Source organism: Tauraco erythrolophus, chromosome 11 (assembly GCF_009769465.1).
Source record: "Tauraco erythrolophus isolate bTauEry1 chromosome 11, bTauEry1.pri, whole genome shotgun sequence".
NCBI lineage: Eukaryota > Metazoa > Chordata > Aves > Musophagiformes > Musophagidae > Tauraco > Tauraco erythrolophus.
In genome coordinates this window covers 9,289,507-9,433,685 of record NC_141475.1, presented here as the reverse complement: position 1 = coordinate 9,433,685, position 144,179 = coordinate 9,289,507, and the positions used below count along the sequence as shown (strand labels likewise).

Sequence of the window (144,179 nt, the reverse complement as noted above, 5' to 3'; positions counted from 1 at the left end):
CACGGCTGCGGCTGTGCGGCAGGGCGCAGCCAGACGTGGGGCTGTCTGATCTGTCTTTGTTGAAGCTACAGCTCATTGTGGTGAAGCTTTCTCCTCTTCCTACCATAAAAAAGATGTAAATTGGAAGGGTACAGCACTTCTCATAAAAACTCTGTGCATTTATATTTAAACACTGAAGTCACACCACTCCCTATTGAAAAGCCCGCGGCTCTATTGTTGCACATGACTAGCGCAGAAAGAGACCATTATACTCGGCAAAAATGTATTCTCCTTGTTCATTTTCCTGGAAACAAAACCTTCCGAGCCCTGGTGGCACAAACCTCACCAAATGTATTGATAAAGAGGGAGAAATTGCACATGGCACCAAATCACTGGCTCCGTCCGAGAGGCAAGGAATAAAGCTCCAAAATATGGCAACAGATGCCTGTGTGAAATGGCGAGATTGCCTTTGTGGCAACGCAGAACAGTTTACCAATAGAGCTCTCTCTGGCTGTTATAGTTGTGTTCAATAGCAATGACAGCTGTCAAGGAGCTCGGGGACTCGCTGTGATGCCTTCAACATTTTAATCACTCCAGCAAAGGCACAGAAAAACTGTTTGTGTTTGGAGCACTGTTATTGCCATATGATATTTAAAAGGAATTGGTAATTGTTATTTACCTAAAAATTAGAAGGAGCTTTTGATTGTCAAGATACAGCTCTCATTTCTGTAAACAGAAAGGACAGGTCCTCTCGCATTTTAATTCTGAGCAGTTAATTGGTGATTTACATAGCCCCTTTTACCATCACGCTCTCAGTCCTCAGACGATGAACTATTTTTCCCCTAGAAGCTCAACTGACAGATTTTAATATTCCATTAACTTTACAGTTTTACTATAACGTTGCATCTTGAAACACTGGGGCATTTTGATTCAAAGTACAGGAAATTAATTTTCTCTCTTTTATTATACCACCAGTAACTACCTTAAAAAAAGAAACTTTAAAACTACTGATGACATGAGTATAATATGTAAAAATGACAGGAAGAATTATGAATTTTATTTCCATAAGAGAAAGAAAGAGGAGGTAATTATAGTGCTGAACCATTGTATTCAATCTGAAATTAAGATACTTTTCTAAGACATGAAATTCGCATAGTGAAGGAACGATCGTGATGTAAATCTTTGCAGTTGAAAGGCATTGACAGTTGTTAACCCCTTTCGTTGCAGCCAAAATGTTTTGACTGAATATTTCTGCAAAGGAGAAGAAATCACAAAATTTGGTATTGAGAAGACTGAACTTTTAAATTTTGTCTAAAATGACCACAACTCTTCCTGGGGAGAAAGAAAGTATAGCTTCTTCACTTAAATTTTCTCTCTCATTTGAATGAGTTCAGTTTCTCAGTAATACGCTTTTATGGCAACGGTCTAAATTATGTTGAAATATCTGCAAGTTATGACAGTGCAATCATTGATATTTTCTAGGTGAATATAGCATATATAGCTGAATACAGAATATAGATTCATCTGTATTATACAGAAAAATATATATTTTAATATAAGAGTGATCTATATATTCCGTCAGCACAGACAAACAATGATTGAAAGTTAAAATATATTCAACTGGAAGAGCATGTTGTTCTTCACACACACAAAAAAGTAAAAAAAGAAACAAGATTGTGTTTCATGTAATTTCCCCAAACAGCAGAAATTCTATGAAGTCAAGAGTGTTCCTGGCAGTTTTCCACAATCTCAGCCACTCTTATCTCTGCTGCCACACTCTGATCCCCGTACCCTGCTGAAGCCACCCACCGTTCCCTGCCCCCGGCGTCGGGAATTCCCATCAGCATCACTTCTCCCTTGGTGCGACCCAGGCAGAGACGCAGTGGTGCGTTATTTCTAGTACTAGACACAGACCACTTCGTTTTTCACATCCGGTGCTACTGACTGCAGGAAATGTTATAGCTGGGACTTTCATGGCCTGATGGTATTGCCTAAACCCTCTCTCCAACCATAATTATTGAAGCTGCCAAAGGCAGATTGAAAGATGGGTTCATGCTCAGCACCCTGGGCTAAAGGGGGTCCCTGGCACTGGCAGCCCCCTGCCCAGCTCAGGCTGTGGGGAGCCAGAGACACCCTGCACCACGTCACCCTGGGGACCGGGCACTCTGCCTGGGGATGCTGGTCGGGTTATCCCTGGTTACCATCAACGCCCCGGTAAATGTGCAGGGTCTGCAGAAAGGCAAGGAAAGCTTGTATGGAGCTGGGAGATATTTTGCCCCAGCTGCTCGGGAGATGTGGAAGAGAGGCCGGTTGGAGAATACGAACCCACTCACGATGAGCAAGTGTCAGTGCTGAGGGGAGAGTGGTATTAAACCAGCACTTTGCCGGGGTGGTGCAGATCTTCTTGAGAAAAGGTTAGCAAATGTCTATCTGGAATGTCCTGCTTTGGGACAGGGGTGTCAGATTAGACCTCTTGAGATCCCATTTGTCCTATTTATTTTTAAAGATTCAATGATTAAAATGGGGCAAGAGGGATGGATTTAGGGAATCCTGTCTGACCAAGCAGTGACCGAGAATATGAAATGGTTTCTGAAATATAGTAGTGTAACCCATGTTACTGGGATCATGGAAGAACACGTATGGGAGGATTAAAACATCTTTGTTCTGTTTGTTTATTAATTTCAAATCAAACAAGAATTTACAGGCTCCCATGCCATAGAATTATTTTTTAAATAGGATTACACACATGAAGGTTTCTTTCCATTTCTCTTAAATTTATTTTCCTGTATTGTGTTGGGTTACAAAAGACCTGGATGTCTGCACATCATCAAAGACACCGAATGATATATTTGCTGCACAGTTTGCAGCTCAGGTTGAGAAGGCACGTCAATTGCAGGGGGAGGGATCCTGTCAGCAGAAAGTTGGTGGTTGCAAAGCATTCGCTGGTTTTGCTTTAAAAAAAGATGAGAGTAGCCTGGAAAATGCTCTCGTCCACAATAAGAAAGTGAGATTTCTGATACACTTTTGGAAGGCAGGAGAAAATACGAGTGCTGCTTCTGAGGAGGTCAAGATGAATTCCAGTGCAAAGCAAGCACGCACTTGCTCTGTGCTGCTGGAATTAAGGCAATCAAATAGAGACTGAAATTACTCGAAGCTTTTGTCTTCTCTTTTTCAAAATCGTAATGTTCAAATAACATTGTATCTTCTTAGCTCTATCCTTATGAAATTTTTGTCCACCATTTTAATATTTTAATGAATTCCTGTTTATGCATAATTAGAAAAACTTAGAAGAAGAAGAACAGGTTTTACTCATACTTTTTGTGACACCTGTATCAGATTAGGCATGACCTGGGAGTTATAGTTTCTGCCTGCTGTTTTCACAGGGCTTTTAGCAACCAAAACCTGCACCTTTATATCCATGGGTGAAGGATTAGTCACATGGAGAGGAACTTGTGCAAAGTAAGCAATGTGACACTATATTCCCTGCTGAGATAATAACTCCACTTTCATGACAGGATGAGTAGAGAGGTAATTGAGATCTCAAAGAAATTAATTACGTGTACATTGCAAGCAGAGGCTATGGCACCAGTAGCTTTATGTCACCATAACATAGTAGCTTTACCACAAGTTCCATGTGCTTCAGAGGAAACCAAACAGGGATTTAAGAGCTTTTTGTTGCTAGACCATAATATGAACATACGTGGCTGCTTGAGAATTGCACTGAGATTTGGTAAATAGACTTTAGCATTTAGAAACAACTTTCCTGATGAACTCTTCTGCTTCTTATTCACGTTTCCCATAGCTTGAGAATTCTAGTGCAAAAGCGTTGATTAATCTACATAAAGTCGTGGATGGAAACTGTCATTCATCCTTAACCAGACCTGTAGCGTCTTGTGACAATTCTGTATTTATTGTTGGTATAAGATTTTGTCTATGAGGCGATAAAGGAGAGCAGAGGATACTCGTCATGATTCTGTCACGTAGATCCACTGTCAGTCCTCCGCAGCTTTAGCCAAGCCAGCACAGTGGAGAGGAATGATAAATGCCAATTGTTTCACAGTAAAGAAGTGTTTGCGATCTTTGACAGAACGTGGGGTTCAAGGCAGTTTTTTTATGTAGCTCTTACCTACCAATGCTTTTTCTCTCATAATTGGAGATCCCTCTAGTCTTTCAGCTTAATCCCCATGAAACACCGTAGTAAATGTAGGTCATCTTACTACAGTGATTCTGAGCCCTGGAAATTTTACTCCTCTGTTCTGTTTTGATACTTTGTGAAGAACCAGCTTTGGCAAAACAGTACTGCATTTTTACTCTCAACCATAAATCCAAATCCCATTGACTTCAAGTGTTAGAGCTGGCACACACTTATGGGCACACTGAAGAGCTCCTCGCTAAGCACCAGAGCCAGCACCACGCGGGATGCGGTGGCTGGCAGAGGACAGCTGCGACGCCTTCGGTATTTTAGTGTTAACAATACAAGCACCTGAGAAGTCACAAGTATTTATTGCTTCCTTTGATTTAATTGTAAATGCCTGTTGTGGGGCAAGTCTGCTGTAAAGGTGCTTTGGAGGCTGAAGCTTTCTGCCGCAGACACAGCTGCGAAGCCTGGCCAGGGCGATGGGGAGTGCTGCGGGATGGCGTGCCCCGCTCGGCGCGGGGCTCCTGCCGTGCTCTCCCCCTGCCGCTTGCCTGTTGCCATGGAGAGCAGATTTTGTCATGCACACTAGTGGGTCCCGTGCGTCTCCTCTCTGCCAGGGTAATCTGCTGTCACTGCGGTCATCACAATAACCAGTCTTTTTTTTTTTTTTTAATATACTCTTCTCAGTATCACATATTACTTTCAGCTGCCTAGGTGCATTCTTGACTTCGGCAGCATGATGTGCTGCTGCTCTTTTAAACTGGGAGACAAAACCCAGATGTGCTCTGCTCAAAAAATTGCTCAGTACTACTGTATATTCTGCAAGCTTACTTGGGAAACACGCAGCAGTGTTTCACCTTTTATCTTTAAAGTGATGTAGGATGAACGTCTTTCAAATGAAAAGACAGGCGACTGGAAAAAAAGGGGGAAAAACAAGTAACAAGATCAAAGACGTAAATAGAACAAAATATGCACAAGAGATCTCATCTGAGATCAAAGATGTGAGCGTAATTACCATGAATAAGACGTGCAGAGCTCACCAGAACAGAATGGTTTGTGCGCCTGGAGAATTCTGCAGAAATAAACCGTTCTGTGAGAAATCGAGTGCTCCACAGAGTGAGGAAAGGACATTTATTCTGTATCGGAGGGGGAACGGCAGAAACCCCACCATTACGGCAGGGTCGCTTATTGCTGCCTGACCCTGTGCAGGGATGCAGCCATCGAAGTAGCCCAAAGAAAACCTCCAAATCTTTTGTGTTAAACAGATTCTGATCTGGAGGAGAAAAACCCAAACCCAGCTCTTTAACCTTGGGAGATGTGTAGTTTTCAGGCAGATGTTTTCAAGGGTAAATGTAGTGATTGTGTTACAGGTGCAGTTGGAAGAAAAACAACTGCTTCCATTAAAGTAGCTTAACGCGCAGAGGAATTGTACAGAACATGAAGAATTTCTTTTCACTAACTCTGTTCAGTCAGGAATTCCAAATGTATTTCTGATTTTTTTATGGCTGTTATGTACACATGTCCGCAGGCCTTAACAGAACATCCTTATAAATGGAATAAATAAAGAAGTTGTCTAGAAGAGTATGTAAGGAAAGTGATTGAGCTGAAATTGCAAAATGCTGATTCTTTGCAGGGAAAGATTTTATGAGCTATATATTGGTCATATATGTCAAAATATTGTTTGATTTTTAGTGGAGTTACTCCAGATTTATTCTTCTTTTCCTGAAAACACACTCTGGACACCGATCTATTCTTGCTGTGCTTCCAGATAAGATGTGCCTTCTCCAAGAATATCTCAAACATGGTGGGAGCATGGAAACCCAGGAGGTTTTGGGAGTGATTTTTACTTTAAAACCTCTCTTTTTCTGCCAGCATGAACCAGAAATTCAGAATCCCAAATGCCAGGCTTATTTCCACTTGGAAGAGGGGACAAAAAGGAAAGCATATATGCTGAGCCTACTGTCAAGGCTTATTTTCACAGAAACTTTACTGGAACTGTGTTTAGCATGTAGATGTTTTGGGTTTCTTTTTGGTTTTGTTTTTGGTTTTGTTTTTAACAGTAGCTCACTCCATCTTCATATAGAAACACCTACTGTAGGGAACCTGGAAAGCATGTGCAGTCTAGAAATTAATATTCCCACTCGCTTCATTCTTCCAACTGCTTCATTTTTCAGAAGAGCCCACCCCTGCCCATGAGTTCCTCTGACCGTGACTTTGAGTCAAACACTGAAAGTACAAGTGCTGTCTGTGTTCGATCTCATATTGATCTGTGAACTGTACAACCCGTGGTGGCAATCCTGCTTTCCATGACAATAGACTGTCTTCACTGCGAAATCCCTATCAACAGTCACAGAATCACACACAGAATCACAGAATGGTTTGGGTTGGAAGGGACCTCAAAGATCATCTAGTTGCAATCCCCCTGCCATGGGCAGGGACACCCTCCACTACACCAGGTTGCTCAAAGCCTCATCCAACCTGTCCTTGAACACTTCCAGGGATGGGGCATCCACAACTCCTCTGGGCAACCTGTTCCAGTGCTGCACCACCCTCTGAGTGAAAAATTTCTTCCTTTTATCCAATCTAAATCTACCCACTTTCAGTTTAAATCCATTGCCCCTTGTTCTATCACTATACACCCTTGTCAAAAGCCTCTCTCCAGCTTTCTTGTAAGCCCCCCTTTAGGTACTGGAAGGCTGCTAGAAGGTCTCCCCGGAGCCTTCTCTTCTCCAGGCTGAACAGCCTTAACTCTCTCAGCCTGTCTTCATAGGAGATGTGCTCCAGCCCTCGGATCATCTTTGTGGCCCTCCTTTGGACTCACTCCAGCAGCTCCATGTCCTTCTTGTGTTGGGGACTCCAGAGCTTCATTTTGGCTCTAGACAGGATTCTAACCAGGATCATGGTTCTAGCTTACTTGTTGGTTCTAGAGCAGGTTCTCGATCGTGTTCTAGATCACTTGTTGGTTCTAGATTGGGGTTTGGTTCCTGATTGTTATGTAACTAGTTTAGAATTCAATTTGCTTGCTAGTTCCTGACTGTTATGTACTCAGTTTCATGTTCAGGAAGATGGTCTTGAACTTCTAGATCACTTGTTGGGTCAAGACAGTTGTTTTGTTCTGGATTGCAGTCTAGCTCACTACTTGGTTCCAGAGCATGTTCTAGCTCACTTGTTGGTTCTAGAGTGTGTTCTAGCTCACTTGTTTGTTCTAGAGCAAGTTCCAGGACAGCAGTTCATTCTAGAGAAGAGGGTGGGTTTTTCTTTCCTTTTCTTTCTTCTTTTGAGAGGAAGGCTCATAGAACGGTGATCCTGTCATCCTCCCATAACTCTCCTAAGTTTGTGGCCATTTTTTTCTCTGGAGACAAAATTGGAAACTCGTTATCACACCAGTGATATGGAAACAGGAAATCAATTTTTATGTATTTGTTTTAAATTCTAAGTCCCAAGGAGCTGAGTCAAGGGGAACTCACCCAGCCCAGACCTGTACCGCAGCCGTGTCCTACAGCAGAGGTAAGGCCCAAGGCAGGTCATGGGGAAAGCAAAGCAGACACAGAGATTTCCTTGGAGGAAGGAAGAGAGGAACTAACCATTGGCTGGGCAGCACCAGGGTTTCACCTCATCCGATCCACTGCTGCTGCTTCCAGGGTTTATTTGGGAAGGGCCATGTTGGCGGATGTCTCGGGGACTCACAGCGAAGGGTTAAGTGGATGGTGAGAGACTGTTGTTGGTTTCCCAAGGTCTACAGTTTCCAATCCTTCTTCTTTGCCTTATCTTGGCAACGTAACCACTCCACTTACCAGATTCTTCTGTTATGCTCTGAGTTTGATGACAGCAAACCAGTAATTTTTCGGAGAGGATCAAGATGCCTCATTCGTGCCAAAAATCTAAATCTGGTTCCACTAAACGATTTTGCATTTTGCTCTGCAGCTTCCACATGGTGGGGCCTGGGCTGGCTCCTCTGTGCAAGCGGGAGGCGGATTAAGCAGTAGTCGTGGTGCAGATAATGTGTGCCAGATAATTCCCTCAAAGGGTCATTTCTCCATAAAGCATATTTCCTCCTTCTGTGATAAAGGTATAGACTGATTCTGCTGCATACAAGTATTTCACAGGTACTGTAGAATTTTTATGGTATTGTAATAAATCTAAAAATGTATGATTTTCAGCAGGTGAAAAATTAGTTTACTTAGAAAAAATGTTGCTCAGCTTCTTCTGTTCTCTTCAGAAGGGTAGACCCAGTTCTATCTTTCGTCATGTCTCTATGATCTTTCTGAAAATTGAGAGAGGATTTTGTCCTTTTGCAGGAGATATTACTTCACAAAAAGAGCACTGTCAAGTCTTTAGGCCAAGATGATTTGTGTTTTATCATCTTAAGATCATCAGATGCTGTCAGATTAGAGACTGAGGGGAGTTTATTCTGTGATGTCCACTACTGTTTCTGTTCTCCTGTGAGCCTTTGCTTTGATTTCAGTGCTATCAGAACTCTGTAAACTCACCCATGAAATGAATAATATATTTCTTTTTTTTTTTTTTTTTAACTTGGAAGTGTTGCTAGTATTCATAGATGCTTTCAAAATAACCAGTGTGCCCATGGTTCTGGGTAGGGTAGGGAGGTTGGATAAGATGACCTCCAGAGGTCGCTGCCAACCTTAGCCAGTCGGTGACTCTGTGTTTGTAACTCCTGGATCTCTTCGTTTTGATTCAGATGATACAACAGTTGAAACCCCTGTCCTGTTTTATTCTATAAATGTGATCCTTTCTACAAAACGTGCTCCACAGGAATGGTGATCACAAATCTTGTGTGTGTCTAATGTGTTTGGCTATTTTCATTAGACACTATGGGCTTTGGTTCAAGTAAGTGCTTAAATGCCAAAAGCAGGCACACGAATAATCCTGAGGAAATCGAGAGGTACTTTTATAGTACATACTTAAGTGCTTGGCTGAATAAGAGCCATACTGAGGATTTTCATTAAAACAGTACTGAGAAGAGCATGGAGCTTGTGCAGCAGAGAGAAGGGCACGCATTGCATTCAAGTCTCTACCTTTCACGTAGTCTTTGGAATTTTGATGCTTAGTGTTGTAGAAGGATGCAGAGTTGTCTCTGAAGACACAGTCCACCATTGCTTAGCAATAAAGTAAACTGGATTTTGGGCAAATATCATTTTGCCCAATAACCAAATGTTTATTTGGTCTTTTTGCTGGTAAGAGTGAACTGTCAAATTTTCTAGGCCAGTACCAAGTGAAGAGATGCTTTCCTCCCTCCTCCATAGCCTCATCCAGCTATGCAAGTAGTCAGCCAGTTCAAATAATTTATTACTGCCTGAGAGTTTCTGTAGCTCATGGCAACTGTGAACAGCTGCAAGGGCATCAGAAGGCAGCTAAAGGCAGTATGGCAAAAGACAGACAAAGATATATTCTCTAAATATATCTTCTTTTTCTGGACTCATTTAACCTGGATTATATTGAATTTATCTAAACTGTGAGATTAAGATTATTATGCCAAAGAACTGGGTCACTCCAGCATGTTGTGAGACACTCTGGTCTTGTTCCTTCCTTGCAAAAGAGTGCCCAGGGCTGCGTCTGCTCAGCACGGCAGAGCACATGGGCTTATCTGCTTTCTTTTGGAAATGATTTCTCTGTCTTTACTTGCATCTGAGAAGTTCTATGCATCCATAGCATCTAAGTAAAGTAGTCCAATGACAGCGGAGTTTTGGCACGGTATGATACAAGTTAGGGTCAAGCCTTTTATTTTGTGGGTGGCAGTGCTGTCTCTGCAGCATGGTACCTCCCTTTTGAATTTGCAGTGTCAAGTATGCTCCTCCCCTCTCAAAATATTTTCATCTTCCTTCTTCCTAAGACTAAAGCCTTCCTTGTGATTCCAGCAGTGAAAGCAGTTTTGCAGCGAGTGTAAAGATAACGCAGACCTTAGTTTAAATGGGAATCAGGCCCAGAGTGGGTGTATCGAAGACTATTTGAATTACATTCGGCAGTGTTTACGGTTTCTGAGGAGTTGTAGAGCCTGTTAAAAATGAAATACTGCTTATGGAAAGGGGCTTATGTTTTCTATTCTGCTGAAAAAAGAAGTAAGGAGAAAAACATATTTGTGCCTATTCAAAGGCTGCCCAAGGACAGCTTTCATTCTTTGTGACCCGCTTACATTAAATGCTTTCACGGGAACTCCTCAGATACTTATTAAAAAAAAAAAAAAGGAGGGGAAAAAAAAAGAAAACCACAGATCAGTGCTTCTAATCTTCACTCTGAGGACACATCCAGGCTTGGAGCCATTGACAGATATCTTGCATCCCTAGTTACCTGTATGAAAATTAAACAAAGCAAGAGATGAGCAGCACTGGAACTGAGAAATTAACTCTGTCCATGTAAATATTAAACAGCAGAGTTTAAGATCATTTTGTTTTTAAGAAATTGGACGATCAGTTGTAACTTCAGCTACCACAAGCTTACCTATTCCTTTTGTCCTCTTTCTCCAGTAATTTTTTATTCTTTTGGCAGAACGTGTGTACTTTGGGTATGTTGTCTGGTATTGCCAGACCTCCTTGAGTCCAGCTGGAAGCTTTCGCTGGCTTTTGGTGCCCATGCCATAAACACTGGCATGGTGCATGTACGGTGAAAGTGGTGCTTACTGGACTCTTATCAGACAGGAACTCATTAACTTTGAAACCTCTTTGTGTGGCAGATGAACAGCACTGATGGGCCTCTGCCTGCCCTGCATCTTGAATCCTTACTAAATTTACATAGGAGCTGATCCCTTTGCCTATTTGACTCAAAACAGATACTGTTGATAAAAGAAACATGTTATAGACTTTGTTACATACTACCTAAAAAATAAATAAATCAGTATGGGCTTTGAGGGAAGACAAACAAAGCTTTTTCTGATACTTCTTAATATTGTGTCTGAGTAATGGTGTTTGACACTAGTCGAGGAACATGCAACTGGAAGGATTTCTTAAGGCTTATGGTCTATCCTTTTGTACCTCCTGGGGCTTCCAGAAGGGAAAGAGGGAGCGCACAGAGCTCCAGAGAGCACTGGGCAGCAGCACTGCATGTACACAGTGAGAGAAAAAGCTTTTTGTGGAAACTTAGAGAGTCAAAGGGTTAAGTGTGGTAGAGTGTGTCTACTTTGAGTTCTTTTGGATATCTTGCTGTCAGTGACTAAAGTAGTAGCAAATATGTTCTTCTTGGTGTTGTTGCTTCCTAATGAAGAAGAAAATAGAAACTAATAAAGTCTGTTGTAGTTGCTTGTTGTGTTTGAAGAAGTTAAGATATTCACTATCCGCTATACTAATTCCCCTGATACTATGCCATGTTAGAGCCACCAAAATAAAAAAGGTATCAAAAAATTCAGTGTTTTCCTCATGTGAGCCCTGAATTATTGTTTTTCCCATTATATGAATATTGAGTCATTGTTATTTTGTGTCACACATAGCGGTTGAGATATCAGAGAAAACTGATGATTTGCATAAGCATCCCAGAGGCATTTTTGGCTTCCCAGCATGCAGAAGCTTTAGCCTGTTGCCTTTACACAGTCTGCTGTATTGCCGCGTGCCAGAGATGATAATTCGTTTTCTGAAATATGATCAGAAGAACCTTTACGGAGGTGCGACAGATGCAGCTGTAGCCATCATTTGAAGCACTTTCCCATAACCCGAAAAATGTATCTCCTGATTTTCTTTCTTGATGGCTTTTTTAGGCATCGTTAGAGATGCAACTGTTGCACTCAATGAAATTCCTAAAAGAGCAAGGGGATAAAAAAGGTTAAAGTGCCCGCAGCCACAGTTTCAGGACTTAATTGGACACTGGCTACTCAACTATGAGCATTCCCCAAAAGAATGGCGGAGTTCTTGTAGGGTTCAAACAATGGAGATGCGTGGGTTGATGCCATCTGCAGCCTAGGGCTTGTGGAACACAAAGATGTTTAAAGACAAAAATTCTCAGAGATATGGTAGAATGGGAATGATCTGAAAGTAATCAATCATTACGGTGACATAAATCACAACACAAAAACAGCCCACAGCCAGAAGATGTCAAATACCACCCGCAGTGCATCAGTCTCTCTGGCATCATCACTTTTGTGTGTTGTGCCACTGCTCTTTTGTGGGCCATCAGTTTTTTGGGGTGATGAGATTCAAGAATGCCACTATTCCTCCTTCCTCGCTAATGCAAGCTTTATGATTGCGCACCCTAACGTGCACTTAAGGCACACTCATCCTTTGACCCGAACTAACAATCGATTGTGAGCTGGGTGCCAAATCCACCAGATGTTGCTTGATCTCATAATTACGTTAGTGCCATTGCTCCAGCGCAACAGCATCAAAACAATACCAGCCGATCTGGGGCACAAAGAGAGTCTGCAACTCTCATGTGGTCATCTGGTCCACGCCTGACATTTTTTGCCTAAAGCTCTCAGATGTTAAACTTAATTTCCCTTCCTTGATTATAAGCAAAATGATCTGTGCACAATATTAAAAAAACATTTATCAGCTGGAAAACAGTAAAAGGCATGGCATAAACTCACATAAATGTTAACGAAAGGCAGACAGAATTAAGCAATAGCATTGTGTTCCTCAGGCTCTTACACACATTTACTTAAAAGAGTATCTAGTAAGGGAGGTCAGAACAGGATCGGAGGATAAGCACAAAAACCATTGTTTTGAAATTTACTCCAATTTTTCTTGTGGTTCAAAACACTGGTCTGGAAGTCCTGTTAAATGGAACAAGCATAATCCTCCTTTAACTTATTCCAGTATTGATCATCAGATCAAAATAAATCATAAGTCCTTTTTTTTTTTTCAATAGAAAAGCTCCATCTTTCTGCTGTTGCCTATAAAACGAAACATTAGCTACTGGCTATATAGATCCTACGAAGAAATCACACGAAGTGGTTAAGCATTGACCGTGGCGGTTGTCTAATGGGGTCTATTCCTCTGGGTTAGAGTGATGCCGTATCCATGGTCTGTAGGGCAGTCTGAGCACAAAGCTCCAAATCTCAGTACAAAAATGCCTGAATGCAAATGACTTAAGCTACGTTATCCTTCATCTTGTCAAACTGAGCTGTAATTTGCTAACCTAGAGCTGAAACATAGCAAGGACATTTTCATCCCGCTTTTTTCAGCCCCCACACACTATCAATTGCCAAGGGGCACAGTGCCCCTCTCTCCTTCACCTGCCTTCCAGCCTACAGAGCTCCAAGACTGGCACTTGAGTTCTTCAGTGCTGATGGTGTATGTGGGAGCAGAGGTTCGAGGTGCACTAGGGCACTGCGTAGCCCACTGTAATTTTCTGCTTTTTTTAAAAAAAAAATGTGGGCGAGTTCTCATCATCAGCAACTGTGAAATTACAGCATTTTCCTTCCCTCTTGATTGTGAGCTACAACATGTATCTCAAACTAGGCACAAGGAAAACTGTAGCACAGGACAGTAACTATCAGCTTAGAAGAATTTCTAAACAATATAAGTTGGCTTCAGTGTGCCCTACTAATATTCTCCATCTTAAATTTTTTTCATTTCAAATAAGAATATAAAGTCGTACTACATGTAAGAGAAACTTTATTTCCTGTACTACTATAGTTTTTAAGCATAATGGCCCATGTAGACCAGTGAGCAAATATTATATTCTAAAGTTTCAAATAATTGCCATTTTTATGCTTCATATCTGATCTTTAATAAATGTTATTTTACACAGCACAATTAGAGTCCAGGATGTAAAACTCAGAGCAATTCTGAATCTTTTAGCAGAGCTGGGTATTTTCAGGGTATGCTGATGTCTAGATTCTGATCTAACTAACGGCACAAATCTGAAGCAATTTCCTTGAAATCAGTACAATTACATCAGCACAAACCCCATAAAAGTGGGATGAGAGTTAGGCCTTTATTTCTTTTCCAGTCAGCTCTAGTATTTTCCATTTAGTCAACTGAAAAGAACTGTAAAGGGATAGAAAGAAATGATAGAACTAAATTTTATTATTTAACATATGGGAAACTTGGTTATTATTTTACCATAAGCATATGCAGGAAAAAGAGCCTGCTGAAGTAAAATGGAAAAAATTCACCTCAGGTGTTGTATCATGAAATCCAAGGAAGTGACATCAAAGATTAAACCTGGTCCATTTATTTTTAAGCTATTTTGTTTAAGTATCAAATTTTACATCTGGAGTTTGTCTCTACTCTGTGAATTTTAAATTATTATTGGGTTTTTTTGGTAAGCATAAAACTGAATAAGGATCCAAAAAAAATGTATTTTGTCACCTCGATACTGACATGAGACCCTTACATTGGGCACTCAAATTCTTTTGACAATTTTGGGTGTTACATGGAAAAGCTGCAAACTGGGGCGAAAGTACACACCAACTGTGGTGCGTTGGTGGTTTCAGCCAAGCAGAAGGCAGTCATTTGCCCGTGGAGAAGCCATAGCTCGCCTGCTGCCACAGAGGCCTCTTTATTTAAAGGACTTCTGGACTACTCGGTCACACTGAGACAACCTTAGTTTTCTGTTAGATAATGCAACCTCTTGGCCATTCGTCTTTCTTGAAGCAGGAGCATAGTGTTGTCAGAGTTTCCGTTGTGCCTCCTCTGACCCCGTGAAGCTGCAGCCTGTTGCGCCGGCTGGGGAAGAAGCGTGATGGCCAGGGCTGGCTGCTGCGTTCATTTGATGCGTTTCACTAGTTCAGAACAGCGAGAGAAGGCCACTTGGGAAACCACAGGAAAACTTCCACACTCTTATGGGAGGAAGAATTAAATGGACACAAAAGGCCTTGTTTTGGTTAACGGGAGCCAATACGAAAAACATATCAGGGAGAGGTGAGGTGTGGGGGACTGTGGGAGAGATGGCTCCAGGCTGACCAATTTCCTGCGGGCAGTAAGGTGCCCTGGAAGTCCTCAGAACATGGAGGTCTCCTTTGGGTCCCCCAGCATGGGCCAGCCTTCCCCCCAGGGCTAGGATGCTCTGGAGTGTTTATCTGGACTTTTCTGGAGCTGGGGAAGTTCAGAGGGTGGAAAGCTTGGTATGAATAAGACATGTATCTGTCATGCTAAATTTTGTTCCAAGTCCAAAACTGAAAACCTTTTTGTGGGAAGAAGTTAACTGGAACTACTGAAGTTTCTTTTCATGGAGTATTTAAGCAGTACAAGATGTTAATTCTGAGTTTCTTCCATGTTATTCACGAAAGTATGTCTGATTATGTAAATTAAAAGTTGCTGCTTTAAAATATTTTGCTTGAGAGATTGCAAAGGCAACACAGTAAATGAATTAAGATCAGAGAGTCTTGCTTAAGTGAGAAGATTGCATAAGTAACCACATGTGTTATTGAAAAATACATATTGTTTACAACATATTCTTGCGAGATCCTTAAATATTTCACTTTGAGGTTTGCTTGATATAAAAAATTGCATTCGTTCAAGTTGTCACACAGGCTGGGCTCTAAGCTGATTTGCAGCTACATGCAGATAAAAACCACTATTCTATCCCACTGCATTTTTGGATTGAATTTGGTTACTTTCTGTCTTTTTAAGAGAAACAAGGGAGTTTTCAAACCAAAAGGCATTGACTGCTTACCTGATTAAAAATGTATCCATCTGCTGGTTTGGTGGCTGACTTGTTATTCAAAGCATGCAGATCTAAGTAGGTTGATTTATTTATGAAGACCTTATGACACTGAGAGATATGCACTCAAAAACATGTAAAAATAAATGTGGCTGCAGATGGGTAGACACACACAGATCTTTACAGGTTTCTAAATAACAGATATAGAGAATTTGGAAAATGCCCTTTACAGGGAAGATCCTTTTATGTTGCTTCCACGTGTTTAACATTTAGAGCTCAAATAACAAAGCAGCCAGCTAACATGTTGTGAGATAACTCTAGTCTAAATATCCTGTAGTGCCTTTTAAGTTGCAATGAGTGTTTCTGAAAGCTTCATGTGAGTGATAGACTCTTAAGGAGATGCTATGTTTTAAGCAATGTTTTATTTAGAGAACACTTTAAAGTGAATTTTAATTAAAGGAGAGAAAAATCATTATCACTCACAAACATCATGCGTTGGAATCAGGGTAAACTGTCATCTTATATTAAATTTCACTGATGTATTGGTAAATCTCTACCAATTTAAGCTTCTTAGGAACTATACTCAGGCTTTGGAAACATCAAGTTCTAATGGACTCATTCTCAAAGCTATAAATATTGTTGCAATCATCAGGTAAAGTTTATTCATCAGTTTATGGGCTCTAGGAAATTCCCAGCGTAATGAAACCGTCATGGTATTTCCACATGGGGTGTGGAGCTGCTGGTGTTAAACCTCACATCATTACTGGTGCAATTCCACTGATGTGAGCTGGCTTCTTAAACTAATACAAATGGAATAATACCCATGACTTGTATACAACGCGCTCTGCGAGACTGAGTTTGTAGGTGGTCTGCACAGGCCATCTGAGAGATATGAGGAAAATAGAGAACGATGTGGCTGGGAGCAACTTTGGAGTAGCTTTACGGCCTGTGTTTCTGTTTACAGCACGGTTTCTAGTGAGTCCTTCTCGGTTTTTCTTCCATCCATGTGCCTGGCAGCATGTTTATTCAGGTTTTGTACATGTTTGCATATGTGTTTACCTTCATAGGTAAAATGAATCATTTTATCCAAAACAGACAGAAATGATTCCTTTATAGACCACCTGATCACACCGGTATCCTCTTGAATTGAAACTGTCTTGCACCAAACGATAAAGCTGCTTTCAGCAGAAATGTGGTTTTTACCGTACCATGCATTAACAATTGTGTTCAGCTTCACAAAAATGTATTTCTCTAATTCAAAGGTCAGTTTAAACTGGTTCCTCAGTACATACATTTTTAAATTCCCTGTGAATCTCTTCTTATTTCTATGTCAAGACAAGCATGTGAGTTTCTCAGTGCCAACAAAATATAGAAACAGGGTTTGTATGTAGATTTAGCCAAGGAGGATATTGGACTGAGCTGCCTTTTGGTAGGAAGACATCCTGGCATTTCTTTGGAAAACTGTAGAGATGTTTGAATAATCCTTATACTAACAGATGTCACCACTGGGAATCTGTTTTACTTTTACAGCTCTTTATTTGAGTATCTTGCTGGCATTTTTTGATATTTTGAAATGGTGGGGGAAACTCAAACAAATCTACGTTGTCTTTTACTTTGATCTCTCCCAAAGATATATTTTGGCGAAAGTTTCAGATAGCAATCAAGGGAAGAAAAAACATAAATTTTACTATACACGTTGCCTTTGTGCAGAAGGCAGTGGACGAAAAAATGACCAGCAATCCTTTCCTTTTGTTTCCAACACAGTGCAGATGGCCCTTTTCTGTTTTCCTGGTGCTGTGCAAGCCCTTAAAATGGAGGACAAGGGATCGCAACGGGTCAAGGCAAATAGTTAGTCACACTCTTCCTTAGAATTGAACCTGAGTAGGGTAAGCAAGTTTTACACTACTAATTTTAGTTTGTGTTAGAAACTGTGCCCAGCATGGTAAAGTGAATAAGGATCAGTAATGGTGACGGGCAGGGGAGACAGCTGAGGGGAAGGGTGGCATTTTTGTGCCCATAGAAGCTGTAGTGGCTGCACATTTCTCCCTGAACATAATATTTTTGCTGTTTACCTCAGGGTACTGCAAGAGGAAATGTTTGGCATAAAAATATTGGAAATATCAGCAGCATACATGTTAGGAAAGTCTTACAATTGACTGTCTCAGTAAAGCAATACCAATGAGTCATTTCTAATGGAAACCTTGCCTTAAGGTAGAATTCAGAGAGATGTGTTCCCGCTCTTTACTGTCATTACGGACCTGTGTACAAGAAAATACACTATGGGTCTGGGGCTGACTTCCATTAAAGGAATGAGATGGTTTCTGCTGAAGGAAAACTCGGAGGGGAATGGGACTTGACAAAGAGTGGTCACAACTAAAGAAAAATTGTTTGTTGGTGCCATCAGTGTATGAAATAAGAGGAACTAATTTGTATGTCATAAATTAAAAAAAATTCTTAAAATGAGGTTCGTGCCCACGTAACACAGGATGCAGGTACAGACCTGTGCACATCTTTTGTTCTAATGCCACAGTGATGCTCAGATCCCTGAGAGTGGATTTGAGATCTGCTGGTGCTAGAAGCTATACAAGAATATCTCAGTACATGACAAGACCCAGTCGATGGGTATAAATAAAAAGAGAACAAGGAAATACAGTGTCAGTTGCCCTGCACAGCAAACCACCTTATTCTCTGAACTCTTCCAACATCACTGACAGTACTGAGGAAAACAAAGGCTGCCTCTTTTCTGACACAAAAGCAAGGGGTGTTTTTTTCCATTGTCCTTGCAGGTTTTCATTTCTGCGCCTACTATTTTCCTTATACGAAGTTAATCCAGAATTTGGAATATTCTCCTATAAAATCAGTGCAAATACTGAGCTAGAACACACGCGTATGCATATACTCACTTTCACCAGTCAGCGGTTCTCCTAAAATAGGACAAATAATTTCTTAGATAATAAACAACCATTCTTTAGTATCTATAGCTTCTCTGAAATCAGGACAGAGAAACACAGGCAATGCTTCAGTTTCTGAGGTCTGCTCATCATTGTTACTTTAAGGCTGGCCAACCTGTAGACCACAAGTCCCACACTGCCTTATAGATGTTACCAAATGAAACTATACATCTCCGTATTCTTTGCAAGAATGGAGCAACAGGCACTGGATGCGTACTGATCTCTCCAACTTGATATTTATTTAGCATCGCTGTTTTAAGGTGGGCATTTGAGGTGATCACCTACATCCAACTTCCAAAGTTTTGCTGCAGTGGCTGTTTAAGGTCCCTAAGGAAGTCTGTGCAGAACTCAGAGCAGAGCCCTTCTCCCAGATGTAAATTCTCAATCTTAATGTTTCTCCTGTCCTGTGAATATGTCAGTTATCCCTGCATGCCCACAAAAAAATGCACAAATACTTTCCACTTTTTAGAACAAAAAGCACAGATTTTATATTTAATTCTAAAGAAAGACAGAGAGTCTTCCTCTGCCCTGCTGTTAAAGAAAAAGCACATTAAAAAAGAAGGAGGGGCTGGGTTTGTTTCTTACTTTAAACACAAACAGTTTTCTCCTATATGGTTGCAAACATTTTGTTCATACTAATGGGTGGACTACCTCTGATAGGGTGGTTTAATCTGAGTTAATTAGGATTTACAATCTATTAGAAGTGCCAGAAATCTTCAGTGCTCTGTAGGGAACCTGTCTCTGGTGCAGTTTGATTGGTACCATCATTGCATAAATAATTTCTGAAAAGATCGCTGTCTCTGAACACAAAGAATAAAAATGAATTAGAGCTCTGACACTCTGTTCTTTTGATTATGTTGCCAAAAAGACAATTCAGAGACTTTGCACGAAAATTACCTTTATTTATACAGAACATTTAAGGCTGCAATAAAAGTAATCCTGTGCCTTTGTTGTTTGGGGTTTTTTTTTTGTTTGTTTGTTTTTTAAATAATACCTGCAGTAAATTATGGCAGAAACTCTAAAATTCCAGTATGAAAACAAATCTAAAAAACTTTTTTTTATTTAATATTAATTTTAGATTTATTCTGTTTCACATGAGGGGCCCAATTCTGCTTATCTGTTAAAGCTAAGTAGCTAAGCTGCTACTAAAATTCAACTTTACCCTAGCACAGGCCAGAATCGAGTTCAGAAATCTTATTGTGACCCGATTCTTGACAGAGAAAAACTAAGTCTGTCTGACCAAATATTTTTCCCACTATAGAAAAATGGGTGTGCGCTTTTAAAGAAATCTGGATGTAGTTTGCAATTCTCTGTGCTCAGACTTCAGCTTTACCCTTCAAAATCCACTAAGGCTCCTCTGAAACTGCTACAAACAGATTCCCCACAATTCTTGGCCGAGGCTGTTTCACTTGCATTTCTTTCGTTATTGATGAGCGCGCTCTCTCGCAGCGGCTCCGCGGAGCGCTTCGGAGGAGCCTCCCCTCTGGCTGCTGGCCCTGGCCGCTGCCAGCAGCAATCCTCCCACCAACGCAAGGTCAGTGCGCGCCAGTCCTACATCTTCACCCCGGGAACTTTTATCTTCTGGAAGCTGACGCTACTCCCCAATGATCGAGTACGAAGCACAGCTGCTAAGGACTGCCAGTACAAAGCCAGCGATATTCGAAAGCAGTTTGCAGTAATTAAGGTGTCTGTTAACCTCCACAGCTTTAAATAACCTTTCAGTGAAACGTAGGCAGGCACATTCCTCCCTGGGTTGCCAAGCATCTGTGCTAGCACTGCAAACAACCTGCAGCCTCATACAGTTATTTGCAGTGGTTTGTTGGTCACACTTCCAGATGAAAAAACCTGCAGGTTGCTGCTTGCCCCTGCCTGTAGTGAGGGCGAGAGCCACAGTGAGCTAAGCTGGCACCTACGTTGCAGAGGTGGGCACTTGTATTTGTGACATTTGAGCTGCTTGCTGGGTGAAAAGTGGTAGGTAATACCTGGGTTGACAACCTGGTGCATTTAGTTCTCTTTTCTTTGCTCCATCTGTACTGCTTTTCAGATTTTACCTTTTGCCAGTGCCCTTTAATGTTTGTTTATTTTAGGAAGCATAAACTGCATCAACACTCCTGGCTTTCTATGTAGTTTTGGTGATAGGATTTCCTTTCAGGGACTTGATAATGGCATATTATAAATTTTAGACTAACCACGAGATTTGAGTTGTGTTGTCAGGAGCAATGTAATAAAAGGTACTACTTCAGTTTTCATTAAAATCCTGTTACATTTCACTTACGATTATCTAGTTCTTCTTAGCACTGCTGGTTAGAAAATGCAAAAAATCTGTGCCTCTGTCTGTCTGTGTATTGTCAAGTTGCCACATGTGCCTGGTCCAAGTAAGGACACTGTCACAGGTCCTGTAATCGGCATCAAGGCAGTAATAAATAGGAAACTCTTGTGATGATGATCACGATTAAGAAAAGGAAGTGTAAATAATCTGCAGTGCCTAAAGCTCACTTTTTTTTTGCAGAGTGGATTTGCAAATGAGCTATAAACCTGATCCTTTTCTTATTGAGGTCAGCAGCAAAACTCCTGCTAATCCCAGCTGAAACAAAATCATTCTGCCAGCTTGATGTTTAAAGAAATGCATATTACCTTCACGTAGATGTTCTCCCGCTACGGCTTTTTGTATGGCAGACTGCAACTTCAGCTCACGTAAACATGATGTTGAGGAATGAAATCTTACCCATATCAAATAAAAAACTGTTATTCTCAAATAGCTAACAATAAATTTTGTCAAGTAATTTATCGGCAAATATTTAATACTCACAGGTCCATTAAGAATCAGTGAATCCAGGGAGGGAAAGGCTGGGCACATCTGAGCACCGGTACTGGGAAGGAGCCGGCAGTTACTCTCTGGTGCCAAGCCTGATAAAGGTGCACCTTTGGGGCATTATTCCCTTGGACAATGAGACTCTGTGTGTGTGTGTTAAACTTCCTGGGGTTATTTTACACTCTTTTGCAAATAGCTGAGTAGTGTGGAAGTTGTGTGGGAGTGAAGTAAAGTGGGATTGCATTTTTGTGGGAAAAGGCTTTTCAGAGGAGCCGAGTGAATTTTTCTCCTGCAGGCTGTGGAATTGCATACTAAAGGAAGAGCTTGTGCTTCCTTCCCCTGCTTTCTTCTTTTTCCTACCTTCCCCCTCCTCCCCCCCATCTAAATATAGTGCTGGGCCTCAGGAGGCCCATGAAACACATAGAGCTTCCTACTGAGGTTGTCACTTGACTGACAGCAAAAAGCTTCTGGGGAGATGGACGAGCACGAGTAGGTGGACGTAGAAAAATGAGAATGAAAAGATAAAATAAAAATAGAACTGAATGTTCATCCAAAGTCACAGCCCTTTCGGGGCCTGTAATGTATTTAACTTAAGAATGTTGTGTTTGTGACTGGGCAAAATGTAAAGTAACTACATGTATATAAGCATATGTGTATGTGAGAGACACTGAACAGCCATTCAGAATGCTCCGTCAGAAATTATATTGACTACAGAAACACATCCAAGACAAACCACATGTGCCAATGCCCAACCATTTGTATACTAATATATTCCCTTGGTGTTTTAAAATAAGAGGAAAACAAATTGTGAACGAGTAGGAAATACAGCAATTTTTCAGTCCTTGCGTTTCAAGACGATATACAGTTTCTCAGAAGCTCAGTGTTTGTGTGTTCATGTGCCTGTTTGTCTGTACCATTGGAGTCCTATAAACAGATCTCTAAATAATTCAGCTGGGGTTGACCTCTGTGAAGCAGACAGGATCAAACATTTAACACTGTCTTAATTACTACAGTGTGTGCTGCAAGTGAATATAGTTCCACTAAGGAGCCGAGACAAATATAAGAGACGCTGGCAGTGCTTTTTAGAGCTGCATTAAATAGACCATTTAAACGGTGTAAACTTGATTATGATGCAAACATGATTAGTTCCCATCAAAGCCGAATCACTCCTGATAGTGACTTATAATAATATAAGCCGGCAGGTTGGCAGCAGGGCAGGCTGCTCAGTTAATAAGCAGTTAAGAAAAATGTAACAGATCCAAGGGCTGTGACTAAATTTTAAGGAATAAATTTCCATGTCAGGTACTTTGTTGTAAGGTGGAGTTACTTGAAGAAGCTGAGAACAGAATTTAGTCCAAGTATTGATGACATCTGTTAAAACCAAGCTGCGCTTTTACGATCCGTTGAAATGACACAAAGTAAGGAAATTGTGATTATTTTGGCAAGGCTTCTTAAAAAAAAAACTTTTATTCGAGCCCAAATGTAATGGATTTGGTAGAATTGTGAACGTTTTAGTTTATGACATTTGCAGGCCCTTTTACATTGTCTGTGTTTATTTTATGTGAAAGTTTTTGACAAATTAAAATTGCATTAATAGAAATATTTTAATGTTTTTGAAGTATGTAATTTTTTTTAATGACAACTGACTTTTCTGGCATTGCAACAAAAATAACATCAATTAAAAAAAGAAGACATTTTGGTGCTCCACCATTCCCATGAATTTTATCCTGACTTATAGTAGATGTGTCAGATGCATCAAAGATGCGAAAACAAGAACACTCAGATTGCTTTAATTGAGGACTGCCTATATTTTTGTGTAAATAATAAAAAAGGAACTAATCCTTTTCTTCCTCCTCATTAGGCCAAGAATTCTTATAGATAATTAAAGTCAGGAAGTACAAGTTTTAACAGTTGCATGGACTGTGCTGCACTGTTTTCCAACTCCCATTATCCAAGCAGCCGCTTAAAAGATTTATTCTCTACGGAAAGAGAAAATACACCAGCTATCTTCGCAGAGTTGTCTTTAAGGTTCTGCCAGCGGATGCTCCAAAATTCAAAGGTTCAAGGCAAAGGAAAACAATCTGAGCCTCAGACTATAGAAACCTCATTGTAAATACTGTGTTAATAAAACTTTAAAAGCTATTTAAAAATAACAAAAAAGTGCATCCTACCTAGATCTTGACTTAAAATTAAAACAGGTGAAAGATACTCCGTATTTTGAAGCAAAAAGTACTAGTAATAATATAATAACAAGTGCTATGTTTTACAGATACTCGAATTTGGGGAAAAGTAGAGTGATTCAAAGAGAAAGCAGCTGATTCACGACAGGCGTGTTTCTTGTTGCACAAAACCGTTAGTCAAACTTCAAGATGTACTATTTTTTTTTTTTTTTTTTTTTTTTTAACTAATCGAGCTTCTTCTACAAGGCTTCTGTGCTTAAACTGAAGGTAAAGCGGCAGTAAATCGTTTTACTCTAGGCAGGGAAAAAACCCTTTAGAGAGTCTGGGTGCGATTCCCTGAAGCCGGGGTGCTGGGATGCAGGCGGGAAGGACTGGTGTCCTGCGCGGGGCGCAGGGAGCCCGCTCCGCCTGCGGGGCAGCCCCGCGGTACCGGGAGGGGGGCGATGCTGCGGGAACGGGCGATGCTGCGGCTGCCCGGACACGCGCACCGCTCCCGGGTTTCCTCCGGCGGGGTTTTGTCCCCAGGCAAGGGGGCAGCGTCTCCGAGCAGAGAGGGTGGGAGAACTGCGTCCATGGGCGAAGGGGTTTATTACCGCCCTGCTCACCTGGGGAGAACCCGGGTGAAAGCTAAGGGAGGGTTTGGTGCCCGGGAGCGGAACGCGCTTGGCGAGCGGGCGCTTGTGAAGCTTTCCGCAGGAAAAGCAGCGCAGGCTGTCGCCAGCAGCGTTCCCGGTAACGACCGTGCCGAGGCGGAGCCGGCGAGCCGCGGTCGGGCAGAGCTGCGGCGGGTCGGGAGGCCGGGGCGGCTGCCGCCGGTCCCCCCGGCCGCCCGCCGGTGTTCTCCGGGCCGCCTCGGGAGGCGGCCGCTGGCAGACGTGCCCGGGGCAGCTGGGTGAGCGGGGGCTGTTTAGGGCCGCTGTTTGCCGCGCTGACCGTGCCTGATGCACCGAGGGCTTGGCGGACTTTTACAAACGATGAATTTAGGGTAAACGCGCGTTTGGGGAGTTAAAAAAAAAAGAAGTCTCATGGTCAAAGCGTTGAAAGCAAAGCAGAGACGTGGCTACATACTTCTTGTTAAAATGAATATCCTCTGCATTGCCTCAAACACGTCAGCCGATACAGGTGTTACTGGGTACGCGGCTGCTTTGAGTCGCGGGGATCTTTGCACGTATATATTCCATACACAGGAGTGGAATGGGGGCGTATGCACGAGCGTGTGCGTCCTTCTGGGTCTCAGCAGCGTCAGTTACAGCGGTCAGAGGAACTCGCTCCGAACCTGCCTTTCTCCTAAGCTTTCCCCCGGCTGCTGCCCTTGTGCACAAAAGCGTTAACGATTTACATGTTCGCCGTGAACGGGGGGCTCGTCCTCCGCCGCTGCGGCCGGGGAAGCTCCGCCGGGAGTTGCCGCGGGTCAGTCTGAGCCGTCCGCTTCTCCCCCGGCGCTGCTGGAAAAACTATTTCCCGGCGGTGACCGCCGCCGCCCGCCGAGCCTACCGCCCCTCCACCCCCACCGCCCCCGGGGCACCGGGCACGGAGGGGCGAGCTGCCCCCGCCAGGTGGCGCTGTTGCTCAACGGAGGCGCCGTGCCGGGGCGGGGCGGCGGGAGGCTCCGGGCACCCCGGGCCGCCCCGGCTCGGCGCGGGGAAAGGTCCATCTGCGGCTCCCCCCGGCGCTCCGCCGCGCCGGGGCAGAGCGCGAAGGCTGGTCCTAACTTATTCTTTTTGCTTTTCTGTTTTTCCTTTTGCTGTCAATTTTTTGCGTTCGGACACTGTTAATGTTAAAGACCCCCGCGAAGCGCCCTCCTCCCGGCGGGACGGCGGCCGCTCTCTGCGCTCTGCCAGCTCGGGGCAGCGCTCCCCTCAGTCCGCCGCTGGTCGCAGCGCCCGGCTCCGCTCCCCGCTCCCTGCTCCGCGCCGCCGAGCGGCGGGGGTGGGCCGGGGCGGGGGGGGGCGACGCGGAGCGGGCGGCGATTGGTGGCGAGTTCTGACGGGCAGGCGGCGCCCCGCCCCTTTGGCAATGTCTATCGCCGGCCGCGCGCCCCATGTAGGCAGTTATTCCACTGGGATAGAGCGGCCGGAGCGGCGGCGGCATGGCCGGGGTCCCGTTCTGCGCCTTCCTCTCGCTCCTCGTCGGCGTCTGCGGGGCCGTCACCGGCTCCCGGGTCTATCCCGCCAACGAAGGTGAGGCGCCACGCGCGTCCCGCGGCCGGGCTCCGCGTTCCCCCGGCGGGGCGCTACCGGGGAAAGTTCGGTGCCCCGGGGCGGGCGGCGCGCGACGGTGCCCTGGCCGCCGGGACCGCGCTGCCCCGGCTGGCGGCCGGGCGTTCGGCGGCAGCCGGCCCGCCCGAGCGGCGCTTCGCGGGGCCGCCCGCGGCGGTCGCACAGGTGTCGCGGGGCGGAGCGGCCCCCGCCGGCCCCGCGCGTCCCTCCGCGCCACCGCCGGTCCCTCGGCCGGGCTGGCCCGCGGGGATGCGGAGCTCCCGCGAGCGGCGCCGCCGCGCCGGGACGGCCCGAGCCGGGAGGGCGGCTCATTAAACCGGTTCTCCCGGGAGCTTTTGGCAGCTCCGCGCCGTTCCCTGGGGCCGCGCCGCAGCCCGTCCTGCGAGACGGTTCGGCGGCGGTTCCGTATGGGAAGCCCGCGGCCGTCCCGCGGTGTAGCCGGGCTGGCGAGGGGCGCCGACCCAGCGGGGGGTCCCCGCGAGATCTCTCGGTGCCCGGCCCCGCTCCTGGCCGGGATCTGGGCGAGCTCCTGAGGTCCCAATAAGTAACAGTTTTCCGCTCCCCGCCAAGGTGCGGTTGCGCCCGTACCAGACGACGGAAAACGCGGCTTCCCCAGCGCTGCGCTGCGGGAGCTGCCGTTTGCCGGCTGGCCGGCACACGCCGCCGCTTTCTCCTCTAAAGTAGCAGCTCCTTCGGTGCCTTCTGCCAGATGTGTCGGGGGAATTCGCTGTTCGCTCCGCGCCCTGTGAGCGGCTTCAGCGCGCGGAGGATCGAACGTGCGATTCCTCAGCTCTAAAACAGAGTTTCGGGTTCTTTAAGGTATTGGCGCAGTCAGAAATAACGTTTAACTTCAAGTCGAAAGTGGGTGCGATCGTGCTCCACACATATGGAAACGCTCAGGTAAACGACTTATTTTAATACTGCCTTTTGGCAGCTGGAATTTAATCTATTTTATTTGTACCTTTCTGCAGTTACCTTGCTGGATTCCAGATCGGTTCAGGGAGAACTGGGGTGGATAGCAAGTCCCCTGGAAGGAGGGGTAAGTTTTAAACCGCTATCTGATCAAAAGGGTAAAGGGGGTGATTAGTAACTTTCAGAGAGTCCTAATGGCTCGATTATTGTTGATTGTGGTGAGGAGGTCAGATTTCTTCCCCGGCTTACCGAGTGAATTACTCTTTGTTGGAGAAACTCTATACTCCCTTTGGATAGTTCTGTCATGGAAGAAGTGGAAACCAAAAGGGCAGAAAAGAGGTTTCAGAATTAGGAGATTGGCTGAGGCATGGGCTTAGATGCCTATTTGAAACTGAAATACCAACGAGAAACGTGATCTGGTGACTGAACTGGTATTCTTGACTGTAATTATTATATATATATCTATGGGCGGTCTCGGCTGGGACTATTTCTGGATGAAGGAGTAGGGATCAATATACAAGATAGACCTCTTGGTGTGATGGGACAGTGGTCCTATTTCTGAGTGTAAACATCATACGTTTTGGTCTCTGAACAGAAAAACTGAAGCACCCAGTGCTCGACGGTGATTCCTTGGGGATCCTTTTTTACTTACTTCTCAAAGAGACAATTGTAAGAGCAGATTGCTTGAATTCACTGCCCGATGGTGATGTGATGGCATTAAGAGATTTACACATCCGTCGCTGGGGCATAGAGCCGCTTTGCTTAGTGAGCTGCAGGCAAGGTATCCCTGCTAATTTAGCTTTGTGTTAGTGCATGGGCACCTTGCTGCTCCCTCATCTGCGCCCCATCCTGCAGAGTGCCCTGTGGGAAACTCCTGAGAATGCTGGACTTTGCAGTTGGTGGGATCTGGTGGAGGCTGTCTTTCAGGGGATCTCTCTTTTTTTTTTTTTTTTTTAATAATCAATTAGAAAGGCTTTTTCTTTCTTGATGTGAATAGTTTAAGAAAAATGCCAGCAATGCACGCTAAACATTAATATAAAAAAAAAACCCACCTCAAATCCTTTTAATATTAAATGAGTAAAGCAGCTTAGTATGCTTAAGCAGAAGTAACTAAGTCAAACTGATTGAAAAATAAAAGTGCTGAAAGATCAGGACATGTGCACAACAAAGCATTGGATTCTTCAAGAAACCTACAAATTTACTTTTTTGTCTGTGTTCCCACTTGTAATTAGAAGAAGCAGAGCTAAGGAAACAGCAGTGAGTGGAAGGAATCTGAGGTTGTGTTGGCGGGTGATGCATTATGCATAAGCTCTGAATAACCATAACATGAGAGAATGGGGGATTGTTTTGCTCCCCCATTGTTGGTCTGGGTGAACTTGACTACAGTCCTGGCTTGTGCTCTGCCTGAGCACACTGTGCTGTCCCCAAAACTCGGTTTTTCAAAGCCTGGGGAAGTGATTGGCAGGCCTCTGGCAGCACCGGCTGGGTACATTCACCGCTGGTTGCAGGCAATTGCCCTCATCTTTTGACAGTGTGGAAAGGTACAGCTCTATCTCGGGGAGAGTCAGACTTCCTTGTTAATCCTGTTCCCTGGAAAGGTCAGATAATGAGATGAGGTCTTTCATACGGCTCTCCAAGGGATATCTACGATGTATATTAAAAGAGGACCTAAAATACAAGTTTTAATAAGTCAGTGGTAGAATTGATGGTCAGAGGACAGCTGTATATTATTAATGGCGGTTGGATTCCCCCTTTTTTCCCATGTTTTCTCTGAAAGCACCATGCAAGCTTGAGAGGGAAATGTGTGCTCTTATTGTGGACGTGACTCGTTTCACTAAACCTACATACGTGTGTTCTATTTTTAAGCCAGTAGTGAAAAATTTAAGAGTACATGGTCTGTCTCTGAGATACAGTGCTTGGAAAGCATTTATTTTAACTTCATATGCTGCAGATTTATTTCAAGCAGCAGAAATGAACTCCTCTATCTTCCTGAGAAGATTCTGTCCTTCAGTGTTAGTTTTTCTTTAACTGTGTGTACCTTTTCATCTATTAAAAAAGGTATTTTTCTAGATCTATACCACACAGTTACTGAGGTGTGAGGGTTGTGTGGATAAGAAGGGCTGGAGATAAATGTAGTCATTTAGCAGTGCCTAGCAGTAATCAAATATATAGTAGCCCTGGAGGAATTAATGAATTGCATTATAAATGTAATTAATGATTTACTCTTGCATTTCACAGTTGAAAAGCAGGTTTTGTGCCCAGAATGTTTTACTCTGCATCATTAAACGGTGGGAAGAGTTGAATTATAAAAGTTATTTTCAGCTTGAAAGCAAAAAGTTGCAGCTTTGACCACATACTTAGAGTTACAAATCATTTATGGTGGCTGGAAATTTGGAGCTTATTTTCAGCTGTGGCAGTAAAAGGCACTTAAGTTTGTTTTGTACACGTGTGTTTATGAAATAAGAAACCTAGCTCTATATATTTGCGTGTTTGTTGGGAGACAGGGGTGTGTTGAGAACCTGATCCAAAACTTGCTGATTTTAGTTGCAGTCTGTCTGTTGACCTCAGTGGTCTCTTTATTGAATCCTCTAGCAGCATCCTCCATTGTGTAAATGCACTAAAGGAAATCCCATCAACAAGTATTATTTCCCTCTGCTTCTTCCTTTCTCTTGTACCACACACAACATAGGTAGTGTAGACAGCCTGAAGATAAGCAGAATGGAAAGTGATGGATCATAAAGACAATATTGTAACAGTAAACTAGCTCAGTGGCAGCTGTAAATTAAACAACTCTGTCTTCTTACTAACACCATGTTACACTTTACATTGATAGATGACTTTTTAAGATTTATTTTTTCCTTTTCTGTAAAAAGGAGTGACATGCTGAGTATTGATTTCTCCCTTCCTTCGTTTTAATTTGCAGTTATCTGTAGGCAGCAAATAAAATATTATTCTTTCTGCTCCTAGTGACTCATGGTGCTAACTACTGTCATTCTCTAAACGGATTCAGCTAAGCTGGAATCTTTTTAAGCAAAAATCACTTGCATAAGAGCAATCCTTGTGAGAAGAATGCAGGATATTATACAAGAAGCCCCTTAACGTTAAGAAGGCTTCTGTTTATCAAAGCCATGGCTTCAGTAGTTCTGAAAAGCACCTCTGGGAAGTATCTTTAAAGTTACTGCTGTTTTCCAGGATAATTTTATATGCTTCATTGTATCGCCTGCAAACTCAGACAGTATATCATCATCTAATATATTATTTTTTTTAAGAAAGATTTTTCTGATACTGAAGCACTATGGAGTTTGTGCTGGAGAGATATCTCTCCCTAATACCTCTACTTCCCCCTCTCTCCCTGCCAGGAGAGCACTGTGATAAGCTTTCTTCTGTCTATGATAATCCTTAAAATGTTTTGGTTTTGGGATTGGTTGGTTTGTGTGTTTGAGGTTTTTTTTGGGAGTGGTTGTGTTTTTTTGTAAACTGTTGGTTCTGTTTCCTTTTCTAAGTTCATCATGCTGAACCTACTGAATTAGGGCCAAATCTCTTCTTTCTGTGCCTTGTTTGGATTGCATGTATGGTGGTTGTCTAATAATTATCTTGCCTGTTAGTTTGGTACTTCTGAAGATGCCTGAACTTGATTTGAGAGGTGCAAGAGTTTTGAAGCTTCCTGCTACTCTGATCTTTCAGCACTTACCCTCTCTGCTAAGTTTTTGGGGTTTTTGAGAATACGAATATAACTATTTCCTGACACTTCCTCTAGGACAAGATGTATAATGTTCCTCCTTTTCCCACCGTCCCACTAATACGAAACTTTGTTTCGACAGCAAAGTTATGGCAGTGCTACTGGTAGACTGATGGTGTTGTCTCCTTACCTGTTAAGTGCCACCTAAGTCAAGGACCCAGTTCTCCGTAGACAGCTATTTCTGCCCAGCTCCAAAGTAAATACTATTTGCAGAGTGTGCTGGGATATTGCTAGCCCAGGAAAGTAGTTGGCAGCTTAGAGAAATAGTAAGAGGTGGCACAGTAATACTTGAAATACGTAGTAGTGATGCTAGAAACGTGGTTGTTACTCTCTCTGCTCTGTGCTTTTGTGTGACTAAGTCACACGATCTTGCTGTTTGATATTCCCATGTACAAGGTGGGGTCCAGGCGTTACCTGCCTCGTCTGCCGCAGGGGAAACACCGTAGTGGCAGTGGTGTACTATGAGTAAAGTGCTGTGTGTAGCCCTGATGTAGGCAGGCTCCTGTGAACTGAGCTGTAGTGCAAATAAACATGGTCAGTCTATAGTAGTGTTCTTGGATTAGTTCAGAGAGCCTTTAAAATACATGCTTGCTCCTTGAGGTGTTACATGATTTGGGGCTCGTTTCTCCTGAACGGATTTGTCTTTTAATGTTCAAGTAGTTGAGGTCCTGAACATGACTTGACCTACTGCGGTTTGATTTTTGTTTGTTTTCCTGTAGTGGAAAAAATACAATCCCCATGCTAATTGTGGAAGCGTAGATTACATTTCTGTGAAGCTCTGTTGTTCCTTTTAATATTGATCTATTTTTCTCCGCCTTTTCCTCTTTGCAGTGGGAGGAAGTAAGCATTATGGATGAGAAGAACACTCCGATCCGCACCTATCAAGTCTGCAATGTGATGGAGCCCAGTCAGAATAATTGGCTACGAACTGATTGGATTCCCCGTGAGGGGGCTCAAAGGGTATACATCGAAATCAAGTTCACTCTAAGAGACTGCAACAGCCTGCCAGGTGTCATGGGAACTTGCAAAGAGACTTTCAACCTTTATTACTATGAATCAAACAACGATAAGGAGCGTTTTATTCGAGAGAGCCAGTTTGCCAAGATCGACACCATCGCTGCTGATGAGAGCTTCACCCAGGTGGACATTGGTGACAGGATCATGAAGCTGAACACAGAGATACGGGACGTGGGACCACTCAGCAAGAAAGGGTTTTACTTGGCTTTTCAGGATGTCGGTGCCTGCATTGCTTTGGTGTCTGTTCGTGTCTTCTATAAGAAGTGCCCGTTGACAGTTCGAAACCTGGCACAGTTTCCAGACACCATTACTGGGGCTGATACGTCCTCGCTGGTGGAGGTTCGCGGCTCTTGCGTCAACAACTCGGAAGAGAAGGATGTGCCAAAAATGTACTGTGGGGCAGATGGCGAATGGCTGGTGCCCATTGGCAACTGTCTGTGCAATGCTGGCTATGAAGAACGTAATGGTGAATGCCAAGGTAGGATGAGCCATATTGTACTCTTCATTAGGGCTTAGTTGAATGCATAATTGAATCGGAGATGAGAGTAAATGCAGTAAAGCCAGTAATTAGCAGCCCCTGCGGGATGCGGTGGGACAGAGGGGTTTAATGAAGAAGTCCAATAGCTCCAGGTGGCAAGGCTAAGAATTACAGAATGCAAAACAAACGATACTGCCATAGCAGGCAGAAGGCGAAACACATTTTCTAGCAGGCGCCTCAACTTGAATTGGCTCACAATAGTCACCAAAATGTGAATGACTGCAAAACAGTGCAGTCGAGCTACCGTCGTTTAAAGAGACAAAGCTTTCAAGCTTTATCTGAAGTGAACTTTGTTAAGCACAGGAAATTCTGGCGAAGTCTGCTTTGGATAATACGGTGGACTAAGAACCAGTCGGGGTGGGGGGGAAGAGGAATTTTAGCTGGATTACTTTCCCACTTTGGGAAGGGGAAGTCTTTGGTGTTTTACTTGTTGCAAATTTTTAGCACTAAATACCCTTTGATATTTGACACTGCTGCCTTTGTTAAATATTTTCATTTCTCAGAGGGTCTCTATTGTCAGCTTAATAATAGAGGTGCTAGGATACTCTTAGAAATGCTAAAAGTCTCCACCCCACCCTCCCACACACACCATCCTGTGTGCTGCAGAATTGGGGATTAAAGTTTGTATAAAAGGCAGATTATCCTAAAAAGAAAAAAACCTCAATACCTATGTTCTATTCACCTCTCCTTTCTGGAAAAAGAAGTTGTAAAAGGTTAGGAAAGCAGAGAAGGGAATTTATAAATAAAATATCTGTAGCATCAGCTTCTGAACTCTTGCTCATGTAAGCATAAATTAAGATCAGACTTAAATGGATTCTTGCACAGGTCAGTGGGCTTAGTTTTGCTGGGTGCTGAATTGAAGGTGCTCAGCTCCTTAGTGGATTTGGAGCCGTGTTTTTGGAAAAGGCTCTTTGGAGGCAAATGGCTTTACTTCTCATCTTCTTGGTGTGTTTTTCACTAGGTCATTTTTTTCATCTTGAGACTGAGAACAAGGTAGCCCAAAGCAAGTAACTGACTGCTTTTGTGCTAGACTCCTAAGAGAACTGTGTCTTTTGAATGTCCTGCTTGATTTCTTTTAAATGATAATTTACAGTCAATATCAAGTTCGTTATTGTGCATTGAAGTTAAGCTTGTCAGGAAAGAAGCTTTAAGTAGAAACTTTAGCCTTAATTTCTACTGGTTTTGCTATAGGGAAAAAACCTAAGTGCGCCATACTGGCAACAAAATTACCATGGGCTGTAGAGAGAACAGAAAGATGAGCAGCATGATGATAGGGCATCCTGTCTGGGGCAAATTACTCTGGTTTTGGGTTGTTTGTGTGTTGTTTGCTTGGTTTTGTGTGTTTGTATTGGTTTTTTTTTTTGAATCTTGTGAAATGGAAATTTGAAAACCGGTGTATTGTTAAATGTGGACCTGTGGCAGTGGTACTGACTGCTGCTGGGGAGATGCTGTTGCTTTCTAATAGCTCCATAACTTCTGGGCAAAGCTTCTTGATGCCTCTATAGCCTGGGTTGTGAGAGCAGGAGGTGAATGGGGGTGTCCTGTTTTTGGCTGGGATAGTTTTCTTTCTAGTAGCTCGAATAGCACTGTGTTTTGGGTTTAGTATGGGACTTGGTATGAGAATAATGTTGTCAATACACTGATGTTTGTAGTTGTTGCTAAGAAATGAAGGACTTTTCCAATTTCCCATGTTTTGCCAGTGCGTAGGTGCACAAGAAGCTGGGAGGGAGCATAGCTAGAGCAATGGACCCAAACTAACCAATGGGATATTCCATACCATGTGACATGCCACTCAATGGGAGTTGATCGGGAAGTTTGCACTCTCTCTTCCGGGATTGCAGTTTCGGGATTTCTCCCCTCTGGCATCGCTAGCTGAGGACAGACTGTGCATTAGTCAGTGGGTGGCAAGCAATTGCACTGCACATTGCTTGTCTGTATATTCCATTCTTATTAATTACTATTGCAATTATTTTATATTTTATTTCAATGATTAAATGGTTCTTACCTCAACCCATGAGTCCCCTTGCCTTTACCCCCCCGATTCTCTCTCCCATCCCGCAGGGGTGGGTGAGGGTGAGTGAGCGGCTGCCTGGTGTTTGGTTCCCAGCTGAGTTAAAACCACAACAGGAGGGAAAAAAGCATCTTGTTTATTGAATGGAGATTATTCCACCTTCTCCTAAACGCCTATTAGGTCATAACTGGATCACTCTGACACAGATCTACTGTTTTTTGGCATCAGTGGCCCAGACGTGATGAGCTAATTGCCGAAGAAATCCGGTGTTGTTCAAGAGAAATCTCCTGAGCTTTTGCTGGTGGGCAGTGGTGATACTGGGATGCTTTTTAATCTATTTTTGTGGTGTTGGACCAGGCCTTGGGGACAAACGTCAGCTTACTTACCAGGTCTCAGCTGCATCCATGTGAACTTGAGTTCAAGAAACCCAGTTTGCTGTTTCCCATGTAAAAGGAAGATCAGGTGATGCTATATTTGCAAAGGAGTTAGAAACGTTCTGTCTCTTGGGCTCTGCAGAGTGAAGTTGACCTGTACTAACCATTGTGAGAGGATTTGAGCCAGCATGTAATTTGAAAGTGCTAAACATGTTTTGTTGGTGGTTATTTGTGGTTTCCTTTTCTCACATTTGCCGTTCTTCAGATGGAAGGGTTTACCAGGAAGCTCGTCTTCATGAATTCGTGAAGTTTACCAGAACTGTACAGATCGCTCTCTGATTTCCAGTTAGGCCATTAAAGCAGTTTGGCCTTTGACACTGCTGAATGAGGCTTCCCCTTTTCTTACTTCACTTAACTTAATAGCTGAGCACATGTTCTGCTCTGGCAGGTTTTTGGAGGGGAAGAGGAGGATGAAGTGAGGAGGATGGATTCCTGTGGCTTTGGTTCAGAGGATTGGGAGGTGGGGGAGAGATTTTGAATTTGGGAAAGGCTGTAAAAGGGTGCGGGACTGGGACTGGAGTTTCTGAGCAGGTTCCACCTCAATTGTTTTTCAATAGGTTGACTGTGGCAGGACAAATACAAGGAAAGGTCAAAGGTTGTCCGTTTCCTCATCCATCTTTCCCTGTGATCCTAGGGTCAGAGTTAGGATTGATTAAGATCTTAAATGCTTGACAAAAGCTCAGTGGGCAGAAATAGTTTAGACCAATGAATCGGGGCTTTGCACTTGTTGGGAGATCCATGGGAGATGTCGGAGCTCCCTGTCCTCTCCTGGGACCTACCCACTGCCGTGCGGTGCTGGGATGGACCAGCTGGCTCTTGCGTTGCCCTAAAAGATGCTTTGAGTTTGCTCAACCTTCTGATTTTTAAATAACATGTTTTTCCTTGAGCTGCCTTTGCTTAATTTCTGATGTATGTGTGGGAAGCATAATGGGAAGCTGCTTCACATCTAAAGTGGTTCCTGTAGTGGGAGTTAATGACTCTCTGACCTTGAACAGGATTTAAAAAAAAATTGTGTCAGTGGTATGGAGGTGTTTGAATATGATGACAAAAAAAATGTCCTTTCTCTGACTGCTGTCTTTTTCCAGCTGACTTTAGTGATAATTGTCTTAATGAACATCCATATACGTGTGTGTGTATGGAGATGTATGCAAAAAAACAGGGCAGGAAAGGAAAGGAGCAAAGCATTTAATCCATATTTATTTGGGAAGTTTCACAGGTGTGTCACAGGAGGGGTTCCACAAAATTGATCCTGATGAGTAGAAATATTAGCTGAGGACTAATTCTTTGCTTACAGTTGAATTTGTAGCTGTAAACTTGATGCTAAAAATCCTCAACTTACTGTTTTTTTTTTTTTTCTTATTACTATTTATTCTCCCCTAAACTTCCTGCATTAATGGCTATCCATGTAGGAGAGCATAAATGTGGAATATTGTTGATGGAACATGACTATCCCAACTAGTGGCACATCTCAAGGCTAAGGTAGTTAGTGCTTTAAGGCAAAGTTGAGACATAAAATAATTTTAAACTTTGCTTGTATGCATCATTGTTATGTAAATTGGTTTGTTACACATTAATATAATGTGGTTGGGATTCAGTTATGATTTCCTTATGATAAAATGCATATCTCTTTAACTCAAAGGAGGAAGAGGGAAAACAAGCAGGAAGGGAGAAAAGACAGATTAAAGAAGCAATAGACTGTAGCCATCTGTGATGATTTTGATGCTGTGAAATTACAAATCTCAATTTTAGACCTGCCATTTAGTATAAATATGTGAGACAGTTGAGATTTTTACTGTGATATTGTAAAGGTTATGAGAGCCAACAGCTTTGTCTTCATCTACACTTGCTTTTTTGAGTTGTGAATTGGCCAATTGGCAGAAAATCCAGTGTCATTTAAAATATGGCTCAGTCCTGGTTTCATATCACTGCTGTTTTTAGAATTTTCCTTCGAACTTTGATAAGAGCATCCCTAAGAAGTAATAATTTGAATGATAAGATTCTTTTTATCTCGGAGGCTTTGAAGAGTGGCTGTGATCATTGAGTGCAGCAGTTCAGTTTACATCAGAAGGGTATAGTCTAATTATTTTTTTTTTCTGTGATAAGATTTTTTTTTAGATGGTGTGTTTTGTAGGGGTGGGGAAGTGAAGTAATTTGTGTGTACTTTCCCATTGTAGTCAGACAACTTTTTTTGTCAGAGTAACACTGATAAACAGTCTGTCTGCATTAAGAGGGTAATCAGAAGGGTGACTAAGACTGCACAGTTTTGAGATTTCAGAAGGATTTTTTTCAGGTTGATTATTTTTGGCAGAGGGGTAAAAAAAAAATGCACAGACTCAACATGTTACGTTTTCAAAGGAGCTGAGAAGACGGAAGCTACCAGGAGGAGCATGGGAGCAATACTGAAACACAGTCTGTCTGAACCAAATTTAGTTGGTTCTCTTCTCTGCTGAAGGAGTGATTTGGTTATGTTCTCGTGTAGCTCAATAGATCTTCCAAGGGTTGCTCCCTCTGTGATTTTTGTACCACCTGGTGCACTTCAAAATCTCCATTTAAATGTCATTGCAGGCTCTGTATTGCTTTCTTCCTCCCTGGTCCTTTCAGAAGTCAAGCTACAACTGTCAAGCATTTTTGTCCCTTCATGTATCCCGTGGAGAAGGGCTGGGATTGCTTCCTTCTGAATTCCTGACAAAATTTCTGCTGGTACATAGGGGAGCAATATCTAGTCCTTGCTCTGCGTGTTACTAGTAAAAAGCACGGTCCTCAGAATCGAAGCCAGATGAGCTGTTGTGGCGGTATGAGTTTCATGGCAGGTCTGAGTAGTCTTTTGCAGGGCACATAGACCATCTTCTGTTTTTTTGTGTGTGTTCGTTTTTTTTTATTAAAAAAACCAAAACAAACCCAAAACAAAAACCAAAACCAAACCAACGCAAAACTTTCCAGACATCTCATCTTGTGTGTGATGACTTCAGTATTTAGATCTTGGCTGGGTGAGGGTTATTATCTGTCTAATAATATGCTCTGCTGAGCTTGGTCTTTATTGTGCTTGTGACAAGTGATTAAAGAAATGCTCAGCAGTACACTTCAGTCTTTTGAGACTGCATCCAAAAGCCCCCCCAAACTTGTGAGATAAATACCTTATCTGGTTTCATTCCATTATGCCACATCCTTTTGATATGTTGTGGGGAGCAGGTGAGGTCACACAGTTTTGTGAATCAGAGACAATTAACACTTCCATGACTAAATGGCCATTTTATGAATATTCAGAGCCAGCTTCACCTCCCTGGGAAGGAGACATGTTGGTTCCCTTCTCTTTCCTCCTGCTGGAGACTAAGGAAGCTCTCCCTGTGAATGGGGATTGGCAGCTGTCGGTGCTTTTTGCCTTTTGCATGTAGCGAATTCCTCATTTACATCTTTTGTATACACCCTCATGCAAAGTAGCACACCCATTTCCCCATTTCACAAAGGAGATAAGGGCTTCCTTTGGAAATGCCAGCCAAAATCTCCTTCTGTTTATGCAGAGCTCAAAGATTTGGATTTTATGCGAATAGTTTCTGTTTTGATTTTTTTGATCTCTTTGTTTAAGAGATAGTGTAATATTTGCACAGCGTGCTCCTTGGGTCTCGAGGTCTCCTCTCTTTCCCCAATCTCTGCAGCCTGCTTGCTCACTTCAAGCCAGCATGTGGGAAAGGGCTGTCCTCTGAAGCCCTGGCCGCCTTTGTGAATCGATGCCTGGCGGTGCAGGGAGCGCCATTCCTCGTGCCCAGGGGGGCTGCAGGCCCTTGGGTGTTGTCTCCTCTAAATGTTCACTGGTGACCACAAAGTTCTTCCGTAGCTACATCCTCAACTGCAGGGATGACCGTTTTCAGGAGGTGGGACCTCCCTGCACTGTAAGCATGCATGACACACATGAATGAAAAAGCATTACGTTTTCTGGTATTTTCTATGTGTTGGGTCAAGGACCTGCTCAGCGCTGGTGTAGTGCCCTTCGCTTTGCTGGCCTGGCCGCAGAAATGAGCTTTAGTGCAAAGGGGAAGAGGGGCTGGTAGCACTTGGGTAAACATGTACAAATGGACTGCTGTCTTTATTTATCAAAAGAAAATAATCTGTGAGGAAAAGTTCTGCTTTCTTAAGCCTCATGATTACACAAGAACCCATATTTTATTTTATTTTGGGTTTTAGTGGCTTTCTTTTCTTTTTAACTTTTCTTTATTTCAACTTTACTTAAAATTGCCTTTGGCTTGAAATAAAGCTGAGGCTCATTAAATGCTCCCAAAACACAAGCTTGTTCAGAACGGATTTGTTGAAAGGTTTATTGATATAAGTTAGAACACATGCTACATGAATTACTGTATTTCTTTAAAGTACTGTTTTTCATTTTGTGTCTTTGTAAATCAATGGTATGAAATTGAGACCCTGATCGTGTTGGGGCTGCATCCTATAAGTAACCAGAAGGAAAAACAAGGTTGTGGGGGGTTTTCGTTTTTGTTGGATGTCCAATTAGTGTTTAACTTGAAGGTAATTTCACAGGGGTAGTAAACCGCGCAGTGTGAAACCTGGTGGCATAATTAAATGGAGGAAAGGCTCTTTAAAACAACAAAGGAACGTGCAAAAACTTTGCTTTTGTCTTAGTAGTCACCCAGAAGGGGAGGTCATGCTGTTTAAAGTACAATATGGATGGGCTATTAAGGTTTGGGGGCGGCGGGGGAAGCTATATTGTACAGTTGGTGTTTGCTTTGGCTCATTTAGTCATGGATGCCTAGAGACAACTCACTTTGGTCTACTTTTCTTTTTCCCCTTAGATGGGTGGGTTTAAATCTCACTGAACGAATCTGTAGCATTACGTTTTTCTGTACAAACCCACTGGAAGAGGTGTGCTCAGAAACAGACCTTGTATGTACTGGGGGCCTGGGGCAGCACTGCGCAGGCTGGGCAAAGGTGGGGCTCTGGGGCAGGAGGAGGAGGAAGGATGCCCTTGTGCTGCAGTGGCTGGAGGATGGAGGGAGGAGGACTAGGTAGCTTTCCCAGAGGCACACAGGATGTCTGCAGCTGAGATGAGGCCAGAGGGAAGATTCAGTCTAGTCCTAGCTGCAAGATAGCTTCTTTCCCCTCCACGCTTGTCAATCTTGTACGCTGGAACTCTTAAACCATCGTTTGAACTAAGGCAATCGATAACTATTGCTTCTGCTGTGTATGCGAATACTTTGTACAGCCACAGTACAAAGCTGTGGTACAGTGTCTTAATTACCCAGATAATCCTGTTTGCTTGTATTTTTAAACTATGGAGCGCTGGGTAATTATTCAATTCTTAATAGAAGGCAAATGGCAATGTAAACAATAATTAGGATGTTAGACTAATGCGCTTCAAAGCAAATTGGATTTTTTTTCCTACCGTTCAGCGTGAAGTCCCATAAAGCTAACAATTTAGTGGCAAGGAAACAAGTTCCATTTTGTTCATGTTTTCTGGCGTTATCTCTTCATGCCTTGTTTCTGTGTGTAAGTCTGCTCCCATGACACTGCCTGCTCCAGAGCCAATGTCAGGTTGACAGTCAGCTCCCTGCTGTTTGCCTCTGCTCTCCAGTGGCTTCTGATCGGCTTTTTGTCCCCTCCAGCCAGGGGTTAGAGGTCAGCACCATCCCGAATTCCCTCCTGCTGCGGGGGCAGGTGAGCATGGAGGGGGGCGGCTGGTGCTGCTGGTACAGCCAGGGCTCAGCTTGGTGGGTTGTGGCAGCCCTGGGCTGGGGTCCAGAGGAGCGGGCTGAGCTCCGTGGCTGAGGCTCTTCCTTCGTATGGGTTCAGCTCTTCTGGTTCGCCAACCAACGCTGACTTTAGCCTTGGTAATAGAGATATACTTGAAGGGAAATTCAAGTTTTTGGCTCTCTGATCTTTGAAAGCAGGGTAATACACTGTGGGTCAGAGCTACAACTCATTATCTCCCTCAGCTCGGAGAACGCTCCTGGTTTTCACAGCTCGTCTTCGGTTTTACTAGAAGTATGATGTGAGCCACAAACACGGATGCAAAACACTCAATTGATTTCTGTTCTGTCTGCAAATCTTGTGTATATAACGTATTTCAGTACTTCCACAGCCCATTAATTAAATCCTGTTGTTGTGTCCATTCCTCACATTGTATTTAGCCAGTGATCGAAGAGCGTGTGTTGGTACCAAAGGTGTCAGTCAATAACGCCGCTGCTTTCCAAAATTTTTTAATAATGCCTCTGTCACACCAAGGGTTTTTGTCTGGCCTTCGCTGTGCGTTCAGACAGTCTGAGGGGATTGAACAATTGGCTTTATTTTCCCCATTTTTAATGCTAAGAAAGGGCAAAGCATTCTCTGGTGTTGATGCCGAATTACTGAAATTGAATTACAGAAATTTAATTTTAACTACATTTTACTTCTGAGAAGTGGTGGTGGGGGAAATCAGTGGAACACTTTGAGAGGTTATGGCTGTGTTTTTTTTTTTTTTAATACTAATACAGGCTATCTTTATATTAGTGTGCACTTAAAGGGTGTGGATTTTATTTTAAATCCCAGAGGCTTCTTGCCAGGCCACATTTTAATAGCATTAATTATCAAGTCTGTCTTTCCATACATCAAACATCTCTGTCTGGGGAGCTGAAGAATACCGACCAGCGCTTCTGTGAACTTGGTGCTTGAATTCATTTGTTTTCAGTTTTAAGTGTTTTCTGCAGTTGAAAAAGACATTGCTGCTTTGAAAACAGTTTCCTTTTGAAGTGTCCAGCCTGGCAATGACTGAAGCAGCCACTGGGCAAATTAGCATGTTAAAAGGATCAGATCTATACCTTCCCCTTGCCCTCTCTGCTCAGGGGCTGGGGCTGCATCCCTGCAGTCCTCGCTTGGGGTCCAGCCAGCTGCACCCAGGTGTTTCAGGGGAGCCATCAATAGTGGCGCGGGTTGCGTCAAGCTGAGACAGCTTGATCCAGCGCCCAGGCTCTTTCAAGATGGCCATTTGAAAATGGATTTGGGGGAATTGACAGCTTTGGGAAGATCAGGCAGCTCGTGTAATTACGGAGAGGATTAGAAGGAAAGTGTAGGGAGAAATAGGAGATCAATCATAGGGCACAAGTTGCCTGAACTCCTCTTCAGATGCTGGAGTATTCAGTTTTGTTGTACTTAACTGGTGTGTGTGAAAGATTTCCTTGGGCTTTTTCAGGAGACAAGTAAACACATTAAAAAGAGGGTGTGTGGGTAGTCCCTACTCTTTCACAGAAATGCTTGGGGGCAGCGGCTGCTGGATAAGTATAGCAGGAGATGTTTAGACACAACTGTGTTTGCTGACAAACTGTAGAAGATGGTTCTGGTTTCCCCAGTGCGTGGTCTGCAGCTCCAGCCTGTGTGCCTTCAGACTTACGGCAGCACCCTCCGGGAGGTCTGGGTGGGATGCTCTCCCCTGCCCTTGCCTTTCTGGCTGCCGAACTCCTGCGCTCTGACGAAGACGCCCCTGGGCCTTTGGGCAGCACTCAATGTCTGTGCCCCTCCACCTCCCCTTGGGAGTGGGGTGAGCATTGAAGGTTTCTCCTGTGTCCATTGAACTTAAAACAGTGAAAAAATGATTGCAATAGTCAAAATCGCTCTGGAGCAATTCTGAAATAGAGACTATGTCTTGAGAGGCTTCCTGTGGTCTCTGACACCAGACATGCTAAAAGATAGCCGAACTCTGTTGCTGTTTCTTTTTAGTGGCTTCGGTGTTTGCATCTTGCATGTCGGCCAACCTCTCCTTAATCTCTGAAGTACTCTAACGCAGTTATTAGGTTGACAGATTTTGTCCACTCATAATTAGTTGTTGGATTTCCTCATTTATTTTTGTGGTGATCAGAAGTGTCCAGGGTAGAGCTAATAAGACAGCTGAAATCAGGACCAGGTCCCTATATGCACTCCACCTGCTCATTAATCAAGGACTCTGTGGTTAATGAGAGTACTTTCCAGGTAATATTTAATCGCAGAGTAGCAATAGTTACACTTAATGCGAAATAACTTTTTTGCAGTTTGTTGCTGAAGTCATTCCCATGGCACATTAGAAACTTTCCTCCTGTGCTAATCCCAGACACGGTTCTGTTAGCCTGACCCAAATTTGGACTACTTCTGGAAATTCCTACAAGATTAAAAGTACTGGATCCAATACTTTAGGCTGGACACGACAACTTAGTAGGTGTTGGGTACACATGCATACATATAGACATGACTGATAATGTGGGTTTTTTTTAATGCTTTGAGGTTCAAAGCCTTGTCTATGTGTGAAGGAAAGTTGAAAGGAATCAACTAAAGAGGTGAAGTCAGTGTATATAACTTAAAGTGCATCACTAGTCACCCATGAGACTATTTCCATCCTTTTTTGCTGAATATACCCATGTGTGGATCCTTTATCCATTTAGTTGATTCACCTTGAAGTTCTTGGTGGCTCTTTGAAGGTGTGCACTCGGTGCCCAGACTGAATGTACTTGGTAACCTTGAATTCAACACACCCAATAGCTTGGGAATGGGAGCTCAAAGGGTTGTGGGCACTGTGAAAACACCCATTTATAGCTTTAGGATAGACAAAGCGCTTTAATCTATAAGAGAAAGGAGGGCAAAATCCACCTACAGTCACTTGCAGTAGATCGTGGAGCAGCAGCAGCAGGGAAGTGAACCTTCAGAAGGAAGTGAAGCCTCAGCATTGCCAAGGAGGGCAGCTGCCTGGCTCTGGAAAGGGGCAGGAGACCTTGTCCACTGTGGAAGAGCAGCGCTGGCTCTGATGGAAGGAGATGCACCATGGGTCTGATCCAGCGCTGCAGGGAACTGCTCTTGCCTTGACAGGAATGATGCAGTCCCAAGAGTGGTGTGTGACCTTACTAAGTATCACATATCCTTCCCGTTAGGCTGCACTGGAACAGTGACTGCAGAACTGGTCCTTTTAGTTCAAGATGAATTGTAATTGAGATATGAAAGTGTGGGAAAGGACTTCTCTCTCTATCTTTCTTGCTTGTTTGGACATTGGTTTGTCCTTCCATGCAATCCGTTTTTTGCAGCTGTCAGCTCACTGTGGGGATACTGGGGATAAGGAGCACTGCCCATCGTATTGCTCTGCTTCTTTAAAGGTCACTATTAACACCTCTTTCTGGTTGCTGTGCATTTAGCTACTTCTGCAGGGATCGTGGTAATTTGACCTCTCCGTACACCTGTATTAAAGTTTGAGTTAGAAATGCACTGTAGCAGAGCAAAGGAGAGGCATTTTTCCACGGGACTGTTGAGCTCTTTGAGAATGCCAAATGGCTGAGTTAACTCTTGTGCAAACACTGCCTTCTATTTGACTTTGTAGTTTGCCCTTTGAAATACAAACATATTTGTGTCAATCGGCAAGTCTCCCTTCCGGAGTTCTGCTTGACCCTGTACAAAGAAATGTGACTGTGCAATTATTGAAGGCGAGGCCTTCGTTTTAACAAATGCTGAGTAATTGCTGTTCACTTCTCTCTGCACCTCTGTCATAAATGATGGTGAACTGCCCTTCGGCCCAGCTGAATAACAAGGAAGATACTTGTTTGGAAGGAATAACTGCAGAAATTTGCAATATGTCAGAAGTATTGTGTCACAGGGACTTGTGGGTAAGGCAAAGGAAAAAAGTTGCCTGTCTCAGGTTAGAGTGCGAGAACCTTATTTGGGCTTTAAAATGTAATTAGGTCAAATGTTATACCTGTGTCACTTGGACAGAGTCAGGGGTTGTCAAAATCTAGCAGAGGGCAGAATTTGCCCATTATAAAACAATCTGAAATGAATATGGAAATCTGGTACTTTGGCAACTTACCTAGCACTTTTTAGTATGACAAAGATGAAAGCTCCCCCTCTCCCCTGCCATAATGTTGTCAAGTATCAGAAGAAGGCTTTTAGAGTTTCCTGGGAGTTTTTCCACAGTCTGGAGACCTGGCCCTGGCTGGTGCCACTGCCCTGATTGTTTCTGCACAGGGAAGTTGTCAGCCACGGTGATGAATCTATGGACAAGTCGCATCAAAGAAACAGAAAATTAGACCTTTCAGTTGTTTCTGGAAAATATCCCCTGTCCTCTTCCGATGTTCTTTTTGGTTTTGTTTTTTAGTAAAAACCTTCTGAAGAACCAGAAGCCTGGTATAAAATTAATTTTATTAAACATTACTGATGCTCTATAGAGATGCTACTAAGACAGCCTAGTGCTGATTTGGCCTGCCTCTTCTTTCTGTATTAGCTTGTAATTCCTATATCTTCATTTAGTCTATATGTGAGTTCTCAAAATAAATTGTTTATTGCCCTGAGCTCAGCATCATGAATCTTGCAAGCAGACCTTCGATAACAAATAAGTACACGTGATCAGGGGAAATAAATTTTCTTTAAGAGAGCAGTTTTCAATTTGTTCCTCAGAGTTTTTTTTCAGAAAGTAGTGGACTCTCTTTTGCCTGTTCACACCAACTAGTGTATTTTGGCCTTATTCCAGAAGGAAATAATTGAAATACTAGGTGCTGTCTTTTTAACTGTTGTCTTTTTGACTGATGGATTTGTAGCCCTCATGCAGGCTTAAGAGACTAAGGCATCCCTTCTGCCTGTGTTAGTCCTAAGTGCTCAGCTCAATTCAAGGAGTTCAAAGTTTGGACTTCCTTAGAGTTGAAGATATCTTGACAGATCTCTCACTTTTCTTCTTTAACTGGAGGTACGTGGAAGTTGGCAGTAAAGATGGAACTGGTAAAAGGGCAGGAAATTGTGGGCCTAAATTGTAAAAAGAGAAGGTTAGGCTAGAATGGAGGGGGGGAAAAAAAAAATCATAGTCATGGAGATCTGTAGTGCCAACACAGATTGCCCAGGGATGTGAGGGAATCTCTGCATTGGAGAATTTTCAGAGTGAGTGAGTTAGATGTCTAGTAGCATGGTCTGAGTACAGGTTATTCCCCTGTGGGGCAGGGGAATAGACTGACTGGGGTTGTCTCCAGCCTCATCCCTTGTGGTAAATGCTCTTGTGCACTTGCTATGGGATCATCATCATCTTACAGCTGAAACTTAGCTCTCGAGGTCTCACTTAGAGATGGAGACTTAATCATGCTCTCTGCTGACCTTTTTCTCCCCAGAATGTCTCTTGGCTGCCGGAGCTCTTTCCCTGCATTTCAGTTTTCCAGTTAACTCACCAGCTAGTTTTGGCTAACCAGAACCCTCTTTGTAGAATCATAGAATGGTTAGGATTGGAAGGGACCTCAAAGATCATTTAGTTCCAACCCACCTGCCATGGGCAGGGACACCCTCCACTACACCAGGTTGCCCAAAGCCTCATCCAATCTGGCCTTGAACACTTCTAGGGATGGGGTGTCTACAACTTCTCTGGGCAATCTGTTCCAGTGCCTCACCACCCTCTGAGTGAAAAATTCTTCCTTATATCTAATCTAAATCTGTCCTCTTTCAATTTAAAGCCATTGCCCCTTGTCCTATCACTACACGTCCTTGTCAAAAGTCCCTCTCCAGCTTTCCTGTAGGCCCCCTTTAGGTACTGGAAAGCTGCTATAAGATCACCCTGGAGCCTTCTCTTCTCCAGGCTGAACAGCCCCAACTCTCTCAGCCTGTCTTCATAGCAGAGGTGCTCCAGCCCTCGAATCATCTTCGTGGCCCTCCTCTGGACCTGCTCCAGCAGCTTCATGTCCTTCTTGTGTTGGAGACTCCAGAGCTGAACGCAGTATTCCAGGTGGGGTCTCACCTGGAATTCCAGGTGGCAGAATCACTTCCCTCGACCTGCTGACCACGCTTCTTTTGATGCAGCCCAGGATACGGTTGGCTTTCTTCAGGCATTTGGGATGCCTCTCTATCAGTTTGTTCCAGTGCCCCACAGAGCCAGAGTGACACTGAACAGGCCTTGGCTTTTCCAGAGAATTGTGGTTCTTCATAGGAAGCTTGTAGCTTCATTTACAGACCTTAGTGTCCCCTCCTTATCTGAGCCCGTGGTAATGATAGGGTACGGCAGGGATGCTGCGGAGCAGCCACAAGGAGCTCTGCCTGTTACTGGCTCACCCAGAAAGACGAGCAGAAACGCTGCTTCCGTCTGGGTCCTTCCTCCACCCGTGTTTGCAGCCATGCTGCTTTCATCGCTCCGAAAAAACGCGCCCTCTCTGACTCTGCAAGAAGTCCAGAGTAGATGTGTGTAGCAGATGTGGTGCTACACACCTTGCTTTGTGAGTTGATGCTGTGTTTTGGCTTAATTTCGCATTCCCTCCCACACGCCTCAGATATTTGGCAAATTTATCTCGGGTTGTTGAAAGATAGCCTCCCTCACACAGACAGAAACCTTCTCTTTGCATCCAGGTTGGTTTTAATGTGCAGCACATGTGCTCACTTACAAGTTGAATAAGCAGGTACCCACTGAGGAGATATTGGCTGCTCAGGTGCAGTCCTATATCTGTTGGGATGTGGAGAAAGGATATTAAAATTGTTTACGAGGTCAGAGCTACAGCGAGCCTTGCACCACCTTTGAGTTACGATATCATTACTTGAGCTGCGGGAACCAAGAAATAAAACCTTTTACTGTGAAATATGAGGAGTGCTTATGACTTTGAAGTGTAGAGAGGAAGAAAAACGTACACTATGTCCTAGTACATTTTTTTTGTTCTATTGCAGTGGGTTTGATTTTTTTTTTGCTTACTGGTGACACATACAGAATAGATATGGCGTTTGTTAATAATGTTTGTGCTAGAGAAATGCTTCTTTCACTAGTTCATTTCTTTTTGGGTCATGCCAGGATAAATGTTCCTTTCTAAAAGGAATAAATTATTCAAGCTTATTTAAATAAACTTTCTATTATTTCTCTACCTGGTACCTGCACTGTTGCAAGTCCAGTCACTTGTTTTACCACATTGTGCTTCCCATTCTTTATGTGAACAGGTTTTTTCTGCTCTGGTGTAGAAGACATTATTACATTTAGGCCAAATGAAAAGTTGCACTAAAACATTGATGGAATACAACAGAGATTGCTGAAGCAATATTGATTAAGCTGATTATTCTCAAATAGATGAGAGCAGCTAACAGTTTACTTCTGTCATGAGAACCACTAGCAGTTTTTCAAAGACTGGAAGCAGTTGGTATCTGTATGCTCTGTAGGTAGTGATCTATCCAAATGTATTTTGGCAGTACATATATTGTCCTTTATAGTACTTGTCTCATAAGTCACTTTTGTGGAATTAAATACACTGTTACGAAGTTAAGTATCTGCAGCGTGAGAAAGAATTTAAAAGCCATCAGCAAGAGAGAAGAATGTGAGTGAAAAAAATGGAATGAATGTGGGATATCGGAACAGAGATACGTGCTGCAGACAGTGGGAGAGGCAGCAAAGACTGTCCCAGGAGAAGCTGAGACACAACTGCCTTGATGAAAAGCAATAAATCAGTATTTAGCAAAGCTAACTTTCGGTTTCTTCATAAAGTGGATTTTGTGGTCTTGCCGGTCTACTGTTATGTCAATAACTTGCATCAAAACTTCCTTGAGTCAGAACATCTGTTGCGGCCAATGGAAAGACTCCCCTTGACTTTAATGTGCTTTGGATCAGGCCCAAAATGCAAATAGTTTTTCTCTCATGCTTTGAAGTCTTTAACATTTCATGGGCTCCCTTATGTTATTGGTAATTTGCACTAGAGGTATTTTGCATGCAAATGAAATTTCGGCAGTAACAAGGACTGCGTTTGTGAATATGCATGTAAGTGCGCACACACAAATACCAGTACAGCAAATTCTACTTTTTGGTATGCCAGACTAGAAATTTCTTTGTAATAGTGGCTTGTTCATAGTAACTAGAACTGTAATCAAATATTTTGACAAATATACGTAAAAGACTGTATAAAACTGCCAAAGTACGTTTTGATACATCTGTAGAGAGCCAATTGATTTTGCTGCTTTGTAGCTTGTGCATGTTAATGCATGTTTCCTATATGAAACTGGCATTTGTCACTAACTTGTTATAGCACTGTAGATGTCATAAATTTAAATATTGCAATTGAACCCAAATTCACTATGGATTTATTTACTAGATCAAAGAGTAACTTCAACCTCTACAACGCTTTTTTTTTTTGCTACTGTAAACTCATGAGCTTAGTGAAGTGCCAGAGAAGGATTATATCTTTGAATTATGTGAACGCTAGCAAATCACAGTGTTTTAGTTTCTGTTAAACTGGAAGTGTATTTTTTAGCTGAGAGATCCTACTGATTTTAGTATTAACATTTTAAAGTTTCTTAACTCGTAAAGACTATTGTGCTCCCACGGGAGTCCCAATGTGTTATTCTGCAATGCCAGAGCAATAAAATAAGACAAGTTCACAGTGACCCCATTTACCTGATATTAGGACCTCACTCTCTCATGTGAGGGGGGTGAAGGTGCCTTGCCCCCTGGTGCCTGTCCAGTTAACCCTGCCTGAAAAACACCAAATGCTTATGGGGGGCAGCATACTGACATCTCTTCACCTGCCCTGACCGCTGGGATGCTTTTCCCTGTTTAAAGTCGGTCTTTCTTGCTTGCCTGTTTAGTTTCATCCTTTTCTGACCCAGCCGTTTCTGCCTGAGCTCTCACTTGCAGGGCAATCCTGCCGGATCCTAGCGGGTTCAACTGAAGTCGCATCCGCTAGGGACCCGTGCTGAGGTCCTTCAACCCCTCCTGCTTCCTCGCTCCGCAGGGCAGCTGGCCCTACCTGTCCTGCTGCATGGCACCTGGGTCGGCTTTACTCCACGGGCAGAGCCAGCTGGTGACTAGGAGGAGAAAGGGAAAAATAATTTGGGTTTCTAATTGCCCTAAGATATGATTAGGAACACCTTTCCACAGAAAAACGTCTGCTAAACAGAGTATTGCAGGAAGGGCTTGTCAGTGCTGTTGCCTGTTAGGAGATAACCGTGTATGACTGGAAATGTAAAGAATTAGTCACTCTTTTTGTACCCCGGGCTGTTACTTAAAGCTCTTACTGGGAATGTCATTGCAACAGGGAGGGAGTAGCAGGAAATAAGGGCTGGGGTCAACAGAGAGTGCTGAGTGGTGAGGAAGGCTGGGTCAGAGGAGTGGAGGTGCCAATGCCCGGTGCCACGGCACTGGGCGAGTGCCAGGCGAGCAGGGAGCTGGCGGCCCGGCGAGGTGTCGGCTTGGATCGACTTCTGGCTGAGTTACTGTGCGTGTATTTGTGTGTGTAAGAAAGCAGCACAGAAATAATAATGAAAAAAAATCTTTTGTAGACTGGCATGTCGTTTGCTCAACTCTTAAAAGCATAATTCACCAAAAATATTTGTCTGTTGTCAGTAGGAAGCATTTAAAGGAAAGGAGTGTCTTTCTGGTTCTCTGCATTTATTTTGTAGTAATTTAACAAAGTTTCATTTTGAGAAAGAGGAAAGTCAAGGTAAGGGCGAATGTGCGAGGGGAGGTAATGTTGCAAGCGGTATTATGTAGCTGCTGGCTGTACTGGGACAAAACCAGTCCTAACCATTCTATTCTATGAAAATAAGCTGAGAAATTGAGATACTTAAACTGTTAAGGATAGCGAAGGTATTTGACTAACGCTGGTCCTGGTCTGGAAAATAGTTAAGGGAAGGAAAGGAGTGGGGCTATGGACCAAACTTTGCTAAAAAGTGGATTTGGAAGAGCTATAACAACCTGTCTCTTCCCACGAGGCTGTCCTCAGCCTGAAGCGCCCCGAGCCTGCTGAGTCAGCACCTGCGCTCCCAAGAGCAAGGCAGGAGGCAGAGGCTGGATGGGTTCCCTGCCCGAGAAGCCAGTGAGCAGACATCAGAAGGAGCCTGAGGCTGCCTCCTTTAATCCTGGAGCCGTGGGCTCTTAGCAGCCTCCGACTTCAGAGGGGTACCGCTCTGCTTCCTTCAGCTGCTCCTGCTGCATCGTGGTGTTTGGCTTTCCCTCCTCAGCCTTCCTCCAGGCATCGCTCAGAGCACAGCCCCGGGGAGGACTTCAGGTGCATGGGAGGGCAGGGTGCAGTGGCATTCATGCAAATCCTTGGCTGCTTTGAGCTCCTCTCTTCAAACCCAAGCTGCGGAGGTTTCTGATTCATGGGCCGTCCCATTTGCTTAAACATCCTGCTTGCGTTTTCTGAAGGCAGGTGGTGTCCCAAATTACTATGTGGCATGGACTCTTTAATATCATGAGTTTGAGGGCTAACTTTGATATGAGCTGCATAAGCACTGAATAATAGCTGCTTCATTCCTGGCAGAGGCTTGGTGACGGATATTGGCAGGGAGCATCTAGTTAATTTTTGAACTCACTTCCTCCATCCAAAGTTAAAAGCTGTTCCCAAACTATCGATGACATCTGGCACATAAATTAGGTTGTTAAATCTCAACCCATCAGATTATGTAGTTCGAGGCACTGCTCAAGCCACACTGTGACACCCGAGCGTGCTTGAAATTCACCTCGCAAACGTGCTCTTGTGTTCCTAATTCACTGCCACCCCTCTGGAGAGTCAGCAAGTGACCAGCCAGGGCAGCGAGAGACGACGTCTGTCCAAATTAGCATTCCAAAATAAGTGTGAGGTATTGTCCAATTAATAAACTCTGCATTACCTAAGACCATGAACAGCCTCTTTTGTGAGAGCTGAAGTTGTCTTTATAAAGAAACGATACAAAGACGTCTTTAAATATGCATGGAATGCATATTGATTATTTTAAACACTAAAAAAGCCTTCCTTGTTATCTGGGAGACCAAGGACAGTTGTTTTATTGTATTAAGTCTTACAACATCTTTGAAACTTTTCAGCTGGGTACAAGACTAGAATGAGAACGATCTTCTAAGTCTGGATCACATATAACAAGCTGTAAGCACTATTACTGTTGCTGGTGGAGAAGCAGGGAGGGCTGTCTTCCCAGGAGTGAAACAGGTTTAAATGCAGAAATTGAGGGTTTACATGCTGTTCCTTCCCTTCTGCAGTGGGAAATGGGGGGCTGTTTGGTGTTTGCTTTTTTTCAGACCCACTGGAGAATATTTAGGCCATCATTTCAGTTTTTTTTCGCTGCCAGGAAGGATGTGCTTTGACTCTTTGATAAGAGTGACAATGCCTGCTTAATTGTCTTCAGAGAATGAGATTTTGATAAAACAACACATACTGCACAGATCCTGCAGGAAACTGCTGATAGCTGGCCTCTGGCCCACAAAGTGACACCTAATGTGACCACGCTCAGATCTAGTGCAGTGCACAGATCTGGTTTCTTGAGAGTCTTCTCAGTGCACAGCCCTTGGGTCTGTTTCTCCTGCCTTACAACTTTTATATCAGTGAAACTCCACTAATGATGAGAATTTCAATTTATTACTTAAATTTATGTTGATGTCAATGCCAATGTGAGGAGACTCAGACCGTGTATTATTAGGTTGGTTTTATGAGAGTAGTGATCAGGCTGTTGAGTCATTACATCCACTTTACACTTTGGATTTTAATTGCTTTATGGAGCTTGTTAATTTTTGTTTAGTTCGCCGGTACCTTATGAACGATAGTCCTCTCTATCAAAAACCACCACCAGCTCTTTGGTCACTACTTCTGTATAGCACCACAGTTCTTAGAAACATGCAGGCAGGGTTTTATCCTAGGTAACTATTACATTGTAGCTTCAAAAATACAATTATGTTTTGTTTTGGCTTGTTTTCTTCTCTCTGTTACTAGGAACAGATATAACTCTCACAACACTGTGAGCGATAATCAGAACTTCTTAAAGATCAACTAATGTGGGAGATAAAACTACCCGGGTGACGTATTTCTAAGTGCAAGCAGTACTAAAGCCATATGAGAAGTCATTATCTCCACATTTTTAAATCATTTGTTGCGAAGTATATTACTCTTTATTTAAAAAATCTTTAGTATAAAGCTCCTGGGAATACACAGCTAGAACGTGCTATGCAAGCCCCTCTGCTTGGGGTTTTCCATAGGCAGCTGTTCTTTGACCTTGCCCTACATGAGCAGTTTTAGACTTTCATTCTGGATTACCGACTGCCCTCTCTCAGTATCACACATTCACCTTAGCTTTCTAAAAATGCAGTGGCAAATCAGATTGCATTAATGGAAAATGCTGTGGCCTAGAAAACAGCTTTTACTGCTGACAGAATGGGCTGATGAAATCTGGGCTGGTAAGGTATGCTATTTTTGACTGTGAAAAGTAGCATTTTCTGAAGGTTTTGCTGAATGCAGTAATGCGATTTCATGTTCTTCTTTGTTAGTCATCTCTAGCTGCTGGTGATGGTAATGGATGTTGTTAATGTTAAACGTTTAATCAGCTAAAGTATATGTCTGTCTGCTTTTCTTTCTCAAAATTTACAAGGATTGTTATCAGTTCCATTCATTTTTCAAAAAGTCAAAAGCAGCTCAGAGAAGGTGAACAGAGATCTGCTAAATCCATTTTAGAAGCCCGTGAGTGCGAGTGAATGATAATGTGAAAAGAATTCAGTCTTCTCACCAGCTAAAGAGTTGCTCACAGTAACTATTGGCTTGTACTGTCTTTCTCCAACCTTGCTGTGACCATTTAATGAGGTCTGATTCAGACTAATTCCCACAATCTGTAGGTTTTATTCCCTGCTGAGGCTGGAATATTTGGATGTCTGTTCAGACATATAGTTTTCTTTTTAATTAGTGCATCTGATTTTTTTTTCTTCGGAAGGCCACAACCTCTGTCCCAATCCGGGCAGGTGAAACTTCACAAGCACTTTATCATGGCTCATACCTCAAGCATCCGGACACACCTTTCTAATTGTCATTTATATCCGCCTGTCATTGCCTCTGGCATTTGCTGAGTTCACATTTCCATGTGATTTACTGCAAAACATTTTGTTTAACAAGTCACTAACACACACTGACAGGGAAGTCCCCCTCAAGAAGCTAAAATAATGATTGCTTTCATCTTTGCTTTCTTGAGGTAGATGCTAAAAAATCAATCTGTCGGTATCAGTGCTTTAGACTTTATACATATGAAGAATTCTTGAAACTGGAAAACTCTGACCTTGAATCCATGAGTGCTTTGAATTGCAAATGCGTTTTGTCTTGGGCTCTGTGCGTGTAACAAGGTGGACGAGCTCTGAGGCAGCGCGTTTAATCCCCAGTCGCAGAATTTCAAGTGCAGTTGGTTTATGAGTCAGCGGCAGCTCTGCAAGCGCTCAGCTAACTATTAAAGTATTTGGATGCTGAGGCTGCTCCTTAACAGCAATTCTGGGAAACTTTTTAATATACCAGGGCAGCTGCTCTATCTTCTGGACTTGGTTTCTTTGATCCCTGTCCGAGGGTCCCGTGCGCAGTGGGGAAGGAGCCCTGCCGGGACCCTCTGCCCGCGGCCTCTCGCCGGGGCACGCCACTGCGGCAGCCCGGTACGAGGCACAGCCGGGCACGGCAGCTCCTCTTTCACCTCCATGGACCCAGGGTGCCTTTAGCCAGGGGGACTTGGTGAGCTCGTTTTTAAGGCCCTGAATGAATCCAGTGTAACTGTTCCCATGTGGGAGCGACTTTCCTTCTTTCTTTGTTGCTTTAAGGCAATCTGGGTAGGGAACATCTAATTTAGGCCTAGAATTTGCTCTCCTTTAGATAAATACTCAAACCCCATATTCCTCTGAAGCCCTAAAACTACTGTGCAGATGAACGGTTCTGTCTGTGTATTTCAGAATAAAGTCACTAAAGCATTTGCAATGTCAAAACCCACTTAGTGTTGACAAAGGTGATTCATACAGGTCTTTCAAAAGATTGCTTATATCCCACGATGAGTTGGGGCACAGCCTAAAAAAATAGCTCTGTTAAGTGGCACGTTCACAAAATGTAAGTGAATGCGTAAGAATAAAAGGTAGTGAAATATCCATCTCCTCTCTTCCCCCAGTTGGTTGCTGATCTCGTGTATTCCAGGCTCTGCCTGGCACAGTGCAAATTTACTGACCCATTAGTGGCTGCTGTTCGGCTGCACCTTCACAAAAGAAAAACAGGTCCAGAAGATAAACTTGACACATTAGATGTGCCATAACTAATTCATTGCAGCCAGCACTTTTGCTCCTGCTTTGCTTAACTGCCTCAAGTTTTGATTACCTGCAAATATCATGTTTTGGTTCTGTTAGAAAATCCTGGGTTTGTTTATTTGCGTGTATATTTCGTAATGAATGAATGCAGGCAAGAAAAAGCATTAAGTAATTGCAAGTAAGGAACACAGAAAACTAATACGCTGATCTGAGCATTAGTTTTCAAAAGAACAGGTCCTCCTGCGTTTTTGTCATAGACTAATAAAGATTTTGGTAATCAAGTGATGAAGCGCTTGAAAATTCAAGCAAACAGTGGTCCTCAAAGGACTTCTGGCTGGGGCAACCTAACAAAGTCACAGTGAACTCGGTTTTGGTGGTCAAGGGCAGAGTGTGAGTAACCCTTCCGTGGGGCAAGCGCAGAGAAGTCGTCTCTGGTGGCCATAGATGGTGTCTGGGGCTGCTCTACAGGGTCATTCATCCATAGTTGTATGGTGCCTTACTGTATGGAACTTGACTGTCACAGGAACACCAGGAAAGCAGTGGAGTTTTGCAGGGTGGTATTCTCTAATTTGGGATGAATCCATTGATAGTTGAGCAGAGAGAAAAAGAGGAACATTTGTGTCTCCAGTTTGTTTGGTTGAAGTTTGGAAGTGAGGGTTACTTTATGTGAATTTGAGATCTCTTGAAAAGTGAAAGATATATATACTGAAAATAGATGGTCTTGCCTACTCAAGTATATTTGTTCAACTGGTGTAAGATCACCTTGTCGACAATGTTTTAAAACCTCAGTCTCCTAAGCTATCTTGGATGCAATTTGGATGCTATTGATAGCGTTCTGTTAATTGTTGAGGTGAAATTAAGTCTTGATACGGTTTAGTGAGAGTAGATGAAAGTAGCGCTCGTAAGAACTATGAACTGATAACTTATCGTATCAGGAAGAGTGCGGGGTGATGGCGGTGGACGTGAGTCACACACCAGCTCCACAGCATGCGGAGCCTGGTGAGACTTACCGCCAGATTTCTTTGCGAGAGTAAATTTTTGTGGCCTGGCCTGAAGTCAGCGGTGCTTTTGGCCATTTCTAAATAGCTTCATGATTACCACAATTAATTTCTTTGTTTATTATCTTGCACTAATTTATGTATCATGTAGATATTTGAATAAATAGCTCTATCATGTCAGCCACGAGGGCCTCAGCCAAAATGGGATGCTATTGTTAGGTTTATTTGCCAATAGTTTTGTCGGAGACGGATGCTTTTCCAGATTAGAAGCAAAATTGTGTTTGTCACTTTCTCCTAATTAGCAGCTGTGTGACATCCAGCAGGAATTTGAAAGGAAGCTTTGCTTCTTGTGCGTCACCATTGCCGGGGTAAAAGCTCTACAGGCTGGGCCCCTGACCTGTATCACAGCCCATGGGGCTGTGCCCTCCGGGTACCTGCTCTGGCAGCCCCCCTGGAGATGGCTCATCAGCTGCCCCTGCCGGGGACAGGACTGGCCTCCTGCCGTCTGTGTGGAGAGAGGGAAGAAACTGTTGTTCATCAGTGTTGGCTGGTCTTAACCCAGCCACCTGAGAAGTCTTCATTTGTCTTAGCAATTGGGTCAGCTGTGGGCTCATTCCTCGTTCTGGAGCTAATCTTGTCCTGAAGCTGCATTATCATGCCTTGTTTGTGTGCTTCCTGCGGCGCCCAGAGTGTGAGCTCCATCTCCCACAGGAGCGATAGGCACCTCCACTGTGTAAGCTTTCAGCCAGTGTGGTTTTGCTCCAGCACAGATGGATTCATACTCTGGATGGTTCACCTGGAGCGAGCCAGAGGGCCTCTACCACCCCTCTCCTAATTCATCGTTTCCACCAGCTCACTGGTGTGTTTGCTGAGGGCCTCCCTGGAGTTTCCTGGCAAAGGCTAAGCTGGGGGAGGAGAAACCTATCGCAACTATTTTTGTCATGCCTTACATAAGTTTCTGCAATTCTTTTCCCCAGGATTTTATTTAATTTCATATATTTTTTTAATGTACTTTCTCATACAAAGGGAGACTTTCTGCAGAACTCTTGAAGAAAAGCTCAGCTTAAAGCATTCATCAAATGGCTGCCACCATAAACAAACCTACTCTCAAATTTTACTGGGTGAGATGCCTGTTGCACAACTGGGCCTGATCCTGTACACTTAGAGCAGCAGCTGTGTTGTAAATCTGTGGGTTATCAGGACCTCGAAGATGGATGGGCAGAGCTATGATAAAAAGATACTGTACATTGGCTAAAAGGAATTAGTGCTTGATGTCTTGTGAAATCAGGATAAGAGAGGATTTAAAAGCTAAGCCAGGCTCAAATTGTAATTCTCTTACGCAAAACTCACGTCAGTCACTCATAAAACTGAACCTCTCTGGCTATTCTTTTTCTGAACCTCTTGCTTGCTGGGGCTGCTAAAACCAGTCCCCTAAACCAGCCTCTGTACATCCAGTGCCTTTCCTTCACTCCACAGGGAGGTGTGATGATGAGAAGAGGCACTGGGTGCAGGCTTGGGGGAGACGTCTGCTCTCTGCAGAGCAAGTGCTGATGCACCAGTGTGGTGGAAACCACTCTGAGTGCACCGGAACGGGGTCAGCAGCGCAGCCTGGACAGCTGCTTTCCTACTCCTTCTACATTGGCACAGTGCCACTGCTGGCATCTCTTTCAGGATGTCGTGATATGCAACTCAACAAGGGTTCTGCTGCACCGGTGTTTCCGTTCGTGACCTAACAGATTGTGATTCAGTGCTACAAGCGATATGCTTCTCTCCAGATAATTCCCTCTCTTATATTTATTGGTGATAAAAGACTGTCACAGATAAATACGCATGTTCTCACTTGACTTGATAATTTACATGGCATTGCTGAAGGTGATTTATAATTTATACATGGAAAAGATTTGCTGATCTCATTAATAACTTTCCAAACATCTAGATAAACATGCTATCGCTTTGAATCAAGTGAGCTTGAAACAGCCAAGGTATTCACCTGCAAGGGCTTCTGGCACTCCGCTCTTTCCCAGACAACAGAAGTTTGACAAAAGAATGTGGGAACTGCCAAAACGCGTTTCTCCTCACAGCCACCCAGATCACCCTAAGGTGGGAGATTTCGTCTATTCTTGCTAAATTTTTCTTCTCTATTGAAAGGCTTGTTAACAGGAGCAGATTCCCAGCTCTTTGATTTTTAAATAGGGACTGCATTTCACAGCTCTGAGCACTCAGCCCATGCAAGCATTTCTGTGCATCCTCTTGAACATCCTGCCAATGCCTGTGATGCAAAGGAGCAGGTAAACAATCTCCGCAAGCTTACTCTACTGAGGCTGTAAACGGGGTGTTGAGACAGCCCTGGCTATTCCCTGCCGAGTATGCCATGTTGCCGTGAGATTTTGTTTCATCAGAATCATAGAATGGCATAGGCTGGAAGAGACCTCAGAGATCATCTAATCCAACCTCCCTGTCATGGGCAGAGACGCCTCTCTAGACCAGGCTACTCAAGGCTCCGTCCAACCTGGCCTTGAACACCTCCAGAGAGGGGGCATCCACAACTTCTCTGGGCAATTTATTCCAAAGTCTTACCACCCTCGTACTAAAGAATTTCTTCCTAAGATCTAATCTAAATCTGTTCTCCTTCAACTTAAACCCATTTCCCCTTGTCCTATCAGTGGACACTCTTGTAAAAAGTCCCTCCCCAGCCTTCCTGTAGGTTCCCTTCAGGTATTGGAAGGCAGCTATTAGGTCCCCCCAAAGTCTTCTCTTTTCAAGGCTGAACAATCCCAGCTCCTGCAACCTGTCCTCGTAGCAGAGGTGCTCCAGCCTCTGGATCATCTTTGTGGCCCTCCTCTGAACACGCTCCAACAAATCTATGTCTCTCTTATGGTGGGGACACCAGAACTGGACACAGTATTTGAGGTGGGGTCTCACAAGAGCAGAGTAAAGGGGGAGAATCACCTCTCTTGACCTGCTGACCACGCTTCTCTTGATATATCCCAGGATGCGGTTGGCTGCCTGGGCCGCATGAGCGCACTGCCGGCTCATGTTGAGCTTCTCATCTATAAACACCCCCAAATCCTTCTCTTCAGGGCTACTCTCAACCGACTCTGTGCCCAGTTTGTATTTGTGCCTAGGATTGGCCTGACCCAGGTGAAGGACCTTGCATTTTGACTTGTTGAAGCTCATGCAGTTTGCACTGGCCCAATTCTCAAGCCTATCAAGGTCCCTCTGTATGGCATCTCTTCCCTCAAGTGAGTCTATGGCATCACACAGCTTGGTGTCATCAGCAAACTTACTGAGGGTGCACTCAATGCTGTCATCCATGTTGCTGACAAAGATGTTGAACAGCACTGGACCTAGAACAGACCCCTGAGGGACACCGCTTGACACTGATCTCCATGTAGACATCGCACCATTGACCACTACTCTTTGAGTGCGACCATCCAGCCAGTTCTTTATCCACTGAGTGGTCCATCTGTCAAATCTGTGTCTCACCATTTTAGAGACGAGGATGTCATGTGAGACAGTGTCAAACGCCTTGCACAAGTCCAGGAAAACGACATCCATTGCTTTACCCATGTCAACCAGCACTGTAGCTTTGTCGTAGAAGACCACTAAATTAGTCAGGCACGACTTGCCCCTAGTGAAGCCATGTTGGCTGTCACCAGCCACTTGGTTATTTTTTATGTGCCTTAGTACAGCTACCAGGAGAATCTGTTCTATGATTTTACCTGGCACAGAGGTAAGGCTGACTGGTCCGTAGTTTCCCAGGTTGTCCTTGGTCCCTTTTTTAAAGATGGGGGTTACGTTTGCCCTTTTCCAATCTGTAGGAACCTCACCAGACTGCCAGGACCTCTCAAATATGATGGCTAGTGGCCTAGCAACTTCAGCTGCCAGTTCCTTCAGGACCCGAGGATGTATCTCATCAGGTCCCAGAAGTAATAACCACCTCTCTTGTACAAGCACCTTGGTATCTGGAGATCTCCAAGTGCTCTATATGTGCTTGTTGCTCAATTAAACGTATCTATTGTGAATTTTATTGCCACTTTGTAAGTGGATAAACTGAGGCAGGGATATTGAAGTTTATGCTCTGGGTGTTTGTGTAGTTGCACCCTTCAAATTAGGCGGCCCAAAGGAGCAGCCCTGCTTTCTCTTCCACTGCTCCCTGCTTCTTTCTTGCCATTAACTCCTGTGAGAAAGGGCTATCCATGCCCAGGAGCCTCCTGCGATCCACAGGGAGATGGCCTGGAAGTTACTGAGCAGAAGGTGAGGCCAGACCAGCTGGGAAGGAAATTAATTAGTTTTTCTCTTAATACTGTGGTACACACCATGTCCATGAATGCAAGAGGAAGGTTAGGCAAGCTGTCCTCAGCCTCTGTGACAGCTGGGAATTAGACCTGGGTGACCATCTCTGTCTCCTCTGTAGCCATGAGATTGCACTTTGTTGTGAAGTGCCAGGCTGTAAGTGAGAACAAACGTAGAAGGATGGCTTCCGCATGCCTCCCTGCAAGTTTTGGGTTTCGTAAATTAGCCTAATGAGGAGCAAATCTTCAGCCTGATTTTCACATGTAGGAAAGAATCAGGGAAAAAAGTTATCTAGAGAAATCCTGGATGGTTTGAGTCTTCCTCTTCCACTTTTGGAACGTCTTTGGTACCAAATGCTGTGTCTAAACAAGGGTACACCTGCACGTGCCCGATGTCCAACACTTTTCCTGATAATGTGTGATCTGTGTAGAATAAAGAAGCATACAGCTTCAGCAAATTTAAGGAGAAAAGGACAAACAATTGAGCTGATGTATTCCTCTTGATGAAATTAAGCTTTGTGCTAAACTTTGCATTGGTAATGAACTAGAAGTGGTTGTGCACTCCAAATAGCAAAGGGCAAAGAAGAGAGAAGCAACTCATCAATGTATGACCCTCTCTAAAATGTCATGGGTAATCAAGTGTGAAGTACTTAATGGATCATGATTTGCACGCCACCATTTTGATTGATGTACTACTTAGTAGAGGATTGATAGTTTTTTACAGCGATGTTGATGGGAGTCTCTCAGAAGCACCTCCGTCTATTTTCTGCAGTGCTGGGGGGAGCCAAAGCAGTGTTTGTTTGAAGCCATTGTGTTCCGAGTATCTTTGTTAAACGGTCAAAAATAGTGCAGAGTTGATATCTTGCATAGACCCAGATCTCACCAGAACTGTCTATATTTAGGCATCTTCCAAAACCTTCATGGCAAGCAATTCTCCGGGGAGACCAAAATAGCTTTTTTTTTTTTTTTTAATAGTCTCATACAGTCATTTAGAGAGGATGTGATGATTAAACCATATTAAGGCATCTTGCTGTAGCTCCAGAGATATGAGCTTGAACTCTGTTCTGGGCAGTTCACAGTACCAGAATAAAAAAGCACAGAAAAAAAACTGTAGTTTTTAGTTGGCTGGCATGAGGTCACAGTCATGATACAAGTTCAAACAGCAGCACAAAACATTACAGCTATGCCGAGTTCTGCTGTGGAGTGAAATTCCACTGGCACAAAGGAGACAGCATTAAAGGATTTATGCGCAGGATCAATCCACAAATTCTTGACAACAGACAATTCGTTAAAGGGTGTTAATGTAATAATTCTTTCAGCCAACTTGCAATGTCTCATTAGCATGTATAAAATAGAAGCACTTCAAAAATAACTGAAAATAGCATGTTAGATGCTCTTTAATACCTTATGAGTACACTCTTTCTAAGTTCAAGACCCTTGGATGATGCCAGCTGATGCTTGTGTTAGCAGCAAGTGGACATTTTAAACAATAAAGTCGGTGCTGTGTGTTAGCCCTTTCCATGTCAAACTGCCCAGGCTGCTACTGTGCTCTATCACACACTTCATCTAATTTTGGAAGTTTAATTGCCTTTCTACAGAGCTGTTAAAATTTAGGAGATGAGAGATAATCCTAGGCTGGCTGGACAGTGCTTTGAGATACAGATCTCTGTTCCCATCAGTGCTTTTACACGACTGGGAAGAGAAGCTTGTAAGCAGGTCTCCTGACAAGAGGATTAGGTCTTGGTAATGTGGAGAGTCAGGCCAATTAATCAGCTTTCACTGGAGTATATTGTAAAACTTCAGTAGTGATTTTTTTTTTTTTTTAAATTCATTTGCTTAAAGAACAAAAATCACAATTTTCTATTTTTTTAAATTATTATTTAAAAGACCCGTTAACTACTTAGGTTTCCTTAAAAATCTTTTAGCTTTGTGATTCGCCTCATGCTACTTCTGTTCAAGGGAAACCATCAACTTGTTTTTCTAATTGAGTAATTATTTGAAGCTGATTAGTTGAGTCATCTCCTGAATCTCACAGCTTGTATAAAGGTGATTAAACTTTCAAAGTTAGATGAAGTCTGTGATAGAGCACAGCGGCAGCTTGAGACCTCTGAAACAGAGACCATCCGAATGCTTGGCTCAGTAATATTTTTTTAAAGATCCTCTTAGCACTCGCCCAAGTGTGTTAGCAGCATTAGTGCTCTGCACTGAAAAAAGACACAGCTGCTCAATTGCTGTTGCTGAGAAGAGGGGCCTTTATCATACCAAGGCGGCATCTCTTTATTGTTTAAATATTAAAAAAGAAACCCCAAACTGCAAACCATTGAGGTGCCGAGTCTCCAGTTCAGCAGTGCATCCCTATTCATTGGAGCACTGACATGTGAAGTTGTGCGTGCTTTGATACCCTGCTGGGTTGGATCCTCCAGCTGCCTGGAAAGGAAGGGACATGTCCTGGAGACACTGCAAGGACAAACAGTCCTTTCCGTTTCCCGCTGGTGGAGCGCCGGCCGCTTCGCTTGCGGTCGCCGGTCCTAGCAAATATCTTCCTGTAGAGAGCAGAGCAGGTTGGGATTTTCATTCCTCTGGAAAGTGCTGGCTTCTCACTGAGAAAGGGGTTTGTGTGGGTGTGGTTTTTTTGTTGTTTTTGGTTGGTTTTTTTTTTTTTTTTTTCCAGTCAGGAATTGTTACACCCAGACCCCGAATTTTTAGCTTTCTGATTTTCGATTTAATTCAGACAAAAGAACCAATGCAGCAAATATTCTGTCTGGAGCTGTTTTTCCTTTTACAATGTCTTTCCTTTTACAATGAGACTTTCCAGCTGACCACCGTGGCTCGGGGCTGGAGGCAGCATGTGCAGGCAGTGTTGGCAGTGCAGGGCAATGCCAGGGCACTGCCAAACGTCAGTAGGAATCACCGTGTGGAAAATGTCGAACTTAACCCCCACCATTTTCCCCCCAATACCACAGCTATAGCAAAGATGAGTTTTGCATATGTAAGCTATTATTATTATTTCATAGAAATATGACGTTTTCAAGTTTATTTATTTTTTGAGAGGCAGGTTTTTTTTAGCAGTTGTGATCTATCAGCTGTGTAGCAAAGTTCAGAGTAATTCTTAATAGTTTTTAAGAATAAAAGCTAATGTTTCATTTTGAGGCTTTTCCATATATGTGCCTGTTGAACTTATTTAACATATGAATTGTATGTGGGGTTTTTTTTTTAATGCTTTTGACTGGCTAGTTTCCTTAGGAAAGGATGACTGATAAAGTAGGTTTTTCAGCTTTTAAAATGATTGGGTTATCAGCAAAACCCTATTTCTTTTACACGAGATACAAGTTAGTTTGAAATGTTTATTTAGAAGACGAGCAGAGCATTTCTCTGTGTAAAACCCAGGAAAACTGGTCCTGCTTAGGAGTGGCACTCCAGAAATACAAACTGTCCCTAAAGAGAGGATTTGGAAGCGTAGCAATGCCAGTGGTGCAGTGGGTCTGAGCCTGCAGTGTGCGATCTCGAAGTGCAGGGCTGCCCTGTGAAAATGTCTGGCGGTTGACTCTGAGGGCTGCATCAAGAAAATGATACCTGGACAAACAAGACCTCCTTGGCTGGGATTATCAGGCTGTTCTAGTTCTTGTATCATATACCTGGCAGTTTTGTTTGTGCCTATAGGTCTCCCTTGAGCAGAGTGTTTTATCAGATGTCCTGTTGTGCTTGTGCCCTTTGCTGAGTAAGCAACTTCTTTGTTTCTCCTGTTTTGTTTCACTGGACTTCATGTATATTAAAAAAAAAAAAAAAAAAGCCCTGGACTTCAGCAGAGCAGATTTTGACTTGTTTAGGAATTTGCTTGTCAGGAGGGCAGCAAAGAAGCCCACATGACCTGGTGGGTTGTAAAGGACAAGCTGCTGAAATCACATCAACAGCCCATTGCAGCTGCAGATGGAAAAGGAGGTGTAGCAGAAGGCCAGGGTTGGATGGGCAGGGAGCCCCTGGCGCATCCCAGACACACAAGTGAAGTGCCCAGGAGGATTGTATAATCTAGCCATAGCCTCAGGATGCAGGGGAGGAGTTAGGAAAGCCAAAACTTGGCTGGAGTTGGACTTAATGAAGGATATGAAGGACACCAAGGACACTGGCTTCTGCAGGCACCGAAAGGAAGGCTGAGGAAAATACAGTCCTACCACTCAGTGGGACAGGAGACCTAGTGACCAAGGACGTGGAAAAGGCTGAGCTATTTAATGCTGTTTTTGCCTTGGTTTTCACCGTTGGTTGGCCGCCTGGCCTTCAAGGTCCAGCAGTGTCTGTGGAAGTGAAGTGTTACAGGAGAGGACTGAGGTAAGGGGCATTTAAGTGACGTAGACCCATATGAGCCCATGGGACCTGATGGGATGCATCTGAGGGTGCAGAGGGAGTTGGCTGATGTCAGTGTATGGCCGCTCCTTGCCGTCTTTGACAGGCCGTGGCGATCAGTGCCTTCTCGGTAGCAGTGAGTGCCTCATCCCTTTACCTCCTGAGGATTCGAGAAGAGACCTTGTATGGTGATTGTGATTCATTTCCAGACTAAAGATCTAGGTCCTTGCACTTCACTTCTTTTAACTTCTGAAACTGAAGTAGGCAGTTGAATTTCTTGTTTCCTAGGAACAAAAAAATAAAAATAAAAATCTAGCCACCTACCAATGGAGTGATCATCACCTCACCATGGATGCACACCAGGCAGCATACTGCTGGATTGCCAAAGGATTCTGAGTACTGCTGTGACTACAGCCACTGCCTTGGGATGCTGCCCTCCTCTTCCTCGTCCTGCTGTCTGCAGCTGAGCCTTTCTTGATGACCAAAAGGGCTGCAACAGTCATCCACAGCAGAGCCACCATTTAGTCTGACATGGCTAAGTCCTCCCGCAGTGGCTGCCGTAGGTGCTCGGGCGGGTGCAGATGGCTGATGGAGAGCTGCCTCTTCGGTGCCATGCAGCTGGAGACCGTGCACGTGTCTTCTAATGTTTAGAGTTATTGCATTGGGAAAAATCCAGCCAGATAAGGTCTCCCTTGGAGGACGTGGACTTTGGCCTTGCAAGGGTCACACTCAGTGTGGGCTGGAAGGGAACAGCCCCATGTGTGACTGTGTGGCTGCCACCTCTGGCGATGCTCACCCAGCCTGGAGTGTCCTCATCCGGGCATCCCCGGCAGATCCTGTGCTCGCCGGGGGCTGGGTGCCTGCCGCCCCTCTTCTCTCACTGCGCTGGGTGCCTGGGGGACGGAGGAAGGTGAGCCTCTGGGCAGCTGAGTGGAAGCCGCATGGGGCACAGGCTGGGCTTGCCCAGGGCGGTGAGAGAGGGGCCGTGCTCTGCTGGCAGCGGCTTCTGGGAGGCACGCAGGGTCACGTCACCCGCAGCCACCACTGCCAGACCTCTGGTCCCCAGTGTAGAAACCATCAGAGGAAGCCCGGAGCAGCCCAGCAGAGGAGCGTGCCCGTGGGCTGTCCGGGGCGGCCCTGCTTTCCTCCCCTCCTGCCAGGGCTGCAGCTCTCCTGTTGTCACGGGGTCAGTCCCCGGAGCTTAAAAAACCAAACCACAGCGCAAGCTGCAGGCTGGTAGCCAGGGTTGCTGCACTGGGGAAAAAATAGCCAGAAGTTTTTTTAAGGTTGTTCAGATTGGCTGTGTGAAAAGCTGCCCCACTCAGTTTGTGCTGTGGCTTTTCACAGGCACGTGTGTCTGCGAGTGTACCTGTGTGCGCAGCTTCACTGGCTTCAACAGGCTTTGGGTTTCACGTCATAGTGCTCCAAGGTCCCTTTACTTCTGTTTTGAACTTGCCAGATTTGTACCCAATCATGGAGTAAAAGTGCTCTGAAGTCAAACAGTCCAGGCTCTTTCCCTAGTGGGATCGTGTTTGTGTTTCCCCTTGTCATTCATACGACAGAAATACCCGCTCAGTGAGTAGAAATACTGGTTTTCTCATCAGAGATACGAGTTAAAGACAGGGAACTCATTTTAATTTGTAGCAATCATACAGTCATTATTAACAGAAGGCAAAGATCTAACACTGTGAACATCAAAGGAATCTGATGTTATTGGGAAACAGCGTTTGGTACATCGCATCAAATTCTACAACTTGACTTTTAAGAAAGGCTCAAGAGAAAGCTTTTTTTTTTTTTCCCCTCCTGGCTTCTAAGGATCTTTATTTATCACCCTCAGGGGCATTACAGTGAGTAATTAGATTGGACCAAGAAAATGACTTAATTTTACAAGAAACTCATTAATTCATCCTATTTAAAATCTTCTCATTTCACCCCAAACCCAATTATGCTTGTAGTGGCAATGATCTGGAAAGGCATTGTCTCGCAGGTATTAGGCGGGCCACTGTGACTCCTGTGGTATTCATGTCGGGGAGACAAGGGTGACTCCCTTTCTTTGACTTTTAGGTCAAAAGAACTAGTTGCTGGGACAGCTTGACAATTAGAAAACCCTGATGAGCATTTGGAAGTAAAACAGCTGTACAATAACGGAGGGGTTCATGGTGCGGGGCAGAAAGCTCATCAAAAGAGACTATCCAAACAATTGAGTTCTATAATTAACACACAAAAATCTGTGCAGAAATTGTAATAACAGTAAAAGAGAGCTGAGAAGATGCTGCTTGCTTATGTGGCAGATGTGGTTTTGTTACAATCCGAGAGAGAAAATCCATCCTCTTAAGGAATAAGAACAACATTAGAGGGGAAAAATAGAAGTAACTTTTTGTTCCTAAGGGTGCAGTTAAAACATGAGCTTAAAATATTTCCAGACAGGGAAGAGCTGTAGAAAAAGTAACCAGTGATGAAAGACATGAAATATGCTATCAAAGTATTTTTTCAAGTCTTTAAACACAAATTTCTTTTCTCACTGCAATTTATAAGCCTGACTTTGAAATATCTTTTCCTAAATTATTGGCTTTGTCCTTCATTTCACCAAGAATACTATTTCAGGGTTTTGCATTAAAGTTGGCTACAATCCTTGACTTAACAAAAGTTTCCCCTCTTCTGTTACACGTGGTGAGAGATTTGATTCAAAACAGCTTCTCAATGAATTTTGAAATTTTCATGACTATGTAGCTGATATGTTTTTCTACTTCGAAAAATAGAAACTATTAAGTGCGTAGTTTCTGATATTTCAGCTAGCTCCACAGATTTTTAGCTATATTATTCACCTGACTGTGATAGTAAATGCTCTTAGTGGTGCGCTGGCCCATTTTGGGAAGGAGAGGTGCAGTGGGAGTGTGGTTTGTGTTCGGTTGCTGATCCCGTCCTGGTTGAGGGCCATTTCCTTGCAGAACTCCTTTGGAGATCGCAGCCTTTAGCGTAGTGATCTATAGGGTGATGGTTCTGTGGTCCAGCATTCCCATGCTGTACTCTCTCTGTATAGGGCTGGCATCCCACTGGTTTTTTTGGCTGCTACTGCAAATAAGCACTTCAGAATTCTGTGTCAAATTTTCTTCCGATCTGAGTTCATTGACTTAACTAGATTTGCTTGAGCAAAACCATGTTTCTGTGCTTGTTTATTCACCCATTCTCTTTATTAGCTCCTAATCTGGAAATGGGTATTTTTCTCGGTTGTGAAGTCTCATCTTCAGCAGAGGCTGAGGCAGCGGATAGAAACTGTTTCTTCCAGCATTGGTCCCTGGTTGCCAGGGCTGCTGCAGGAGCTCCTGCCCAGTGCTGTCAGCTCAGGGCTGGCTCACTTGGACCTTCCCCATCCCGTCATCTGTGCAGAACTCAACCAGATCCTCCTGGTTCCAGGGTCTCTTCCCTCCCCAGTTCAGAGTCCCGCTTAGCCTTCCTGGGGTGAAGAGCAGAGTGCTGCCTCCATGCCACCACCAATGTTTCTACTTGGAGCTTGCTGAGATTTTCTTGAGATATGCACTACATTTTTAATGATTTAGGAACTTATTAACAGAGACTGGAATGATTTTTTTCTTTTTTAAGAACTATTAAGCATGTCAAGCTTTTTCCAAAATATGATGGATTCATTGCCATTTCAAAAAGGACAAAAGAACAATTTAGGAGCAAGCACCCAGGCATTTTTTTAAACAAACTTAAATTTGCAAGAGTGATTTTTTTTAAAGATTCCATCCCCAATCAGAAAAAAAAGTAACTTATTTGAAAACAGTTGAAAATGATTCATACATATATTTTGTTGTAGCTGTGACTAAAAAGAATATGACTAGAACTCCATCCACTCTGAGATGAATTCTTAAATTCTGAAATTGCTAGCTAAAATTTTCTAATAGAAGAGACCAAGAGAGAGACCAAGCAAGCGGACTTTCCAGCCCACATGTGCATTCTTTTTTTTTTTTTTTTTTTGTTGAGAAAGCCGTGAATCTGAAAATCAGGTTTTAATGAAAAAACGGAGTTTGAAAAACAGCTTGAGAAAATTTACATCCAGATTTGACTGAAGTTCAGTAATTCTTTAGAGCGTTTTTTGCAGTTTTAACATATATTACTCTGGTAAATTTAAAAAAAAATTAAAAAAAAGGCATATAATGATGACCGGCAATATTTGGCAAATCTTGTCTCACTTTAAGAGAAATAGAAATCAAATAGATTTTAATATTAGAACTCAAGGGTATCAGTATAATTATTTCAAGCTGATATCCATTTAAAATCAATGTGATTCATTCTGAGGAAAAACTGAAAATATTTTTGTTTGAGAATTTTCCTTGGATCTAGTGCAATGATTGTAACCTTGTTGTGCTTGTGGGTGATCTCAATGTGAGAAAAGATTTTTCCTTTTTTTTTTACAAAAAAAAAACTAACAGAAAGAACTAATTAAGGCAAAGCTAAGGAATTGAATTCAAAGTTTGCATTGCACATGTGAACTAATCTTTTTACAATGGTATCTTTCGAAAGCTGTGCAAGAACGCCATTCATGCTGGGTCTCACCCGGCAAATCCTTCCTAGAAAAGCAGCTGCGTGAAGATTTGTCATGAGCAAGCAATAGAGACTTTCAGGGAGCAGGTTCTGTGCAGGCTTCTTGTTTGCCTGCGAAATCATTAACCTTCAAAAAAAGCCCATCCGTAGCCTTAACAGGCGCTAGTTGTAATAGGTGTGTCAGCACTGCTTCATGCTAGGAACAGCTTTTACAGGATTAGACTTGAGTTTTTAAGTGATGGTGCCGTGGAGCTCTTAGGGGCAAAGAGCTGCTGGTTTAGTGCAACACATTCTCTAATGTCCCTTTATCCCACATGCTGAAATGTGGTCGAACTCTGAGCGTGCTAAAATGAAGAAAACTAACTGTTCAGGAGTAGGGGATTTTTGAAGCAAAATGGCTGTGTGTGCTTTAGGAGCAGCCACTGTGTTTGGAGAGTGTTCTTCAGGTCTTGAAATATTAATGATCTTGGCTTAATATAGTAGAAAACAAAATACAGTGCATGGAATGGGAAAAAAAATATCTTTGAATTACAGACTGTTGACCTTGCAGTACCGACTGTATCCATCTATTCCCTTTTAATCCACCTATTCCTTTTTAATCCACTGAGTCTGAAAGGACAGTGAGGAGGGAGGAATGGTTGCAAAAATCTTTACGTATGGCATTTTCCTACCTTTCCAACAGTGTGTTGTAGCCTGAGCAGGATTCTCAGCCTTGTACTAGATTGTTAGTCTTCTAAATATTTTAATACTAGGAAAATGCAAAAGACAGCTCTTCATTTAATAGTTTCTGTGAACTATGGTATTCATAGTAACTGTAATGTTAGAGCTTACGTGTTTTATTTTAAAAACCTTGAATAATAGAAAGAATTTTGTGGATAAGAGCGGTCAGCCTGGTCTCCTCTTGTATTCTGTTTTGCCATGCCTTATCTTTACATATGGCAGCAGGTTTCCTCCTGACAGTGTCTGTCCTGGTCATATACAGGCTTAGGCGTATTTCTGAGCTGAGCTGTGACAGAGAAAACCAGGAATAATATCGCAGATCAGCATCTGCCACTTGACTGCTGCTATTGTTCAACCAGGCACAAGAGGACATGTAGCGATAGTACAACTCACTCGCCAGATATTGCTGATCATATCAAAAAATGAAAGGTAATTTTACATGGTGGTTGGGGGTTTCTTGTGTGTGTGTGTGTAGGGATTTTTTTTGGTTTATTTTTGTTTTTTCCTGGGCAATTCACATCACAGGCAGAATAAGCTATTTTCCACGAGTTGCCTTTGTGTACCGCGACTGCCTGGCTGATAGGCCATACCCAGTGGGTCTGTATTTGTGTTCAGGGACTAATTGTCTCTGATGTGGGGAGGCTGGGTTTGACCCCCATGATTCTTCCTGCCGGAGCTATGGTTTCTGATTTTAATCAAAACCCCAAGGCTGTTTGAAGCATGGCCAAAAAGCACCTTGCAAGTTGAACCTTATCTAATAGTGCAATGCATGTAAACTCTGGAAGCATAAATCTTAGTCGCTTGAGAAATGTGCTTTTGTAAGATGCTCTGGTCCAGCGACAGCCACAGCGAACGAAAGCAGGCTGATGTCCCAGCGCTCTAAAAGCTGGTGCATGGCACCTCATAAAGTTAGGACTTGTTAAGGAAATTCCATAAATGGTTCTGGTTAATAAGAGTGAATAAACATGCTGTTTTATAAATGTGTTATTCAAATGCCTCTCCATTTTCCATTGGAGGGCTTCATAACAGAAAGAGGGAAGGTAAAAGGGTAAAACAGAAAGAGTGAGCCCCGTTGGGGCAGAAGGCTGTGCCCCACGTCCTGGAGCCTGCATATAGCAGGGGAACCCTAAAGGTAGCGTAGGTGATAAATGATGAGATGTGAGAGTGAGTCACGCAGTAAATACTGGGAATAACCTTTCTTTTTTACGTATTTGCATGCCTGGGTATTTCCTCTGTTCTCTGTAGCACTGAAAGCCAGTGGTGATGGTGGGCTTTTATCTCCAGCCAAGGGAGAAATTTCTAGGATGACATACCTGTTAACCACTATTGAAATGTGTTATTAATGATGCTAATGAGTTTTTTCCCAGTGATGTGAAAGTAGCCATTCGTGTAAGCATTGCATTTATGCAGATGATGTCACCGAAAGCTCGCCAACTGCACGTGGGACCTGGTGGCAGCGGAGCAGTTACTGCTAAGCCCTGGCTTCGAAGAGGGGAGATCATCACTGATTTCCTCCCTTGGGGAGAAGGAGCCAAATGGGTTCTGCCTTGCCAGGAGGGAGACGTGCCATTTCCGGGCATGTTAGGCTGAGGGCCTCGCTGCCAATCCCAGTGGGTTCCTGCCCCACTCCCTCTTAAAAATTGGCAGTGTCTGACTGTCAGCTGCCATTCCTTAAGTGGTCATAGAATAAACCAATTGCACCCCTTTTGTCAGGCTCTGTGTGTGTGTGTGAATGCAGGTGGACACGGGTTAAGCAACATGCAACTCCCCAGTAAGCACAAAGAGGCAGTGATTTTCTGGCAGTGTCAATAGAAGAGTATAATTTTTTTTACCATCTCCAAGCCAGCTTTTAAAATGTCTCTTGTTGGAATTAGAAATCAGTATCCCTTGACATAGGATTACTCATTAAGAGTGTGATGATGGTTAATTCTTCACCTGGGGCTAAGAGGACGTCATTAGATCTCTTTGAAATGTCTCCTGCCTTGATTTTGAATAAGTAAGCCAGCAATTTATGATCACAGCCTGGGCAAGTAACACTCTCCCTTCCTGTTCCTCCATCTAGCTTGCAAAATCGGATACTACAAGGCTCTCTCGACAGATGTTGCTTGTGCCAAATGCCCGCCTCACAGCTACTCCATCTGGGAAGGCTCTACCTCCTGCACCTGTGATCGGGGCTTTTTCCGAGCTGAAAATGATGCTGCCTCCATGCCCTGCACTCGTAAGTTGGTCTTTGAACAGTCTCTTCGCCTTTTATCATCCATTTCTTCTCCTGTCTTTCTTCCACTGTGTACGTAGGAAGTGCCTGGAGATCTATGTCTCTAAGAAGTGTCCTGCTCCTGAGAGCAGCATTCAGTAGCTCTTACAGCCTTTGCAGATGCAGTTTGCATTTTGGATCACACTTCTGGTTGAGAAAGTGTTAGTTCTCAGCCCTGAATTCCTAACAGTGACATGGTTGCACTGACCCTTGAAAGCTTACAGTCTAAATACATCAGGAGATTGGGAGGAGACGAAGCCGCAAAAGAGGAGCGACTCACAGAGTTTGGGAGTGAAACATAAGTTCCAGTATGAGGACCTGTCCAGTAGATCACATCACCTTTCATCTCTTTGAATATTGATAGTTGTAGAAATTGTGAAAGCTTTTCTCATGATTGTATGATCTAGGGTAAATAGGTAATATTTATAATCTCAGTATATATCTAATTTGCTCAAATTATAGCTGTTGATCCTTAAAAACATAAAAGTGTTCCTCTGAAAGGGATGGTAATAATGAGTCTCAAACCTGGTTTATTTTATCCTTTGTAGATAAATACATCATGTACAGCAAATGGAGTTTGCTCTAGTTCCACCAAAATGCCTTCAGTAGGGAGAACAAGAGGCGTAATGCCCTGAGGACACCCATGGGGTTGCCAGAACAACTCCTTGTCCTAAGTGTTGGTTAACAGCTCATGCAACTGGAGACCTGGAATTCCAGGCATGCCCTGGTGTTAAATCGTAATCATCTAGTTCTTCATTTTTCAGTTCTGTAGGAGCAGAGCAATTGGAAACAATAAGTGAAAGGGCAGTATTTTACCAGGGGATATCCATGTGTGGCTTTCCCTGAAAGCTATTGGAAATGTTTCCAGATTTTTGGAGTTCAGCTGTGTATTTATGTAGAAAGTGTGTGTGTGTGTGCCTGTGAGTGAGAGAAGGCTGAGATATTTCTTTTGTAACATTTTAATATATTCCAAATTCATTTTGGAGAGATGACTCACATTTATTTAAATCTTAATTTCTCCCTTACAAGGCAGAAACAAAGTACGTCCATAACTAAACCAGTGCTCATCCCTTCCCCACACCCCCTTGATTCCAGCTCTTCTTCAGTGATCTCCTTCTTTTCAGCTGTGAGTTTTGCTGGGTGGTGGTTAAGCAGGCCTGGGCATAGCCAAGAGCAGCTGCTTTTGCTTAGTAGGAAAGCAGAGAGGTCCATATAGCCCTTGCCAAATGTTGACTGGAGATGGAGATCTAACTGTTGTGAAACCTTGCTGAAGTGGGTGGGAACATGCTTTTTATAATGTAATTTACACTAGGAGATATAAAGCTTGACCATTTTGATAGGAAAAAATGTCTTTTTGCAACAATAAAACTATTGTTCGAAAGGTACACCCTAAATAACATTATACCAGCAAAAGTTTCTCATAAAGCTCTGGTCCTAGTGAGTGATATCCTAACCAAATTGAAATCAAATTGGTAAGCAACTGGTTGAATTTAAATAGGCATGTGCAGTGAGTGAAGTATGAGGAGGGAGCAAAACACTTCCAGATGGGGGAATTGTGAGCTAATGGTACGTATTTGCTTCTATTGCAAAACATACCCCCGCAAGCTGAGTCCTTTTTTGTCAAGTCTTGGGCCTGCTTCTGGCACCCTTCCCTGTTCTGTCTTCTGAGGTCAGTCAAAGTTGAAGTCGCTGATCTTGATCTTTTGCCCTGAAAATAGGAAGAGGCAAGAAGAGAAGGCAAGGGCCATGGTGCTGGCCTCCGTCTTCATCTCCGCAGCAGTCTAGGAAGCGTCGGCACGCAGAGGCAAGCCAGCACCATGGTCCCATGGGCACTGTCTCTGGAGGCCCCATTTCATAGCTTTGAGTTTTCCGGTAGCTTAAGGGCTTCTTTCTCTGAGATCCAAGGTGAAGGAAGACACAGGTTATTTCTGAGCTGGTTTGTGGGGCAGCTTTGCTCCCCCACCCACTGCTCATATCCCCTCTTTGAGGTCTGCCTTAACAGCGTTTGGATGTTGCTACAATGGTGGTACCTCCACAGGCACAAAATGCAGCCCTGTGGGCATGGTGCACCCCTGCATCACACGAGGAGTGGGGTGCAAGGGGCTCCTGTGGTTGCCGTGCTCCCCACACCCAGTAGCCTTCTGCCCATGGGCTTGAGGCAAGTGATGGAAAGCATTTCAAGGGCCTCTGCTGAAGGAAGCCCCTCCGGAAGAAGCTCCCCGTTTGTCTGCCTTTCCTGACAAGATGTGGAGACAGAAGGGAGCGTAAACATCAAAGGTTCTTTCAGGCGGATTCAGGCTCTAATCAGTTCTTACCAGTTGGTTAAACCAGGTGACAAACCCAATTCCCTTGTGCTGACAGCCATAATAATCAGGCACCTTCTTTGTTCATTATGCTCTCTTTAACCCTGGTATTCTCATTCAGCCTTGCATTTAGTAATCGCTCAGTGTGACGGCGCACTAATGAAGAAATAAAACACAGTATCTGAGATCCATTCTTCTAGCAAAAAGATAGACTCTGCTCCACTGGCTTGTAAAATCAGGTTTCTGTTCACTTGGAGAACTATTAGACCAGGTGAATAACAGTAACGTTGGGTAATTTGGAGAGAACACCTGGAATGGACTGTGGATTGATTCTTTCTTCATTATTTCTAAACACTTTTTAAGATGAAGAACTTCAGCCTTCTTAGGATGTGTTTTTGTAAAGATTTGACCCTTGGCTATTGATTTCCTTTAGTAATAAACTGGCTGGCCTCATCACTTATCTCACCTTCTGGGCTGGAGGAGGAAGACCGTTATGACTTTCCATTAGGCTGATTGTGCTAGTGAATGAAAGGGAATTGGAGAATTCCCCTTCCTTTTTCTTTCTTGCAATTCCCATGGTAAGTAATAAAAGCAGCACCTACTTCGTGATGCACTCATCAGCAGAGGTGCTCCAGAGTTTTCTCATTCCATAACACTACTCTCTGACATCTTTTGTGAGTTGGTTACAACTCTCCATCTGTTGGTGAGTTGTAAAAACTGTGCCTAACCTTCAGGTAAGCCAGGCATCCAGTCTAAACAGATAATTCAAACTCTGGTTTTAGTATTCTGCTCTATTTTAGCTCTGCTAAAGTGACTAGTTAGGTCTGGCTTAAAGCTTGTATGAGTAAGAGCAGGATGGGAGCCTAGGAGACGGCGAAGTTGGCTGTGTTGGAAGGCTAGGCATAGACGCCCTGACATACACATGTTTTCTGATGCACCTTTTCCTTCAAGCTTGCCTCATGAGGATAATCATCAACGTATCTGTCATCACTGAGGAGCAAAGCCGCCCCGGATCTGCTGCTTTGACCTAACTCAGGAGTTTAGACTTTCAACTCTGAAGCACAGTGGGCTTTTCAGCTATGTGCTTGGGCATGGAAATGCTATGATTGACCTGTAATGCACTTGAGCACAAACTGTGGAAAACATGGACACCTTTCCGTTTTGGAAGCATCGCAAAAGTTGTATTAAAGCAACTATTCAGACCTTTATTGTATTTCAGTAGTTGCTGAGAGGATGGATTTTTCATAAGGTTGGCAATCTAATGGAGAGTGAATTGTCTTACCAACACACAAATCCATGAGGCTGGAAAACAATCAGTCTCAATCATGGTCCTCATCCTTGAATTTTCTTCTCCATAAGGAGATATTCTGTGAATGGCAGCCTGGCGCAGGCAGGTGCAGTTCCCACCCAAGTTAATGGGTGTTGGTTCTGCGTCCCAACTGTTAATTAAGAGTCGGGTTCTCTAACTGTTTCTTAACAAACAATGCTCACATTATGAGTGAGTACGGGATGCTTTTGTATTGTTTATATTGTCTGTTCGATTCAGATTATTAATGATTTTTAATTGGGAGCTCTTTACAAAAGAGAGATTACAAACATAGACTGTCCAGCTTGAAATCTGTCTCAGTAAATGACCCTGAATAATTTAGTCCGTTGTGCCACCCAAACAGTGACAGATTGATTGATATTTTGGCGTGGCCTGAAATATTTCTAAAATGGTTGCATTTAAGGCAGTTTATACTGGAGAAATGTAGAGATAATGAGAGCAAATTTAGTGAGATGCAAGAGAAAAGTGCCGGCTTTAAAAGGGCTTTCTCCAGTTTAGGTTATCAAGAAATCGAAGAGCCTGACTTCAAACAGCAAACGTCACTTACTTGTCTTTACATTCGCCTCTTCTAATTGAATTTAGTGCACTGCTGTATTTCCTCCAGAAAGTATATTGTTTTTAAATTACCATTTCAGTGCTATTACTCAAGGCTCCTGCTTCTAATGCTTTCTGACAGTTATCAGCATAATGAACCATAATGAAATGATGAGCAATCTACAGTGGAAACTCAATGTGGATTCCACTAGAGCTGTGTGACTGTGTTGTTAAAATTTGAATACACGTTAAAATAACACTGTCCTTATTTGTTTCCAAGGTCAAGGCTTTAAAAAGGGTCTGACAGGTCTAAACTCTTCAATTTTGTAAACATTACAGTCTAGTATACATCCTTAGCGCAATCTTGTGTTGCATGTAATATATCTCAGAGATAAATATTTGACCTGCATTTTCAAAAAAGAGTGAATTTACCTACCTAATAACTGTGCTTGCAAATGAGTAATTACACAGCAGCTGATTATTTGAGCATATGTTTATTATGATTGCTTAGACTTCTAAATAAACAAATGTGCTGTTTTTCCTTCAACTTAACTTGTGCCTCTTCTAAATTTCCAGACAGACGCCGATTATCGCTGTTCTAGCCTTTAGAAGAATAAGAAAGTAGGGTGCAACGCACGGTCATGCTGGCTAGAATGTTGTAGGTAGCTTTGCACTGGCTTTGCCATGCTTCCTTCCCTTTTTTTTCTCCACATAGGCTGGGAAAATAGACCATCCATCGCTGCCAGACTGAGAGAAAGGGATTGTGAGTGATGGGAATCTCAAAGGACAAGGCTGTCTCCCCTCGTCTGTGGTGACGGACCGAGGGAATTGAGAAAACGTTGGATAAGAAGGGGAGTGGTTATGGCTTGAAGAGGAGAGAGAGGAGTAATTTGACAATGTGTGTTTATAATCAGTAGACTTAAAATCATCACTCCTTTAAATACAGCAACTGTTTATTAGCTGTCTTCTGATTTTCTGGCTAGAGCCTTAAATTAACAGAGACATTTACTCAATTAAGTGGGGGCTTTGATTTGGTTAGTCAGGACCCAGTTCTGTAGAGTCACTGAAGTAAATTAGAGAGCTAACAGAATAAGAAATTCAGCAGTTGGGCCAATGACAGAACAACTTATTTTTCTGGTCGGATTCCTTTCCTGTCAGACTGTCAGACAACTTTCTGGTATCCACAGCAGAGTTCTTTTTATCTCGAAAGACTGAGTGAACACAGGTGGTATTGTCTGCAGCACAGCGTCTTAGAGTAGATGTGATAAAGTGTCGTAGCATATGTGGCAATGCAAAATGTCCTTATGTGGCAGGTTTTGGATGAGAAACCCAGAGCCCACGTGGGTGGCACCTGCGAGCATCAGTTTTCCCACACCTCTGTCAGTGGTAATTGGACCTCTTCACCTAACTCCCTTAGCCTGGAGAGAAGAGGAAATATTGATTGGATTGTTCTCCAGGTGAAAGGAACAAAGCCTATTGTGAAGCTGGTAACCAAGGTTCTTTTGGAAAGTAAATAGGAAATCGTACATGCCAGTAGAATGGGCATTTTATCATTGGCGTGGGTCCAAGATCCCTAGCTTGGCAGAACTCCCACTGAAGTCAAAGGAGTCTTGCCCGGCTAAATAAATTAAGAATTGTTTGCCAAATCAGTTGCCTTATTAAAACCCAGTTGTGATGCTGACCGTGCACAGAAAGGACAAGGGGAGTGGAAATAGAGCCAATGACTGATGTTTCAAGTGGCTGCTGCATCTTGGGGACTGTTGACTTTGGTCTCACCAGTTGTAGAAACACAATCTATAATGATAAATGGTCAGGAATAGCCAGGCAGACAAGAAGCAAGGGTTGTCCAAACTGTCAGTGCTTGTGTAAATTAGCCCACAGCAACAGGAGGCCTGTCCACCACTGCTGAAAGAAGCAATTAGTGGCAGCAACATATACAACTGTCACAGGGAAGCGTGGGCTTTATTTCTGAGCCTAAACTTACACAGCCCAGGTGTTTACTCTGCCTTATAACTTGTCTTTCACATGATTAAAGATCAACAACAAAGGCTCATCTGAAGGGCTTCACAGCTCACATGCTGAAATGTTATTGACAGCTCCACAGTTGTGCATGTTTAATGAAGCTTTATGAGATGGAAAGAGGAGGCCACGGTGCTTTTTCTTGAAGGCTGTGCCTGACACCGTTTTGCCAGATGTTTTAGTGAGGGAACTTAAAGAGTTTAAAGACATTGATTATTTAATAATTACTTTCTTTGCATCCACTCTGAAAACAGTAAACTCGCTATTTCACACTCAGCCTGCCTCCAGGGAGCTGAACTTTAGGATCATGATGGAGTTAAAGAGTATTGATTAGAATGTTAAAGGCTATCTGTACAATAACGGCACCATGAGGCCTTGTTGAGAGAGCAGCAGTATGGTCATATTGGCGAGGCTCACAACACGACTGAAAGCCTTAGCAGAGCCGTACTGCCTCTTAGTGCCTGAGCTAACCCCTTCAGAGGTACTTGATGAACTTCCAGTGACATTTCATTGCTCTCTGTAGATATGCTCCAAAGATCTTTGGAGCTGTTCCTTGTATGGATCTTTTCTTTTTTACACCTCTTTATTTGCTCTCTTTATTCTTGCTGTGTTGTACACAAAAGCTGGCTTTCAGATCTTGTATAGCAGAAGATGTGCTAAACTTCTCACCACTTCTGATAGTGCATTTCTAGTTAGGTTTTCCTGCTATTAGACAGTTGGATGCTTACTCCCAGGTGCCTGCTGCTCCTCTAACTTATCAAAGACTTAACTGCTTCTCTGTAGTATAGCCAAGGCCAAGTTGATTCAAAATAGGCCAGTTCATACTAGGCTCCTTTTAAACAATGGTGAGTCATAGCAACCTTCCCTGTTGTATGAATCTTGTTTATTATGTAGCAAATTAGCTCACGATTTCTGAATACCCTGAGTTCCCTTTGAAATCGCCGGAGATGAAGAGGGTCGGTGTCTCTGGAGCAGGCTCATAAAGAGGATCCTTTTGTCAGTCCTGGTCCAAAGCCCATTGAAGCCTGCTGGTCTGCCTGATTGACTTTGATTAACAAACACCCGTAGCTGGCACTCTGCTGCATTGAACAGTATGTTTATAGGGTTTTCTCAGTTTGAGAGCTAAGTTAAGACAGCTTCAAACTGCCTCAAGTTATCGTATTATTTTTACTGTTTGTTAGAATAATTTTTAATCCTTATCAAGCTAAGGTCTACTTTTTCTGCCTCAAAAGAGTGGTGATATTTTCCTCAAGGAGAGTGCGGGAATGCTTTAAGAAGATTAAAGTCTTTTCTACATGCTTGAGGTTTTCTGATGTCTGGTGGGAATTGCCAATGAAGCTTCCTTCCGATTTCACACTGTCAGGCGAATGCAGACTGAATGCAGGGTGACAACCCACTTGAAAATAATTATCCAATGCTCTGGCTGCAGAGACATCCGTTACCTGATAAAGAAATGTGCTTTTACACATGTGCACACACAGACTAAATTATTTTTTTAATCATTTTCTCCTTCTAAGGGTTCAAAAGCCTCATCCTGCTTGTTACTCAGTCACATACATATCTTTTGAAAGCATCTTTCTTTTAAAGGAGGGTACATTTTAAATGCACTGATCTGGTGACTGAGAGGATGCTCCTAACGAAGCCTTGCCTTCTTGAGGATATATGTTTGAAATATCTCCATTAGCACTTCCCTGGAGAGCGTGAGTTTCAGTTTTAATAGATCTCCTCCCACAGATAGGTCTTTCAAGGTAATAAATATTAACCATACTGTAGGTTAGTAGTAAAGAGATGTGGTTAGAGTCCTAATACTGATAACATCAGTTTAGCCCCTAATGGGTAGTGTTGCTGCCAAAATAATCCACTGCCACTGTTAGTGGCTGAGGACTAAGCTGGCACAAAGAAAGGAGCTCCTGGTAAGGAGCCCTCTTCCAGGGGACAGGCTGTGATGGAGGAGCGCAGGCAGGCGGCTGTTCGCGGCTAGACAGAGCTTTATTTTGGGTGCCACCAGAGTGGGCACATCATAAGTGCTAAGTTCTCTTTAAAAGCAATAAGTGTCAGAACCCTGTGTTGAGGTGCTTTTTTGTTTGTTTTGTGATGTTTTTGTTTTTCAACCTAAGAAAATAGTATATGATGTCTACTCAGGTCTGATGAAATTGGCCAAACCAAAGCCCACAACTTTATCCTTAATGCTTTGTCCACAAGACCTCTAAGAAAAGGGAAAAAACTTCTTTTTACTTGCTTATAGCTTTGGTGAACAAAAACTGTTGCCCCAAAACTGGGGCTGCTAGTTGTCTAAAAGTGGAATTCTGGCATCGTATGGAGTTCTTCCTTATGTCTTGTCATTTTATGGGACAACAAAGTCGCTTGGGAGCTGTTTTGTTGGGAATCATTTCTTTCTCTTCTCCTTCCACTGTCCTTTAATCCACACCTCCTAACCATACATTGTTGCTGAACTAAATTAACTGGTTTAGTGTAGACAGTATTCTTGATGTCAAACAAGTTTGTCTGGTCTAGTTGTAGTAAACTGTAATTGAATTTACAGCATACACCCACAGAGACTTTCAGAGAAGCGCCTTGCTGGGCAGATCAGTAATAAAAAAGCAAGATGTAAAACCAAGGATATTAAAACCTTTGCCATAACCATTTAAATACGGTTCCCCAGCACAGTGCACTTACAGTTCTACCCTCAGATCCCAGGGTTAGTTTCCCTAGGTATTTTTCAGTTGAGTAGATGGGTCAGGTATACAGCTGCAGGGAGAAGGGGTGGCCTGACCTGGTTGGAGTCTGTCTTGTATGGCTGGCAAAGCGTGCCTGTCTGCCTGTCTCGCTGGAGTCCCTTCAGCTCTGGGAGCCCAGCCACAGCATGTCCTTCAACATGGGTTTGTAGTGTATGGAATTTGTCAAGGGAGAAATGCTCTCCTTTTGACTTGTGGCTCGGCAGCGGTGCTGAACATGCAGTCCTGGTGCAGCCTGGTCAGACCCTGTCGTTGGGCATGACGAGGGTCCTGGCATCTCTGCTTTCCCTTTGGCATGCATGGAGGGCTGGGCGTGACCGATCCCTGAGGGCAGCAGGAATATTCACTCAGTTGCAGCTAATTGTCTTTGTGCTATTTGCCTTTGAAATTGTTCCTTTCATTCAGGATAGACTTAATTTTTCCTGGTGGAATGATTTTGCCAGTTCCACTGGGTTGAAACTCCTACCCTCGTACTGTTATCCATTGGGGGCAGGGAGAAAGGGCCTTTGAGATAACCTCCTCAGCAGGACAGTATCCAGATAACAGGCAAACTTTGAGCCAACAACCTCTGATGGTCCCTCTGTGTGTAGGGCACCTGATTTAAATGCAAAATATTATTTGCCTTGCAAATATACAGTTTACTGAGATGTCATTCTTGCCCAGTGTTAGTCTGCAGCCTGCTTCACTTCACAGCCGTGACCCCTTGCCATCTGCACCCCACAGGTGCTGGTTCAGTCCCAGGTAGCGAGTTCACTACTGGTCTTTGCTGTGGAAGCTGTATTGAAGTCACTTCAGTGCTTAGGCCAGATTTGGTCCCTGGTGTGAAACACAGAAGCTCCTTAGCTTATGCCCACAGAGACCTGTAGTCCACAGAGAGCTGGCACACAGGTAACATAGCACAAGGAGATGTTCTGTGGTCTGGAAGGTAGGAGGGAGCCTGTCAAGTGTTGATCTGTGCCCTTGTCGTGGCTTTCATCAGGCCTCTGAGCAGTCTCACAGTGGTGTGTGCGAGGCTTCTGACCGGAGAGGGGCTCCAGCATTTTGTAGGAAGGGAGGGAGCGAAATATTGATGGATGAAATGTTAAAATGCAGCCTAAGATTGTGGGAAAAGCGCTAAAATGCATCAGTCCTTTTAGTACAAGTAATGCTCGTGCAGTTAACCCCTTAAAAGCTATTGTTTCCCTGAACATTCGTTGGACATGGGTTACAACATTGTCCTTAAGACAGACAGATCTGTCTGTCTGTGGGTGAAAGAGACACAGATATAGGGGCTGTAGCTTATTGCAGCAAGAGAAAGCCAAACAATCTGCGTTGCCCAATATGTTTAAGTAAATCTAATAGGAGGGTTGAGGAAGATAGCAAGATTAGCTTGACAAAGATTATTTGTTGCTAAACAGACTCTTCAGTGTTTCCCTCGGCCCTGACACGCACAATGAACTGCTCCACCCAGGGCCTTTCCATTTGCTTCATGGCTCAGTTGATTTTGATGGGTTTATTGTGAAGCAAGATTTATGAAGCCCCAGGAAGGAATAAAATTAAAAACTTCCGTTCCCTGTGTTCCCACAGAGGAGTCGCCCATGTCCACTCACGGTGCTGGTAAATGGGCTGGTTCAGGCTCCATGGTCAAACCGTGTCCTCTTTGCAGTCCCCGACGGGAGAAGTGCAAGCAGCTCTGCAGATCCATCCCTCGGGTTCTGCTGTTTTGGGCAAGGAAAACGAGAGCACCTGGCTTCCTAACATCATAAAAAGGACTTTAAAATTAGTTGTTTTACAAAATAAAAACGTCTAGATTTTTTTTTTTTCTTTCTGTAGGAACTGTCACATTTTTAAGCTATTCTGGGCGGTGTGGCAGTATTAGCTCCATGCCTCCAAAGTGCTGAATGGCACATACAATAGCATGCTTCCATCAGCAGGAGTTTTAAGAAAAACACTGCAAATCATGGGACTCGGGACATAATCACAGTAGTTGGCACTACTGTTTCAGAGACGCAGCTCCTTCTCTCCCCTCTCATCTGCCCTGTAGCTAGATTTTTCTGCCGGAGGATGGAGGTTTTGCGTGAGGGCGGTGGTCCGACCGCAGGACACAGTTCTGCAGGGTCGTGCCAGCTGGGTTCACCCTGGGACAGTGCTGGCGCTTCCCGCCTGCCACGGCCCTGAAAGGGCTGTGGTCTCATCTAGCGGCAGCAGCTCTGTTGTCAGAAACAAAGCAAATCCCCATCACCATTGAAGGAGCAGATACGCCCTGTGTTTCAACATCTGAAACCAGGCCCATCAATCTGAAACTGTTCCCCACTCCCAGTGCCAACAGCTCAATTGATGACTGTGCTTCAGAAAGAAAAGAAATTGCTTTTCCCCTCACTGTAATGTCAGCCCACCATTTGGGGGAGACTCCCCCACATCTTCCTTTTCACGCTGGAGGAGGTGCGCTCATCTCTGTGACCTGCAAGCATCTGCTTCCCTGGTTTTCCGCTTCATTGCGTCTCTGTTTAGACACTGCAATGCTCTGTCCCACATACTAATTACTGACTTCTTGCTTCTGAGGAGCTTGATTCATTCTGGCACATTTTCCCACGTGAAACTGGACCTAGAGCCTTGGAAAATATCTTAATGGACATGAGAGTAAGTCTGAGTTTAACCCCAAACTGGCTGCTGTATCTGAGCTAAGAGGCCCATCTTTCAGACCGTAACTGTGGCTCTATGAACTTTCCTCCCGGGTAGTACTTTGTTTCACAAATATCCCCCTGAAACGCGGGCAACATGGCAAAGCCGGGCATTGCCCAGGGAGGGGAGGTGTTTGTGCTGGCACCACCTTATCATAGTTCTCCTGGCTGTGCTCCGAGTTGATGCTCTCACTTATGTGATTGCAGGAGGTGAATGCTCTGTAGGAAAGCATTTGCTTTTTCTCGCTGTAGAGCTCTTGCCGTTTCCCACAGGAGCAGTTTCTGTTGAGGGCTTGCTGTGGCCATGTGCTGAGCGGCTGCTGGGAGGACAATTTCCTCAGCGCCCACCAGCCCCGGCAGCCACTCTGGCGAGGTCAGACCTTTGCTGCGCAGCGTGGACCTCAGCTTGCAGTCTGCTGAGGCTTTTGTTTTTTCTCCTGCCTCCTTGACAGTGCAGAGGGACAAATGTCGTCACGATGTGCACCTGCTTGTCTTGAAGAGCGAGCCCTGGTGCGAGGCAGTTTGGGGATTTTGGGGGTGGATGGGGTTTAGATCGGTTCCTGCTCAGCAGTTCTTGCGCTGCCGCTCGAATTCATGATTTCAGGAGTGTCTTCCACCTCATTGCACTCGGAGTGTATTTTTGAAAAGGAGGCTCGTGTATTTGCAGGCTGAGTGGAGACAGACCGCTTTCTCCTGCCCAGGGGAGCTGGCAAACACCACTTTTGGGGGAAGGAGGGCTGGTTATGCGGCAGAGGCACTGGGCTGAGGTTTCGTAGAGTTGTGACCGATGCCTAGATGTGTGAGACACATCTTGTGTGCCCTTGTCATCTCACCACATCTCTCTCTACCTCATTTTCCACGTGATGAACAGATATTAAAAACAGTTTATTTCCCTTTTCTTTCTCTGCTAGTTTCTAAGCATTTTTGGAGCAAGAAACGTCTTTTACTGTGTTTGGTAACTGATCTTTGAGTAAAAGGGTTTTGTCCTGAGGAGTCCTAAATGCTGCCAGTGTATCAATGAAAGTCATGAATGGCAGCCTGGTGGTGCAGCAGGAGGGAGGGCTCCCTGGCATAGGGGCTGGCCCGGGCTCTCTCTTCTTGTAGTAATTCTACCTGTCAGCCCCAATTAACTTGGAGGCTGTTTCAAAGGTTTAGCAGGAAGGGAGGATTTCCCTCTTTTCCGAATGAATATATTAATTTCGTATTTCTGAAGTGAGCGCAGAGAAACAATCCTTGCTCAGCCAGTCTTGCAGCAGAGGCCTTTCATTTAGGTACTGAAGATAAGTAGGTACATTTGACCTCTATGTAATTTAAGACTCTTTCCTTAACCTACCTGCCTCTGCTAAAATAAAAGTCCTGTGTCCTGTTGAACATGTATTACACCCTGGCTGCTTCAAGCACAGACCCAAGGACATGATGCAGCCCTCAAAACCTTATCCTCCTCTGTGTGCTCAGGTCTCAGGCTTCGTTTTAGATGTACCTGATGAATCGAGGCAGCCAAAATTAATCTTCACTGTAGCCACCTCTTAATGGCTTAACCTCTTCGCTGCTACACTTGAGTCATTTTGTAATTTCAGCAGAATTTCGCCATAACATATTTCATTCCCATTTTACCCTGATGGCTGTTTTTTTACCTTTGGCATATGAGAGATTATGATTGATTTATTTATACGTTTAATGAAATTATTGGTGCTGGTTCTTTTTTTTTTCTAGTTTCATAACATTTGACAAATAACAGGAATGAAAAACCCGGGATGAAACTTGCCAGAACTTTCTCTTTCTATTTCTTTTCTACCAGAAGAAAAAAAAAAGAAAACTTTTTTTGAATTCCCACCGTCAAATGTATTTTGATAAAATTTAAGAAGCTTTGACAAGCTCTCCTGTGTCTTGAATAAAAACTGAATTTGTGACTTTCTGCAAAATTGTTTCCAGTATTTTTCTGATAATAGTATTTGTATTTAAAGCTCTGACTGTGAGTAATTACTAAGGACTGCTGTTTTTACTGTCTTCTGGTTTGGATCATTACCTTTTGCAAGCTTGGTTCTCACTCTCTGTTTCATTTCTATTCGATTTACCTTACGTCCTGCCCTGAAGTATTGTGTGCGTAGTCAGAGCACCCTCTTGTTCCACCCCATAATAGGCTGACTTTCAATGATCAGCGAAACTTTCTGTGATTTATAAAGTACCCATCTATTTCATGGGGTTGCTCTGAATCATCCTTGTTAAATTTAAGGGTACGAAAAGTGTGTCTCACCTCAACTATATTGAAATTAGATCAAGAGTCACAGGATTAGCTGTTCTGCATTTTCAATGTGTATTGGTTTTGGGCCTGTGGGGATTTAAGCACATAAATAAGATTTCTGCCTGTGCGTCGGTTACAGAGCGAGGCAGGGCTCTGCTGGAGGCCGCTTGCCCGGTCAGGCAGAACCGACCTTTACAGTCCCAGCGGGTTGCTGAAGGTGCCAGGAGGAGCTGCCTCCTGCGGGCTCCGCTCCGCTCCTGCCCAGGGAGGTCCTCCCCAGCTGCCTTCCGCTCTGTCCCTAAATCCCGTAGTCCCCGTGCTGGAACCAGCTGGCAACTGTTTGGCAGCGCGTTTACAGGTCTTAAAGTCTCCTCTCCCTGTGGTGCAAGAGCTGACCTTGTGTCTCTGATTCAGCCTTGTTTTCAGGCTTTCTCTATGGTCTCTTGTTCCTGACCGGTTTTCTTGTATCAGCTCTTCTTTCAGCTGCTCACCATATTTTCCTTCCCAAGTCTTTCACGTTCTCCAGCACTCCCCTGTTGTAACCTTTATTCTCCGTCCTTCAAAGCCTTAGTTCTGTGTCTGGCTTTCTACTCAGATCTCTTTCCTGCATCCCAAAGTGTCACATCCAGCTTGCTGCTTGATGGGCTTCAGTGTTCGCTGAATGCGATCTGACATCAACTCGTCTGGAAAATATTGCACTTGTGTTCTTAAGAAAAAAATATCGGGAGAGCAACAATTTCACTGAAAGTCTGCCTGTAGGTAATGGGGGACCTTGAAAATCTCAAGTGAAGCAGGAGTTTGTGCATTTGATCATTTCCTTGGAGGATCATGGAAAAATTAATGTAAAATACGTATTTATTTTTTTTTTTCATAACAAGTATAAATAGTGAAAGTGAAAAAACCGCACTTTTGCTTAATTGCAATACTGGGCTTTCAGGCTCATTTAAAGCTGTAAAATACTGTTAATTCATCAGATGAAGAGATCAGAGTTTGACTTATCAGTTAATTCTTCATCTTCATTAAGAACACGGAGAAGTAAAATTCTGTGTGGTCTCCATTGTCCTTGACTTAACTGGGAGTTCATGTGCTCAGTGTCACCCAGGACCTTAAGTCTGAAGATCCTATGTAAGGTTTTTCCAGTTACTAAAAACGTGGACTTTTTCTTTCTAGGCCCTCCGTCTGCTCCCCAGAACCTGATTTCCAATGTCAACGAGACATCAGTGAACTTGGAGTGGAGTCCCCCCCAGAACAAAGGTGGTCGGGAAGACATCTCCTACAACGTGGTATGCAAGAGGTGTGGTGCCGGTGACCTCAGCCGCTGCCGGTCGTGTGGCAGCGGTGTGCACTTCAGCCCACAGCAGAACGGCTTGCAAACCACCAAAGTCTCTATCACTGACCTCCTGGCACACACCAACTACACCTTTGAAGTCTGGGCGGTGAATGGAGTGTCCAAGCAAAATCCCAGCCAGGACCAAGCTGTGTCAGTCACTGTGACAACTAACCAAGCGGGTAGGAACCTAAACACAAATTCTCTTCCTCTCTCTTCTGCCTGTTTTTTAGGAAAGCTGTGATTTCCATTACATTTAGCATTAGCAAACTAATGCAAGGAGCCCTGAGATGCATAACTGGGTCAAACCCTTATTTTCTGGTTATTTATACGGATAGTTTAAATTCTTCAGAGCTAGAAAAACAGCTCTAAAGAAATGAAAAAACCGTCAGAGAGGGGTTTGACTCTTGTAGCTGGGAGCAGAGCTCCGCTGCAGCATGCTGCGAGGACACGGGGAGGCATTCTGCAGAAGCAGAACAGCACAGCTGCTGTGGGCAACAGAGCCTGGGCTGCCAGCGCCTGCGGCTCGGCCCTTTGGGGGAGACCCACCCAGCACATGGGCACGAATGTGCCCTTGGTGTTCACAGAGGGCAGAACACACGCTTGGGGAGCACCAGGCTGTGCTTCTGCCTCCCTCCAGAAAGGGCTGCTTAAGATTCAAAAAAGCAGCGTGCGATGGTGCTCGCTTGCCTGCCTGCTCTCCCTCCCCTCCTGCAAAGTCAATTAGATTCTGTCCCATTGTTAAATAAATACCTCCTCAACCTGCTGCTAACAACGTTTCAATTGATCAGAGCTGACATTACTTGAGAAATCCTATATGAGCTTTCATCTTCATGCTGGCTGATTTTTGCCTTTCACTCATCTGGGAGAGTGAAATACCGTTGCTGTTTATACCTGATTGTTTCAGATACCCGAGGCACTTCTACTTTTTACAGTCCCCTGTGCTTGACCTCGTAAAGGCTGCTGCAGCAAATTGCAGTTTAGTTTTGATGATCGTTCATAGGATTTTTTTCTTTAATTACATGAAAACATTTCTTGTTTGCAGCTAGCTAGGGTTCCAAGCACGGGATTCCAGTTGAATTTTTAATTTAACGCACGAAATTATATACATTTGAATATGACACTTCTATATGCAAATTAGATATCCAGACTGTCGAACTGCCTACAAGGCCGTCAAACCTGTTATCTAATCGCTCCCAGCGTTGATTGCCTTCAAGTCCCACAGATGTTGCAGGCGCTCGGCACCTTGGAGCATAGCTTACAGGGTTATCATTTATCATTAGACTTACGGTCTATGGGATAATATTAATATTTTATGTTTTGATAGTACTGGACTACATAAATATTTTGAATTTTATTTCCTAGTAGATGGGCATGAAAAACAGGTATGCAAAATCTAAATCTACAAATGTTAGCTGTAGTCCAGTACACTTCAGTATTAACAGTGAGATACATTCCATTTTGCAGTGACAATTACAAGCAAAATTGTCAAGTTCACACTGAAGCTCCTTTGAAAATCTGGTCCAGCGTTTTTTGTTCTTTGCACATACAGTTGACAGCATCCCTTTTAAATTATGATTCAAAAATTCAAACTATCACTTTGCCTAGAGAAAAGAAGACTAATAGAGAACAGGGACTATTACAGAATCTTGGGAGAAAGCTGCGGGAGAATGCTGTCACGCGCTATACGAAAAGAGAAGGTTGAGAACAGCAGCAGGGACCGTGTTTTTGTGCTATGAATGCCTAGCAAAGAGAGTATTTCTGACTGATTTTGGCATGTGTAAGGATTAGTGGATGCATATATGCATGAATAAGTGAGTGGGATCCATCTACCGTGTGAAAATTCTACCATCTTATGCTTTAATATGCAAACCAAAATCTGATTGAATATGCAAATAAGAATTGATTTTGTTTATTATCCATGAGTAGCAGTTCTTCACATCAGGAAATTTGTATTTTAGCCAACGTTTCCAATTATGAAACATGCCCAGTCTATCAAATGCTTCAGAGGGCCGGAGAACGCTGTACTGGTACAAATGAAAATTAACTCCAAGGTGCTGCATTCTCCCATTCTCCCTACGACTTTGCGTATTCTGCTGTATAGCAGATCTAAATAGAAATGTGTGGCCTAAACCTACAGATCTCAGCTGAGATAAATAGTCCTTACATATGCAAATAATCCCATTGATTTCAGTGAAACTGCTTGCTTGAGTAAAGGTTTGTAAAGTTGGACCCTTGGGTTTTACAAGTACTGATCTTTTAATCATTGTAAATGTGTGTCTGGGGTGCATTAAAATTCTTGTGCCACTCATTTTCTTTCACTATATTTCATTATAAAGAAATCATGTCATGACAGAGCACTGCCACAGGCTTGGTTTTGATCTTGCACCTTTCTTACACTAATGTAAAGCTACCTTGGTTTCTTTGCAGCAATTTCTAAATCAGGTTAGAGCCCAGCTCCTCCTTTAATAACAGCCTTTCCCTGTTTTGCTAATAAAAATGAAACTACCAGCACTGAAAGTCTATAAATGACTTTACTGGTTTTGCTATCTATGCTTGTGCTTTCCAATATTTGACAGAAAAAAACGTTAACCTGATTCTTTAGATATGAGCAGTGCTTTTGGGTCCTGTTCTGGGGAATTTGCTGGAATTGTTTGCAAGACGTGCATCTTTTGAGTTAAATTCAGTAGGGATAAGTGTGCAAGGGACCAGGAAATCCTTCCTCTTAACAGCAGTCTCAAATTGACCTTCCAAATATGCAACCATATAATCTGAAGAAAATGCACGGAAGTTTTAGAATGCAGTTTTTGATGTCAGAATCAGAAATTCCAATATGCGTACGTTTGCTTGCATTGGTGCCGGCAAGGTATGCATTTGGAGACGGGCAGAAAAAAATGAGAAATCAGTTACCGGTATATTCAGCACAAAATCGAAGTGTGCTGCAATGACATAAAAGGTGCAGTTGAAAGGCACAGGTGTTTTTTTGTTTGCTTTTGCCATTTTACTCCTGGAGATAATGAAATGAGGCAGTTTAGCCCTTTGTTTAGAAACTCTTTTCAGTTTCCAATACTGTAGAAAAATATTTAAATGAAAATAAGCTTTTGCTATTCAAAGCAGGATCAACAAGCATTTGAAAAAGTATTTTCCCTGCTTTCTTTGAAAAGGTCCAGGTTTTTATAGCTTTTTTTTTTAAAGAGAGAAGATAAATTTCAGGCTTTGAACCAAGTAAAAATTTCTGTCCCTTAGTGAAATACTTCAGTGTCGTGACATTTTAAGAATTTTGAATGGTGAATTCAACTCGCTATTCTGCATGTTTAGTATAATATTTTTTTTGAGTTTTTTGAGATGGGAACTGCCACTGTTTTCCCATATAAGATTAAAAAGAAATTAAAAAAGCAAAGAATGGAACACTGAGCTGTTGAAACTTGGAGTCAGCTCCCTTAGCACAGTGAGAACTGGGAAGTGCTGGTATTAAGGGTCTCCACCAGCAGTGGTGACTTTTGTGACTTTCTGTTTTCGATCAAATTAAATCAGCACTTTGTCCATCCTTTAAAAATGTGAAATGACTTGTGGAAGAGATGCAAACCAGCAATTCTCATGTGGTGATGCTGGGAGAAGCTAATTGCGATGAGAGACCCTACCAGGCAGTTGACTGAATAGCTCAAAAACCTCCGTGCTCTTTTTTTTTTTTCTTGGTAAGGATAATGCTGCGAAGCCATTCAAAATTAAAAGTAAATCTCTCAATAAGGAGACCTTGCTCACAGCAAGCAGGAAGCTTTTGTTTTTTAAGAGGTGCTGAACAGTTTAAATTTTTATTGAAGATTACAGCTGAGCTGTTTAAGTCTCCAACCTGACAGCCAGGTTCACTGGTTTGTCCGTCTGTCTGTGTGCGTGTCCGAGGAGCAGCACTGCAAGGACAAGGTTTGCAGGGATGCTAAAGGCATTGATACTGTATGGGAGTGGTGGGGAGGGAGAGCCTACATGAGCTCTAAACGAGATTTAAAATCTGAACGCGTTATGCTGCTTGCTTTGCTCCCTTCTTTTTGTTTGCATTTTGTGAGGGATGGATGTCCTTCTGGCTCCTTTGCTGGTTGGAGTTGAAACGGTTGATATTTCTGAATAAAGAGACTGCCTGATGATTTGTTACCTTGTTAGGTTACTTTGGGCTCAGTGTTTCCTTAAGTGGACCAGCACAGCTAGATGGAGGCAGGATGTGCCAATTAGGATGAAAATACAGCATAAATAAATAAACTTACTCTTTCTCCCATAGCATCAGACTGGGTGTTTTAAAGCTGCCTGTGCTCAGGATCAAGAACTGATCCTTGTTAGGAATATCTCAGGCTCTCTGTCCCATTTTTCCCTCTTTCTCTTCCTGCTCCTCTCCCCGGCTCCTTTGTCTCTGCGATGCCCCACACCTTGCCTGTCTAGCTGTCTGTTCGCCTGTCTCAAAGCCGCTTCATCTCGGAGGCAGAGCGGTGTGGCTGGCTGTGCTGCAGTCCTTCCCCCCTCTTCTGTATGCTCCCCTGGTCCCTCACCGTCACTCAGAGCCCTGCGGTTGTTCAGGATACATTTCCAGGCAGGAACTAAAATGGGTCACGGTGCCACTAGGACTTATGTGCTGCCGAGAAGACTCGCGTGAATCGAGTATTCTTCTGGGACAGGTTGCAGTTGCGGTGGCCAAACTGTGATGAACCCGAAATAGTGATGTTCAGGGCAGGGAAGGAAAATGTCAGCTGTTACTCGGGTTTATTTAGCCTTTAGGTTTGTTGTTTATGTTCTTAATTGCGTTACTAAAAGGCAAAAAAACCCTGAAAGATCCGGATCATTTGAGGATGATTGTGTTTTAAGAGTGGTGGGGAGGGGGAGGCAGTGGGAGTCATTTGCTTCCAGATGACTCACAAGGTCTTCTGGACTTTTTGGTGGTAGAATATATATTCCCATTTTGCATTTTGGTGGGTCTTCTTTGAAAGCCCACGTTTCCTTTCAAATGCTGATTAGCATTCCTCACGTGTTGTACAGAACAGCACAGAAAATGCATATAAGGTCTTACGTTCTGCCAGTGTGGTTTAGCTTGTGCAGAGCTGCATTTGCAGTCAGTAAAAATTCATGGACATACATTGCCCTTGGTCTGTGTGCACTCCTCGTATCGACAAAGTAATAGTTGCTCAGGCAGATCAAAAGCAACACATGCCAAGCCCAGGAAACCTAAGGTTTTCAGTATTTTCTTTTTAATGCGCTACTTTGCTGGATATTTATAACTCACCTATAAAGAGCTGCTCTGTAGTGGAACATCAAAATACATTGTTAAGTAGATTTCAGTCGCAGAGCTTTCTTTAGCTGACTGCAAGAATACCCTTAAACTACTACTGGAAAATGAAATTAACAGATAGTCCAGAGATCGATCAATCCATCTGATTCTCTAAACTCCCATCATGTTCTTTGAGTATAGTCCTGGTTTCACTATAAGTAACAGTAAATCATTATTGTTCACTGAGAGTGAACATTTTTTGATTTTGTATGTGGTGATAGTTATGTACATATTGAGAATCTTATCAATAGGGAGGTGGTAAAAGAAGTTGATTTTGCTTTCAAAAATAGCAAGGTCTGTAGTTGTTCAGACTGTTTTATGCTCAGCTCTTGCAAAATTTTTCCCTTTTTTCAATGCAATCCTGATGATAAGCTGTTTATTGTTGTGTTGAAACATAGTTTTGAAGGGCTGTATAACCTCAAGCAAGACGTCGTCTCCAAAGAGCCGGGGAAGAAGCTCTGTGAACATGAAGACAGGATTCATCATACAGTTGTGTCAGAGTTTCACAGACCATCTAAAACAGCGTAAGCTGGCAAAATAAGTAATTTTCTGTTCTGACATCACCCTTCCCTGGTGCCTGCAGATGATATCAGGAGGCTCATGCAGGTCAGCTCCGCTTTCATGGCTGGTGGGTTTTCCAGTCCAGCTCCCCACCTGGCTCCCTTGGGTGATGCAAGGACAGGGTAGTGCTGGTGAGGTTTAGGGCGTTGTGCAGGGCAGGATTAAGGTGCTGGGACAGGCTGTTACTAAGCGAGTGTTTTGGACCAGTTGGGAAGTGTTGAGGTTTGCAGCAAGTTGGACGGCCCAACCTGGAAGGTCTGAAGGTGGGCGAGTTCGTGTCGCTGCCCAAACAGAGGAGCGAGTGGCCCTCCAGATGCTGGGCACAGCAGTACCTGGCTGTAGCCTTCCCAGACATCCAGGAGTCGATTCAGTTTTTTATTTTTATTTTTATTTTTTTGAAAGTACTTGCTACCAGCATGGTCCCACCCTTTCCAGTTACTCGTTCCCTACAACCAAAGGATACAAATAGCCTGTTCCAGGAGTCCTTTTACAGGCACACAAACCTGGGAGGAAACTCGTGCACGTAGCTGGGTGTGTATAAACAGTCACAGCACCCTGGCCACCCAGTTCCCCACAAGCTTGATTTAAAATAATCTCTTGGCAAGCATCTGGATACGTGCCAGATGTCCAGAGCGTGGGATATGTGTGTGATAGGTCTGGCTGCTGCATTCTTTTTTTCTGTAAAATGTTAGGGTAATGGAAAAGGGGAGTTGCAAAGGGGTGTTTTTATTTTACTTTAGAGGTATTTGTACTAAGGATGATGGATCAGCAATCTCCTTGTTCCTCAAATGGAGCTATGTCAAGCAAGAATTCAATAGGGAGAGAGATTCAAAACTAGTAAGCAGGGACTTGAAAAAGGAGTGATTGGTGAGCGTGACACTCCGAGTGATTTGTTACAGCATCTTGCAGAATTCCAGGCTAATTGTATGCAACTTTCTCATTTTGAATCTAAACCAGTGTGGTTTCTAGGGCTTCACATTTATGTGCTAGATATAAGCAGCAATCCCCACTGTACACACATTTATTTTCAAGCAGAGAGGTTGGGTCAAGTTGTCAACTGTTGTAGGGTTTCACCTGCTGTAATCAGGGAGGTGACCTGCCACATTGTGCAGGACAGGGACCTGCCTCGTTCGCCCCTTGCTTTGCTTCTCCGAGGGAGTTCTGTTTTGGCTTTTGTTGTCTGAAGATTTACACCAAAGGAGTTACCGTGAGGACTTCTGAAGCAAACCAAATAATATATTTGGGGAAACCACAGACTTTTCAAATATAAATGTGGTGGGAGATCCAGAAAGAAGATAAATGATCCCAGCGCAAGAAATCTGGGAATTGCATGGAAGCAAACCGTTAGGAATACTTTTGAATGGACAAATTTCAGTGTTTAATGTGAGATTTTTCAGAGATGTCATATGTTGACCACTTCAGATTCCTTCTACTGCATGTTTGACTATATATGTGAGATAATGTGTCTGAGTAAGGAGCTTCTCCAAGCTGGCAGATGCAAGTGGGAGTTTCTTATTAACAACTCTGTGTTCTTGCACAGGCTTTAACTGATGGTCTGTAATAAATGCAGAGTTATAAGCATACGTGCTCCTGTCTTAAAAACAAAACTGGGAAAACTGTTGTTGGGAGGGATTAGATTATTATTTTAAGGTAACTACAGCTTTCCACAAAGAAATAATAATTAAAATAACAACTGCCTGCTTGCTGGCAAAGCTGTCTGCACCACCCATTTCCATGAATTTGTATTCAAGGTGGGGGATACAAGTCTTGGTCGGAAGGAAAAAAAAAAAAGTGCTTTCTAAAGATCCTTAGTAAATAACCAGCTTCAGGGTTCAGTGAACAGCTTAGAAAAGTTGCATGTCAGATAGTGCCAAGAAATAATTGCAGCATTTAAATAAAAGTTTGGTCACATTTTTGAAAAGATCTCATGGTTTGCTATGGAAAATGGAGGTTAGTTACATACCCTCCTGGGGAAAAAGGCGTTTAATTTCTGGACTGGGTAGCATTGACCATATTTAAATTATATAAATTTACTTTTAGGAGGCATCAGATCTGATCAAATTCTGGTCTCAGTGATGTTGGTACAGATGAATAGTTACCAGACTGACAGAGATGAAGATATGGTCCTGCAGCTTTTATCTGCTCTGGACTATTTAACTGCGCGTTTCCTTTTGCTGGCAGTGCACTGACATTTCACCTTCGCGAAGCTTGCCGTCCAGTCCGAGCACTTCCCTTAAGCAATTGTCAAGGAAATATTTTTGTAAAGAAAGGGACTTTGCCCAAGAATGTTTGTGGCTACCAAATGTTTAGATGGACTTCTAAATTTTCTAGTTGTTTTTGCAGCTGACTAAATTAATTGGAAAGCAGCCAGAGAGACCGCAGAGTCTGGTCTGTAGTTGAGCAACAATAAAAGGCTTCGGAGAACTTTATCAAAGCTTCCATTAACCCCCTGCTGATGTCCTCAAACAGCATTTTTTTGAGGGAGTGGAAACACAAAAGCGAGGCTGCACAACTGCCCCTGTGTGTCCATTCAAAGGTTTTAAATCCGCACAGTTACTAATTAAAATGCCATGCAGAGTAGCACAAATAAACATTGCTACTCCCCAGATCCCAGGGTTTCTGCCCTGGCTCATGTGTTGGAGGGCAGGGTGCTGAACTGACCCCGCAAGGGTGGGTAAAGCAGCCCCTTTTGGTTCAGGTATTCTGTCCTTGCACAAGGAGTTGCAAAACATGTGTGGAGTCCATCCATATGCATGAAATCACACTCCCAGAATGCCATCCCAAGGCAGCCTGTTTTTTTTTATTTATTTTTTTGCATAGCATTGCGTGAGGACTAAATAGAGCTGTGGCATGCCTGCTGGATCTCTATAATGATGTTTGCCAGATTTTGGCGGACATCAAAATGCTGAGCACACGAGTGAATACCGCTTCTTTCATTGAGAAATGTCACTTCAGATTTAGCCCCACGTGTGAACTGGCGTGCAGGGAGCGCTTTATTATTATGTCAGGGCTCCAGTGGGCTTCCCCTCCCAAACAAAGCAGGCAAATGCGTAGCCTCTATCTGCATCTACTTGGAGGATTTCATGGCGTCTCCTTAGATTAAGGTAATCTGCCTTCATTACTAAATTCAAGAACCAGACTCCCAGAACTCTTAATAGCATGCTCTGAAAATGGATTTGGAGTCTCTGAAAGTTGTGATTTGTAAACTGATAATAACGAAAATTGATCGTGGTTTTGGATTTCGTTTTTTAAATACAGTCTAGAGAGATCTAGGAAGCTCAAGCATCTGTATTTTATTCCTTTGGTCATTTGTATTTCAGAACATCCCTTATGGAAAAGCCCTACTGTTAATTTAAAAGGAAATGATAACTTTTGTCTCAGATTTCTGAACTGTTCCTGCAGAATTTATTAGGATTTTTATCCCTGCTATCAGATTCTATCACCTAGTCTTAAAAAGGCAATTGACTGATTCTGATTTTTTATTAAATACTTCTACTGTTCCATAAAATCTCTTTGGTTTTGTCTGCATTAAAATCCATTGAAAGTATCCATGGATTATTGCAGACAGAAAACCCCTTAAACTGTAATGTGCTTTGGATATAAATGTCTTTCAGTTCTGCAGATTACTGAAGACTAAAAGGAAAGCACTGAAGTTTTTAATTAGCTTTTTATTATTTTTAATTTTCTATGTGCCATTAAATGATCCCATCAATAAATAATAGAATGATAGTTTTGGCTCAGCGAAATAGGAAGGTATAGTGGGCTGGAAGAGATGTCTCATATATGAATTGAGTTTTGTGCGGTGTCCATTTATTTTAGCAAACAAATAAAGGCATGATCTCAAGACAACCCACTACAACGACTCCCTGGGAAGATTGCGCTTGTCTCGATAACATACTGCGTTCTTTAAATCTGTCCTCTGAATCAGCCTCGATTTATCTTTCTTAGCATAAAAGGGAACGCAGATGGAATGGCTGCAGCCTCCCTTCTAGTTTATCAGGATATTGTGCATGCACATAAATAAGGCAGAAAGTGACTGGAATATGCAAGTGGCTGAGCGTTAAATCCTGTGTTTTTCAAGCTCCCCAGGCTCTCTGGGACAGGGCAGCCAAGGGGAGTCCTGTAGGAGCTGCAGAGATTTGTGGGCTCTCTGTCCTACTTCAGACATGATGTGCAGACCCAGTGGTGCCTTTCCAAGAGTTGGCTTTCACTGCTGCCTGTGCTGAAGGTTAAAACTGCGATTACGCCAAGTACTGGGAAGAACTGATTTGAAAAGGCTGGACTGGGCTCAAAGGGAGGCTTCTTTAGCACCGCTGCAGATTTGGCATTTTTCTTTAACCAGATAATATTTTTATTTATCTTTGTTACACCAACAGAGGGGCTCTGTAGCACAGGAGTTTCCTAGTGTATTTTCAGTCTGACTGATCCTTAAATGGAGGTTACCAGCCTCATCTGGATCAAATGAGGACATAATCAAATTTTTAGACCTGTGGATGACAAAACTGAACAGAAAACAAACCCATGAACCTTACAGGGAGGAGAGACGTAACATTGTGAAGTGCTTTGCATGCTATTGGAAGAAGAAATTATTTTTGAACTGCAGGTTTTGAACTAAGATTATATCTTTCCTCGCAGTCCCCATCCTATGCAGTTCTCAGTTCCAGGCTGTAAGTACCCTGTGGGGCTCTGGCCTCGGAGGGAAGGGGAAACTTGCCGCAGGGATCTTCTCATCAGGAGTCGGGGCAGGCTCTTGGTGTCCTCCTGTCTGCTGCGAGTCGGGGACTGAAAATGAAGGTCCAGACTCGGAACACAGAGCCATCTATGCGATTGCTGAGCTAATTTGGGATGATTGGTTTCACGGGCTTTTATTTGCCCAGACTGTAGCTCAGTACTCCTCCAGGAAATAAACATGGCTGATTTCTTTGTACAACTCCGTATCTTCATCACCTCATAAGGCTCATTTTTAATTTTCTTTTTTATCTGTTTTTTTTTTGTTTTTTTGTTTTTTTTTTTTAGGATTGAAATTGTTCAGATTTTGTAATGGCACTTGCACTGCACAGGAAACTTAACCAATTATCTTTCTGACTGTTTTCCACTGAGGCAGCCACCTTTAATATTTAATTGCTTATTCCATTTGGGGTTTTTGTAATTGACACAATTTTTAAAATGAATAATGCACTAGTTTTCAGTATCCGGCATAAAAACAAAATAATGAAACCCCTTTGTAAGTTTAATTATGTGCCACCTATGATGTAATCGGTTACTGACATCATGAGCTTAGATTTTAATTTTAAGGTTTATGCGTTTCAGGAAGCTTAAGACTCTTCCCCATTTTGTCCCTCATCACTTTTTTCTTTTTTTTTAACCAAACAGCAAACTTCAGATAGCTTTGCTTTTTGCAGCAACACTGTCTGCAGAATAGTTTTCTCTCTCGTCGGGTCTATTAATGCTTTTTAATTTCCTGAAGAAATCTGCTAGTTGCGGATTAAGGAAAGGGGGCTTAATTCAGTTCCAGTGAGAGGACCTGGTAGAAGAGCTCTGAGTGTGAGAGTTTGGTGTGCTGCAGTCTGATTCTCTATGGTACTTTCCCAAAAGCACCAAGTGTCTTTTTCCCATGAAAAAGAGGAATGTCGATGGGGTAGTATGGCAGGGTGTCTTGCAGCATCTTGGAAGAACTGAAAATCTCCAAGTGCTGTCAGACCAGTGTCCTTCACAAGGTGCTACTAACGTGAGCCCAGAAAACTTAAACCTTGATTCACTCTCAAGAGTTTCTCAACAACCCAGAGGCAGAGATCATACCATGTTGAATCCGTCAAACTTTTGTACAGAAGGTGCTTTACCAGAGTTCCAGCTGAACGCTCTGAATATCAACTATAATTAAAATTTATAGGTTGTTCAGCTGCAATGTAAATATGTAAATACAGACCTTCTGCACCAGCCTCTTCTGTGTGATGGAGCTTAAAGTAAATAAAGGTGAAGTTCCTTAACTTTGGTGACTTTGAAACAATTTATTACTCTCAAGTGTTAAGACGGAAATTGCGACTTTTATTGTCAGATGAGTCCTGGGTTTTGGTTCTTTTGGATGTTGCAGGCTCAGGAGGGCACGTTTGAGACCCAGCCTGCAGCTGCTGTTAGAACTGTGTATCACAGTTGAAGTAAAATGTTTATAATTTTATTATCTTTTTTTTTCCTCCAAGATTCTTGCCGTTTCTGACTGTGGGTGATTGATCTGAGAAACCCAAATGGCAAAGTCTAACTCTCTGCTTTTACCATAGTGCTTCAGAAGACAGGATGAGACAATGTGGCCAAATCTATTTATTAAAGTAGCCAATGCTGCTTTTGCAAAATGAGTCATAACATTTATTTATTTATTTTGTGTAGAAGATAGTTCCGTATTTCTGAAGCATCTAAGTGGCATATAGGGCAGAGACTTTTATTTGTCTGGATTTCAAGAAGGCTTTTAAGCAGCTGTTTTTACAAAATCTAATATTCTTAATGCTGAAAGTAAGTGATAAAGGAAGCTATTTAGCACATATATATATCATCTAGACATCCATGTTTCAAGTAAATAAAAATAACTGTGTGAGAACCAAGGAGAACAGCCATGAGGAGATGTGTTGTCTTGGGTGCCAAATCACACGTTTGCCCCGTAGTGGGTTAAGCTTTATGCCATAATTTTTGGGGTAACCACATGCTAAGGTGGCTTGGTGTTGAGTATAAGAAAAGACCAAGGAGAAGAAATGAGGCTTTCAGTTAACACATCTAGACCTGAGGCATCAGGTGAGAGGTGTCCTTTGCAATGTGAGACAAGGGGTTGCCCCTTCAGGGTATTAATAAAGCAGGGTCAATAGTTTTGGTACTGTTTTATGGGTTATTGATATGCTATTGTAAGTGGTTCGAAAGCTGGACACAAGAAGTGGTTTGCAGCAATACAGTAAGTTATTTCATTGGTCCTGTACAATTTAAGTGCAGCTCTGCCCACCTCATCTGTGGACTCATGAAGTGTACGCAGACACATCTTAACTCCTCTGACTGGGCTGGAGGATTGGAGAATGGGAGAAAGAGTAGCTGAATGGTTGCTTGACTTGAGGAAGGGCTTAGAGAATGGGACAGGGGTCTCATTTGGGACATCTGATGTGTCTTTGAGTGTAGCTTTGATTTCCTTGTGGAAGGGCCTGGAGGGAGAGTGGAGGAGTTTGTTCTGAAAAGGCAGCTCAGCAGATCCTGCTCCTGTGTAGCAACACAAAGGTGAAGGACAGGCGATTTCTGGGGAGGAATTAGCTCTGGCGGCTACCTTGGGCTTCCCAGGAGCAGCAGGTGTGTGGGTGAGGCAGCGTTGCCCTGAGGGGATGATGGTAAGTGGGACAGATTGCTCCAGACTGCTTATTATGAGCAGTTGGGAATGCCACATTTCCAATGTTATTATCTGTTTTAATAACTAGAGGTTACGGTCTCTAATTTCTCATTCTGGCTCCCTCAGAGCCACAGTACCCTGGGGTGCTGTACCTTGCGTCCCAGCGTCAGTGGTTTCTGGTGGGCTGTGCTTGCTAGACTGGCATCTGGGAACTCAGAGGATGATTGCAGCACGTCCTTCCCAGAAGTGTTCAACTCAAATTCAGGTCGTGGGATCCTACCTTTAAGCATGGCTGATCCAGGCCCTGAAGGAGGACTCAGAGAATTACAGCAATCTCTCTTTGTCTGGGCTGCGTGGCCCATTTTCTCTGTGTCTCTCAATCCAATGTAATGCAGTGGAGCATCAGTGTTGGCTTCTTTAGGCTACAAAATTTATTGTTGTTTATATTGGGTCAGATTCTAACCTCAACTAGAGGGAAGAGTAACTGCAACGTGACCTGCTTTGTGACCAGCGGCTCCAAACCTGCTCAGGTCAGACAGCCACTGACTAATTCCTCATCTTAACAAATAGCTTACAGCTCTAGAGTTTCTTAGAGCAATTCACAGCGCTAAGTATGTTCACCCTTCTTGTGTTAGTCATTCTAGCTTAAGCATTTAGAAATGTCTCGGTGCTGGGTTTTGTAAGTGATTATAGTGTTCAGACAGATTTTTTATAAATTGTCTTCCAACTGAAAGACTTGTTTTCCTGTTTGTTTTAAACTGGCATTCATACATACAGGAAATACACAGTATTCTGCCATGTTTCTGTTGGCAACTGCTAAACTATCCTTGTCAGAACATGCCAACAGGATTTCTTAGCAAGTGAGCAGAAAGAAAACAAGCAGTTCTCAGACTAAACAGACCCCATGCTTGAGTGGTAATACAGATCTCTTGCTAAATGCCCAGTAGATTCGATAGTCTTTTGGTTTAAGGCCATCTTTGGGATTGCAGGTCGCAGATTCAGATCTTTGGAGTTACTCCAGACCTGCATTGCATTAGCTGACATCATTATTTGGCCTTCAGAATTGGAGGGCCAGTACCTGAAAATAACGTGTTGCTGTCAGGAGCTGGTCTTCAGAAACTAATAGCCAGAATGAGCCGTTTCCTTGGTGTGCAAAATCTTCTTTGTCACCTCTGTCTCTTTGCAGTTCCTGATGTAAACCACAGGGAACTGTGGTCAGACCTCAGCTCCTAGAATTGGTTTGATCTAAATTAGTGCAGTTGTGGTATGCTGAAGCAGTCTGTGCTAAAACTGACACAGAACTGGATGCGCAACCCAGAAAATACACAGGCTCTTTGTGGATCCAGCAGCTACTGCGTGTCTCCAGGAACTGAAGCTGGAGTAGTGGTAAAAATACAGCACTCTAATAATCCTCAACTACTACTATTTGTTGCTGCTAACAGCCTGGGTTTTCCTTTCAAGCTTTTGATTTGATGCAAGTCAGAGCCAGCTTTTGTGGTTTGGCAAGATTTGCAGCACAGGTTCTTCTGGGAGAGGCAAGAAATGAAAACTTTAAAATGGAGGAAATGTTTAAAACATAGTAATGCTGTGTTAACGGTCTTTAAAATCTCATTTTCTAGCCCCTTTCTTTATGGACACATCATTACGAACGTAACCGATGTGAGCTGGTCCCCAGGTTTGAGATCTTGTCACTTGTTTTTCTCAGAGCTCCTTGGCAGTGACTGGGTTGCAGAGCCTGGAAAGAAAGGGAAGATCACTTGTGCCTGTTGTTTTGGAATGAAGGTGTCCTGCGAGATTATCCTGTGGCCGAGCTGGTGCTTTTCCTGAGCGGCGTTATTTCTAGTAACAAGGAGGGAGAGTTTAGTTCAGAAGTATTACGGCTGATTGAAGAGATTGAGAGAAAGAGGCCAAGCTCAGCTGTCACACTGCTTCACGTTACGTCAGCCAGGATTTTCAAGTGTGGGTGGATAACCTTGGGCACTTTACTCCAGTGGCATAGATTTAAAGTCTTTGCTTTAAATGCTAAAGCTTGAAAATGCTGGCCTGAATCTTGGCGTGTCTCAGTTTCCAAGCTGGGAGGTGTTCCTCCCCAGTCGTCATTCTTGGGGGAGGGAGAGGCAGACGGTGGGAAGACAGAGGGCTCGGGAATGTCTTGGGAGGCTTCCAGGGGCTCGATTGAGCAATCAGCCTTCTAGATCCTTGTCCAAGTCCTAACCTGGCCCAATCATCACTAATACAAATGTTTGCTCCACTTGTACAGAGGGAATAATGAAAAAAAGTAAAATATGCATGTGGTTAGTTTTTAAAGTGCACATCCAGCCCGCAGACCCTTGCTGGTCCCTAGGAGAAAGGCAAAGCTGTCTCACTGGCAGTGAGGAACAGGAACACCAGACTTCAGCTCAAGTCTTCAGACGTGCACAGACATCTCATCTGTGTGTGCACAAAGGTTCACATGTGCAAAAGCCTTTCGTGTGCTTATCCTTATGCACATACATGGCTTAAACATATGCTATGCATATGTTTGGAAATTTGGTCATTCTACAATGCGTTCTCCTTTGTTTGCAAAGCCATTTACCAGGAGGACTCGGAGCACAGGGGTGGTGTTACTCAGAAACAGAAGCATTTCTGCCTGAATGAGAGAGGGGTGTGGATAGAAGGCCCAAGGGACCAAGGGGAAGCAGAAGTGAACACCAACATTTTAGGAAAGAGCAGAACTGCTTTCTTTTTAATTTATTCTGGTACATGTAACTAAACAGGGCTGGATACTTCTCCCTTTGCTTGATTTGAACTCAGTGCAACAGCTAGTAGAGTAAGCGGCTCCCTTACATGAATAAAATTACCAGAATCTGGCCTGGAGAATGTTGCCTTTAGAAATATTTAAAAACATATTTGATTCTCTGTGTTGTATATCCTTTTCCTACTGTGAGATTATTTGATAATATAATTTACAAAATCCCATGTAAAACCCCACAATATTACAAAGTAAACATTCAAAGAGAAAACCTGAAATGTGCCAGGCTCCCTTATTTTGTCCCAATTAAGAGAAGATCTTTTCTTGTCTTGTTTTGATTTCTAAGAGGATGTTTCTTTAGTGTTGGATTCTCAGAAATCTTTTTTTTTTTTTTTTTTAGTAATTAATAATGGAGCAGGCTTTTAGTATCTACCCTGGAAGGTAAAAACCCTTAATCACAGTAACATCATTAGTGCTTTCAAGCATTTAATTTTGATGCTTGACAAAGTGCATAGCCATTGATAAGAACAAATAAGTGGTGTTGTGTGCAATTGAGGGAAAAAAGAAAAGCATGAAAACCCCTAAGCTTCAAGTAATTAAATCTAAATATGTTATTTGAATTTAGCTGAGATAATGTACAAACTGTGGGTATATTTTTCAATCAGTGAAAGACCCCTTGAGTAAACATGATCCATTTAAATTCAAATCATGGGGAGTGGAAAGTAAACCCTGCTGTGATTAAGAAGGCATCTTCACTAAAACACTGGGCATTGTGTATCTTTGATATCTGAGTACTCATGTGTTGTAGTTTTATAAAGGGCTGTTTTCACTCATGGGTGCCTTCGTGCCAGAGACTTTATTGCATCTATTTATTTCCTGTTTTTTCCTCTCCCCCCCCTCTCCTAATTTGAACCAGTAATGAAAAACTGACACTCTGCTTCTGCCATCCTTTAAAGTGCCTCAAAACTGTTATAATTCAGCACTTATTAGCCTTGGGATATGGCTTTATGGCATTTGGGTGCAGTTTTTGTACTACATCTGTGCTCTTTCTCTCTCTGTAGGGCGCAAGCTCAGCACTGCAGTAATAAAACTACTAGTAGGTGTTTAATGGAAGGTTACTGAGGAAGTAGATAAAAGAAAATTGCAACATTCACATCAGTAGGGAGTGGGGGGTTTTAAGCGAGAGGAACTGCTGAGCTTTGAACTAGGGAAAGTTACACTTGGTGCTTTTGTTCAAGGGGACCTCTTTTTAGATACCAAAATACCTCGTCATTCTTCCCTGTGAAATGGGCTGCTCTTGTAGAATTGGTGCTTGGTGTGTACAGTCTGTGCACATGTGGCAGAAAAACTTGCTGTTGTAAGCAATGTTGATTGAGAAACAAGTTTTTGCTTAGTGTTCCTTTCCAAATATCAGGGAGTAGAGAGGAGGAAGGTGCAGAGAGTGAAGGAAAAAGCGATCTCCTATTCTTTTCCAAAATTATTATGTGATCTTACTGCGAATATCTCAATTGTGGGCATTACTGTTTTTGGTCTTCAGTATGTTTTGTGTAGGAATCTTTTATTCTGCTCATGATCAAAGCATCATTTTACAACCTGTTACATGTTTATCTTCACACCATCCCTAAGAGGCAATTTAAAGGCAAAAGGGAGAAGAATAAAGAATGTAAATATTTTGCAGAAGCTTACCCAGAAGGCTGTGACTGCTGCCTGGATTGCCACCATGAGCTGGCAGTGGTGATGTCCTCTTTGTCCTGGAATCTACTGACTGGACTCTTACGCCCTTTTGGTAATATATGTCCAAGGAGACCCAGACCTGTTGTTCTTCCAGAAATGCAGTCTTTCAACTACCCAGGTCAGCTGGTGAATCCTGGAAAACAAGGAAAGGAACAAACCTGATTCTTAGGACTATTTGCAGAAATAAGAGAGAATTTAATGGAGGGTTTTATCCATACATTAAGATAATTGTAGTACTCTGTGTGGTTACTGAGCCCAGTTCCTCAAGGTCTACAGAGCTGCAAATCACCATCCTATTGCATAGACTGTTTAGACCATTACAAGTCTGTGCTGCAGATGTGTCAAAGAGCTCCTGGACAGCCTCTTATGATTCTGGTACTTCATACTGTAGTTGGACTTCAACACTCTTAGGATTTCTGTATACCATCTGGGGAGACAGGTTGTACAGTCAAAACAAAAGAAACCTCAGAAACAAATTGCTCATCTGCAGAATACAGGACAAAAGAAGAGATTAAAAGTTAAGTAGGATGAATTTGCATGTAAAAGACAGGAAGGAAAAAATAGGGCCATTCTTACAATTTTAATCATAAGGAGTAATAAAGGAGTTGATGTGCAAGTCCTCTTTGTGTCCTGAAGGCCAGGAGCAGGTTGTTTATTCTACTATGGTGCAGTGCCTAGGATCAGCTGTCCATTTTTGAGAGACATGAGAAAGCACTTGTTAAACTATATAAAGCTAAGCATCTTTCACAAGAAGGGGTAGTTAATATATATTCTTGTGCTGCAAATAGCCATTTTACAACAGAGAAGAAATGTGTTTTCATACAGCGCTTACCAACCCAATATTGAAGGACTCACTAAATTCCAATATAAATGCCTGCAGAAATGAAATGGCAAACCAAGGAGGTTAAAAAGAGGATAAAGGAAAGAAAGTGAACTTTCTCTCTACAATTCTTGAGGTCAGACCAGCATAAGCGACAGATTCTCAGTAAAAAGAATCTCCTGTCTGCCCTGCATGAGGCACCGATTAACTAAGCAGATTTCTCTCCGGTTGGTTTATCAGTAATGTCACGCCTGTGTGTGTTTTAGGGTAACAAATCTGATTTCTAATTTATTAGCTGAGCAGTATTCTTACTGCAAAGGGGAAGAAAAAAATGTCTCATTCTCTGTTGAGGAACTGTGAGGTTAAGCAGGTTCTCAGTCATGCCACAGACACAACTTGATGGAGCACACCTGGATCCTCCCTGTTGGCTGTGTTTATAGTCTCCTCTGTCATCCAGTATTTGCCTTTGCATGTGAGAGACAGACAAGGAAAAAGAGAGAAAGATTCTGGAGGCATTTCTAACAGAGATGCCAAACTGTCAAATAGTAAATCGGGAAGCAGCTCCCTGATGGTTTCACATCAAGAGGAGACACCCTTTTGTGACTGTGTGGCGTCTTCTGGTTATTTTCACTTCCATCAGAACTGTCTGATATGGTCAAGTAGGTTTGAGGCTTTCAGCATTCAATTTTCCTTGCATTTATTGTGACTGTTTTATTTATTTGTCTTTCTCGGTAGTTTTCAAGGATACACGTTTCAAGGATACTTTTTTGCTCTCTAACGTTTTCACGGATCGTCATCCCAAAGTTAAGGGTAGAAAAAGAAACCAAAAGAAAAGCAAAGGGGGAGAAAAAGAGCAACATGGCTACAGCTTCAGGGGACAAAAGAAATCTATTCAATTTAGGAAGACCTCTAATCTCTGGTTATACAGGACAGCTTTGTTAGATAAGATTAAAAATTTCATGAATGTCCCTTTTTATCCCTGGAGACTCCGCCATTTATACCAGCTATTGTCAGCGTCAAAAGAGCTTGATAACAGCTGGCTAGAGACGTGACCACACAGCAACACAACAGCAAGAAAGGGGCAGCCGGGTCCATAAATCTTCAGAAAACCCGTTCCCCCAGTGCAGACGTGAATCTGCTGCTATCACGGTCAAAGGGAGAACGCACGGGCCGCCAGCCAGTCGAAACCCTGAACTTCAGCATTAGCAGGGCTGTATTCAAAGTGTAGGGTGCACAATGAGATGTTTGCTATTATCTTCTTCATTGCAGCCCTTATTACTACGCACAGATGCAGTTGAAGGGATCTTTGAGTTCAGCTTGTTGCTAGGTAGAGTTTTCCCAAAAATCTCACAGCCCTTACCCTTGGCAGTGTAATCCTGCTTTTTCTATTCACTGCATCAATACAGCGCCATGTGAGACAGGCTCAGATGATGCCAGTTCGGTACATAATAGACCAATCTCTGATATCTTCTGGCTGGGAAGGAGCTATCAAAGCCAGAATCTGGCCCTTGGGCGCTGAGCTTCCCCGTTCTCCTGGGACTGCTCACAGACTCAGGGATAAGCAGGGCAAGTTAGGAAGCACAAACTGGCTCAGACTCTTGAAATACAAGTTTCCTGGTTTTCATGGGAGGGTCCAAATTCATATGTGTTCAGCATTATTCTGGCCTTACTTAATTCAGCGGCAATATTTTCTCAGCTTTAGAGAAAACCAGATTGGTCCCTCAGGAATTTCGTAGTTCCTGTAAAGCAAATAGCCAGTGAAATAACATCAGTTAATTTTAGGAGATGGAAGAAGAGAATCACTGTGGACCAAAACAAAAGACTGCCTAACAAAGGACAAAAATAACACAGAATCTTTAGGACCTTAGCCTCCTATGGAGGTGTGTACCTGGACATTGCAGTGTTTAGACAACTGTATTGTTACTTCAAAACTCACCTATCTAGCATTCCCCAGAATCCAAGAACAAGCTTTATCAGAGAGGATGAAATGCAATTTTGTTAGAGAAAACAGGGAAGGTACTTAATGCTGCTAACCTCCCCCCTGCAAGAAAAACATAATTTCTGAAAGTGCTCATGTTGTGAAAGCTATGATTCAAAATACATGTTCCTCATTAAAACTAAATTATTGCTTATATTTTTTTTTTCTTCTTCTTCTTCTGGCAGCTCCGTCCCCAATTGCTTTAATCCAGGCTAAAGAGATAACAAGGCACAGCGTTGCCTTGGCTTGGCTGGAACCTGACAGGCCAAATGGAGTCATCTTGGAGTATGAAGTCAAATACTATGAAAAGGTATGGTTCAAAAATAGACAAGCAAAGAGTTTTGCTTGGGTTTGGGGAGAGCATTTTACTTTGTTCCATTATGGTTTATCTACGGATAGGATTCCATCATTTGAAACCAAATAGATTCGGTTTTAAAAATCAAATTAAGGATTTCATGTACTTGAATGGTTGCTTGAAAGAATAGGACTCACAGGCTGTTTCTGGAGTATGGTACGAGTTTATTTTGTTATTTTTTCCTACCTAGGAACTGAGCTTTTGTAGCAAGCATGTTTATAATGAGAATCAATAACGTTGGCAGAAGTGAGACATTAGCTTTACTTCATAGACAAAAATATAATAATGAAGTATATAACACAGTAATAATAATAAGATCTGTTTGCCAATAGCTTCTGCTTAGAGTGATAGTGTGGGCTGGATGGCTTTTAATAGAGAATAGGAGAGAAAATTACATTCTTCGTACTTTCCAAGTTAGAGGGAGATGTTATTCCTACAAATAACTTCTCAAGTATGGAACTATGAAAAGAGCTATTTTCTTTGAAGGTTCTCTGGGAAAATGAACAATTACCTGCTTTGGCTTGTATGCGCTCTCTCTCACACACACATGCATATTTCTAGATTTTTTTAATAAAGATAATCACTTATTTTCTTCCCTAACACATACAGAAAAAGGCATCTGATTTGCAGGGAAGCTAGATTATTACATTTTCTGATGGATTTTCCAGCCAAAAATAGAACAGTTTTTAAGATTGGACTTTCTGGAAGCCCCTTTCTAAGTATTTTCTTTCTTAAAATATTTTTATCATTTTTTTTTTATATGGCTTCTGTCTGGTATGAAGAAAAAGAAAGTGCCAGCATGTGTGAGTAAAATGTTGCTTGTTCATCAAGAGGATCTTATTTCAAGGCTTGGCTGTTTTCCAAAGGATTTAATTGTGCGATTTCTTAAATAATCCGTGATATATGAGCATCATACCTATCACCTCATCATTCTTTTTTTGGCTCGCTCAGAGCTCCATGCGGCACGCAGCGCTAGGGGTATTGAGCAAGGCCAACAGCAGGAGCCCTCAGGACGTATTTTGAGAATTCCATCGTTGTTACTCATTTTCTTTCATCATGACAGTATTGGCAAGGAAGTGGGGTTCCATGGTTCATGGTGCAGCGAGGCATTTTTACTTGATCACCACGGTGTTCTTTTGTTGTTAGGACCAAAATGAGCGCAGCTACCGCATTGTGAAGACAGCCTCCAGGAATACTGACATCAAAGGCTTGAACCCCCTGACTTCATATGTATTTCACGTGCGGGCCAGGACAGCAGCAGGATATGGAGACTTCAGTGGACCGTTTGAGTTCACAACTAACACAGGTAATGCCATGCCCACTGATTTCTTTTTCTTTTCCTTGAGCAAAGAGTGCAAATGTAACTGAACCGTGTGCTGGAATTCTCCCCTTAGTTTCTTGGACTGTAGTGTGTCTGTTCTGGGAAAATGTTCTTCCATGGCGCATGACTGTAAGTGATGCTGTGAATCTGACCCAAGACATCTATTTGGATGCTCTGTGTTCTAGATTCTAGCAATGACAATACTTCAGTGTGGCATAAGGAGACATGCACCCTATAAACACTTGGAAGCCATTGATGCTTGAGAGATTTATGTATCTATCTTGTTTACTGCAAATGCAGATGTTTGCACGTGTTTTTGGAATGTCTCATTTGCAGGAAAATAGAGCCCTGTTATTTCCCTTTGCATGCTATTGACCTGGGTCAGTTAGTGTCCTACATCAGCTCACCTATTTGCACTTTTCCTTAGACAGTCATGTAAAGACAGAATGTTCAAATTATGTTGTCAGTAGAGCTTTTCACTTTTCTCAAGGAAACATGCAGATTTAGCCCCCAAAATGCTTGCTTTTCAATGGCAGGCAGGCAATGGGACGAAGCCTATTTTATTTTGGGCATACATGTCTGCTTAAATCAATCTAAGGTCGTGCCAGTTAGTGGCAACATCGTTCAGGATGTTAACAGCTGGAAGAGGGCAGACATTTTAAAATAACTTATTCTCTTTGTGTCATTTGGGGAGTGATCATCTAGCCCCACTGAGAGAAAAAGGCGGAGGAAAGAAAAGTGGAAAGCAATTAGAAAGGAAAAAAAATAGCTGTTATACCCTCTGAGCAACACTGGAGGGGAGAAGGAGAGGGAGTCCTTGTTCCCAGTGAACTGAAGTTCCCCAAATCATTATCAAACATCATGTCTTCAGCTAATTAGGGCCCTGTTGGAAAATTGTGTCAAATGACTATATAATAAAGGCTTGAAAGTAGATTTGAGTGCTACTCCAAACTGCCTTCACAAACCAGAAAGCCTTATTGAGTGCTACCTAGGTTGATTTTTTGAGAGTGTCTGACACTAATGCTCCCTTTTCTGTTTCCAGTTCCTTCCCCCATCATTGGCGATGGTACCAATCCCACAGTGCTTCTTGTTTCGGTGGCTGGCAGTGTTGTTCTTGTGGTCATTTTCATTGCAGCCTTTGTCATCAGCAGGAGGTAAGAACTTAAGCTTCTCTCTTCCCCCTCTCTCTTTCATGAGGGAGCTTTTTGTCTCCTCCAAACAAAGCTAAATTCTTTGATTAGCATCATAAACAGTGCATTTGCATTACAAGCCTTCTCCCATGTAGCTTTGATCTTCTCAACATTAGTACCAAGCAGCATGTGATGTAATGGCAATAGTTCCAGCTCTATTTGCCCTTCAAATGCAAAGCTGATTCCAATAACTGGCATTGAGAAGCAAGCCAGCTAGAGATTTGTGGTTAGTGTAATTTGAAGTTAAGTTTAATGGGTATGGGTACAGTGGATTTTCTTGGACTGACTCCTGATAGACAGGGCATAAACAACTGCACTGTTGTGAACTAAGCCATCAGACTGCTACGCTTGTGATTTTTGTGTTAGTCTGTATAAGTCTGCATTAGTCTTTTGGGGTTAGTCCTTCCAGTGTGAGTGGATATGGCTGTAAAACAGAAGCCACAGTCATTCAGCATCATATGCAGTAACACAACAGACTGGATCAATGGTTATTTCATCAGAGCAGGACCATAATCTTCTACCAAGTACTCGTTCATTCTCCCATATTCAAACCAAGCATCAGGAGCAATCCTGTGAACAGGAGGACAGTGTAGCAGAAACACAGCGTGAGTGTTTCTGTCTTCATCTTTGTATTCAGTCTCATTTGAAAAGATCAGCACGATTTTGCTTCGGTGTAATTCTGAGATAAAACTGGACGTATCATTACTGCATCTGAAGCCATGGGATCTGAAGGATGCATCCATCTCTGTTGATCAGTTTAATGGCATCAGCCATAAATGTGCACAAATTCCTCCCGATTTGCTCTCTTACTTTAAATGGTCTTAAAGAGCAGTTAAGACACTGTGACTGTAATATCTGGAAAGTAGACATGCATTGTTACAGCTTTCAGTGGGTGTTCAACTCAAAGCCTCCATGCTGGCAAGAAGAAAGAAGAGCAGAACATATGAAAATGTAATGCGGAGAGACAGGTTTATTAAAAGCCATTGCAAACAGAAAATAGCATCACTGAGCTTGATGACTTAATCTCCTCTCCGCTTTTATTGATCACTTTATTATTTAAGGCAGGATTGATAGCAGGATACATTGGATTTCTAATTATGAGTCGCCACCTTGGAGAATTGAGCCTGTCGAGCTGCTTTGCGATGATTCCTTCCCCTCCTCCCCCTATAAAAAAAATGTCGCTTCCCAAGGCTGATAAACACTGCTTGGTGATTGGCCCTCAATGGATCACTTTTTAGAAAATGAAATGTCAACCCCTTGCCCTCATATTGATTCTCTTTAGTATTGGCCATAAAGCTGTCAAAGGAAAGGCTGCCTGGAGCCAGGTAGCTGACAGAGTCGCTGATGCGGGTGCGCACTCGCACTCGGCCAGGTCTTCTCACCCCTCTCACTGCTCAGGCGGTGCCTTCAGTTATCTCTGCCCACCAGTGTTCAACTTGGACAAAGACAGGACAAAGAGCAGGTGGGCAGGAGGGACAAAAGGCTGACCCAGGTGCTGGTGGGAGTGGAGCTAAAAGTATCCTGGTGGCCATGGGTTCAGAGATGTCCCGTAGCTCTGCACTGGTAGGTCTCAGAGAGGCCGTGGAAGGGGAAAGACATCGCAAGATGAATGAAATACTAGGACAGCGAAACTGCTCTGTGCGTACTAATGCATGATGCCTTGCTAATTAATAGCCTTCCTCAATACACAGCTCTCCCATAGCTGGAAGTAGCTCTCAATAAACAAAATCCACTTTAATATTCAATATTGCTCTAACAATTTTAACCACTTTACCAATGTCATTTAGAGGTGTGGGCTTTGGGGATATTTCATCATGTTCCTACACCAGCAGAAGTTAATAGCAAAATAATTATACTTTGTTCCAAAATGACTTCAGATGAGAAAAAGCTTTTCTGTCCATGCAGTTCCCATGAGGAGGTTTTGTAATCTAGCCATGACCTAAAAGTTGTATTCGTACAATCAGCCCCATGCTTTGGCCTGCAGACATGGCCTCTCTGCATCCCTGAGCCAAATGTGGGAACTGGGCGTATGCTCTAGGTGCCTACTTTTGAACCCTGGGTTAATACTACTAATTTAGCACTATATTTTTTAAGTCATCGCTCAAATCCCAAAATTCATCTTTACAACAGAATTTGTCAAAGGACTTTGCGTTCAGGTGGCTCAAGCTGTTTGGTTCTGTCCTGCAACCGCAGCGTTTGTGTTAACGTGAGAACTAATCTACCTAAATGTTAGTTTATACTTACTGAGGTTAAGATAAGCATATGCGTAGAGCCGAGTGCAGGAGGTAGGTGAGTGTTCCTAAATCCTGCCCTGCAGGAACACTGTACATATTAGAGCATCTCAAATAGAGTCGTTAAGGATTTGGGAAAGAGCAAAACGGAAAGAGCCTGGGTGGGGTAAGATGACCTACAGAATCCTCTGGTCGTCTAAAAGTTTACATTGGAAATTCTTCCAGTGGACAGACTGCTTTAGCTTCTGCTCAGTGAGCAGCTGAACGCCTTTGCCCACCTTCTGCTGCTGGTGCTGGCTCACCCCCAGCCCCTCTCTTGTTTGGAGAGGAGGGGTGGGAGCCATGGTGGGACACGGGGTCCCTGCTGTTTCGCCTCAGTGCGTGCTAATACCCTCCGTTGTTACCTCCTCTTCATCGCCAGCTCCCACCTGTGGATGTGCCTGTGTCTCTGACCCCGCAGCTTCTGAAAGCTTCTGTGTTCTTTTCCTGAAAGCCGGCTATTTAATCACCCCCTCCAAAGTCCTGGTAATTGCGGGGTTCAGATCCGCGACAAAGGCTTCCTTCTGCTGCTCAGGTGAGCTGTCCCGAGCGGCAGCTCCGGCCCCGCGTGCCCCGTGGTGCCCCGTGGTGCCCCGTGGTGCCGGCCTCCCCGTCTGCTGGCGGGGACAATGGCAGGCGGCAGTGTCCTGCCCCCAGCCAAGCAGTAGAGGTCAACAGGTGACACAGGGAGAAGTGGAAGTAGGTAGTTAGTTTGGAAGGTATTATTTAAAGTTAATGAGCTACAATTGTATTGCTTGAACAGTAATCCCTTTGTTTCCCTTTGCTTTTTGCATGTCTTTGGGTTTTAGGGGGAAGATTATTTTTTTCATCCATTGTTAGGGTGCTTGTACTGTTTAAAAATAAAATAAAGAACATTTTTTTCATACTTAAAATGCTTTCGTGCAAAGCCTGTTCGTGTTTTATATTTCCCATCTGTGCCTGAACATTAATAAAATGAACTTGAAGGGGTCCTGCTTAAAATGCATAATCTTTTTTTTCCCCTTCCTTTTGTTCTTTCCTCTGAGAGAAGTTGTATAATACCTGAAACCATCTCTGCAGTCCCCGTAGCTGACCTGGTCCTGTATGGCAGTGGGTGAGATTTATTTGTGCAGCCTCTTCCTTCTTAGTCAGTTCAGTAACAGAGAGCAGAACATAGTCCTTTTATTTAACTCGGCTCTGTTACACCAGTGCTGTAAGTCCTCAGGCAAATAAATGATGTTTGGATCCAGTGTGGTTTTTAATAACGCTCTTCTTGTGATTTGGAGCCATTTGCGTTTCATTGACTTTCATCAAGAAAAGAAGCTCCCAACTGTTTATGGTTGGACGTGTACCTGCTTTTTATGTCTGAACACAAGTCCTGTTGCTGTTGTTGGGAGCTGTGAGGCTTGGTTCAAAGATCAGGTAGTCTTCACACGTCAAACAGGATTTTTTTTTCCTTCTGATTCATGGTTAATTTATAGTTTTTATTATTGTTTAACACGTAGCACTAAAAGACTGCAAAGACAAAGGCTGGGAAGTGGCCTTTCAGCTGACAGCGCTGGGAAGCTGCCATTCCCCACAGGCCAGGCACAGAGTTGGAAGTGAGATGCTTTTTGCTAATGGGCAGAAGGGTTTTGCTGACGGGAGAAGAATGGTGAGACTCAGGAAGATTTGCTGCAAGCAGGGCTCTCAGTCACCTCTTTTCTTCCTGTTATCTGCAAGTTTTTGACCCCTTTTAACTCACATCTCCCGATAGGTCTTTCCTATCGGGAAAACTCTCATTTTCCTTCTCTACCCATTCACCGTTTTCAGATTTTTAACCCAGCCTGTTTTCAGATTTTTAACCCAGCCTCACTCCAGTGTCCCTGTCAGGCCAGGTCCTCTCCTGCCCTGCTCCAGGCAGTGGGTTGCACATAGCAGGCAGTGCCAGTCCTGCCTCCTGTTCTCATGGCTTGGTATCTTCTTTGGCTTTCCCTCTTCTTCACACCAGCCCAGACTCTTGCCAATTGGCTAACCTGAGTCTGACACGCTGGGAGACTTGGCCTTCCATAGCAATAGGTGAACTGAGGAGTAAGCAACAATAAGCCCTTCTCTTTGGCAATGTCTGTTCTTATGCCTGGTTCTGAACTTTCAGTGAATGATGGGTAAAAGCCTAAATCAAATCTCTACATCTGCATCCCATTAGATGCTGGGGAACTTCAAATCCCAGTACACATTTGGCTGAGCTGACTCCTCAATATCTTCCCTAACAGACTAACCTCTTGTATTAACTTTTCTTAATGCCACTTATTCATTGAAGTTTAAAGCTGAACTAATTAAACACATAACAGGATACAATATCACATGTGTAGGTGTAGAAGTAGTAATCTATAGAATTAACATTATTGTCTTCATACATTATTGTCTTCAACTCAGAGGATAAGTAAAGGAGCTCTGCCATCAGGAGTTCTTTGCCCCCTTCAGTTATACAGTGAATGAAAGAATAAACACAATCCTTGGGATCTGCATTTTTGGTGGTCAGGGATTTTTTTTGCTGCCGTTCTGATTTCTATGTTACTGGACTGTTTCCCGTTTAAAATTTACAGTTAAATAAGTGAGTTGGTATTGGCATTTGCCTAATTGTGTTTGAAAATCAATCTATCAAAACACTTCTGTTGTAGCAGTTAAATCCATGCATGACAGGGCTAAAAAGCAATTTGGCCCTTTTTTGCACAGAATTGCAAATATACATTTGAAGAAAAAGTAGCCGAACCACAAGCTTTCTTTTCTTTCTTTAAATGCTGAGATGCAAACACAGAGATTTGTGTTACCCTTGATGCTTTGTTGATGCCAGTAACACTTAGAGCAGTATGAGGAGAGGAGTCTCCTACCCTGCTGGTAAGTGTATGTTGTGTCATGGGCTGTTGCAGGGGAGCTGCCGAGCACAGGTCGTGGCAGGTGCAAATAGCTCAAGTCTCAGCAGGTCAAGAAGACTGAGCTTGTCTCAAAGTCAGATACTTATTTTGAACTGTAATGCTCTTTTTTTTTGTTGTTCTGACAGGCGCAGTAAGTACAGTAAGGCTAAGCAAGAGGCAGATGAGGAGAAACATTTGAACCAAGGTAAAAGGCAGTGGTGCTTAGGTTTTTTGATTCGGTTCATAAAACATGTTCCATATTCTGATGCTTGGGAAATAAGAGATGACATTCCTCTTGAGATGAATATGTTTCTGTTTTCTTCTCTTGCAAACATCCTTCTTCAAAACTATGCACTTTAGTAACAGGCAAAATAGAAGTGTCTGGGTAAAAATTTTTGAGGAGACAGACAGGAGAAAGGTTCATCAAATTTTTCCATTGTTTCATTCCACTGAAAGACATCCGTTCTTGGCCAGTGATATCTAGGCGTGGCTTTTCCCCGCAATACTCTGCTAAGGCAGTTTCTGGATAGGCCAGAGGCAATCCTGCAGGAAAGGGAACGTGAACTTCGCTGCCTTTTTTCCAGGACTGAATCCTGCCATTACTTGCATCTCAGTCATCCAGGTACCAAACCTAGGACCTGAGCTCAGAATTTCTTGGCTGCCAAAAGGGAAGTGTGATTGGTGTGTTTTAGTCTCACAGGTCCATAGACAGGTTATTGGCCTGTTAGTGATGGCAGTGATTTGTGAAGCCCATTTATTGGCAAAAGCCTGATTCCTTACATCAATATTGGGAAATATTAAATGTTTACATTAAAAAAAAAAAAACACATTGGGGAAAAATACATTAAGTCTTTCCTCCTTCATCAGTCATTCCTGGCTTACAGTACATTTTTATTGTGCACTCTCTTTGCTGTTGTATATCATTAAGGCTTCAGTCTCATATGTTCTGTGTTCAGCAGCATGTAGATCAGTGACTTCAAATAAAACATTTCTGCCTTGCAGGTGTTAGAACATATGTGGATCCCTTTACATATGAAGATCCAAACCAAGCTGTGAGGGAATTTGCCAAAGAAATTGATGCCTCCTGCATAAAGATTGAAAAAGTTATTGGTGTGGGTAAGTGCCAGAACTTTTGCATTTTTTTTCCTGGAAATGCAGTTTTAAATTTGCTTTTAGGAAACATGGGACTCTATGATTTTTGTATGACAGTTCCCCAAACGAACTGCCATAACAGTTTGACAACACAAGCATGTGCTTCGTGTTCATGACCATGGATTCTTATGTCTTTTTCCTTAAGGAGAATTTGGTGAAGTATGCAGTGGACGTCTCAAAGTACCAGGAAAAAGAGAGATCTGTGTTGCTATCAAGACTCTAAAAGCTGGTTACACTGATAAACAGAGGAGAGACTTCCTGAGTGAGGCCAGCATCATGGGACAATTTGACCACCCCAATATCATCCACTTGGAAGGTGTAGTTACTAAATGTAAGTAGGTCATTTTCATGACAAGGCCAATTTGGAAGTCACTGAGAAATTAAGTCTGTGGTGGTGTGCGCTGGGTTTTTTTTTCTTTTTACCCTTTTTCCTGTGAAATGACAGATGGAACAGATCCACCGATAGCTAATAGGAGGAAATCAGTGCAAGACAAGTCATTAATCTTGTTGTCAGCTATAAATGGGTTTATGGTTTCAACTGATACTCTATCTGTAGGCAGCTTGTACAAGATTTTGTAGGGAGAATTAATACTGCAGGGTTGGTGCTTTTTTTCTCCTCTTGCTATGTCAAGCAGGCATCTTTCACATCTTTGCTAGGCTGAGCTGATTGTTACAGATAGGCAAAAGCAGATGGTGAGCAAAGAATTTAAAATGGTTGGGAGAAAAATACCAAAACAAAACTACAGAATCATATGTTTAAGGTACAAAGCACAGATGTAAGGAACAAGCCTTTGAAATGAAGTAGGCTATTTTAGTGTGAAACTTGCTTATTTGTTTTCTCTGATTTACAGGTGCGATAATTTCACTCTGCAGAATTTACCTGGCTGATGTTTTTGTTTGGTTGGTTTGTTTGTTTTTTAAATCTCTTAGCATTCACTGTGCCATGAACCCTGCCTTAGAAAGAGAATGGCAGTGCTTGCTGGATGCTGTTTGTAGGCTAGAACTGAAAATACACCTGTGAGACAGGTGTGCTTGGGTCTGAGTTGATGAGGTGCTGCGATGGTGTAGTTATTGTCCCTGTTCCGACTGCCCTAGGTAGCATGTTGGCAAAGCCTGGCACTGAGCACTAGTCCCAAAAGACCCTTTGGGTGTAGGGGCTCATGCTCATGATGACGAAGAAAGCAGACAGTGATCTTGAGAGCTGCTGTTAAAACTGGAATTTGTGAAGCTTACCTTCTGCAGCTGATGGTGTGCATGATGAACATGAACGCAGGGTATTAATAGTGTAAGGAATTAAAATTAGATATGGCGAGAAGTTAAAAAGTCAAATATTACCAGAAGAACAAAGTATCTCTCATAGAGGATTGTCAAAGCCATCAGTACTGCTGAAAAACCCTGTCCTTCTTCAATGTCGGTGGGAGCTGGATGCTTACTCTACCACTTGTGTTTCTGGAAATCTTACCCTTAGTCGTTAGTGTTTCCCTCTCCTAGTCTGCTTTCATTAACAGTTGTTGAAAATGGCTCATACAGCATGTCACTGTTTGCTTTTCAAGACAAATTCTGCTATGGAAAATTAGGGGTTTGGACTAATTTTGCCCATCGTATACTGAGGGCCTCTCTCAAAACTGAAATGAAAAGATAATACTGTTTAAATTTTGCAGGTTTGATTCTCTCTTTTTCTTTTTGTTGCTGTTCTAATGAAGCAGGGGGGATTTGTGGTCAGGCCACAGTGTTTGCCACAGACAGGGATTTTTCTAGCACCTCTGTAAAAGAAAGGCAACGGGAATCTTTGTGTTGAAATCCCACCGAGGCTTGAAACCCCTGAGCTATTACAGCTGTAGCAGTTATAAATGACTGTATGTATTTGCATAATGCAGTTGTCACTGAATTAAAATGATTTGGAATTTTCACCAAGGCGGTGGTAGCCTGACCTGAGAACGTTTCATTGCCTGGCTCGCAGTAAGCCGTGCTTCCACAGCAAGCCAGCTTGGTTACCTCAGAGCTGGTGTGTTTGGTAAACAGGGCTACTTAAGGAGACATTTATCTCAATTTCTCCATAGGTTTTCTGAATGCTGTGATAGATGAATGCATTTAATAAACTGAAAATGAAAATGTGAGTTAAATATTGGTGTAGATAGGAGTTGAGAGAGGCAGCAAAAAACCATGAATATATTATTGGCTGCTAGTCAAGTACTTTCATAATTGACTCCCTGATGGTAACTTCTCTCTCTGTCCCCCTCCCCTGCTAAAGAAGTGCCTGAGTAATGAAATTACATGTTAATGCACTCAAAGAGTCTCCCTTTCTTCTCTTCTACGTTGACATAGTATCTTTTGATTGAGGAAGGTTAATTAAAACTCATTTAGCTGTATTTGCTCAGTGGAAGGGTTTCGGTCACAGTTGCAAAGGATAAATGAAACAGTGATATATGCATATTTGGTAGGAGTTTTTTCTCTTTCTACCAAAGAATGCTTGCAGAAGTGAATTAGAGGGAGAATGATGTTTTGTCACATCTCTTTCCGTAAGGTTGCAACTGCTCAGCCAAGGTCACTAAGTCCTTCATCCATAGCAGTTTGCTTTATGCAATACCATTGCTTCTCTGCTGCGTTCATGCAAATCAGAAAGGGTTCAGCTGCCAGACTGACATTTCATGGGCATGTCAGTTTGCATGAGACCAAAACAGTAAGAGTTTTGATATCAGTTGGGAAGGAGAAGCAGGAATAGTAAAAGGCCTGCAAAGGAGAGGTTGGGACTGAAAAGGTGAAATAAGTGATGTGTCGCACATATATGTTGGCCTAAGTGAAATGATGTAAAATTTTCAGTACAGTCAGTCCTTACAGCAGCATATTGTTTTCTAATAAAAAAAAAGGTTACTTCAAAAACAGAAATCCCCGACGAATGAAGAGAAAAGCATCTTGGTGAAAAACGCACTGAGGTAGAAACGACTAGGGGAACTTTCAATGCTGCAGCCCTTCATGGTAGGGTAATTTTCATAGATGCTTGTTCTGGAGCAGATACTTGCTGGTGACAGAAGCAAGGAAAAATTGAGTAGTTCTGATGCCAAGACAGAATTGAGCTACCTACAGTCTAGGTGACATGTCCATTGAACCCTTCTTTCTCCGTAATGTTCTCTTATTCAGAGCTGCTCCAGGAAATACAAAAACAGTTTCTCCAGGACACTGTCTTTTATTTAGGAAGAAACTATAGTTCCTGTAGCTAAAGCATAACTGGGAGGAAGGATTGGCATACCAGCCTAGTGCTGATCATCAGGTACTCCCTTGACTTCAGGTGGGCTTAACAGTGCTTATCTTGGGACCAGGCTTTTGCCGTTTGGCCTTTGATAAGTCGCTTCTCTGCATCTCCCATTGCTCACATTTAGAATGGAGATGATACTGGACCTATTTCTGCAAATATCTAGATGCTGAATATCCAGCATGATTTAACCCCGTGAAATAATCAGTGTTACTTTAATGTACCTAAATGTTTTCAGTTTCAGTCTCATATGACTTTGTAAAGCTCTTAAAGACGACATCAAGCATTATTTATGTATTTGCTGTTGTTTTAGGCAGGAGAGTGCCTGGAAAGCATCCCCATGTCACTAACATTACATTACGTTCCTCTTCAGATTGCCCAGCTTGCCTCTCTGTATTGCAGCATGGAAGGCTGAGTGCTGCTGAAGCACTATGCCCCACATGTGACACGATTCATTGAATCATTTATCCTGTGGTTGACTTCACAAGGCAAATGGCTTTGGCTCATTTATAAATAACGAGAGACATGGGATACAAATTCGGGACAGAGAAAGTTGGAGGATCAGCTTGTATTTTGCATTCTAGAATCCTGTTGTCTTGGAATACCTTGTAGCTGCTGACAACTTCTAACTTGCCTAAAGCATTGATCTTTCGACTTTTCGAAAGAGGCAGAGAGACCAAAGCATTCACAGATTCCATTTTGAAAGAGGAAGGCTTTCTAGTCTGCCAGCAGTTTAATTACACTGAAGATTTTTGTCAAGTTTGAACAGATCTTTGTTTCTTAGCTCTCAATTATCAATTCATATATTTCTTAGAGAACAGGAACCTCTTTAGTTAAAGACCTTGTCCGTGAGTCAACCAAAGGGTTAACCTTCCAGATGGGATCCTTTCAATGTTTCTGTCCTATAATATTTCTTCTCTTGCTCCCCACAGCTGAGGCATAAGCTTGGTGCTTTTCAAATTAAATTAGATTGTGTAAGCCAGGTGTCTTGGCAGTAAAATCATGTGCAACCCATTTTTATCCCATTAACATCGGTGTTCATCAAGGAATTGTGTTTTTCTTTCTGTGAACTCCAGGTAAACCGGTAATGATCATAACTGAGTACATGGAGAACGGCTCCTTGGATGCCTTCCTCAGGGTAGGTAATTTTTTCATAGTAAGCTAAGGAGATTTTATACTGGGCAACATTTTCTGGTTTTCATTCTGGTTCTTTTTTTGCAGAAAGATACTGAAAATTCAGCATTTTTTAAGAAATCATGTTTGTACTTGGGAAATTCTGTTTTCTGGTGTTGCTCCTATTGAAAACCAGAATAAATGGGAAGTGCAAGAGTGTAGAATAAATGTAATGTTTAAAATAGCAGGGTCTTAAATAATCCATGTTTAATGGGAACAGTTCCGATTTGCTCCATTTTTGAAAGCATCGCAATGCTGTAGACTCATTAAAGCCAGATTCATTGCAAACTGGATACTGCATCACTGGAAGCTGTGACAGAACCTCTGGGTTTTTACTTTACTGGTGAATTATAGACACTAGTCAGGAGAGTGAAGAAATAACATTGCATTTTATCTGAGAGAAGATGGGGATCCAGAGAAATGCTCTTTGCCAATTTCAGCAGTGGCAATAATGTAGCTTTTAGCTTAATGCTCTGTGATTTTCTTCCTTTCCCTATATGCAGAAGAATGATGGCAGATTTACAGTCATCCAGTTGGTGGGGATGCTTCGTGGCATTGGCTCAGGAATGAAGTATCTGTCTGACATGAGCTATGTGCATCGGGATCTAGCTGCTCGAAACATACTAGTCAACAGCAACTTGGTCTGCAAAGTGTCTGACTTTGGCATGTCCCGAGTCCTGGAGGATGACCCCGAAGCAGCTTATACCACACGGGTAAGGAGGGAAAGAAAATGTCCAATGAATTTTCTTGCCTACATACGGGTTTTGTCTGACCGTGTCGGAGGTGACAATGGTTTGTTTTACAAAAATCTCAGTCATAAAAAAAACCCTATATCACAACCTAAAAATAAACATTGGCCCAGACTCCATAGCTAGTATAAATTGATGTGGTGTTATTGCTACATCGGTGGCTACATCAGTATTCCTCTGGTTCCTTCAGTGTGCTAGAGTGCATGACAGGAATCTGATGCCAAAAATTAGAGCTTGGGCTTCTATTCCTTCTGATATCTACAGACATGGGTAATTATTTGCAAGTGGCTAGTCCTGCTGAGGTTTGATTCAGCAAGTGTGGATATGCCACCAAAAAACCCCCAAACATAAATCCACTTTTGCCTATCACAAAGCTAGCCATGAATTTGACCTAAATAATTTGGACTGGGAAAAGGGCCTGCATTCCCATTTTTTGTTTCTTTCCCATTTTATCTATATTTCAGCATCCCAGTGTTAACTAATTTTGTTAAAGCTGTTTTAATGTAATACATGTGGAATAGTACTAATGGAAGTATTTCTGGCCACAAAACAACATCCTGACCATTACCAGCCTTTGTACCAATACCACTGTAATTAACATGCGCACAAAGAAAAAAAAAGTCAGTTTATAAAGTCTCATTTTTTAATTGCTTATTTTCTTCTTTTTTAAATGTCTGCCATTCTCCATCTGTTCTCCCTAGTGCAGAGTTTGTTTGCAGCACTCAGATTTTGCAGTTTAATCCCAACACTCATACTTTAATGGATTCACAGTTCATTACAGGGAAGGATAGACACATGTAGTATTAAATACTGGCCAGCCTTGATATTTCTCACTCATAAGGGTGGCAAGTGGAAGAAGCAGAAGGAGAGGTCTGAAAAACTGTATTCAAGGAAATCAAAGATTAGACAAACACAAGCGAGACAGAAGTGACTGAAAAGCTTCCCTTTGAATTTAGGGAGTGGAGATACAGTACTATGTTTGCTCTCAAGAGTAAACTGCAGGGAATCAATGACGTGCATTACAGGGCATTGTCTTCATTTGGTATCAGTAATGAAGGATCAGGAAAATTTGGATGAACTCCACCGTACTCAAGCAGCTAAAAAAAAAGAGCTTATTGACAATTTTTAGAATGACAACCATGTATAAACAATGTCCACGCATCTGTGTCTGAAAGGAGAAACAGAGCTTTTTTCAGAACCAGAGATGATGCAATAAAATGCAATTTTCAAAGCATCCTTTTTTAAGAGAATGGTGCGTTTTTCTCCCCGTTAATAATATAACTTATTAAAGTGAAAGCATCCTATAGCCACACGAGGCTACAACCTGATTTGCAAAGGCCGAGGAAGCCTGGAGAAGGACCCCTTTTGAATTCACTCGGCTTTGGAACAAGTCCATATTAAACACTTGAGAGAGAGATTAGAACAATAAACCATTAAGTACGCACATGCTGCACTCAGTTATGGATAAAAACTATCTAGAAGATTGCTGAGAAAAAAAACTACCAAAATAAACTTAATCAAAAAAGCATAAAAGCAAATGAAAAAAACTTAAAGCCTTTGTTCAGCTTAAGTCGTTTCCCAGATGGAACTGCAGGAAACCAAAAGCTCAATTAAAAACACCTTGCATATTAGCATAAACAAAAGGAGAAATCTCTGGCCTGGGATCACTCAGCTAGGGCAAAATCAGATAAACTGGATGGAGTGAGTTCCTTTTAAAACAGCGCAGGACCTCGGTGGCCCAAATCACTTGTCGAAGTGTTTTTATTTGCTTAAAAAGAGAGTCCTGTAACAAGAGGCAGCCCTCTCCAACAGGTGTCAAAAGCAGTCTTGTACCATGGTCTGGTGTTGAACTCCTCCCACAGGGACTGGGAGAGCCCAAAGGCTTGCTTGCCGTCTCACATCTCTAGTAGGAGTTGGGATATCGCCCATGGAAAACACCACAGTCTTCATAAATCTTCCCAGTTTATCCTGTCTTTATTTTACCTTTTTGAAAAGCAAAACGTTTATAATCCCATTTTTCTGAAACAGGCCAAACAGGTCATACAGGCGAGCAAGGAAATAGTAATTAACAGTGTGTACTTATTTGTTTTGTCAACTAAATCTCTAATATATACTTGGTAAAAGCCCTGGCTTGTTCTCATGCTTCAACATAGCCCTAAGCAGAGATCTCTTAGAGGGCTGATAAAAATACATTTAACAATTTACTGGTTCGCCTCCTTGTGACTAAAGAAAACAGATGGGCAGCATTTCCTCCTGGTTGGATCTGACAGTTTTATGGCAAGAAAGAGAGAAAGTGGATGCCTTTTAAAGAAGGATTCTGGAGTTGTGTACAGAAAAACATTTCGTATTTTTAATGGCAGTGTAGAACAGTGTCAGCCACGCACATTACTGGGTCAGTGACTCACTTAGCCTGTGGTTTCTTTTGTTTGTGACAGGGTGGCAAGATCCCCATCAGGTGGACTGCACCAGAGGCAATTGCCTACCGTAAATTTACATCAGCTAGTGATGTGTGGAGCTATGGCATCGTCATGTGGGAAGTTATGTCCTATGGAGAAAGACCTTACTGGGATATGTCCAATCAAGATGTGAGTTGTCTTCTGAGCTTCCTCTTCCTTTTTACTCCCTTTCCCTCATGCCTTCATCTTCATCCTTAGATGTCTGCATCTGCTGATGTGTTTCTGTGCCAATTGCTATATGATTATAAGACATTTACTCCAGGTTTTCAAAAGGATATCATGGATGGTGGGTTCCTGTTTTCTCAGGGAATGTCTCTGGAACTAAGGCTTCCTTGAATATTTCAAGCTGATCTATCGTCAGGAAATAAGGGATTCTCAAGTTAGGGTCTATAACTTGTGCATTTATCTTTTTTCTTTTCTTTCTTTTTTTTTATTTTTAATTTTAGGAAAAAATTATAAGCAATTAAGAAAGAAGAATGGAGGAGAGAGAAGCGAATATATTTAAACTATCAGATTGTAATACTGTCGAGAGAGGGAAGGTTTGAATGTTGATATTAAATCTCAACTTCATTGAAAGTCTTTAAGAAAAAACACTTGAATTTAATGGAGCTTCCTATTAGTAGTTAATTCTTTAAGCCCCAGTATGCTTGTAATTCTTCCAGATGATTTTATTTCTTGTAAGATATCTAAAACAACACATATGAAATCCAATTCTGATTATCAGTCAGAGCATCCTTGCGACAATTGCATAGCTGCCCCCCGAGGACATTAAAAAGCAGCTTTCCTAAATGACCATTCTTAAATTATGCATGTCCTGTTTAACTGTACCATCTGGGCTACTTCATTGTATTCCAAGAGGGAGCATGCACAATGGCTGCTATTCCAGAAGAGTATTTAATAATAATGCTAATAAGAGCTTTTGCTAATAGAATTTTTATTAAATGAAAAAAAAAAAGCCCAGTGAAAATGAGACATAGATTATCCATAATTCTTTTCCCAGGGGATTTACAAACATATAAAGAAGAAGAAAATGTTAATCTGAATATATGGTCATGGGAGTGGTTAAGTCATTTTACAAGTCATCTGCTTTCTTATGTAGAGCTGAACATTTTCAAAGAGTGTCTAGATGCGGATGGCATTTAATCTAAACAGGGGATATAATTTTAATTTCCTTCTGATGTGAAATGTCTCTTCTGGCACCCAATCTTGCCTTCCTTTGCTAACAGGAAGTCATCAAGACTTAGCAAGAAAATAAAACACCAGATGTGCCTCAGTTATCTCAGGCATGTCTACACTGCACAGTGGAGCTCAATGCAACAAACGCAGAGCTCACATATTAGGCTGGTACACACTGCAGACATGCAGTGCTAGACCACGTCAAAAAGCTGGCTTGGACAGGACAGCTACAGCCAATATTGCCGTCTCTGCGTCCTCTTTTTAGTGCATGGCGTAGACATACCATTTTTTCTCCTTAGCGATGGTGAGAGCGGTGCTTTTCACAACAAAGCAGAAGTGGATTTCAAGTTATTCTCAGTGTCTTGTTGAATCGAGAGAAATCAAAAGGATCTTCATACTTTCTGGAGTAGTGAGAGCCACTTTGTTTGTAGTCACTGAGTAGCGGCTAGTAGTGCAAGCATATCCCTTGCCCTGTCCTCCCAGTGGTTTTTAGCCACTAATTGGACAAGACCAGAAGGAGGGAATTTAGTGCAATTCAATCTCGGTGCACTCCTGGTCCCTGGTCTCATGGTGAATCCTGCCTGCAAAGTCCTGTCAATTAATTAAGATCTGAAGACTTCTGGGTCATGTCCCTGTCATATCAGAATCGAGTCCTGGTCCCATCCCATTCTCCTGAGATTGCTAAGCAGCTCTGGAACCCTTTTTGGAGGGTTTGAAATGACTTCAGCTTGTGAGTTTTTCTGGTTTCTATTAAATATGAAGTACGTACTTCAGCAGCTGTGTTGGACTTCTGTAACTTTCTTGATAAAGCTGCACAAAAGGATTCCCATCTCTGCGTATCTCAGTTCAGAGTGTACAGTGGTGAGAGAACAGGTTCTCTGCAAGGCCTGTATTTCTGACAGAGATGAGCTGGCCCGGGAGGAGAGGGTGATCTGCTGTACCCTAAAAATAGTGGGGAAAATTTCATCTTCAACATATTGCACCCAAAACTGACAGATATCAAAGATTTGCTGTAGAGCTGTCTCCAACGCTCTCTCCAACGAGCATAGCTGCTTAATTCTAACCTGAGCTATTTTGCATCCCTGTATCCCATGTGCTCTTTTGTGATATGTTGCCCTGCTGTTTCTGATGTCTGCTTTGGATGCTGTACCCTTTTAGATTTGAATTGCTGAGGAGAAATGACAGTTCTGAGATGACAAACTGCCTGAGTCTGAGTGCAATTTTCAGTGTTGTTTCACTTAATTGTGGATTTGTTTCCATACTTCGGATAGCCCTAGGATAAATGATACTCAGCTGGTAGACGTGAGTAGTGTCTGATGTTCTCTAATGTCTTCCTAATTGTGCCATTTATAGGTTATTAAAGCCATTGAAGAAGGGTATCGGCTGCCACCCCCGATGGACTGTCCCATTGCTCTCCATCAGCTGATGTTAGACTGCTGGCAGAAGGAACGCAGTGACAGGCCTAAATTTGGACAGATCGTCAACATGTTGGACAAACTCATCCGCAACCCCAACAGCTTGAAGAGGACGGGCAGCGAGAGCTCCAGGTCAGCTGTGCTTTTGTAATGGTGATGTACGAGGAAGTGCAGTGGAGATGACAGGCAAAGCTGCACGTCCCCTAAACCTCTGCGCTGGGATTGCAGTGTGCACTGTTAGCTCCGCAGAGCCAGGCTGTACAGCAGACATTGCAGCATGCCAGAGAGCAGAGGGGTCGTGCTGACACACTGCCAAGCCCTGCTGGGCACCCCAGACTCTCCTGGCTCTTGAGAAGGAAAATTGAACGAGCAGAGCTATCGCTGCATCACACCAGCACTGACCAGGTTTATAGCACAGTCTTAAACATGTCCAGAAAAAATTGTGATGCAGGCAAGCTCTGTTGGAAGACAAAGTTTGCAGCGTCTTTTCCCTCTCCCTGTTAGTGAAAGGGCTTGGAGGGATAGCCTTAACACAGCGTAGCTAACAGGAGTGATGTGGTTTTCTGCAGGAAAAATACATCATCAAGTTTTATAAACCCTAGATTTGTGTAGGATTTGCAAATGAGCATTATGGCATTGCAGCCAACGCCTTGCGGGCATCGGGAAGGTGTGGATTAATTTTTATGTGAATTTGAATTTAATTTTGTGGAAAGCCAGTTTCATGTCTCCACTGATCCTGCATTACGTTTGTGTTTTGTTTTGTTTGCTAAGCATGTTATACCTGGTACGTGCAAAAGAAGCGCAGTGGGAAGGAAACTCCCAGAGTTGTTGGGTAAAAGTAAAATAACTTTGTTGGGACAGATCAGCAGTTTGTTTAAACTGGTGAAACACTGCTGAAGTAATAAGAGCTTTACTAATTTACACCAAGTTTGTTCTCTTTTTCTCAAATGTCTTTGCTTTGTCAGGTAAATTTGCTTACAGCAAAATTGGAAAAAGCTTAAAAGAAACAAGAGGAAGATAATGGGAAAACATTTTTGAATAGAAGGGAAGGTACAAAAATATCCATTGCGCAATACAAAATTAAGTTTCTTGAATCAGTGGAGGAGTAACAGAGGTTCTGATTCAGCCTCCAACAGAGCAACATCCTGGAAAAGGCTATTTTCATTTTTAAACTTGTAGGTCCCTTTGTGACTCTTGCTTACAGTTTACATTATCAGAAGAGAGGTTATTAACCCTGTGAGGTCACTGTCCTCACGTGTCTTCCAGATTGCCCTAATTGCATTGGTAGCCTGGCAAAAACGTGTCCACCCTTCAGGCTTAAATAATTTACATGGTGAGACTCACAATATGATCTGCCGTGATAATTTGATTTGAGAATCACAGTATGAACACGTCCATTTTGCCTTCCTTCCAATTTACAGGTGCTCTTTGAAAATACATAGATTTTACAAAAGTTAATAGTCTGTCCGAGGTCATTTTGTGTGTGTGTGTGTGTATGTATATATGTTTGTGTAAATATATAGAAAACAAATGTTAATAGCCTATTCAAGGTCATTTTATGTTAATGGCTATTTACAGATCTTTATGTTCGCTTTGGAATATGAGTTTCAAATATGCATATAACATTATTAATGTATTATATGACTTTATACGTGAAGCATAATTGTATATAGTTAGGTTGCCATCATTGGTCTTGTGTTAGGTAGTACAGTAAAAGAGTTGTACCAAGCATTACTGGCACGTACTTGGTGCCTTAGGCAAAACATAACTATGCTATTGCACACCTAATCTTTGACGATGTGCATTTTCAAATAAATTGCTAAATGATAATTGTGTTGGTTAGATAGGCAGTAGTAATTTATAATGGTGTAATGAAACTGTGATTTACAATATACATGAAATAATAAAAGAGACATTAATAAAAGAAGCAATTTTAAAAAAAATAATTATTCACAAATCTGCGCAAGGGAAAATGAGAAGCACGTTCCACAATGCAAACAAAGATCAAAGCTTGCATGATTCCCACCACTCCTGGCACACGTGCTGGTCAGGAATGGATTGATTAAAGAGGGGATTAACTCCCTGCTGTCCTGAGTTTGATTGAATGCACTGAACTTGCCTGCGAACCTGGCTAGAAACAGGATTTATCTGAACCCGCCCTGAGTTTTGCCCTCCAAACCAGTCTGGCAGGTTGTGAGCTCCCCGTTCCACTGCGCATACTTCAGCAGTGTTTCTGTAGCTGCCAAGCCGAGGCCTGACGCACGCCAGGCTGGCAAGGTCTTGCCTTGCTGCCTGTGAGATACAGCCCTGCTAGGCTGAATGCCTTCCAGCACTGCCATCTTCTTTGGGTTTTGAAGTAAAAACGTTTGCTGTGAACTGGGTTGCGTCTGAGGTGGAAATTGTAAGTGGCATTGGGGTTCAAATTAGATCTGAAAGCAAAAATAGAAACTGAAAGTCACATTCATTCTTAGCAAAAATTGGCCTATTACTTTGCATTTTGTGAAGTTTCTTGCATTGACCGATGTTGCTGTGCAGAGAGCCACCGGTTTCGCTGGGCGCAGTGTCCTGCCCCTGCATTCCCTAATCATTGAGGATAATTGTTGCAGAGACCAAACTTTGGTTTGCGATTCGTGATCCAGCTGACACCGTTTCTCTGTCCTTTCGCTGTTTGGCATCCAGACCTAGCACAGCCCTGCTGGATCCCAGCTCCCCGGAGTTCTCGGCGGTTGTTTCTGTCGGTGACTGGCTCCAAGCCATTAAAATGGAGCGATACAAGGATAACTTCACAGCTGCTGGCTATACCACCCTAGAGGCCGTGGTGCATATGAACCAGGAGTAAGTACTCAGCAATATAACAAAAAAACTGGTAAATCTGGATTTAATCGGCCTCTTTTGCTTGTGCTGCATATCATTACGCTCATTAAAGGAATGGAATGCCTTTCATTTGGATGGAGGATAACTTTAGAATGCCTCCACTTATTTAATTAAACATTTCTGTACATCTGCCTTGCTTTTGCCGTGTTGCTTGCGGTTGACTCTTAGTATTTTTCTCTGCACCAGCATCTGATCCGCGGTTCTCAGCCCCTGCTTCTCCTCTTGCTTTCCACAGTGACCTGGCAAGGATCGGGATCACTGCCATCGCGCACCAGAACAAGATCCTGAGCAGCGTTCAAGCAATGCGCACCCAAATGCAACAGATGCACGGCAGGATGGTTCCCGTCTGAGCCAGTACTGAATAAACTCAAAACTCTTGAAATTAGTTTACCTCATCCATGCACTTTAATTGAAGAACTGCACTTTTTTTACTTCGTCTCCTCGCCCGTCGAAATAAAGATCTGCAGCATTGCTTGATGTACAGATTGCGGAAACCAAGTGTGTGTGTTGGGAGGGGGGCCTCCAGAAATGACAAGCCGTCATTTTAAACCAGACCTGGAACAAATTGTTTCTTGGAACATACTTCTCTGTTGATCAACGATATGTAAAATACATGTATCTATATAAATATAAAGTCACGTTCAAGTTTTGATGCTATGTTTGCTGCCAGATACTGTGCTTGAAAAACAAAAACAAAATTACTTTCCTTCTCCCTATGACCTGTAGGATTACAACCATAGTGTTTTCTTTGTGGGTGAAACCACTGTTGTGCATCTTTCACTGGAATGAAGATCTGCCCTAGGATATTTTTTGCAGACTTGATGCATCACTAATACCTTGCAGAAACCTCAGTGAGAATATCATTTGGCTAATCAGTGCCTGCCGATTAGCGATCTACCCGTTTATGGGCTTGAGACATGAAACGACCCACCTCGTGGATTACTGGGCAAAACTGGACTTCTGGGGAGATTATTGGCTGTTGTTGTGCAGTACTGAAGCCTACCACTTAAAGACGTTTTGTGAACATCTTGCCAGTAGTCAGCTGTGACAATCGTGGCTGTGGAGCTTTCAGACTTCTTTTCTCTTTCAATAAGTGATTCCCTTCACCACACAGAGAAGGTCAGTGGAAGTACAGTGTCCAACATGCTTGTGGGGCTTTGTTTCTTAAACTGTGCTAGGATTTAATCACTTGGGGGGTGGTGGTGTGAGGTAGAAAAAGTGGTGTGGCATGTATTATTTGGGGTTCCCAACTGGTTTGTATGAACCTGTGCTGGTTTCCCGGACTAATTGCTTAGTGTTTCCCATTGTTTGCTCTGTTTGATGACAGTGAAAATTGCACTGTTTGAAAATCTGATCTTGCTCTCAAGCTGATGCATGTTAGGATGTGCAGATGAGATGAAGGAGCGTGTCTTAGGGCTCACTCAGTTCAGTGCTAAGAGCTTGACCTCACTTTGCACAGAGAGCGGTAAGGATGCCCTTATTTTTTGGATGGAAAAACCCACACATATGGATCCCATAGAAAGTAAGAATAACTTTGTAAAGTACAGGTACTCATAAATGCAGCAAGAGGAACCAAGGACTCTTCCTGCCCGCTCATGAACAGAAGAACCAATATTTGCATTTTAGAAAGATCCGTCTCAGTTGCTGCATCACTGGTTTTATGAAAGGGGGAGCAAAAGGAAATGGGATTGTGCATGCTGCCTTCCTGGTTTTGCACAGTTCGGGTGTCAGGCATGGTAATGGCTCTGTGTTGTGCAGCAGTGTGACACTTCAGGCTCGGTGATCCAGCCTCATCAGCTGTGGGAACCAAATTCCCTTTTGAAACCAGCCCCATAGGCTGGATTATCAAGGGAACTGTGGGTGTGAGTGCCAGGTGTAGGCTGCATGGCCAAGGTCTAAGCGCCCCTCTGCACGTATGGCAAAAAAGATGGAGCATGACCTGTTTGAAAAGCTGCCCTCCGAGTCCTCTAAGAAATAGATGGAAAGTTGAGTGAAAGCATCTCCCAGGTTGCTAGGTGGAGGTGACTCCTGTAGGAATGTGGTTGTCCTCATTAGGTCTCATTGGCTAACGCTGTATCTAGTAAAGCTCTGGACACATTTAGGCTTGAATTTTATTTATCCTAAAGCTTTTATTACTCTTTTTGAACAGTGTATAAATTAGATTTCTTTTAAAGTCCTTTCAAGGACCAAAGTGATGAAATGACCTTAGAAAAGAGGCAGGATCAGGCCCACTTAGGCTGTGCTGAGTAGGAGGATGATTTTCGTGACACATCATCTAGAAGAGACATTGCATTTCAGCTGTGCCAGGCACAATGCCAGAAAGGTGAGATTTGTGTTTTAGTGGCACCAAGACTGGTTCTTTGGTCTGTAATATTTTGGTCCCACTCCGCACCTGACAGAAAATTTAGAAATGATTTAGTGCCTTTATATGTCAGATTTTTTAAATAGTTGCGTTTATTCTAAATCCAAAACAGTCACTCAGTTGGACAAGTCACATTTACTGTATTGTCACTCCCATCACTTTTTGTCACTTTTAACAATAACTTGCTGATTTCAACCACTAACTCTCCCTCACCCTCGACTTTCTCAGAAAACAACTTGTTCAGAATATGGGATGCTACATTTGGATCCTGTCAAGTCGTGACAGCTTAGTAAAAACTGTTCTGCAGTATTACTTATAAAAGCTTTTCAATTTCAAGAAATTTAAGATTTCTTTTAAAAAACTACTTAAACCAGCATGTTTTAATGTCATTTTGCCAGGCAACATAAGAAGCAGTAATTCATTTTAAAGACCTGACACTTGCACTTTCAGCAGCAAAAATTCTTTTACTTCTTAAGTGCAGAGATACTTTAAAGTTTCCTCTTGCTGTAAATCTGTTGCATTCTGTTGATATTGTCTTTTTATGTAGAAACAAAATACATCCAATTTTCTGGCCAGTTTGTAAAATTGCTTTCTTGAAGTCTAGTAACGGTGTTTCAAAACACTCCAATATTTTCCACACAAAACGAAAAACTGTGTCCCTGTAGAACAAACACTGTGAAGGCAGCTCAGACGCCAGGTCTTCAGAACTGCCATTGATGGTTGTGTTCCTTGTGACAAAATATGGCCAGGGAGGGGGCATCCACTTGAATGTGATTTTTAGCTGGAGGAGAGCAGATTAAAAAAAAATAGGTGGCACATATTAATCTATCTATCTATCTATCTATTAAAAACATATCTGTTTATAAGATATGTCATGGAAGCAAGACTTTGAAGTAGTGTGAGGGAAAGGGGTGAGGAAGGCAAAGGGTTCTCACCCGTTGAGAACTGCTGGCTGTATTTGTCTTGCTGGCCCAAGACGGCCAAACCATCCAGCAAGGGCTTGGCAACGCGCTGCAGCCTCCTGCCTTTTGCCACCCTTTTGTGCCAGGGTTCCTGCTTTCTCCTCTCTCCTTTAGGAAATCCTGTCTCTGAGGAGAGGTTTAATTCCATGAACCTGCTGCCATATCACCTCTTCACCGAGGCAGAGATGAGTTCAGGTCTTTTCCTTCGATGTGAATCAGCAATTGCACCAGCCGAGGAGGGGCCGGCTGCCTACAGCAGTGCTTCTGCTGGGACATCTAAGTGGAGGCATTGGGGCAAGTGCGCGTGTCTCTCGTTGCATGATGTTTAATATATTTGTGTTTTCTTTTTCTGCAGGGAAATTAAATTTTGCTTTCACGACCTCATAGCTCGTCCTGTTGATCATGTTGACCATGGAGGAACACAGACTGGACTTGAAGCCTTCTGGATCCACAGTTGCGTCTTCCCTAGCACTGGTTCTGGAAAACACACACTGAACAGTCATTGGTCCCTGAAGAGAGCGTGACTTTTACTTTCTCTTTTTTTGTCCTTGACACCCACCCTGTTTTTTTTCTTCATTGAGAGATAACTAACTCAATAAGACTGAGCACCCGGTTGTCACTTGAGGAATGTACTGTGTCAAAGCCCTGCAGACTTCTGGATTTTTTTTTCCTTTCTCTTCCCGCTTCTGGTTTTATTTATATGTTTTGGTTTTTTCTCTCCTCATTCCCCTGGCTGTCACTGCTGCATCTCGGACGAATGCAGGTGACAGAGCACTACATGCCATGGACGCCAGGCCAGGTGCCGCAGCAAAGAACCCAGTTCCTGTGAGCTGCCTATATGTTGCCGAAGTGACATTTTACACAAAACGTGCCATTGCAGTGATATAAATATATTTTTTTCCTTGAATGGATAATGGATTATTATCTCCTCTGAAAGGTGCGTATGTGTGCTTGTGTGCGTGTGTTTGGGTGCGAGTCACCTCCTGTGTAGATGCCTGTGAATGTGCTGAAAACATCTCTGGAAGTGCAGGAGCCCCCTGTCATACGAGAGCAGGCCAATAGCTCGTGTCTGCAGTGGTAGCAAGAACACATACCTTAAAAAATGTTTAAATTTCTGTATCTATAAGTGTATTTTTTAGCTGCCACACTAACCTTAATGAGTAGTTCTGCAGCCTGAAACAGGGGCAATTTCAAGTTAGTTTTGGATTTGGGGATTACGGGATCCATAAGGGTGCTAAAGATTTTCATAAGTGTCATTTATTCGTACGAATGCCCTGTTTATGATCAAGACCGACCAGTTTCTCAATGGCAAGGTGATGGAGGCAGCACCTGCGTATCCATCAGGTAGCCCTGAACGGAATTCTTAAGTAGCCTTTTTTATCTGCAAAAATTTTAAAGACTTGTTGAATGCGAACAAATATATGCAATTCTTCCATTCACAGAAGCACCTTGCTCTGTGTGCAAGCTGTGAAACTTGTGACGTAGTAATCAAAACACTTCATTTGCTCCCAGCGCAGTTAAGGATCAAAGACGTGACAAGACCTGTAAGCTTAGTAGTTAGCAAGAGTTGTGACGTGTGTCCTGTTCCTCGTGCGGGTGGTGAAGAGCTGGTGAAGCGCAGTCAAAGGCACTCTTTCTCCTGCGGCCCGAGGAGCAGAGCTGCGACTTACTGGTACTACCTAGAGGAGATTTCTGTGTTTGGAGAATTCACTGTTAACGTAGCGTGAGCTGGTGTGAGCGGAGCCGTGTGCCAGAGCCCGGGGCACGTGTGGCTGCTGGTCCCTGGAGCAGGGCAGGCGATGCTCCCCGCCTGCTCCCTGGCCGCAGGGGCCCGTGTTGGCCGTGGTGCCCCTGTGCCAGCCAGCCAGCTGCCATGGCACTGGGGGTCGCTCCAGCAGATGCAGGGGAGGCTGGATGCGCTGCGTTAGGAGAGCGCAGCCTTGACCAGAGCCGTAGAGTGGTGTCCCAAAGTCATTCCTGCTTCCTCCTCTTTTCCCTCCTCACCGACCCTCCGAGTTCGTTGTTAACCGTAATTTGGCTGTTCTGGTGGAGGAGCAGCTGCAGGTCCATGGAAGGGAAGCAAGGGCAGGTGCCCCATCGACAGAGACTGGGCAGCATCGTCAGGGCACCGGGAGGTGCTGCCCGGCATGGCCACCTGCGGCGGCTGCTCCGGACGGAGCTGGGGCGAAAGGAGAGCGAGTGCCGCAGCACTGCGTCCCTGTGGGGAACAGATCAGCACCGGGACTGTCTCGCATGATAAGCCTCTGTTTGTTACGAAATTGTCCTGCTCACACACCACTGGTCGATGTTTGTCTGGGTTTCTTGCTGTACTAATTTTGTGATAGATCTTATGTATTAAAAATATATATGTATAAAATACAAAAGGCTGGTAGGTAACCAGTAAATGGGACTTAAAAAGCAGTATTTTTCTTTTATGTGACATTTTCATAACCAGAAAAAAAAAAGAAAAGATCTGAAATACTAATCAGACAAATAAAAAGAGAGTGCATTTATTTTTTTGTATCACTGCAAGTATGTTGGAATATGCAAGGACTGTGGTTAAAATTAGAATGTATGAGGCATATTATAATTTAGTTCATACTGAAAAAATCTAACAGCATTTCTTGGTTTGTGCATTTGAACGATCTCTGGGTTAGATATATAGATTTTTCTATTTTGTTTTAATTTGTAATTTTTTCCCCCCCTCCATGAATTTTAGGTACACATAACTTATGTCATTTATTTATGGTCTTTTATACCTAGTTTGTAAAATTGTAAAATAGCAAACAATGCAAACATTTGCATTTGAAAATAATAAAGTAGTTGCTGTACAAACCTGGAATGGACTATTTCTAATTATTGCATGGTTTTTTGATTAGTGTTTATCCACAACAGGTACAAATACAGAACTCAGAGCAACAGTCGTGGTGTTTGCCCGAGAGGGATTAATTCTCTTCAGTAGATTTCACAGGAACGCGCTCCTGAAGTCCATTTAAACTGTGTAACTCCCACATGTACATTAACACACGTTACTTTTTCTTGTTACGGTCCTGGATTGTGTGGTGGTGGTGCTGAATATTTGTAACGCAGAAAGGATGCTGCCGTCAGGCTGGCCTTGCTAACGATGGCAAGGATTTTCCCCCAGAGACCAGGTAGTATCCATGGGCGCCAGGCCTGCGAGAAACCTGCAGGATCATAATGCTGTTTCACTTGCACTCCTGGGATCGGCTGGGAACAGCCTCCCTCCCCTCTCTCCCATTGCCTGGGCCATGCCTGGGGCCAAACGTCACCTCGGCAGAAATCCTATGGTTTTCACAGCTTCCTTTGGGCCACGATTTCGCCTCTAATACGGGAACCATGACCTTGCTGCTGAGTTACTGCACTTGTTGCTCTGCTTGTGGGCTACGTTTGCGTGGGTCGATGGCTCGTGTTGGAGACTCATGGCCAGAGAGGGAGAAGATGGAAAGAGGAGGAGGGAGGGGAGGGAGAAGCTGAGGGACAAAATGCAAACCGGAGGCGCGAGAGCATCAGGAGCAGCAGAAAATGGAGAGGGAGGGTTTGTGTGAGGAGTGTGCTGAGCCAGAGTCGGAGAGTGGATATTGTGTAAGGGCCATCGCTGTGTAATGGTGGCACGTGTGTGGGCGCATGCGGCGCAGCCTGGGTGCCACACGTGGAGTGTCCTTAACCGTCACTTCTTTACAATGCTGCTGCTTCCTTTAGGATATACAGGCTTTCTGGCAGTTAACGATCTCCGTTACATATGCACGCGGTTCACAGGGACTGCAGAAAGGATGGTGACTCTTCTCAAAATTTTCTTCAGCTTTTGGATTGTCTATTTGAAAAATATTTTTAACAAAATCCTTCTTGGGAAAGATTCCAGTCACGCCAGCAGAACCTTTTTGTACAGCGTAGTGGTCCCAAGAAAGTCCCACCAATGGCAGTGGGTTGTGATATTTTAAAAGCAAGTTTGTTGTGTCCTTTTGTACCCGAGGGAGCCAGCGAGCCAAGCGCGTGTTGCTCTGGTGCCTTCGTTCAGCCAGTCGATGTATTAAGAGAGAATGTGTCATGGCTGGAAAAACAGATTCCATTTCACATGTACAAAGAAGTTTTACAAATTACTTAGTTTTATTGTGAAATGAAAGCAAAACCTTTACATCTTTTTAAGAAACAACTGTTTCAAAACGTCCAGTGAAGATTGAGCACTTGGGTACTCTCCCTTCTCTTTCTGATTCTCTGCTCGTTTTCCCTTTTAGCTCCCAAATCTAAGAAATCATCCCATCCAAAGTTTTTACCTCGATGATTTAATTTTCTTCCAAGTATATGGATTTTACTGAAATATCTCCTTACCAAAAAGACATTTGTTCTCTCTCTGCCCCTCACTCTTTCCACATATTTCTACAGTAGCATGAGGCAAGTGAATTTATTTACATATAAAGCCTATATATTTGCATCTCAGTGGCAATGTATGTAGCTGCCCATGGGCTGAGCATGGAGTAGTGCAGAGAACAGACGTGGTTTATCCAAGAGGCATTGGGGCCGTTCTAGACATGTCAACGAAAACAAAATGGTTTTTGACAATTGGGAAGGGGAAAAAAAAAAAGCATGTTATGCTCTAAATCAACAACATGATTAAAACTAGAGCTGTGTTTGAGGCCTTGACCTCAGTTATTTTACACTTTCCTTTGCAGGGAAGTACCCTTGGGCCATTGACTGATTCTCTATTGAATGGGTTACAGACCTCTGACATATCTTATTTCTGGCAGTGGCCCTGAACATAATTCTTTGTTTACAGGAGCCTCCGAGAAAGTTACATGAATATGTAGACGTTTTCTTTAAAAAATAAAATTGAAACCTAAAGCATTCTATTCCAATCAGCTTAGTAAAATGTATTCTCCATGGGTGGATGGAGAGGGTAGCCACAGGAATATGCTACACTAACCTGCTTTTATACATATATATGTGGCAATTATATTCCAGTAATCTGCTGTGGATTACTAGCCTGTAACCAGACCAACAAAAGATAATGAAATCTTTGTTTTTATAGTGCTCTTGAACTTACTCATGATTCTGTTCTATAAATCTTGTAATGAATTAAATGGGCTGAGGTGTTTTGGCATTTGTTTTTTGAAGACTGTTTTTAAAATAAATAAAAAAAAAAGCTCTGGTCAGCAGAACAAACCCCCTGTCAGGAACCCTGCTTTGCTCCCACGTCTGCCAAGGAACCTGCCCCCCCCCGAGGCCAATAACTAAAATCTCGGGGCCGGGCAGTCCAGGGCTGTTAGGCAATTACAGGTGCAGGTTGGTGCCTACTGCCAACTTTTTAATGATGCTTTGGAGCTGCTTAGCCGAGGGGTGCAGCAGCTCACGTAATGAGCTCCCACTTCCCAGTCGGATTTTCAGCCTTGCATTAAGTGTCTTGCTGACAAAGCTTCCAAAACGTCTCCATCATAATCACGTGGGGGAGGGATTTCTCAGAAGCTGACCATCACAGCAAGAAGCCACGTAAGCTCAGAGAGTTTGGGAAGCTATAGGAGGGACCTGCTGTGCTGCTCCGGTGCCTCTCGCGCATCGGAGCCTGCTGCAAATCCTGCCCCGAGTCCATCGCCCTCCGTGAGAGCTGCCCCAGGCAGGTCCTGTCCCTGCAGTCCTTCTTCCTTCCCGCCTCTCGCGGCCTTCGCAATCGGTCTTTCTCTCATGATCGAAGTATTACTGGGGTGGTGGTGGCTTTCACGAAAGGTGTTGTCTTGCCTCCTCCTCACCAGCAGCAGTGGTCTGACCTGGGCCTCCTGTCGCCTGGGCTGAGCAGGGTCAAAGGTAGGGGAGGGTCCTTTGGAGAGTGAGGGGATGGCGAGGGGTGTCCTGTCCTGGGAGATGCTCTCTGAGCTCCTGCTGGTTTGAAGGTTGGGGGAAGGTCATTAGCTCTGGGGCAGCATCAGCATTTAGGCTGTTCAGCAGCAGTGACTGGGCAAGCGATGCATGCTTTGAAAATGTAAACATCTGGGAGATGAGCGAACATCAGAGCTAGAATTTTCAGTGGGTTTGAATCCGAAAATCCCTTAAAAATTCTGGCCGCAAATTTTCAGAAGTGCTGCAGAGCTCAGTGCCATCTTATTGCCATGTGCCAATGGGATCACCTGGAAACAACAAATTCAGCATGAGACTCCTCAGGAAGCACAGGAGTGCCCGGCTCATCTGCTTACCTGATTAATGTGTGTCTGAGAGCTTACCTGGGGCTTTCCAGCCCGCAGGTTCGCAATATAAGACGAGTATTAAAAAGCATTTACTTTCACTGTTTGGAAATATTGGTTAAAACTCCCTGGGACAAAAATGCTTCTGGAAAAAAATGTGAGGTTAAAATTGAATGATGATGTTTTTCCACACTTAAAGAGGCTGCTGGGTTGATTGAAGCAGCATAATGTGAAAGGCCTAGGAAAGGTGACACTGACAATAATAAGAAAATAAGGATAAATGAGTTGATCTGGTCCCACAGGTGGTATGATTTCACAGGAACTGCCCTGAGCTGCCATCAGCTTTCTTTAGCTACATGAAACTTTAGGTACGTTTTATTTATGTTTTCCCCCATAAAATATATTTTAAAGTATGTTTTTCCAATGACTCAAGTAGTGATAGCACATTCAGGTCGGTCTTTTTGTCTATTGTATTTTTTAATATGACCATTACTCATGCAAATATTTGAAGTACATGTTTAACAAAACAAAATAATAGTATCCAACAACAGACAGGAAGGTTTCTGTGGAGTCCCACAACTCCTCTTTTTGTCAGCTGTCTTCAGGTTCATATTATGATGGCAGATGGGTTTTGTTTGACCAAATGGTTAGGATTGCAACATGATGTCCTCAGAGACCTTTTCTTCATTTTTGCAGACTCTCTTAAAGTGTTCCACTGTGGTTGTTGAAGAGGCAGGACATCTATGGAAGGGTCATTCACCAGCTTTTGATCTCCAGTATCCACAGGTAGAGGAAAAAAATGGAAAACTGAGCAGCCTCCTCATGCCATTAAATGACTTTCAGACTTGGGCAGGCACGCACGGACAGGTCATGCTCCCGATCAACAGTCCAAATGGGCAGCAGCGGCTCAGCTTTGCCTGGAGGAGACATGGGAATGGCAGAGCCAGAATTCAGGGTCTTTTGCCAGCTTTGCTGACCACTCATAGAGGGGAAAGCAGCTGGCTGTTGTGTTTCAGAAGTACCAGCAGTGCTGTTTCAGTTGTTTCCAGTTTTGGAGATTCACCCATGATGACGCTGTTCCACACTTCGCGGACTTGTGTGGTGGTTTCCTGCTGCGCTGGGTGAGGAAGGGAGCAGAGCCTAAGCCAGCAGCAGTTACCAAATATTTGCAGGCAGCACCTCTGCTCTTTTCATGCCCAAGGATACTGCTTTCCTAAGTGTTACTGGCTTTGAAACTTGATGTCTAGAAGCTTTTCTTACAGAGGTGTTGCTTCACTTTTCACCTGCCTTTGTCTTCACACCAGCCTGCAGGCTACTAAGAGCTACTTTTGACTTAGGGTTTTGGAGCTTACTAGTTTTGGAGCTTATTAGTTTTGGAGCCAGTTTATCATCCTGAACAGGTGGAAGAGATCATCAAAAATTTTTAATCAGCTTTGAAAGTGGGTGTAGTTGATCCAAGAACAAAAAGCATTCACCAACTGCTAAATCCAATCAACCGTGGGTGACTGATTACTTTTAGCTTTCTTAATTGATTGACTGTGGCATTTCTATGAAGGAGCTATTCTGAAACCCAAGGAAGTCCACACAACTGTTTCAATTCTGGGAATAACTTGTAAGTTATGTATTAAACCTGTATTTGAGTTCAGCAGGACTCAGTATTATGAACAAAATACACAGATGGGTATGCAAAGGCTGTGCTGGATTAGAGTGGGTGTTATTTTCTCTTGCTTAGTAAGAAGTTAAATGGTGGGAGGAATAAGTTTATGAATCCTTTGAGAAGAGTTTGAGGAGACTTTCCCTGTAAAAAGTTTCTGTAGTATTGCCTGGTAGCATTCAGCAATGCAGTTTTCAAAAAGAGGCTCCTTTCGCCCCAACAAGGTAGTACAAAATGTGTCTGCATCTATCTGTGTGTATATGAGGTTGCCTTGCACACACACGTGCATGAGAAGAGCTTCGTTCTGGCTGGCTGTCGTGGTGCAGCGCTGAGCACTGCACCTCTGCTCTCACCCCAGGTCCCCCATGTCTCTCTGGCAGAGCCACTGCTGAAGACAGCTGCTGGAGCCATGTTTGATGTGGCGCTGACATGCCAGGCGTGCTGCTGTGCGAGAGCTTGCTCTGGAGGATGTGACTGTAAGCTCGCTGTGGGCATGGGCTCGCCTGTCCCAGGACCACCCTTAGGAGACAGTTCAGATACGCTTTGTAACACCAGTGTCAGATTTTTACTGGTACTTTTACTTTACTGGCAACTGCTTTTACTTGCACAACTGAAAATGAACCTGTGAAGTGCTGAAGTACCCTTTCCACAGCAAGGCTGCTCCAGGGTGTGTTCTAGCGCAAATCATTCATGTCGTTGTTTATTTTCAACACAATAAGACAACTCCAGCTGGGAATGAATGTGCATAATACACAGCGACACTTTTGGTACCATACAGAGCAACCTGTCAGAAGGCGACTCAGATCCAAACAAAGGTACGAGCCCTCATTCAGCAGGACACACTCATCACACTCAGCTTTCAGAAGTGTCTGGTGATGGGCTGGGACCATGGCTTTCATGAGATTGATGGAGAACATTTAAAAAAGTGCTTCTGAACCTGTGGGATTTTTTGCCACAAGCAATCAGAGTCCCTGGGAACAATCACCTTCCTGCTTCAACCTCTTTTCTCTAATAACAATAAGAAGTTTTAATTAAAAAAAAAATCTCTTCATTCTTATAAAAGAACATAAGTAAGTCACACCAATCTGTCCCTAAGATTGACTTGAAGAGTTTGGGTGGGACTGGTGACATACTAAAATGATAGAGATTTGGTTAGTAAAATTATTTCTCTGGGGACACCTTTTATTTGTGCGGATGGGTAGTCTGGTCAAGGAGAAAAGACAAATACACTGCTGACATTGCATCTTTTTGCTACCCTGAGTTCAGCTAAGTTATTTTTGCTTCCATCTGAGGTAAATGCAAGTGTTTGTCTTCAGCATGACCTTTACAAGGTGTCTAAAACCACCAGTGATCAATGTGTATTTAGCCTTTGCCAGCTGTGGAAGTTATCCAAGGTGCATCCCAGCTGCTGGGCATCTCTTTTAATTGCAAACCACAATTACAGTGCTCCCATACTCTTGGCTCCCCAGCTAGCGAGCAGCTGCTTGGAAAGGGAGAAGGAACTCACAGGGAGCCAATTCCCTGAGGATACAAGGTCGTTTCCCCCTCTTTGGGCTGGGTAGCAGGGCTGGGAGTCGTTATGGTATCAGGAGATGCAAATGCTGCCTCTGTATGAATTAATTGTGGAAGTGGTGCAAGCCCTTCCTGACCACAGGGCGCTTCCAGGTTCAGCCAGGGATGTACCTGAGCCCCGAGGGACGGTGCTGCTGGGGGGCAACAGATCTGATGCCCAGACTGGTGCTTTTGTGATGGGTATGTTTGGTACTATGCAAGTCTTTAGCTTGCCATTTCCTTACTAAAGGGGTGGGAGAAAGCAGCAACCAACAAACAAGTGTGGCTTAAATCAGAAACACCTGCAAGATCATGCTAAGTTTGTGTGTGTGTATGTATTCTAACTGAAAGCAGGGGCTTTTGGTGGTTTTAGATTGTAGTTTTGCAGTTTGCTGAAAAATGATATGGTCTCTGTTCCCTCTTCCCAAAGTTAATTGTTGTCAAACACTGAGCCAACTGAAATAAGCTTTTGTTATTCACAGAGGAGGAAGAAAAGCTGAACTGAGTTGGTTTGTGTTCCAGGAGCGCAAACAGCCAGTTCTGGGCCTGAGATCGGATTTGTATTGCATTGATCAAAGAAACCAGATAGAGCAATAAATAAAGCAAGGGCCTTGTCTGGACTGCCAGCAGAATCACTAGGTCTACTTGACAGGTTTTACCTGAAATTTTCTTTCTCTCTCAAGGAACTTGCATGTTTTCATTTGAAAAACTACATTAACTGGTAACTACTCCACACGCTGTTATCAGCAGTGCCAGTACTGGATTTCCTCACCTGTGCTTGGGTCTTTGGTCCCTCAGTGCACTTATTCTTGATACAGACAATCTCAAGCCAAAGTTTGACTGATGAGGTCCTGGATTGTTGGTTTTTTTGATTGATTCCTTCCTATGCTCATCCCAAATTATTTGTATTTCCTATTCTCTAGCTCCCATTTATGTAATTTTTTTCCTTTTCCATCATTTAACCTCCCTCATCCTTCACTCCTAAATTGCCACCGGTGAGGATCTTGCACTTCCCCGAGCCCTGAATGTGCTGTGATTTCCTGGCAGCCTTGCTCTAGTTACAGGACTAGAGAGGCTTGTGCTTGTCTTAAAGATGCACATCCAGAGGGCATCACTGCAGTATCTAATGCAGATAGAAACATATTTCAGGAACAAATGAAAAGCAGCTCTACTGAAATTATTCAGGAAATAAAGACAATGTGCTGTTGGGTACTGGAACGCTTCCTCCCTTTGTTCACAAAGAAAGCAGCTTTTCAGCATCATGCACGTTCCTATATATGTGCTTCGTGTTCTGAGAATGAATTTTTCCCCTCGTGTGTGCCTGAGAAGCTGTGTGTGGTATTGTCAACAGACACAGGACTACCCAGGCAATTCCAAGTGTTCATGTAACTCAAACAGCTTCCTAGCACAGGACAAGTAACCAGATGATTTTTGTAACACTGAGTCTTTTTTTTCTTGCTGGAATATAAATCTTTTGTTCATCCACCCTTTTCCTTATTGGTTCTAATTTTTATTGATTGTGGAACAGACTTGTACTACCGCTAAGCTCTTTCTGCTTGTATTAAAAAGGGATTTCCATGGATTTATAAGCTTACCTTTTTGAATCAGAGTGACATGTTGGTTTATCTCATAATCTTTAATATCTCATTATCAGCAGGAACAGCATATGGAATCTTAAACTGAGCAACTGGAGGTCTTATTTGTGAACAAATTGTGCTCATTGTAAAGTCTGAGTCTGAGCAGAAAGAGCATGCCTCTTCCATACGTAACAGCATGAACTAGCATTTGTCCCCACAGATGAGGTGACTTGCAGTTTAGTGTTTACCTAGGGTGGTATCGGACTGGTGGGATTGGAACTGTGTTGCTTCATTTGCTGCATTTTGCTGCATTTTGCAGCTTTTTCTTTTCTCCTTGGCCTTTGTGTTGCGTTCTGGGGCTTCGGGTCAAATGAAATCCACTCAAAGCAGCTGCGTTTCAGCTGTGTGCTCATTTGTAGAGGA

At 43.1% G+C, this 144,179-nt stretch overlaps 1 protein-coding gene across 1 annotated transcript; it reads left to right on the top strand.

Moving 5' to 3' along the window:
* Window positions 1–25,699: 25,699 nt before the first annotated feature.
* Window positions 25,700–129,812, top strand: EPHA4 (EPH receptor A4). Its single transcript, XM_086618078.1, has 17 exons — window positions 25,700–25,790; window positions 26,801–26,868; window positions 31,312–31,975; window positions 71,384–71,539; window positions 86,566–86,904; window positions 107,394–107,518; window positions 108,710–108,869; window positions 109,927–110,038; window positions 115,364–115,422; window positions 116,220–116,333; window positions 116,515–116,700; window positions 120,696–120,757; window positions 121,296–121,505; window positions 123,977–124,126; window positions 126,527–126,720; window positions 129,268–129,423; window positions 129,698–129,812. The coding sequence occupies exons 1-17, from the start codon at window positions 25,700–25,702 to the stop codon at window positions 129,810–129,812; spliced, it is 2,961 nt and encodes a 986-aa protein (XP_086474204.1).
* Window positions 129,813–144,179: the final 14,367 nt, after the last annotated feature.

What these genes read in the sequence shown, in the direction of transcription:
- EPHA4 (XM_086618078.1), top strand. Translation starts at nt 25,700, where the DNA reads ATGGCCGGGGTCCCGTTCTGCGCCTTCCTCTCGCTCCTCGTCGGCGTC. An exon ending in CAAGTCCCCTGGAAGGAGGG is followed by an intron (nt 26,869 to 31,311) that starts GTAAGTTTTAAA and finishes TCCTCTTTGCAG; the next exon opens with TGGGAGGAAGTAAGCATTAT. An exon ending in CCTTGGATGCCTTCCTCAGG is followed by an intron (nt 120,758 to 121,295) that starts GTAGGTAATTTT and finishes CCCTATATGCAG; the next exon opens with AAGAATGATGGCAGATTTAC.